The sequence below is a fragment of the Periophthalmus magnuspinnatus genome, chromosome 7 (assembly GCF_009829125.3).
Source record: "Periophthalmus magnuspinnatus isolate fPerMag1 chromosome 7, fPerMag1.2.pri, whole genome shotgun sequence".
Taxonomy (NCBI): Eukaryota; Metazoa; Chordata; class Actinopteri; order Gobiiformes; family Gobiidae; genus Periophthalmus; species Periophthalmus magnuspinnatus.
The window spans coordinates 1,066,489-1,210,667 of record NC_047132.1 but is presented as its reverse complement, the minus strand read 5'-3'; the positions used below and the strand labels follow the sequence as shown (position 1 = coordinate 1,210,667).

The following is a 144,179-nucleotide window of genomic DNA, read 5'->3' as shown; positions in this document are numbered from 1 at the left end:
CCCGGGGCCTCCTCCCGGTGGGACATGCCCAGAACACCTCCTTAGGGAGGCGTCTATGGGGCATCTGAGCAGATGCCCGAGCCACCTCAACTGGCTCCTCTTGACCTGTAGGAACAGCGGCTCTACTTCGAGCTCCTCCCTTGTGACCGAGCTCCTCACCCTATTTCTAAGGGAGCGCCCAGTCACCCTGCGGAGGAAACCCATTTTGGCCGCTTGTATCTGTGATCTTGTCCTTTCGGTCATTACCCAGAGCTCATGACCATAGGCGAGGGAATCAAGAGCTTTGCCTTTTCACTCAGCTCCTTCTTTACCACAATGGACCGATACAGCGACCGCATCACTGCAGACGCTGCACCGATCCCCCTGTCAATCTCACGCTCCATCGTTCCCTCACTCGTGAACAAGACCCTGAGATACTCGAACTCCTCCACTTGAGGCAGGGACTCCCCACCCACCCGGAGAGAGCAAACCACCTTTTTCATGTCAAGAACCATGGCCTCAGATTTGGAGGGCCTGATTCTCATCCCAGCCGCTTCACATTCCTCCGCCCAAGTCCCTGCTGCAGGTCCTGGCTCAGTGAAGGCATCAGGACATCATCTGCAAACAGCAGAGATGAAATCCTGTGTTTCCCAAACTGGACCCCCTCCGACCCCTGACTGCATCTAGAAATTCTGTCCATAAATATAATGAACAGAACCGGTGACAAAGGGCAGCCCTGGTGGAGTCCAACATGCACCGGGAACAGGTCTGACTTACTGCCGGCAATGAACCCAGCTCCTGCTCCGGTCATACAGAGACCAGACAGCCCTTAGCAAAGAGCCCTGGACCCCATACTCCCAGAGCACCCCCCAAAGGACACCACAAGGGACACGGTCGAATGCCTTCTCCAGATCAAAAAAATAAATGAATATAATATAAAAAGTACAAATACTGACTTTACGTGAGTCTGTTCTATGGAGTACTTTTCTCATTTACAGTAGTTCCTGTTAAACCTCTTTAGCAAGACTCTCAACTCCCAACTCACCCTGTAATACAGACTCACAGCAGTGCTGACAACCAGTCTGAAAATGACTGATAATACAACTCTTTTGACATTTTGTTTGCTTTATTTGTCAATTCATTATGACTGTGTCTTCCTAATAACACAACCTGTTAGAATTCAGTCCTAATCCAGACGTTTAAAGGTGTCATTTGTACAGTTAGGCCTACACATTTTGGTCAGATCAGCAAAGGCTACAGGACCAGGACTAAAAGAGATTATTATTATTAAACTTTTGAGATGTATGATCAAAAACTTTCACTATTAGACTTTGCATAAAAATGTAAATATACTTGCTAATTTTCTGCTCACGAAGAACTAGAATATTTACAGTAGCCTACTATTAATCTCTCCTGTGATTGGTCAGTTTTCCTGCCTAAATCCCAGTTTCTTCCCTAGTCATATTGTAGTAAGCGACTGTAATAGCCTGCTACAATATCTCTACTGTCATTTTTACAGTAGTGCACTATCTTACTATATTTTTTACGGTAACCTTACTGTTTTTTTGTTGTTGTTGTTGTTTTTTACAGTGGCCTTAGTGTCATTTTTTAGAGTACCATATCTCCCCCATCTACAACTCCATCCTCAGACCTAGAACAACGAGAACAGTAGCAGGGTCGTTAAGGGCTGAATAGGGTAGTTTCAAGAAGACAATAGCTGTTTACAGTTTCAGTGTAGTTAGCTCCTCCCTTCAGATAGATTTAAAGGCAGTGGCCACCAGCATTCTGACCAGAACTGAAGAAGCGGTTTGGATGAGCAGTGAAACGTCTTCACTCTTACAACGTTGTGTCCCATTGACAGATTTACACTTCGTCTTTTGGTATGGATCAGACCTGGACGACTGAGGGTTAACACAGAAGATAGAATATCATTTTCAACACTGAATAATAGTACAGTATTTTCCAAACTATACGTTGCTCCGGAGTTGCATCATCAAAAAAACAACAACAAAAAAACATAATAATGAAGAAAAAAACATATATAAGTCACACTGGGCTATAAGTCACATTTTTGGGGAAATTTATTTTACAAAATCCAAGACCAAGAATTTACATTTTATCTTTAAAGGCAAATTATAATAGTAAACAAAAGGCTGAACAGCAGTACAGAACACTAACAGAACATGTAGACAACAAACTGTCTGGTATGTTTATGTAAGATATTAACAGTTAGTCAGATACGCTACGCTAACATATGCCGCCTTGTCCACAAACACGAGAGACACGAAAGTTCTCTTCACTGATGTTTACTGTGGTCTTACTTCTTCATCACAGTTCACACAGAACTAGCAAACACAAAAAAATTTAACATAAGCTCTGGCTCATATTACATTTACACACAAAACTGCACATGAACGCATGGAAAATATACATACCACTTTGGCCTGCTAGTAAACAAACCACTGAACCCAAAACTTTATATTTTATTTTTCAGTTGTTTCTTAAATAGTGCTCTGTCGGGTAAGACTTCACATTAGCGTAAAAGGCTGAACCAGAAAACAGGAAGTAGTTTTTGTGACCTTTAACTAGACTTATAATAAACTAAACATTTACAATATTGTTCCAAATGAAAATGATCAACTTTATGATCTTATAAATGAAGGGGAAATTAAATATGAAATGTATAAAAGAAAACAAGCCAAGTAAATTTTCTTACAGGTATTACAAACACAACACCGCCATCTATTGGTGAAACAAGTGAACTGTAACATGTATAATCAACCTTTACATCACACATATCTAAACACGTACATGAAGCGTAGAAAGTGAACTGAAAATGTGTCTGGTATGTTAACGTAACATATTAACAGTTAATTAAATAACTAAAGCTAACAAGTTATTCTCGATCTCACTACAAATCACTAAAACCATTAAATTCTTCATCCTTGGTGTCGCTTCTGAACAACTCAATCTGCTTCGGAAGTAGATGAAGAGCCGCTCGGGAGGTAGATAAAAGACCACTTCCAGCTGTCATACTGGTACACAAGACTAGACTGGCCACGCGATGTTGTCTGTGTGACAATAACAAAGATGTGAAATTATGCATCCATCCATTTTCTTCCGCTTATCCGGGGCCGGGTCGCGGGGGCAACAGTCTAAGCAGGGACTCCCAGACTTCCCTCACCCCGGACACGTCCTCCAGCTCCTCCGGTGGGACCCCAAGGCGTTCCCAGGCCAGCCGAGAGACATAGTCCCTCCAGCGTGTCCTGGGTCTTCCCCGGGGGCCTCCTCCCGGTGGGACATGCCCAGAACTCCTCCCTAGGGAGACGTCCAGGAGGCATCCTGAGCAGATGCCCGAGCCACCTCAACTGGTTCCTCTCGACATGTAGGAGCAGCGGCTCTACTCCGAGCTCCTCTCGTGTGACCGAGCTCCTCACCCTATCCCTAAGGGTGTGCCCGGCCACCCTACGGAGGAAGCCCATTTCAGCCGCTTGTATCCGCGACCTTGTCCTTTCGGTCATTACCCAGAGCTCATGACCATAGGTGAGGGTAGGATCGTAGATTGACCGGTAAATCGAGAGCTTCGCCTTTGGGCTCAGCTCCTTCTTCCCCACAACGGACCGATACATCACTGCAGATACTGCACCGATCCGCCTGTCAATCTCATGCTCCATCCTTCCTTCACTCGTGAACAAGACCCCGAGATACTTGAACTCCTCCACTTGGGGCAGAGACTCACCATCCACCGGGAGAGAGCAAACCACCTTTTTCCGGTCGAGAACCATGGCCTCGGATTTGGAGGAGCTGATTCTCATCCCAGCTGCTTCACACTCCGCCCCAGTGCCTGCTGCAGGTCCTGGCTCGAAGAAGCCATCAGGACAACATCATCTGCAAACAGCAGAGATGAAATCCTGTGGTTCCCAAACCAGACCCCCTCCGGCCCCTGGCTGCGCAAAGAAATTCTGTCCATAAATATAATGAACAGAACCGATGACAAAGGGCAGCCCTGGCGGATGCCAACATGCACCGGGAACAGGTCTGACTTACTGCCGGCAATGCGAACACAGCTCCTGCTCCAGTCATACAGTGACCGGACAGCCCTTAGCAAAGAGCCCCGGACCCCATACTCCCAGAGCACCCCCCAAAGGACACCACGAGGGACACGGTCGACGGTCGAATGCCTTCTCCAGATCCACAAAACACATGTGGACTGGTTGGGCAAACTCCCATGACCCGATGGAGAGTATAGAGCTGGTCCAGTGTTTCGAGACCAGGACGAAAACCACACTGCTCCTCTTGAATCCGAGGATCCACTATTGGTCGGATTCTCCTCTCCAGTTCCCTGGAATAGACCTTACCGGGAAGGCTGAGGAGTGTGATTCCCCTGTAATTGGAACACACCCTCCGGTCCCCCTTCTTATACAGAGGGACCACCACCCCGGTCTGCCATTCCACAGGTACTGTCCCCGACCGCCATGCGATGTTGTGTGTCAGCCAAGACAGCCCAACAACATCCAGAGACTTGAGGTACTCAGGACAGATCTCGTCCACCCCCGGAGCCTTGCCACCGAGGAGCTTGCCAACCACCTCAGTGACTTCAGCCAGGGTGATGGACGAGTCCGCCTCCGGGTCCCCAGTTTCTGCTTCATCCTCGGAAGACGTGACAATGGGATCCTCAAATTATTCCTTCCACCGCCCGACAGCATCCCCAGTCAAGGTCAGCAGCTCACCACCCGCACTGTAAACAGTGTTGGTGAAGCACTGCTTCCCCCTCCTGAGGCGTCAGACGGTTTGCCAGAATCTCTTTGAGGCCGTTCCGATAGTCCTCCTCCATGGCCTCCCCGAACTCCTCCTAACCCCGATTTTTTGCCTCTGCGACCGCTCGAGCCGCAGCACACTTGGCCCGCCGGTACTCATCAGCTGCCTCAGGAGTCCCACAAGCCAACAAGGCTCGATGGGACTCCTTCCTCAGCCTGATGGCATCGCTTACTTCCGGTGTCCACCACCGGGTTCGGGGATTGCCGCCACGACAAGCACCGCAGACCTTACGATCACAGCTACAAGCAGCCGCATCGACAATAGAGGTGGAGAACATAGCCCACTCAGAGTCCATGTCTCCACCCTCCCCCGGGATCAGGGAGAAGCTCTCCCGGAAGTGTGAGTTGAAGACCCCTCTGACAGAGGGCTCCACCAGACGTTCCCAGCAGATCCTCACGATGCCCTTGGGTCTGCCAGGTCTGTCCGGCTTCCTCCTCCGCCAGCGGATCTAACTCACCGCCAGGTGGTGATCGGTTGACAGCTCTGCCCCCTCTTCACCTGAGCCCAAGACACGCGGTCAGAGGTCAGATGACATGACAACAAAGTCGATCATCGACCTCTGACCTAGAGTGTCCTGTTGCCACATGCACCGATGGACACCCTTGTGCTCGAACATGGTGTTTGTTATGGACAAACAGTGACTAGCATAGAAGTTCAATAACAAAACGCCGCTCGGGTTCAGATCGGGGAGGCCGTTCTTCCCAATCACGCCCCTCCAAGTGTCACTGTCATTACCCACATGGGCATTGAAGTCCCCCAGGAGAACAACAGAGTCCCCGGTTGGTGCACTGTCTAGTACACCTCCCAGGGACTCCAAGAAGGCCGGGTACTCCGCACTGCTGCTTGGCCCGTAGGCCGACACAACAGTGAGAGACCTGTCCCCGACCCGAAGGTGCAGGGACGCGACCCTCTCGTTCACCGGAGTGAACACCAACACGTGGAAGTTGAGCTGTGGGGCAATGAGCAAGCCCACACCCGCTCGCCACGGCTCCGTCAGAGAAATGGAGAGTCCAACTCCTCTCAAGGAGTTGGGTTCCAGAGCTCAAGCTGTGCGTGGAGGTGAGGCCGACTATATCTAGCCGGTAGCGCTCAATCTCCCGCACAAGCTCAGGCTCCTTCCCCCCCAGCGAGATGACATACCATGTCCCCAGAGCTAGTCTCCATGTCCGGAGATCCGGTTGTCGAGGTCCCCGCCTTCGACTGCCGCCCGGATCTCTCTGCGCCCGCCCCTCATGGCTCGTCCTGCAGGTGGTGGGTCCACGGGAGGACGGCCCCATGTCGTTCCTTCAGGCTGGGCCCGGCCGGGCCCCATGGGGAAAGGCCCGACCACCAGGCGCTCGCCACCGGGCATCCACCCCAGGCCTGGCTCCAGGGTGGGGCCCTGGTAACGCCAGTCCGGGCGATGTAACTGGCCTTGTTGGATTTCTCTACATGATGTGCTTCTGAACCGCTCTTAGTCAGACCCGTCTCCCAGGACCTGTTTGCCACGGGTGACCCTACCAGGGGCATGAAGCCCCCGACAACATAGCTCCCAGGATCATTCGGGTGCTCAAACCCCTCCACCACGTTAAGGTGGCGGTTCGGGGAAGGGGATGTGAAATTATTAAAATATATAATGTGAAATTATGTATTTTAATAATTTCACATATAAGTTGCATCTGAGTATAAGTAGCACAACCCCCGCTAAACTATGAAAAAAAGCTCAACTTATAGTCCGGAAAACACGGTACTTCTTTTATATTCCCATGTGGCCTTCAGATTGTGGCTTCACTATATTAACTTGATGATAGAAACCAATTGAAATACTGTTGGTCCTGTTGGTCAAAGGAGAGGTGTGTCCAGAGGCATAGAGCAGAACGCGTTTGATGAGGTCTTCAAAAACCACTCATAGAAAATAAACCACGTCTCCCTCTCTCCCACTGAAACTCTCTTCCTCTAGGCCTCAGTCGATTCTGTCTGCCTTTTGTGGTATGTGACGGGGATCAATAAAAAGTGTAGCGTTAGCATAGGGTCGATACCATTCATCTGGTGCAGCCCGCGGTCAATAAGCCAGATGTACCCAGGACTGGAGCAGTAACAGCCAGCCCCGATCCCTGTAGACTGGCCCACGCTTCCCGTCTGGATCAGCGGCGGCATTAGAACGTGATTGTGGAGCTCGTCAAACGCTCGATAACACTTCACCCAGCCATAATCATAAAAGTTGGTCCATCGCGGTTGTTTCGCTGAATGGAGCCGATCAGAGTTTGTGGACTGGAAATCACCACAGGCTGAAGAGGAAGGTTGAAAAAATAGTTGGAATCGGATAGTGCTGTTCAAATTGTGTATTAAAAGCCCCACTGTGTGACTTTTTTGCCAAAAAATAAACTAAAATGCATGTTTTCTCATTTGGAAAATTTAGTGTGGGTTGGCTTGCACCTCCACAAACCCGACTCTTATTTGGCCTGCTTCTTTCCAGGGGAATGTTGTTTCACTGGCTATAATCTTCCACAGTCTGGCATAATGGAGAATGTCCCAAAGTAGTTACAAGGTGTTGCTTTTACTGTCTAGCTCCTCTTTTGGGGAGGATTCACTTCTGCTTGTCTCCATGGAAATGCTACTGCTTTACCTGGAGGTTTCACTTCTGTGCGCATTTATGTAATGGTCCTATATTAAACAAAATTGAGAAATTGTGAGATTTAAGCCATGTTATAATGTTGTTACCTCCTCAGAAACATACCTGGAGTTGTGTTTTGTTTCATTCACACATGCTTGAGTTAGTGTGTCTACATCTCCAGAGCTCAACATGCTCGGTCCCACATTGTAGTTCTTAAGTGAACAGTTATATTTTACCTTTTACGCTGTAGATATTGGAAATTCCACGGATGAAGTTGCCCAAATGATTCTAGTGAAAGTGTGAAAGAACTCAGCTTAAATATGCAGGTTTGTGTGTTAAACATGTGTGAATGAAACAAAACACAACTCCAGGTCTGTTTGTGATGAGGAAACTACAGATTTTATCTTTGACTGGGCCTTGTGGTTAAATTCCAGAAAAAAACATCTTCATACTTCATTATCAGCTGTTGTGCTCTGTCTGCTGAGGCCCCGAATTGCCACAAACTATACCATTATTTATCAAAACTAGCTCAGTAATTACTTTAAGATGTCTGGATGTAATACTGCACTTCATCTGGTATTTTTAAATGGTAGACCATAAAGATGAGATATTGATATTGTCGACATAAAGCTTTTGTCACTTGTAGACTCACTCACAGTGCAAAACTTGTACTTAAGTAAGAGTACTGTTAAACTGCACCATTATTTTACTCAAGTAGGAGTAAGTGTATGATGTCTGAAAACTACTAGGTTCCAGGTTAGATTATCATGTTTGTCACCGGGTCTCATTCTTCAGCTGTAGTCCTGACCAAACCACACTCTTGATGTGGAGGAGGTTCCCGGCCGCTGCACTGTTGGTGCTCAGTGTTCCTGACAGGTTTCCCCAGCAGCATTGAAGGATAAGTCAGGTGCACAGGACTAATTTCCCTAGGGGTGCAATATAATAAAGTCTACCTTAACGTTAAAGGAACGGTATGTAAGAGTTTGAATTTCATAAAGATGACCCATCTCTATCCCCAGGAAACAACTGTAAGACCGATTTATTCTGAATTGGACATGATGAAAGTTATTTATTATAATTTAGTGTTTTGATTTGCCACTTTCAATGCTGAAATCCAGTTGGTTTAAACTTAAAAGCACTCTCTGATCTGAATCTTGTAGTCAGTCATGAATCAGTGCTAGTGCAGCCTCTGCAGCTCAGTGAGTGAATTCTGGAGGTTCAGAGCTTTTACATGAGGCCTGTCCATAAACTGAGAATGAGATAAACATGTATGTGTCTTCTATATGCAAGGCACTGTGAATGCAGTAGCTTCTAAAACTGCAAGGGTGTGAGCTCAGTTCCTTTAAAGGTCCACTATAACATTTCTGATTATAATAATAATCATATTAACCATAATAATGATAACAATAATAAGTGTGTTTCTGTTTCTGCCTCTTGTACTGGGCTGTAGTTATGAGCTGTGCACCAGTCCTAGAACAGTCTTTTACTCCTCTTTATTTCTGAGATCTGAGAATATATTGATCCAAGAGGGAAATTATTTAGACACAGTAGCTGAAAAATACAATAAATTCCATCTTAATAACAAAGAGCAAATAGTGTATATATATATAATAATAAAATGAAAAGATCAGGGCAGTGGTTTTGTGTTTTGTGCGGTGGATGCTCTGATGGCTGGTACAGAGCTGTGTGTTTGACTGCTGCAGATCTCATGTTTATTAACTGTGTCTGAGTCAGGACTAATAAATATTTATGATTGAAGTAAGCCGCTCTCTGGTACTTACAGTTGAACTACTTACTATTTAATGACAGATTTTAATGATGCTAAGTCGGCTAGATGAACAATTAATCCCACTTTTATGAGCAATCTATCAGCATGTTTATCTCTTTCCCGTTGGTACAGTCATTTAACTGCATGCCCTTTGCCTGGAAAATACATAAGTCAATCATCAGCTTTGGACTTTTACTGCATTCACTGTTACACACACATCAAAACAAAATTAGGACTAAACTGGGGCTCGTCAGAACTACATCTGATCTTGTGGTGAAAACTCTCTGTATTCTTTATACAGAGGGATTCTTTTTCAGGGCAACGGTGGCTCAGTGGTCAAAGCAGTGGTCCCCCAATCTGAAGGTCGGAGGATTGATTCTCGTTTAGATCAAGTTCTGTTGTTGTGTCCTTAGGCAAGACACTTCACCCACCTTGTCTATATATGAAAGTGGTGTAAGAATGTGGTGGTGGGAGGGGCCGATGTTGTTAAATTGTTGCAGTTTTCTGAATGAAATCTCATGACCTATTTAATCACATTGGCTTTAAACACTTGGTCGTTTGATGATGTGTATTTTCATATAACATGTTTCAGTGTTTCAAATGTTAAAGGTGCACTATGGAGCTTTTCTAATGGGAGACTGCTTTGTGCATGTTATTTGCCTGGAATGTTCTCTCGCATTTAGTCAATTTCGATCCTTTTTTAACATGCATTCTTACCGCCACCTGCTTTTCTCAATGGAGGTAGATTAGCTTAATGACATATTGTCAGTATATTGTGGTACTACCAAGCAAAGCCATAACATCTCCATGGAGACAAGCAGAAGGTAAATGGTAGATCTGTTACCTGAAAAGCTACGTCTTTAAAATCGTACGCATTTGTCGAGTCTAGTTTTAATGTTGCAAAAGGTAAATGGTAAATACAGACACCTGGTAATCAATAGTCTAATGCCAGTTGTTTATACCTAGTTAGTTACAGTGTAAATCAATGTAAAGACCTGTCAATTCAGTGTTAATTAAATCATACAAATTCATCATAAGAAACTGTGGGGTGTGCACTCTGGCCAGATTTACTAAGCATTTGCTCATGTACAAAACGGACAGCGCGTGTTAATGTGGCACAAAAATCACATGCAGTTTTAGTTTGCATTTCTGAAAGGAAATTTAGCTCCTGAGGCCTAGTAAATTTGTGAAACAGAGCAACTTTTCCACAATAGGCAACATCTGAGGCGATGTTCTTTAAGAGGGCACTGTGTGATTTATTATGGGCAGGAGGGAAAAAACTATGTGAACATTTTGTAAGTTTGAAAAGCAATTGTAAACTTTGGCGCTCCTAACACTGCAGCTTTTTGTGCACCAGTGGAGCTTTAAAAATAATAGACAACGCTTTACAATGGCTCATATACACAAAGTTAAAATAATGACGCATGGTTCTGAAGGCAACAGCAGCTTGACTATGTTTTTTTAAAGTCTTGAGAGCTTTGGGTTGATGAGGGAAACTGGAGTGCACCAACAAGGAGAAAAACATACAAACACTACACAGAAAGGCCACTAGAAAGCTGAATCCAGAATCTTCTTGCTAAGTTTGTTTGTTTGTTTGTTTGTTTGTTTATTATTTAATGAAGGGACAATGCATATTAAGAACAGAGGCATGGGGAACGAATCCCACACCTGTAAATATGCAGGACTATAGCCAGTGCTAATTTTCATCCTTTGTCCCTGCTAGAAAAAAAAAACAAAAAAACAAAAAACAAACCACCCAGCCACACCACAGCTTATAAAAACAATACGTACAAAATACAAATCCTCTTTCATATCTTAAACTGCCTAGACCATCCATAGACCACTGCCCTCAGATCACCAGATCTCTCACAAACTTACAGAACATACATTCACAATACAGTCCACTCATACACCACATCTACCTATAATCACAGCCAGTGAGGTAATTGAACTGGTAACCATCTCGACCTGTGCACTCTGCTCAGCAATAGAATCATATGTCTTTAGTGCTGCTGTAACCAGTGGACTGTGAGCTGGAAAGCCGAGAATTCAATGTAAAGTCAAGTATTGGTCATGCCTGTTCAATATGAGCGTGGGACTGTGCACAGAGCAGGTGACCTTTGACCTTCTCTGTGGAGCTGTAAGGGCTATAGGTCTGTTATGTATAGATCTTCTTCATATCAATTTTACAGCATGTGCTAACTATTAGCATGTATAATTCAAATTCTCCCCAACCTTCTTTGCATCAACACAACTGGCTCAAGCTGAATTATTATTATTTTTTTTTTATTCTGCCTTGAACAGCACATGACTACACTACCAGTCAAAAGTCACTCTTATTCATTTTTTTTTTCTTTATATTTACTACTTTCTACATTCTAGATCAGTGGTTCTTAACCTTGTTGGAGGTAGTGAATGGTTTCATCTGCACATTCACCGAACCCTTGTTTATTGATTTTTTTTTATTTTTTTTTTTTTTTTTCAAATTCAAGACACATGTATGTTTTACTGGTGCACAAAATGAATCATGCATTAACATCACTGTGTTCAAAGAATAAAACCAGTACAATGCATGAACTTACAACAAATTACATACATACCTTTTTACAAAGACTTGACCTTTTTTAATACTACCACACTGACATGATTTTAATTTTTAACCTTATGTATTTCAACAATGAACTTATTGTATTTATGCTATTTATTATTTTTAACATTTTAACACACACCCGTCACCTAATTTCCATCACGCTTTAACACACAAAGAGCCATTTGGACCCAGTTTCCACGGAAAATAAAACCGCAAATACTTTTTGACATCTAAAATGAAGATAACATAGTATATCATTATAATAATAATGCAACGGAATAATGTAGGTTTTATTTTCACGGACAAGCCTTATACACGTGGCAGATAAATATGGCAAAAATAAGTTAAGTGCATAAAAAATATAACTCACCAAACCGCTGCATCAGAGGGAGCCATGCGCTTGTGTCTTTGGGATGAGGTGTAGCCATCGAGGAGTGATCAGAGACAATGACACCCACAGTGTGATTATGTCTAGTCTGCTCCACAGTTTCTTTAAAAAAACTCTAAAGGCTTTTCCTTTAATCCCAGTTACTTAGTCTCCATGTGCCAAAGCAGTTTTGAAGGTTTCATTGCCTCATTTGCTTTCTCCGCATGTTACACAGAGCGGACTCTGCGCGTGAGAATCACCTGTAGCGACAAACCCATATTTAAGTAGGACTCCTGGTATTGTCTCTTAAATTTAACTTCCTTTTTCTTGGAGGTCGTAGGCTCCTCTTCTGGCTCCTCAGTTGGCCTTTTCCCCTTTGCTCTCCAAAGACTTTTGTTTTGGCTCATCTTCACTCGCTTGTGGCTCTACTTTTGGGCGACGTGTCTGATGTGTTATACGTGATACGTCATCACGGAGACAAGAGCAGATCTATCACAGACATAATAAACTTGTTACTACATCAAATAGATTTCTGTGGCGATTTCCTATCAGGATTTTCATTATACATCTACAGACAAGCTTTTTAGGGCATCATGAGGGACGGGCGAAACTTACGTCCTCCTGATCCTCCAGCTCCTGTGCACAGCGTCTGAAAATCAGGGCTGTGTCTTTACGCAGGACTGTGAGCTGTGTCTGTGTGTGTGTGTGTGTCTGTGTCTGTGAGGTGTGAGCAGTGTTCAAACGGCTCATTTAAGTTGGGCAGGTACTTCGATGGACACATCAAAGGGTTCATTTGTTGAATTGGGCCAACGTCTGGAGACGCTCGCAGTCCGCTAATCATATGAGTCGGGTGCGTGTCTTGACCTCCGCCGAACCCCTGAGACTGACTCACCGAACCCCTAGGGTTCGATTGAACCCAGGTTAAGAACCACTGTTCTAGATACACACAGAATACACCAAATCCATCCATTTTCTTCTGGGGACGGGTTGCAGGGGCAGCAGTCTAAGCAGGGACTCCCAGACTTCCTTCACTCCTCCAGCTCCTCCGGTGGGACCCCAAGGCGTTCCCAGGCCAGCCAAGATAAATAGTCCCTCCAGCGTATCTCACCTCCATAGTGGGGCTTCTAGGAGGCATCCTGAGCAGATGCCCGAGCCACCTCAACTGGCTCCTCTTGATGTGTAGGAGCAGCGACTCTACTCCAAGCTCCTCTCTTGTGACTGAGCTCCTCACCCCATCTCTTAGGGTGCACCCAGCCACCCTGTGGAGGAAACCCATTTCACCTGCTTGTATCTGTGATCTTGTCCTTTCGGTCATTACCCAAAGCTCATGCACCAAATATATTATGCAAGATTTATGGAATTATGTAGCAAAGACAAGAAAGTTAAATAACACAACTGATTTTCTTTTATTTTTTTATATTGCATATTCAAATCTTCAACTCCTTGTTTGTTTAATGAGCTTCAAGGTGAAGTCTCTGGTGAAGTCTTCACAGCCATGCCTAGTCAGGGTCAAGAAATGCCAAGTGTCCAGACATTAATTAAAGCAAAGGACGGCCATTTTTAAAATTCTAAATCTTAAACAGGATTAGTTTATTTCTTGTTTACTATATTCCATGTGTGTCCAGACCTTTGACAGGTAGTGTACAGAAAACTGGAAATTCTTCTCAACCTTATTTTCCTCAACACGACTGGCCCACACTGAGAACATGTGAGTGTGTCTTGATGGTCACATGACTGCATGATGGTGGGTAGATGTTGTAGAGGTGAGAACGTTTCAGGACCTCTCTGGCCCTGGATGGCTGACTCTGCAGAATCCACATATGAATGATTGAACACGCAGCGTCCTCGTGTGTTGGGTTAATGAGGAGGTTACATGTGTACAAGAACAGGGTTGTGAGTTTAACGGGAGCTGTTCTATGTGATAATGGGAGGTGTGGGTATAGAACACAGCCTCTGACTCTGGAAGCAACTGGAAGAGAATTTGTCTGATCAGATTTTGAACTGTAAATGGAGATGACATTCTGACTTTGAATATTTTAACTCTGAAAAAAAAAAAAGTGTAATTATTTTCATTCTGAATTCCAGTACCTCATTTTTTATGTGTTTCAAAATTCTAAATAAAAAAAAATCTTTGAAACCTTTGAACTATTCAGAACATTTGCTTTCAAGCCCTCAAATTCAAAAGTGTCAGATTGGTTCCCTGCAGCATTTTCTGGTTGTTAGGATTGATTGTTTAGGCCTTGGCATCTCGGCTCTTTGCTGCAAACTCAGCTGCTGCAATTCAGAATGAAAACAGTTCAGACATGCTTTTGCAAAGTGACAAATTCAATGGCATTTAAAGTTCAGAATCTGATGAAACAAATTATTTTCAAATCGTCAAATGCATCTAAATCACACAATATTATAGTTACAAAAATGTGGAAAAGGGGTTCCTAGCATAGGCTGTGCATAGAAATGAACTGAGGCGGTGTGACATCATCCATAGAGTTCGGTTGCAACCAATCACCCGCAGCCAGGCTAATCTATAACCAGGCTAATTTACAACCAGGCTAATCTACCACCAGGCTAATTTTCAACCAGGCTAATCTACAACCAGGCTAATCTACAACCAGGCTAATCTACCACCAGGCTAATCTACAACCAGGCTAATATACAACCAGGCTAATATACAACCTGTTGAACATTAGCAAGAGCTGATCTTGGTGAAAGAAGGGATCTGATTGGTCTGTTATTAATGTTTATGGCATGATTTATGGACAAAATAGCAAAATAAAAAAAGCCTGATTCATATAGAGTGGGTTAAATGAACATTTTAAAGGTAGAGTATGCAACTTTTCTGGAGGTGGCACATTACCTGCAGTTAAACCTTTGGCACATTCTCCATGGTGAAAGTTACGTTTTATGCCACACAGAAGGATATTATAGCCATAGGAAGAACATTTCAATGGAGACAAGCAGGACAAAGCTCTCCTCCAGGTTTATGGAGACGCAAGCCCGCTCAGAGCATTCATTTACAAACAAAAATACATTTCTCTCATCTCACATCAACAGAGTTTAATTTTGTGATATAGTTTTTCCTCACGAGCAGACATATTTGTTTTGAGAAGGTGGAACATGGGTGCCCATGTTTGATTAATCCACCTGTCAATCACGCCCATCTGAAATTCACCGGTGACCAAACTCACATCTTCGTAAAGTATTGATTGACAAAGTGTGTCTATTGGATCTTAGGCAAACATGCTAAGATCCAATTTAAGGTCAGAATGAAAAGCCTGACAGCAGCAGTTACAGAAGGTTTACCATTTTACAGAAGAAGTCAATTGGAACCAGGCCTCAGAGGAACCATCTCACACCCATGCTCACTAGTAGGTTAGCCATGTCCATTTATATACACAGTCTGTGGTCCCTAAGCACTGATCTGTGGTGTACACTTCTCCTGACAGGTTGCCCCCATGGTTGTGGTTAGGATAGGTCAAATGTAAACAGTACATTTTCATAACTTAACCTTTACCAAGTGTGATTGAAGGTCATGGTGTGTACACAATGAGGCTGTTCCTCTGATCATATTAGGAATAGATTTTTCATAGATGTGTGGACTGTGAAGCTTCTTAGATCACTGCCTCTAAAGCCCCTGGACATGGTATGGACTTTAGAACCAATCCATTAGCAGAGACAAAGGTCATTATCTAACATTTAGATCAAATTCGATAGGCAAACCTTGAATATTTTGGCTAACCATGCTCACTCCAACATCCTTTATAAACAGAGACATCGGAGAAGTCATGGAGAGACAGAATGGTAACCTTTCTCTTGTTCTGATGTTGAATGAACCTTGAACGGCAAGGCTCTGGATCAAATTGCGATATACAATGAACAGAATGCAATGTAATTAATACATATTTAGAGAATTTCAATCACATCGTTAGTCAAAAAATTGTCTCTTGACTGCAGCTCTATGCTCAAACTCAAATACTCTCCAGCCTCCAGCAATGAAGAGCGGAATTTCAGAAGAAGCTAATGACTTTGGTTACCTCTTGAAGACATTATGAAAATATTAACTTTACGTGACAAAAATCTCAATTGTAATCTGGCTCCAAAACAATTTGCATTCAGCTCACCCCTAAGAATAAATATAAAACACTTTTCTGCACACTGGACTTAGTCACCCTAAACACTCCCAGGACAGAAGACTCTTGACCGGAGCACTCTGATGTAAGTATGGGTGACTGGGCAAAAAGTAATATCACCAGATCATGATTTAAGTTCAATCTTGATTCATGTTTGTATTTTCTAATAATCTAAATAAATGCATCTCTCAAAATTGCTTTACAGAGTTACTTTACAGTTTTGATCATTATTCATTCATTCAATACCCAGTGGTACTATTTACTCACAGCAGCCGTAGGACAAACTTATGCAAGGGAGGCTGCCAATGTGCGCCATCAGCTCCTCTGACCACCACTTATGTTCATGCACATATCACATTCATACTGGGCAATGTGGGTAAAGTGTCTTGCCTAAGGACACAACAGTTTTTGCCACTGGGGACCCAATGTGGCACCTAGTAATCCAAGCGGCTATACTATGGTTGGTTAAATCCAGCTGTCACTCACTCAGAACCTTACAGAAGGAAATAAATTAGCCAAAAAGTGAGCGGTAAAAAGTATCAGTAAAAAAAAAAAATGTGAATCACAATATGATCAAAATAAAAGATTGTCATAGGGAAGGGAACACTATTTCAACAACAACGCATCCTTATACAGTAGATGATCCTATGTCATGTCACTATTTCATCTTTGTTCCTTGCCCCATCTCTTGTATATAGCCTAGATATAATTTGTACGAATTATATTTGACTTGTACATACATAAACTGTATGCTTGTGCCTTATGTACACCAGTCTCTTGGATTTTTTGCAACTAATTTTGAATTTCTTATTACCATTTAGATTTTGTGTGTGTTTTGTGTATCAACTTGGACCCAGAATACACGCTTTTGCAGTACTTTACAAAGATGCAGGATGAATACGGGATGAAAGGTGACCAATGAGCTCCTTCGTTTCACATGCATCATTGAAAAAAAAAAAAAAATAATAATCTGATTGCACGATCACATTAGGTCAGACTCGAGATGCGATGGAGGGAGTGGGGATCAGATTGATATCCCACTGTCTAAAAATACAGAGAGATACCAGTCTGGATTTGCCAGGCAACAATATGTGAGCTACTGTGTCCAAATAATTCCCCTTGTGGATCAGTAAAGTTTGTCTAAGTCTAAGCACCCTGGACTTGAGCCACCTGAGGCCTGGACGACATACTCCACTAACCCGCTTCACTGAGCACAAACTGGGTCAGAACTTGTATAACTCTGACTTTTTTTTTTATTTTTTATCTGAGGTGCTTCTAGTCGGAGAACGTGTAATTGTGTGAAAATGGGCTGGATGGAAATATTATTCCACTGAGATCTGCCTTAATTTCTGCGTGATCAGCCTCTGCAGTTCACACAATTAGATCACTTCAATTTGATCGTCATGTTCACATACTTGTTACAAATGTAAATGTGGAAATGATTAAGTTAAGATCTTCCAAGCATAACATTGTTCTCATTTTCAGATCATTAAGCTGTAATCAGACTGTGCTCAGACAGGCCCCAGACCTCCAGGCATTTTCTCCATGTATAATGTTGGGCTTTTTTATGTTTATTTTTCCAGAGAATAAGAAATAAATATTTAAGAATAAAATGAAAGATTTAAAATTCAAAGGTGCACGATGTAATACAAATTTAAAGAACGGCTGGCAAAGAGTAAATATGCCATTCGTATAGAGAACATTGACTATCCTCTGTCCAAACAGTATAAACAGACTGATCATAAGCCAAGAGGATTATTTTAACACTGTATGTTATTGTATAGCACTTGCACTTATATTATTAATGGTTATGGTTCACTGTATATCATATTTTTCACCTAGACAGCTAGTGTTAATTATTCACTCTTTTTATTGTTGTAAATATTTTATTTCTTGCTGGAAGTAATTTGACTCGTGGCCCCAGTCCCATGTTAGAGTGCAGCAACTTAAGCTAACACTCCCAGCCAGTCAGTATATGTTGCAGTAATCAGACTTGCATCTGTGCTGCCTTTGGGATGTTTATGCTGTTATTGCTGTTTTGCTCTTTAAGCTGTGTTAACTTAAATCCAAAATAAGTTGATTGTTTCACCAGGGCTCTTCATACCATTGCACCAGGATTAAATGATGAGAAAAGGATACTTTTTTTTCCCCATGAACTCAAAGCTCTCCAGGGGTGAACGAAGAAATGGACCTCATACCTTACATTTAAAACTGTGTTGCCTTATTTCATAATGATGATCACACATTTATTGTTCATTTCATATTTATAGTTGTATAATGTTATTATCAACATGCACCACTCTGTCCACAGGCTATGGTTTCCTAGTGCTCTGTATTCAGATTAGTACATGTTCATATTATGTGTATTACACCTTATTATTACTATGGGTGGTTTGTCACGTGACAGCCATGTGACTTTTACATTTAAATACAATCAGTATGTACCTGTGAATTGTACGTGCCTCGACCAAGACACAAACTGAAACACGCCTTTAAAGTCAGAAGTTTACATACATTTCATTAGTATCTGGTACAATCACCTTTAAACTGTATGACTTTGGTCAAACATTTTGGATATCCTTCAACAAGCTTCTCACAATACTTGAGTCAAACACAGAGGACAAATCCACATAAGTGTGTCTTAACCTTCTGTTTTGGATGCTCCTTTTTTATAGTAATAAGCACATAAACAAAGACACCTGACACCTGAGTGGAGCCACTTTGTGCATCGGGGGACACTGCCCATGGTGATTGTAGCAAACAGCATGTATGCATGTTGGTAGAAGACTCATTAGTGAAAGAGAGAGTGCAGCGTAGCAGAGTGAGAGGAAAACACAACAGAAGGCATGAAGAGGCGTTTGAGCATTTAAGAGCCTCGGAGGTGATGACGAAGCTGTCTCCTGTCACCAAACTGCAAGAATTACTGTCTGAAATTAAAATAAACACAAAGTGGAACACTGCACTCACAGAGAGAATGTCCTGAGTTCAAATATAGATTTTCCTGACCAGTCTGCCACAGCCAGTGTTGCCAGAGCCACAAAGAATAGCTCGATGTTCTCTCAAAAACTACTAACAAAATATGAAAACTTTCCCAGTTTGTTTTAAACATGTTAGTACATGTTGGCCATTAATATTTGTGATGCTTTTACATAATATCTCTCTTGTTTTGTTAAACTGTTACTGCCCTGCCTCTTCTACTCTCTTCTCTTCTTGATTCATTGCACACAGACAATGTCCTATTTTTGAAATCTACTTTATTTACAATTGTCAGTCCCCCTTTTGCCAACTACACATCTGGTTAAAAGTGGTTGGTGGTTAAAAGGTTTTAAAAGTTAATTTTGCACAATATGTCTCTAAAGGTATGGTAAGTGCAGGAGGTGGACAACTTCTGCAAATGCACAGTCAAGTAAACTGGCCTTGAATATCTTTGATCTGACTTTGGACTTTCCCCGTAGACTGCAGTTAGCATGGTCAGACGCAGGCCATCTGTCCATATCCTTCCACTGACCACACAGAGCAAAGACATGTCCAGGGAATCAGCGTGGATATGAATGAATAAAACCACTTTCTTATTTAACCTACACATGTGGACTTTTATTTGCTGTTAGCTAAAAAACAACCTCCTAAAATACAGTAGTTATTTGCAGTTCTGATTGAGAATAAATGGGTATTATAGGCTTAAATGAGGACTTTTACTTCTTCGAGCTCCACAGCCCTGCACAGCCAATTTGAACAGAGACAATAGGTGAGAGGTTTGTCGTGTATTTTGGAGGCGGGCTGCAGTGCTGTGTGTGGTGGAATCAGACTGTGAAGCCGTGTGCGCATTTATCTAACTAGGAGCAAGTTTGATATATATTTAATACCTACTTCATCCTTTCATGATTTCTTCTTTGTAAGGGAGCATTATATTGGCAAAAAGAGAGTCTGACTGCAGATCTCCATGCAGAGGACCTTAATCCGCAGACCTCTAGTATGGATATACCTCCACCGGCATGTTCCTCACCATTTTCCATTAGTTTAGTTTAATGGAATGAGCTCAGGGAAATGAAGGCAAACAGTGCATGTCCAATAAAATCTAAAATCACATGTCAAAAGTATAATTAAATACTTATTATATCCAAATAATCCCATTTTCCCTTCACTTCTGAGGGGAAAAGTTTGAAGTCAGCGCTGTACGAGGACTACAGCAAGCTCAACAACTCTGAATAAACTCATGTACAAGGACTACAGCAGGCTCAGACAATGCTGAATTAACCCTATGCTAAATCCATGGAGGAATTGACAATCTGAGTTTCTAGTAAATGTGCATGTGCAGCAGGAGATGACAACAGCAGCGCCAACTTTCAACAGAACTGACAAAAACAACTTTAACTTCACCTTTCTAATGATTAGATATTAGCTAGCAATACAGGCAGCAACAGCCTTAGCAGCGTAGCAGGACTAATTGGCTTTGATTTGCATCTGTGAGAAGAGAGTGTGCTATTCTAATGCAGGGCTGTGTTTAAGGGGATATTTGTGGCACCTGAAGACTTATTTTACATGCACCTGTCTTACCAGTGCACTGTCATTGTTAGCATCAGGTTCAACATTTGTGAATTTACCTTTTGGATATTTCATGGCAAAGTACAATATTATCAGTGTGTCTGGTTAAGATTAGGTACACATCTGTAATGGCTAATGGTTAGTAAAAGGGTTTGGTTTGTCTTTAGACTTAAACAATGTTAACTTGTAACAATACAGTCTGCTTTCATGTGGATGCTCTGTAGGATGGGTCCTCTGGGTGGAAGTCTGCAGCCAGATTCATCTCAACAATTCAACAGTCCCCTGGTAATTTCTTCAGAATTCTTACTCAATTGTAATTCAATTCAAATTCAGTAACTTTACAGTGGTAAATAATGATTCTTTCTTTTGTTTATTCCATGCCGTTATGGGGAGAGCCTTGGGACACATGTTTGCTCTACAGGGAAAAGTGGAGTCGTGACAACCATTATCTCTTCATCTGCTTCAGCCTCGATCTGCCTGGACGAATTCTCTTCCAATTCAGTTTGTGTTAGGTAATTACTACTGTTAGCGACTCACCGTGTATCCACAGCTATAAAGCCACATCAGTCTACATCAGTCTGTGCGTACAGTGGGTGTGTCTCTGTAACTTGTGTGAAACAGGACGCATGTTTGAGGCATCTTTTATTTTAGTTCCTCTGTGTCTCCTTGGCTCCCACAACAGCTGCTCCTCTGGGAAGTCATTAAGAACAAGTCCAGAAAAACACACAGCTGCAGACACTAGGCTGTGGAGTTTCTCATGGAACTCAAAAATGTCTGCCCCCTATGGACATGCACAAGTCACTTCTCATGTTTTATATTGATTTCATGAAGAACATGTGTATATTGGCTTTAAAGGTGCACTATGTAACTTTTTTGTAGCTTGTCTCTGCGAAAATGTTGATTTGCCTCAAATGCCCCATAGTGTAGCATTAGTGTCCACGGAGACAAGAAGGCAACATCACCAAATTACGTCATGTGTCAGAGACAACCCTGCTCACAGAAAGAAGAGAAAACCATATTAACGGCAGAAAAATAGATTAGTTACAAAATGGTGAAGTTACTTTTGTTATCAGAATTGAACACAGTCAACCTTCTACAAACAGATCCATAACCAGATTATCTAAGACCAGTCCACACTATTGAAACAAACACACTCCAACTGAATTTCTCCACTTGTGAAGTGCATAGATTTCACCAATAGTTTTCTGCTTCAAATCTGCCCATTTAGCTGCAGTGATTGCTGTGACAAAAATATGCAAATCACTAGAGTGTATTTAATTGATTCAGGTAAAATGCTAATGTTTCTGTAATTGTACACAATTCACTGCGCCAGAGGCACAGGTTTCAGCCATGTATTAACCTTATTCCAGAAGTTGCAGTGGGCACCACGATCATTATTCAGGTTCATTTTGCAAGGGGCTGCCTATCCTGAACACAAATAAATTCTATACAAACTACAAAGCCAATTTAACAGAAATCACGCTACTTCATTATTTAGCACCACCAAAGCCAGTTTTCTGCACCAAACTGCACCAACAAATGCTATGTAAGCTTACAAACAAGCTAAAGCAGAGATGAATTAGCTCCTGATACACCATATTACATGAATGGGAAGTGCTGTGTATTCTACAAAACTACTCATCTTATTTGGACCCGTCCACTTCTGCCTCTAAATGCTACACTTTCTTTGTAGTGGCACTTCTGGTTAAACAGGAATCCCATTCATTTCAATGGAAAAATTGAGAAATGTTTTGCTGCTGAAATAAAGCAGGTTGATTTGTATAAAATGTTCAATGTTCATGTGACCAAAAAGACTCTGTGCTCCGTATAGAAATGATGTGCTGTCAAGATCAGCAGCACCTAGCAAAATAATACAACCTCAATGATGGCCACAGCATTCCCAGAATAAGGCGGATAAGAGTGCTACACTTAACTACACCTTAAAATGTGGCTCTGAGTTTGCAACTGTTTGATAATCTGCCTCCCAGCCTGCAGCTCTGTTCATTTTGTTTGACATCAGAGGTGAAAGTTTGGGCCATGTACCAGACTCTCTCTCACCTCTTCAGCTACTAAAAGCATTGAATGCTGATCTACTACTACACTAACCTTCTCCTCATTTATGGGAGAGCAAAGTTGGAAGCCTGTACTACCCGTAGGTCTAGTCTTCAGAAAGTTTTCTGAGTTGAATGTGCTTCCTTATCTAGTTCATTTTAAACAGTTTTTAGTGATCCAAAGTTATTCCTCATTTACGTTACGCATTTCACACATCCTAATTAGTCACAGTGATGTGTTTTTATAAACGCTTAACAACTACAACTTTCAGAGACCAGTGCGGAGTCACAGTTGCGTCACATTAAAGCAAACAACAACTAGCATACTAACACGTACCTTCTGATGCTCCTTGACCTCAAGAGTTGCATATACAATATATCTGTACTAGGACAGGACAGGTTTTGCTCAAATACATGGGGAAAATTGGATACAGGGAGTTTAAATAAAAATATATACCTTGACTCAGCACCGTCTATAACTTGGCCCCGTTATCCATCTCCTCTCTGTGTGAAGGAGACACCAGCTGCTTTAAGTACCTCCCATGCAAAAAACACCTATTCTTTATTTATAGAAGCCGAATTAAAACCAAACTTCAAAGCTGGGAACGCTTCCAGTGCTCCTGGCTCCTGGTTCAGTAGCAGCACCATAAAGGCCTATTGTCTCGGGACGGTTGTTTTAAATGTGGGTCGCTCATCCCTGTGCTCTGTTGAGATCTGGGGCTGGTGATGGAGTGTGCTGCAACCGACCTGGAGCTCAGCCTTCAGGTAAGCTGAGCGCCCGGCTGCCTGTGGAGCACCGGCACACAGCCAGAACCCAACAGTTAGCGGATCACTGAGGAGACAAACTAGCTCCCAGGAAGTACTTTATCTCCGTCCTAGATAACTGAAACGTGGCTCCCACCCAAAAGCATTGTTCCAATTTCTGCAGTTAGACTCAGTTGGAGCTCTACTTTAAAAGGAGTTTTATGTTGGAAGAAAATTACATCTTCATCAGTTTGTGAGAAACTATTCCTTTGCTAACACTTCTGCTGTGTGCATGCATGGCCTAGTGTTTTTGAGAGTGAGGACAAATTGGCAGCTCTGAGGGTCAAAATGAGAATGCTATGTGTCTGTGATTAATTCTAAGGTTTTTAACGTCAGCATGTCAGAAAGAGCATTGTTAGCATGCTAGTTGTTATCAGCATGACTTAACTTGGCTCACACCAGTTTGTTGTGTATCTCTGTGAATTGGGTTTTGGAATGGCTCTTGCTGAAAGCGATGGGGAAAAGGCGCCATGACAGATATTTGAATCTGATTGTTCAAAGGGTCAAAGCAGTGGAGCGAGCTGAAAAATATTTTCTTTTTTTTCCAGCTGAGAAAAAAAACACATTTGCACATTTTTCACAAACAAAATCTGGATTTTCGCTAAAACAGGCTGGAGTAGGTCCGTCGCCATGTTTGTTTTGGTTTGCTTGGTGCTTTGTCTTTGGCTTCCACACAAAGCTCAGTGCTGCTCTGTGACTGGTCCAGTCTTCATCAACCGCCATTGTAACAGGCCACATTAAACCCTGCCCAGAAATGATGGTTTGACCTAGGCCAAAATGTAATTTAATAGTTCAGTTCCTTTCATTTTGCTGTTCTTTCTCAACATGTACAGTATATTATCAGTCTTAGATGTGTCAATATTTCCGTGTTAAATTTTAAATGCATAGTTTTAGGTTGTTGTATGTTGAGTGTGGAAATATTGTTGTTGCTTTTAGATTTGTCAAGATATTTATATTTGCTTCTTAACAGTTTATATGTTAGTAGAAAAAAATAATAGAGTAGATGACGAGATGTGAGTTTTGAAAAAAATAATAATCTATATGGATGTTATTACCATTGAAAATTGAGACTCTCGAGAGTCCCTAAGGTGACAAACGTGATATCATTTTGAAGGTGACCAAAGGGTTAAGGCAGTAAAACTGAGGTAAAGAGTCTTTAATCATTGTTTCTACTAATGATAAGGTTTAACTTTTAGTTTTGGTTATTTATTTTTAAACATGTATCTCGCACAGGGTAATATAGGCTCCTGCCCTCCATTTGAAATTATAACATGAGGAAATGTACAACATGGGTTCATAAAGTAATGACATTTAGCACAAAAGCATTTATCCTTGCTCTGAAATGATAGACAAGAGACTTCTGCACATCTTAAGCAAAAACATTCAAGATGGAGGTCACTTCAGATCATTTAAATCTGCACTGGATGGTTATGGTTTAATTTAAATGGAGACATTGCAGTAAAACAGTTCCCTAAAACTTGGAAAAGGTTGATCGAGAAGCCAAGGACTAAGAGCACTGTTACTTTAAAAATCATTTCACAAAACAATTCTTTTGGTTATTACAATCAGAACTGAACCTGGGTTACTAATGCGTTAACCTCCAGAATTCACTCACTGAGCTACAGAGGCTGCACTAGCACTGATTCATGATTGGCTACAGGAGCTGAGGTTTAGGTAGTGATGTTTCAGAGCAGAGAAAGGCCTTTTAGGTTTAAACCTATTGAATTTCAGCATTAAAAATGTCAACCCAGAAATCTGCTGCCTACCTCCTCTTGTGAACACATCAGTCCTGTCCTCAGAGATCTCCACTGGCTCCTCATCCCTCAGCGCATCCGATTCAAGCTCCTCATCATTGTGTAAAAGTCCTTCCATAACCCGGCCCCACCTACCTCTCTGAGCTCCTCCACCACACCCACCCTTCTGTCTCCCCCCATCAGGACTAAACATAAGACCAGGGGAGACAGGGCCTTCTCCGCTACTGCTCCACCCTCTGGAACTCCTCGCCCAAATACATCAGAGGCTCATCCACAGTCACCATCTTCAAAAAAGCCCTGAAAAGTCACCTGTTCAACACTACCTTCAGCTAACTGCTCCTCCCTTTTCTGTCTTGAATTGTGTGAATGTTCTTTTAGTGTCATGAAAAGCACTATACTGTACAAGTGTTATGTATTATTATTACTGACCTAAATGAGAGACTCGTGTGAGGCTCATTCTGATTTCTGATCGCATAATCATCTTGAGTATGATTATTACATAAACAATTCGCAAATCATGTCACATGTTTTTGTAATAAATTTTTTTTTTTTAAATCAGCATTACAGTTGTTAACACTACAAGCTATATTTGATTTGAACATGTTTACCTCGTAACTTGGGACACTATAGGTCATGTTTATGGAATTGAAAACATAATTTGTACATACAGATCTCTTAATGATAAAACTCAATGGTTCAAGCATTTGCCAAGACAAAGTTCTGGAGTTTGATTCCTGCTTGGACTTAGTTCAATCTATATACTTCACAAACGGTGCCTTTGTATGAATATGGTGAGTGTGATGGTCAGATGACAAGGATGAACAGCCTTGCTTCCTTCAGTTTACTCCAGGGCAGCTGTGACTACACTGCCTGACTAAAAAAAAGTCGCCAACTGGATTTAAGTAAGCAAATAGCCACAGTGAATGTGTGCTGTAATCAAAGCTAAAGGCGGAACAACCAAATATTAGTGCATGACCGTTTTTTTTTGGAGGCAACTTTTTTTTTTTTGGCCAGGCAGTGTAACTTCCAAGTATGGACCTGTCAAGCTTGTAAAGTACAATACAAATGTTAGGCTTTATTAAACTATAAACTATATATTTTTATTTGTATCTTATTTTATTGTGATCCTACTTAAAAGTGACTTAAAAGATTAGTGGAGGTCTTTCACATACTTCTCCAGGGAGATGTTATTTCTTTGTTGGGAATGTTCCACAGTATGGCATAACACTATGGAGATGGAGAATGTGGAGAATATAGAGACAAGCACAGGCTACGTTACACGTCAGGCCTGTGGAGAGGCAACCTTCTTTCCAGCATGAAAACATGTTTTTCAGTGTATTTGTTTAGCAATGTAAGCATTTGAAACTGAATACATGCAAGAAAGCTAAGCTAAGTTTAATGTAATACCATGGGATATTCTGGGCAAAGCAATCACTATGGAGACAAGAAAAGATGGATGGATGGCTGGATAGATAGGTAGATAGGTAGCTAGATAGACAGACAGACAGGGCTATTTTACTTCTACGGGGTATTCCCTGTTAACAAATACAATATTCAGATCATCATGTCACCTTTTATTGTTTTGAAAATGCTTTATTTGCCAAAAAAAAAAACATTGTATTGACATGTTTTATAGTTTATTTTGTTTCTTTTTTTCTTTTTTCTCCCTTTGCTCTCTGGGTTTAGTCACTCCCCCTTCACAGCACTACCACAACACAATCAGTCTATTACTACTGCACGTCACATCAGGTTTGTGAAGTTGTAGTGTATTGTTTTTGTATTATGCCTTGGTATATTTATGAAGAATTTCCTGTGGAAGTATAGTAGGTGACGTAGGCTTGTGGATAGGATCATACTGCTTTGTCTGATTTTCCTGTTTGTTTTTGTGTGTATATCTCGGTGGCTGAGTGGCTCATGTCTCACAGCAGAAGGTTTGGTTGGATCCCCGGGTCGCCCAGGCCTTTCTGTGTGGAGTTTTGCATGTTTCTCCTCGTGTCTGGATGGGTTTCCTTCGGGTACTCCAGTTTCGCCCATCAACCAAAACATGAACGCCCTTCGAGACAACTGTTGTTGTGATTTTGGGCGTTACAAAAATAAAATGAATTGAATTGAATTAACCGCAAGGAGGGTTCAAATAGGGCCCGGGAAAGATCACTAAATTACTCAGACATACATGGATGACATCTAAAACCTCTTCATGTATGTTATATGTGGGGGAACAATGTTATAAGTTGATTTTGCTAATTCCCCCTCTTTAAGTACAGTTTGGGCTTTACTTTCCTGCTCCGTTTTCTGCCAGTGCACTTGGCCGTATGCTTCTGCTTGATATTCCCCGGCCCCACTGACACATGGAGCGATGTTGCTAATGTCTGTGGAGGCGCTCTGAAGATGGATAGGGGGAGCGGCCAGAGCACTCCCAGGATGAATGGGTGTTTTGGGCCAAACGGAGAGGGGAGATGGATGGAGCTCCTTCCCCGTGGGCGCAGGGCGAACAGGACACTCATTTGGGACGCTTCCAAATCTAAGGCCCCTACCAGCGCTCTTTAAAGGCAGCTTTGTTAACTGCCGGAGTGTGCGTCTTTCACACTCCACTGGCGGACGCTGCGTCACTGCAGATACCAGGAAAATCGATTCCCAGCCAAGAAAGAGAAGTTGAAAAAGGTAAAACTGGACTGCGACCAGTATTTAAGAAACTGACAAATGAGACATGTCGGATTAATAGTTTCCAGATGGATAAACTGTGGCGTGAAGAGAGAAAGATTTGGTTGCTAAAGTGGAAGAGGTGGGGACCAAAACGAAGAGGTCTTCTGCATTAAGACTTTAGTACCTTCCCCATTGCTTAGATACATGGAGAGGAGAGAAAGTGCATCTATGGAAATGGTATGAGAGGAGGTAGCAGGTTGTGGTTAGCTCAGAGTTATAAGACAAATGAAATACACTCTTCAATGGTAGAAAAGAATTTCAAAGGATTCATATGGACAATGTTTTTATAAATCAAGACGTTCCAACCAAAAGTAATTTTCAAACTGAAGGAAATGGTTACAGCTGCTAGAATTTATATACTCCTGAACTAAATTAGTCCTGCACAAGAGGAAGAGTTATAACTGAAACTTGTTTGCAAGTCTGACAGCTTCTCTCTCACTGTTTGGGTCGTTAAGGCTTGTTGAGGTCTGGCTGTTGTCTAGACTACGCTTGAAAACTTTTGAACCATGGACCACTCCTGGACAAATGAGGCATTACATCGACTTACACTCTTCTATGTTAGACATCAGATCGATTTGCTAATTATTGTTATCTGTATTGTTTGAGACAACATTTAAAAGAAGACATGAGCTTATGTAAATCATAATTTTACATTGTGTTCAGTGTAAACAGGAATAATGATGTATGTAACAAAGGTAACAGCACCTTTCACTATATGCACTTTAAATTGCACATACACTTTAATAGCACACAGCACTTTGAACATTATTTGCACTTAAAAAAATACAATTGCACACAAAGGATTTTAAAATGTTTATTTAACTGCTTTTACCCAGTTTTAGATCTGGAGGCACAGTGGCACTTACTGAAGCTTGTTGTGTCTGATTTTTCCTGTTGTTTGATTTTTCTGTTTGTTTTTGTGTGTATATCTCGGTGGCTGAGTGGCTCATGCCTCACAGCAAGAAGGTTTGGTTGGATCCCCGGGTCGCCCAGACCTTTCTGTGTGGAGTTTTTCATGTTTCTCCTCGTGTCTGGATGGGTTTCCTCCGGGTACTCCGGTTTCCCCCATCAACCAAAACATTCGAGACAAATGAATTGAATTGAATTGAAGCTGCATGTTCTGGAGGGGAAAAGAAGACAAATTTAAAGTTGAATGCTAATTATTAATTAAATTGAATATGTGTAATATTAGTGCACATAGTTAGGCATTTTAAAGGGTTTATGGGTTTTATGTATATTTGTCTTTAGGGTTTATGTGTGTATATATATGTATAAAGGTAATTTCATTTATGGGTTTATTTGGTTTTATGGAGGTTTAACAGCTTTAAAGAGCAAATGACTTTTAAACACCCCTTTTAAGTAACAATAGTTTTATCCGGTTATTGGGGCAGTCTAAAAGGCGCCTGAAACAACACCCCATGTTCTGCTGCTGGAGGAGACGCTGCTCCTCAAACCTCCATTGCACTATGTACTTTGCTAAATGACTATAAAGAAATAAAAATTGAAGACCACACCCATGCTGCTGTCTTCTGCCCCACATCATAACGCTAAAGGCTACCCTACCTTACAATGTAAAACATCCTTATAATAGAAACAAGTCCATTGACGTCCTGTTTAAACCTGCCAAACTTAAAAGTGAAATTTCACTGTAGCAAGCAGATTTTCATTTACTGGTTATTTTGTTGAAAATTTGGATCCCTACATGACCCAGAGTATGATCTTTGTTAACAGCATAATCACAAGTATAGTGAAGTGAGCAGAGTTGAATCAATAAAACATGATGAGGCAACACCGTTATTAACAAGGTTACAAGCTCATAAAAGTTAATTTTACATAATATGACCCCTTTAAAGCTTTAGTGCTTTCAATTTTTAATAACATTCAAATGGCAGCCAACTGGTCCACTCCACTATTGGAATGAGTGGAATCTTTTTATATAATAAGAGTAGTGTAAGGATATCCCCTGTGTATATGACCCATTTCTCAACTGTGCAAGGAGCGTGTGAGACTGCAATGTACAGCCCAGGAACACTTCTCCTGAACTTCAGACAGGATTATGTCCAGAAGTAGATGGAAGCATAATTTGCAGGTTTTAGGTTGATAGTCGAAACCACCAACCTGGTCACCCAAGAACGCTTTTCCCCCAGAGTTCAAATGACCATGATTTACAGATAAGCCAATCAGAAAGACACATAGTCCTTCTGTATATATATATAAAAAAAAAAAAAAACGTGGCTGCTTCTGGAGAAAAAATGAAATAACACAGGCCTGAAAACCATGTCAGATTTCTGCAGAATGAGTTTGCACTGAGACACAGCAATGGAGGTGGTGACCAGAGTTAGACATCTGTATTAAAACTGGTTTATATTCGAACGTCAAGCTCTGTATAGTGCTGGTGTCATGATGTTGTCTTGAACCTTTCAAGCTTCCAACATTTCTGTGCAAAATGTCAGCAGTTCCAAGCTATTTTTCATCTGTTGTCCATCACATCCTTATAGATGAAGAAAAAAAAAAAACGTCAGCAGCACATTGTAACATTTTGGAAGCACCACAGGCATTCTGATTGGCTGTCAGGAGTATCATGGTGATGCACAGAGATTTGATGCAACAAAACAAAAGTCTTTAGTTTAGAATTTACTAAGATCTCAGGGTACGAAACTGTGTCATGCAGAAAAATAAAATTAAAAAAAATACGAAACTTAAAGGGGCTGTATCAGATTGTTACTGTCTTTAAAAATAGAACTACTGATCCAAAGTTATTCATCACCTTATGCATTTGAAGCAAAGCAATTATTCACTACGATAAGTTTATAAGCTCTTTTCACTGTAATGCTAACAACAACTAGCATGCAAACACACACTTCTAAAAATAACGCATTATAATTAGATACAAACAGTACACAGCGGACATATTTTGACCTCAAGAGCTTCTTATACATTATATCTGAACTGGTGCAAGACACATTTTGCCCAAATACATGGGAAAAATTGTGACTTTAAAGCGAATAACAACTGTACTAAACCTTAAATTCAATCTTTAGCTTGTTCACGAATTCCACTTTTGCATGAGTAAACATCACAGCTGTGGCTAAGTGGAGTGAGCAGGACGACTCCGGGTCACCTCGAGGATTAGCTCTCTGTGTCTCTGGGGCCAGATCTGAGCCGGTGGAGTTCTCCTCTTAAGCTGTTAGCGTGGAGAGCAGAGGAGCACTGAGAAGTGTTGACACAGCACTGCTACGTTCTGCCTCAGACCAGAGACTGAAGGCTGATCCCGCGTAATATCGCTCCTCACGGTGTAAACAGCCCAGGTATAGAGTCAGCAACTAAATCAAGAGCTACTGAATGGACCCAAAGGTGGATAGTACTCAAGTTACATTTATGTGAGTAACTTTTTAAAGGTCCTATATTACGCAAAATTGACTCTTATGAGCTTTAAGCCATGTTAGAATGTTGTTACCTCCTCAAAACCATACCTGGAGCTGTGTTTTATTTCATTCACACTTTTGAGTAATCCTTTATTCTTATTCTATCTACGTCTTTACAACTCAAAATGGTCTGTTCCACCTTATGATGTCATGAAGTGTTAGTTTTCAGCTCCATTTTACCTTTTGTTTAGGATAGATTTGCAATTCCAGGGCTGAAATGATCCAAATGATTCTAGCGAAGGTGTATGGACTTTAAAAACACAATGGAGCACTTCCTGTATCACCACATGACATCACAGAGTGTTTTCTGTCTGAGATGAGAATATAAATATGCAGAATTTGTGTATTAAACATCTGTGAATGAAGCAAAACTCAACTCCAAGCATGTTTTTTATGAGGAAACAACATTATAACATAGATCAGAAAATGGCGCAATATGAGCTTTTTCTCATTTTTGAGTCTGTCCTTTGGAAATACCAGATTTTGTACATTATTTAAGGTTTTGACATTGACTTCAAATATAAATCTGATGTTACGTTTCAACAGTTACTCTTTAAGTTAATGTTACCTGAGTAGTAGTTTTCCCAAATATTTTTTACTCTTACTTGAATAGTTTCTTGGACCACCAATTTGTACTTGAATTGAAGTTATTAAATTACTTGAGTACTATTCTCAGCTCCTCTACCCACCTCTGCTGAATGAACAGTATATTTAAAAGACAAGAGGGTCTGAAAGCTAAAACTAGCTGTGTGCATTATTACTGCTAAAATGAACAGATAAACTAGAGGTGACTGTGGATATTAAATATGTTTATGCACATCTGTCAGTCCAGTAATAAAAGATAGTGAGATTCGGAAAAAACATCTGGTGAGGACGGCACGTGGTAAAGGACACAAATTATACATTTTTCAAATTGTGGTTGGCCTTTAAACACTTCACATGGCCCTTAAAAATAAAACCATCTGCACTGAAGAACTACTGAAATGTTTCATACACCCAGAGACCACAGACAGCTATTATGTGCTATTATGAAAATATATTACTTTTAAAGAGAAAAATCATTCATTGCAACATTTAGAAAAATGTCCCGTGAAATTAGGCATTTAAGACTGCGACAATCATAAAAATGCCAGAGAAATCCTGGAGGGAACATTCTCTTGAGTACGTTTGCATCTCATGTTTTAGAACTTAAAATAATGATCCTGTACTGAAGCTGGGACAGTCCCCATAGTGGTGATGTGGGGCTCCATCTACTGGCAGCAGAGAGAAGTACCATAGGGTAAAAAAAGAATGTTATCTATTTAAGGAACATGCTCCAGTATGTTAATATGAGCATGTAGATGTAATGAACACCATTTTATACGACAGAAATGTTTAGACTGGCAATATTAACGTGCATACATTAAAAAGCTCAGGCTTTTTAATGATACTGTCTATTTAAAAATGGTTTCTGGGATTATCTTGCATTATTGTTATTGTATGTTATCTTCAAATGTAAAAATAGACTTCATTGTCGTCTTTGAATACAGGTTAAAGACATTCCTTTGTAGTACGAGGTCCCCATTCCTCTGTACACTGTGTCTACGTGGCCTTTATTACACATTCAGTGGTCTGGTACCTCTCCTCTGGAGGCCATTTGGATGATACAGGCAGGCAGCGGATCAGTGAATCAGGCTAATTGATGAAAAGAGCCAAATCATTACGTTATTTAATAGTTCGTTGAGTCTCTTCAGTTGGGTGGTAATTAAACAACAGTCGATGGGCATGAGTAGCAGTGATGCGGTGACAGGGTGGAGATGAGATGGACTTAACCTCTGCAAAGTGCAAAAAATCAACCCAGAGGCAATTAGTAGTACAATGGGCCACAGAAGCCACACTATAACGACGAGTTGGCAGCCCAGAGGAGGAGACACTCTGGCCCTGTCCTCGTGCAGGCCACTGGGGCATGGGCAAGAGAAAATTCCAGATTAAAGGCCCTGTAGATATATAGTATTTAGCTATTTTGTCCATAAAATAAGATATGAACATCAGTAACAGTCCAATGAGCTGCTCTCTTTTGTCAAGGTCATTCTCACTAGTGTTAGCAACAGGTTAGATTGACAGCATTGCTAAGTGTCTGTTTCCTCCTAAACCAGTGATGCGGGTGGGAAGGACCATTACCTTCATCCCCCTCACTCCTGATTGGCTCTTTGATTGCTCTGATTACCGCGGCCAATTCCAAATATGGAACTTGGCTTCAAATTCACCCGTGTAGCTGCTAACCTCAATGAGCTTCATTTGGCAGGAGTTGAACGCTATGTGTGATGTCACACTCCCTTAGTCCACTTCTTTATACAAACTATGATGCAAATATTTAAGAGGAGGTTGAAAAGTGAAATAGGAAAACCATGTATTTTGGTTTATGTGTTTTGTATTTTGTATGTATTTGTTTTGGTTGATTTAAAACAAAATAAATCAATAAATAGTCAATACAAATAATTATACAAAGGCTAAAACACCGTTCTCTGGAACAAACCTGTTTTCTTACATCACTGTGGCTTTGATGTGGTTCAGTATTTATGAAATACTGTGCACTCAGGAAACGAAATGTTGAAGCAACGTTTTTTCCTGCTGTATACAATTATGTGTATTGATCTTGTGACTTGTGAGAAATATGAATTCCTAACAGCAGTCTTGTATAAGCCTTTGTACACTGAATGTAAGTGAGGTCTGAACCTTGTATCCGCTCTGTGTAGATGGCCCTGGGTGAACCGCAGCAGGCCAGCGCAGTATTGATCAAAACCAACTCAGTCCCAAAACACCGGAAAGGTCAGAGCGGCGGGAAGCTGTCTGCAAAATATGAAAATCTCTAACTAATCTGTGAGTCTAATCAGCCGCACATCTGGAGTGAGACGTGTCAGAGGAAATGTCATAAACGTTACACTGCGAGCTGTTAGCCGCCACATAAAGACATTTGGCACGAAACTGAGACTAGCACAGACCTTGGCTCCAGCGGTGTGCGGTATTATCTATGAGGAGCAGAGGGTTAATACCACAGAGTTGAACCATCAACCTGTGGACAGAGGCACAGCGGAGGCTTGTCACAGAGTGTAATTTTAATGTTCAAAGCTGCACTGGGTCTACTTCAAGCCCCAAACAGTACATTTATGGAGTTTCTACGGTTCTCTCCCACCCCCTGGTTCTGGAAGTACATTTTACATTCATTTTCCCCATAGACTTTCCGATAAAATGGATATTAAAAGCGCTGGCAGGGCTAATCAGCTACATGGTAACTAATGATCACAAGACCTATCATTTTATTTAAAGTCTGTTTTTGAAACTTTATGAACCGCCAAGTTATTAGAGCATTTCGCCAAATCTTTTGTTTTAAATGTACTTTTTGGACTTAAAACAACAGTGTTATGTATATTAGTTATGTATATTAGTCACTATGTAGCTGGTTAACCTCCGCGATGATTTTGAACTCTTAATATTTAAAATTTTCAAAAGTTCATTATGGGAAAAATGAATGGAAAATTTACTTCTGAAACAGGAGTGGGCATTCATTCAACAAGAGCAAAAACAAATAGATACAAAATATATGATATCATAATACAATACACTGTAAAATAAACCCACAAATAGAACACACATGCATCAAGGCTCAGTCAAATTTGTCTTTTCAATATATTGGAGTGAAAATCTCAACAGTGGTCAGTTAGACACTGTTTTTGCAATCAAGACATTTTGGCTCCTGAACAGTAGCCATTTTAGTTGGATAGCACTGGCTTGAGATACTATGAATTATACTGCTCTGAGTTTTTGGAGCTTTCTAGCATGTTATGACTATGCTCCCTCATGCAAAAAATGCCTGAAGATGTTTTGTCATCCATGCATGTTTGAGTAATTCAGCAATCTCTCACAGACCTTATCCAAGCCCTCCTTACATTTTACTGTAAGATTTGTCCAATGCTCCACCCACAAGACATTCATCCATTCATTCATCCATGTTCCCACATGACAATTAAAATATACAAACCATAATGCAAAACAATACACTACAGCTTTACAAACCTGATGCAGTGTTTTTATTTACAGCAATTGTAATATGATAGCGCTGTGAAGGGAAGTGACTTTTGACTCAGGACCTCAGCGAATTTAGTATTTTCAAAACATGAAAAGGCAACGTTGTAATCTATACATGTTATGTGTTAGCAGTTCATACCCCATAGAAGTGTAATACTTCCTGTTTAACCAGCCCCAAAGGGAGGAATTTTAAAGTGCAACTGCCCTGCCCTTGTTTACAAACTACCATCATTATGGGTCGTTATGCCCCTGCTGCGTATTGGCCGTTTCACCTACAGCTTTGCTAAGTGCCTGATTAGCATTTGGTTGGCTTGCTGTAGCTTTATTCCAGAGTTAAGAATGCTTCTGTAAACAGTTTGTAGATCTCAATCCACCATTTTTGTTCAAAGAGAGATTCTCTTTCTTCACAAAAATAGCTTCCTGCACCCCCCTTTGCAAACCAATTTTTCTCTCTGAAAAGTGGAACTAAACATTAAATTCCTTTTTTCACTTCTAAACTGTGTATATGGTGTTTTAATAGTGTTATCCACTGTTTCTAGTCATTTTGGCAACTTTAGTGCAAACTACATACATTTGCAGCTTTGTAGTCAAAAACTAAATCAAAGTATGTGGCCTCTGCAATTTCCAATAGTTGGTGACATTACACAGGACTGCCCTGATTATGTTCAGGTGTTTTCTGATTAGAAACACCTGACTGCAGAGGTGGAGTTTTAAGTGTGGATGCCAGATGGACCAGTCGCACTGTTCCATATACCCCCAGACCCCACCTCTCCACCTCACTCTCTTCTTTAGTCCACAGGCGCTGTTTGAAATATGGCTGTGGGAGGAGTTTAGGTGTTTAGTGCCACTTTAAAATCTGCACCTCACTGTCTTCAAAAGAGTTTGTGGACCAGAGCTTTTAACCCCTCACCATTTACTCACATGAAGTTGTATTGGGAGTGATTCATGTATGTCTGAACAATTTTTAGTCGCTTATTTGCTGATGACACTCGCAGCAACGTCAGCTCCCATCAGGCACTGCAGGTGTCTAAGGTGGAAGTCAGGAGCTTTATTGCTTTTATTAAGTTGTTATAATCCATAGATTATAACATTGATTATAATTAATTACAATTATATTAGACACAAGCACAATAGGTCTTCTTTCACCTTGACTCTGCCTCTGAACCATGACTCCGCCCCTGAACCATGACTCCACCCCTGAACCATGACTCCGTCCCTGAACCATGACTCCACCCCTGAACCATGACTCCACCCCTGAACCATGACTCCGCCCCTAAACCATGACTCCGCCGCTGAACCATTAGTCCGCCCCTGAAACATGGCTCTGTCCCTGAACCCGGATGCCGCCCCTGAACCATAATTTCATCCCTGAAACTTGACTCCGCCTCTGGACCATTACTCCACCCCTGCATCATGACTCCACCCCTGAACTATGGCTCCGCCCCTAAACCATCCTGGATTTTAATGGTGTAGATCCATCCCTGATCTAAACCAGAGCACATGTCTTCTTGAGTGTGCTCTCAAACGCAGCTTTGATGTTCTCTCACGGACATGAGCCGACAGCAGTGTTCAGTGAGGGAAAACCTCTGGAGTTTGTGAGCCCAGCCTTTTGAAAACTGTGAACATACAGAATGAGGCTAATGTGATTTAGCATCCCTCAGATCTGTCAGATGCTGCTGATTTACAGAACAAGCTCTGGTTCACACTTTTGTAGTCGCATTTTTCTTATGGTAACCTAACTTAAACAGGTCTTGTAATGCCTTATTTTTAGAACATTCTGATCTAACATCTTCCATTTATATGAGAGCTAGTAGCACAGAGACAATTAGACAGTACATTTTAGTTTTATGTATTTATTACAGAGAACGGTTGTCAAAAGTAATATCAGATACTAATTAATACTAAAACTAGTATCAAAAGTACAAAAAGTCACATTCACAGGACAAAAATGAACCGTTCCTGAATATTTTTTTATTTTGAGCCGTATCAGAACAAGTATAAGACACATAGACTAGTATGTACAGAAGGGAATACACAGATATAAGGTCCCGTGGGAATAGAAAACAAAGTACCATTGTCTACCATTTAATGTTGAAAATTACATTCTATTGTTTAAAGAGAGATTTTGTTAACATTGTGGTATTGCAGTTGGTATTGAGGATCAAATCTATTCCTTAGTATCGAAATCAAGCATGAAATGTTAGTATCGAGGCAGCCCTATTATAAAGCAGGGGTCCTCTATATTAATAAACTTCAGACATATTTTTAATTACTCATAACTTTTTATATCCACTGTTAATTAATTTTAAGAAAGCACAAAATATTAGAATAGAATAGAATGCATTTATTGCATTCTATTCTATTTTAATATTTTGTGCTTTCTTAAAATTTTATTAATTAATATTGCTCAAGTCGGTGTCTTTGTGTGTTCCTTTATGTGGTAGGGCGGTTGGTTGGGTACCAATTTATTATTATCATTTTAGCTGTAACAAAATATAATCGCCAAACAAAACGCCAGACCCTTAAAATTAAGTTTGTTGGTGAATATACAGAGGCAATGTTTCTGTTATTCGTGTGACAGGATTTATTCTTTAGATAATCAAGATAACTAAAGAATAAATCCCTTTTTCTTGAAATTTGCTGCACATCGAGGACAGTTCATGGCCACAAGGAAAAGGGCAAGACCGCACCAAAGGGCAAGACCGCACCAAAGGGCAAGACCGCACCAAAGGGTAAGACCGCACCAAAAAGGTAACACCTAAGTCATGTTTATATATTTAGGCCAGAGCCTGGGACTTATTACAACCGCGTCCGGAGCCGGACAAAAATAAAGTAGTAAACATGCCATGACATAGCGGTGAGTGGTATCAAAAATTAGAACTTGCTGAGCTCTAATTGTTGCCCAAGACCACGAGAAAAAAGAACGAAAGACGAGTCAGTAGTGCCACATCACACTTTGATTTTCATGAGGCCAATGGAAACCCGACTCGGAAAAAGTCAACGTAAAAATCTGAAACTCCCATAAAAAAATAGAACATGTCAGGACATGACAAAAATGATATTATGGCCCCGCCCTAAAATGTACAGGAAGTCGGCCATATTGGATCAAACCTGTGAATGACAAAAGTGCACACTCTCGCATTCAGGACATCTCCTCACACAGTTTTCATCACAACCACTTCAAATTTGGCCAAATCCCACTAAACCCATGTGTGATTAAAGATTATCAGTTACATTTTGATTATGACTTTGGGTGTGGTCAGGGTAAATTTTCAACAAAATTGCTATTTTTTGGAATATTTCAATAAAATATTTCCCTTTCACACATTTTTTTTTTGTTGGGAAAAAGCTAATACAGCGTTTATGCACATTTGTAGAAGACAATCTATTTGGCGTGGAGTTTTGAAAAAATTCACAGGGGCCTTATTGGTGATGGGGCACAATGTGAGAAAGTCACATGTTTCTATCTCTTATATCTTAGATGAAAAATAATGGGTGGAAAAAAAAATTTCATTATTAGGCTTCGATTCATTAAAATCGCGTCCGGAGCATGGAAAATGGCAAAAAATCAAGTAGTAAACACGCCCCGACATGGCAGTGAGTGGTGTCAAAAATTAGAACTCGATGAGCTCTAATTGTCACTTAAGACCCCGAGAAAAAATAACAAAAGGCAACTCGGGAGCGCCCCCTCAAACTTTCATTTTCATTCAGCCAATGGGAGCCCGACCCAGAAAAAAGTCATCGTAAAAATCTGAAACTTGTATCCAAAAAAACAAAAACAAAAAAAACATGCTGGGACATGATACAAATGATATTATGGCCTCACAGAAAGTCGGCCATATTGGATCAAACCTGGAATTGATAAAAGCACACACCCTCACATTAAGGACATCTCCTTGCACAGTTTTTATCACAAACAATTCAAATTTGGCTAAAACCCACTAAACTAATGTGCAATGAAAGATGATCAATTGTCTTTTAAATATGACTTTGGGTGTGGTCAGGGTGAATTTTCAACAGAATCGCAATTTCTGGAAAATTTCAAAAAAATATTTTACTTTCACATTTTTTTTGTTGGGAAAAAGCGTTTATGCACAATTGCAAACTGAACGTAATGATATGTAAAACATATTATCTCACAAAATGCCTCTCTAGCGCCCTCTTCAACTTTCACTTTCAAAAATTCATAGAAGACAATCGAGTTGTCCTGGACCTGTGAAAAAATTCACAGGGGCCTTATTTGTGATGGAGCACAACCTGAGAAAGTGAAAGTGAAAATGACTGTAGCTTTTATTGTTTAGGAGAAAAACAATAGGTGGAAAAAAAATGCAATTATTATTATTATACTTACTGCTTTAAGGCCATTTTCGACCCCCTAAATGTTAACCAAAAGTCAATTTTATTGGACCCAAAATTCAAGTTTGGCGAAAAATTTATTATTTTGATGTTCACAAAAATTATTCTTTCAAAATGACTCAATAGCGCCGCCTCCAAAATCAAAATACATTACGGCAATGAGAGACCTTTTTCATCGTAGACAAATGGAATTAGATACAAACATAGAACATGTCAAGTCAAGTAACAAATTATATTATGACCCCACCCTAAACCCTACAGAAAGTCAGCCATTATGGGTGCCATTTTTTTTACAAAATTTTAACTCTCACGTTTGAATTTTTTACACCATGGATGTTCATTCAAGAAACTTGCAAATTGGTCAAAATGAACTAGACCCATGTGGGATTATAGGCTACTCTTTTGGAGTTTGCTTGGTCATAAAATGTCGGTGTGGCCAACATGTAAACAAAAATGGTGTTTGGTATTTACTTGCACTTAATTGAAACATGCTGTGCCCTGTAAACCAGCATTAATATACATTTTGGTAACACTGTTGATCTGAACCTAAGGATATACAATTTACATAGCTGAGACAATCCATTGCTCCACAGCGCCCCCTTGAAATTGTGAATGGGATCCAAAAAATTTTACGTTGTCAAAAACATTTGAAATTTGTCATGGACATTCCCATACTGAACAAAAAATCCAATGAGAACACAGCTCCATTTAAAAGTGTGTTGCCATGGCAACGTCTGACATTTCTCATTGAAAGACATGGGTGTTTTGTTAACTTTGTCATAAAAATTACTTTGTCATAAAAATTACTTTGTCATAGACCTTTGAAATTTTCTACACATGAAAATGTGATAAATGGTCTCATTGGAATGAACGGAGTAGTTTTACTCAGTCGCTGATTTTGGGGGGGGGGGGGGCAATGTAAGCGGGAACAAGAGGCAAGAACTCCATGGAGGCGTGTACCCTGCGGTCGCAAGGGGTGGTGAGGGCCTTTATCACTGCTTGCAGTTTTAATTATTATTATTGTTTATTTATTTATTTTTCCACCATCTACATTCTCGGTATCTTCTTTTCTCACTTACGAATGACTTACTAGTCCTAGCACTAATCTTGTATGTCCTGTATGTCTTGTATGTCTTGTATGTCCTGTATGTCCTGTATGTCCTGTATTTCCTGTAGGTCCTGTAGGTCCTGTATGTCTTGTATGTCCTGTATGTCTTGTATGTCCTGTATGTCCTGTATGTCCTGTATGTCCTGTATGTCCTGTATGTCTTGTATGTCCTGTATGTCTTGTATGTCCTGTATGTCCTGTATGTCCTGTATGTCTTGTATGTCCTGTATGTCCTGTATGTCCTGTATACAGGATATGACTGGTCACTATGTTTGTCTGTCTTGCATTAAAAAAAAGAAAAGAAAAAAAGATAAGACTGCAAGTGGGGCGTCCGTGTCACCTGATGTACAGATGGGTTATGTTGCTACGTTTTAGCCGTAAACCTGTAGCGGGGCATTACGCGGCTCTGACAGACACACACAGGCACATCGTAGCAACACCCTGAATGTTCTGAAATATCAATTACTTCCACAACGAAAGTGCAACTTACAGATAGGACTAGATTTTCTCAACAACCTGGAGACGAGGGTGACGAGGGAGACCGGAAGTGAGTGAGGTCAGAGGTTGAACAATGTGAGTGAAGTGCGTATATTTCAGATAGAGCTGCTAAACTGGGCAGTGCCTGGAGGACTAAACTGGAGAGGAAGAGCATTGTCTGGATATATCAGGAACAGTGTGATTGGTCAAACACACTGTTAGATTGGTTTAAGGTATCTTAAAACACCACCAAACACCACCCCTGCAGTCAGGTGTTTGTAATCAGAAACACCTGGCAGTAATCAGGGCAGTCTTGTGTGATGTCACCACCTACTAGAAATTGCAGAGATCATTGTAGGCTGCACAAACTTTTTTGATCAGAAAATGTGCCTATTTTGCACTAAAGTTGACAAACAAATGACTGGGAACAGTACACAGTGTTACTAAAACACCATACACACAGTTTAGTAGTGAAAAGGTAGATTTAGTGTTTAGTTCCACTTTAAGGTTCACCACTGGCACTTTAATTAACAACAAAGTATTTTCAAAACTTATCCGCCGTCCTCTTGCGTTTTTGTCACTTCTTATTACTTATTGAACACTTTGGCGGTTCATATTTTCTCGGATGACTGAAGACCTTCACAGTCTTCACCTGCTTGTGTTACCACAGTCTTTCCTTTAAGTTTGCACAGAGGAGCGTGACCGGGCGGCGTTGTGTGTGAAATCAATTGTCCAGCACAACACAGTGGAGCACAGAGGGGCAGGAGAGCTAAGCCTCCGTGGATAAGATCAGAAGACAATGTGCACTGTAGCTTGAGTGATTGACCGAGTCACGCTGAGTCAGTAGAGCAGACTGGAGACAGTTCAGTGCTGCGCCATTCCAGGTGAAAATAAACTTCCATATTGTCATTACTGTGGTATGTGCGTTTATTTTTTAGCATTATCCTGAAGGCAGTGTTGGGAAGTAGCTAAATGCATGTACCAGAAATATGTATTCAGAATGTAAATTTGATTAACAAAGACATATTAAGCTATTGTTTGCTATCACCCGTGGATTATTATGTTATATTTTGGATATTTTAATGAGCGGGTATTATGCAAAATCAACTGTGTGTGTTATAATATTGTTCCCTCATCAAAAAATTGCCTGAAGAGGTTTTACATGTCATCCATGCATGTTTGAGTAATCTACCGATCTCTCTCACACTATTTGAACCCTCCTTAAGTTAACAGTACACTTCTGCCCATTGCTCAGCCCTCTAGTGTACATCACCCATGCTCCAGTACTACAATTTTCCATAAATATACAAAAGCAGGTTGCAAAACAATACACTACAACTTCACAAACCTGATGCTATGTGCAGTAGTTTCATTAGTGTGATGCACATGATTGTGTTGTGGTTTCACTCTGACGGGGGAGTGACTTTCCTAAAATCAAAGGAATACCTTGTGATACTTGATGACGCAATTTAGGCTCAAACTGCACGTAATTAGTAAGAAAAATAGAAAACAGGCTCCTGTGATTAGTGCATGTATGATTTTTCCTTTGTTAATCAGTGATAAATAATAAATGCATGACAAACGATGCAAGAAACATGAGGCTGTATTAAAGGCATTTTACCTGATTTTTACTGTTTTAAATCATGTAAAACAGAACTAGTGCATTTTTTATGATTTTCAGTGGTCCAAAGCTATTCTTCATTTATAAGCACTTTTAATAACTCTGAGAGACCAGAGCAGAAGCATCTTCAAAGCTATATTTGATTTGAACATGTTTATGTTGTATCTAGAGACATAGATAGATCAAGTTTATGACATTTAAAATCAAAATCAGTTTAATGAGTCCAGTTGCTTTAATACATTAATGTAAAGAAATACAAGTTTGCACTATTATATGCACTGAGTTTTTGAGTGACGTGCAGTTCTTTGTTGGTAACTGTTTTGATAGTGCTTGACACATGACACAGTAACTAACTGTATGTAAGTTATGTTTTTATTTATTCAAAGTTGAATTTTTATGTCTGGGCATTTGAATCATACAGAGAAGATGAAAGCAATTCAAGTATTATATTGTAGTTATTCCTTCAGGAACATTCAGAAATAAACACAAGCTGTGTGACAGGGTCAGTGTTCACCTTAAAGTAGACCTATTATGCATTTTTTGAGCTTTTAACCAATTATAATAGTTTCTCCTTCTTATTTTCACTCTCAAAGTTGTATTTGAAGTGATTTTTTTCAGTAATCTTTAACCGTTCATTGTCAAGATGTCATATTGACGATCAACCACCACTGGCATATACCCACTACTCTAAACTTACATTGTTCTCCAATTTTATTTTCTTCTATCATCTATGATAGGTGTAGGATTTGCCAAAAAAACAAACTAATTCACTACCTGTGCAGCTGTCAGCAGAAGTGCTGACAGCTGCACAGCTGTTTGTTGTGATGACATTTACAGCGTCAGCTCCCATTGGGCACAACAATTTTCTAACATGGAAGTCAGTTTTCTTCTATTAAGTCATTTTAAGATTAATATTGTGATTTAAAATGTTTAAATTAGAACATAATGATCCACGAATGTCATAGATTATAATTATATAGCTCAAGCACAATAGGTCTTCTTTAAAAATCAAATCAAACCAAAACTGAATTTATAAAGCTCTTTTCAAAATAAAACAAAGTGCTTTACAGTCATTAATAAAACAATCCCTCCAGCCCCACGCAATCAGACAACTCACAGTCACAGTGTCACGCACATGCACACACACACACACACACACACACACACACACACGCTAAAATACATAAGGCTACGTACAGAAAAATGAGGCTGAGTACAGACAAACCAATTAAGGAAGAATCATCACAGGAGCCATCTGCACCAGGAGCAGAGAGCCGCCTGCAGCCACCAGGACTCAACACACGGCCCAGGGGAGAGGTGAGGATGAAACAGCAACCCTCCACCAGGAGCCCACGGGACAGGCCCTGACAACCCCAGCTGACCACTGCTCCCGACACAACACTGGAGATCCTAAAAGTGATAAAACAATATTATTTTTAATCTAAGAACTACAATATAAAATTGCACCAAGAACATAATATAAAATAAATAACTATACTGTATACTGCAATATGCTGTTATTACATGTAGTAATAAACAGATCAAACAATCAATATGAATCAAAAGCTAAGCTGAAATGTTGGGTGTTGAGCTTGCTTTTAAAAACATGAATGTTCTCTGCGACCCTGCGTCCTCTGGCAGGACGTTTTATAGACAAGGGCCTTAGTCCTGAAAAGACGCCTTGCTGTAAGTGTGTGTCCTGACTTTGAGCATGACTAGGAGCCTACTACTTTAGGAGCGCAGGGCCCGCGAGGGTTTCAAAGGGTAAAAGCAGATCTGAAACATAAGAAGACAAGTTAAAGAACTTTAAAATCAGTCCTGAAACAAACGGGAGCCATGCAGTGATTTTAAAACTGATGTATTGCGGTCCTGCCTTGTGGTCCTAGTCAGGACACGTGTTGCTGAATTTTGTAATAATTGTAATTCTGAAATATTATTTTTGTCAAATAGACTATTCCAATAGTCTATATGTCTAGTGGTAAAAGCATCAGTGTGTCCGTGTTGGCTCAGGCAAACTCTGACTGTGGTTGTAGTTTAGGTAAAAGTTTCTCTCTCTGAGCCTCAGAATCGATGACTAAAACCTCCGTTTTGCCCTGGTTAAGTTCGAGAATGTTTTCTGTCATCCAAAATTTGATACCTAAAATGCAACTAAAAGAACATCTGTTGGCCTGGTGTCATCTGGAGACATGGAGATGTAAAGTTGTGTATCATCTGCAAAACTGGAAGTTAAATCCATGTCTCCTGATGACACCGCCAAGAGGGAGCATATACGGAATAAAAAGCATAGGACTGAAAATGGAGCCCTGGGGCACACCACATGTTACTTTATAGGCCTGGGACGGTCCCGGGAGGAGCTTGGGAGCGTCCTGGGAGGGGCTTGTGAGGGTCCCAGGAGGGGCCTGGGAGGGGCCTATGAACAGCGTCATATTGTATTTCTCACAGTTTTGTTATCAACCTTTGTTGTTCTATGTACATTTCCTATGTTCATTGTAATTTTATTTTTCCTCCATTTTCTTTCTGCTGCCCTGCAGTTTCTCTTCAGTCGCTTTAGCTCTGCATTTCTCTAGGGGAATATGGGTTTGACATGAGTCTATTCATTTCACTGGGGCAACCTGGTCAACAGCAGACTGAAGCTTACTGTTAAAGTGGTCAACAATAAAATCATAGGGGGCAGGTAAAACAAGTGGAGAAGGGTTTTCTAAAACTTCAATAAAATTTGCAGGGGTTAGATGACACTTCCCCGCAGGTCTAACAGAGGTCTCCCGCTGTATAAAAGCAGTGATATTAAAAAACACACAATAGTAGACACGCCATAGGTGATGACCACGTCCAGAGTGTGCCCCCTGTTGTGAGGCAGCTCTGGGACGTGTGGGGAAAATCCATATAATTAAGAACATTTCAAAAATAGTTTGTGATAGTGTCTAAAAGGTTATCTATATGCAAAAACAGTGGTTAAATAATCATGATATAAGACCTTGGGGGAGGTCTCTAAATGGTCACACATAAAACTGTAGGGTTATGAAAAATAATTGAGTGGTATTTAACACAAGTAATTTTGGTGCCAAGCGTGTTGGTGCATACAGAAGCAGTGCGACCTCCCCTTTTACCAATCCTTGTGGAAAATGCAAAGTTAAAATTAGAGGGAGAGGTCTTAGGGACAACAACTGGTGTGTCTGCACCCAGCCATATTTCAGTTAAAAACAGAAAAGTCTGGTCTAAAATCAGGTCGTTTACAATAAAAGACTTGTTTATCAAGGAGCAGATATTTAAAAGGGCCATGTGTATGGAAGGTAGGAGCTGAGTAATGACAGGATTTAGTGGTAGATGAGCTTTGGTGAGAGATCTGGGATTAATGGTGTTCATAGTAGAATTGTTGGATGTTGCTGATGATTACCAGAATGTGGAAAATTGGACATGATCGTTTGGATTCTATTGGAACAGTGGATGTTGAGTGTGTGCTGTGGACTGTTTACACCCCAACGCATCTGGATGTGAAGATGACTGTATCTTCACATCCAGATGCGTTGGGGTGTAAACAGTCCTTTTTTAAAAGTACAGGTCTGTGGAAAAATGTGAGTAAATTGTCTACATAGGGGATATTGTGAGATGTGCAGTGGGGTTTGAGCCAGATGTGAAGAAGTCTCAAGCGACGTGGCGTATCCAAAACGAGATGGAGGAAGTGTTCCAGAAACTATGCAGTGTTTGTTTGAATTGTGGATTGTGTTGAAGAGTGATAAAAGTTGTCCATGAGTGTCTGAGGTCATATGCGCCGACGTGAAGTACTACAGTTGAAACTGATGGGTGATGGCGCAGGATGGTGGGGGCGGAATTTGTGATATCCTTTACAAGAGCACCTGGGTGACAGGAGGTGTGGCCTTTGTGTACTCTCTAAAAATTGCTTCCTGCTGCAGTCAATTCAGTTTGCTTTTATTCTGAAGGTCAACAGGATTACAGATTATAGCTGCAGCGATAAAGTGCAGTCCTTGAACAACATGGCGTCTGTAGTGAACAGCCGGGAACCAGTGTAAAAGAAATGGTGCTGTTTGGTGCAGCAGACAACTTAGCAGCACATTGTTTTACGATCATCCAACTGAATCAACGTTGTATTTTTGTACAGTTCAGGGAAGTAAGTGGAAGAAGTAATACAAGACCCCACAAGTCAAAGTGTATGGTGTTGAAAGAAGCTGTCCACTAACTCAAAATCTCAAATTATTTATGGTTACCTAACAGACACCTCACAGGATGGTAGAAGGGTATGATATTTGTAGAGAATTGTGGCTTAAAAGAAATAGTTTTTCACTGGAAACTTTAAAGAACAAATTTGAGTAACTTTATCTTGGCATTTCATGATTTAGAATGTAAAATAATATCTAATGTAAAAAAAAACAGACATAATTTCATAGCCACAGTGCTTCCTAGAACTGATTTTGTACAGCTCAGCATCTACTGGCAGCAAAGGGAATTAACTTGAGGGAAACAATTAAAGTAGGTCATAAGGAACATGTTCAATAATGATTTATGTACTTAAACACTGTACAGGGTAGATACCTGTTGCTACCTGTTTGGTAAACTCAGAGGGAAAGGAGTTTTTACAGGATTATTGAAACAAGAGTCGATGAAGCAAAATACAACTCCAAGTATGTTTTTAATGAGTGAAATTTATTCATATCTATGTGCTCAAAAAAGTCAGTTTTGCCTGTGTTCAGATCAAATGTTTACTTTATATCTTTTCAGGCTAAAACCAAACTCAAACAGCCTACTTCAAATGTTTTGCCTGACTTGATTAGTCAACAACAGAACGAAACTGACAGGTTTGGGAGATTGTTCATTCTGAAAAATATAGTTGGATGAGCAGTTTACAGGTGCTTTCAGGGGAGTCAGATGAGAATCCTGATTGCAAGATTGCCAACACAGAAAATTACATTCTACTGTTTTAAAATTTTACTTTTTATAATGCAAGCACAAATTCTAATTCCTGCATGATTACAAGTGATATATTTTTACAAATCATTATTATTGCACACAGGCTGGTAGGGGTTAGGTTAGACACTTTCAGATGACATAAATTGGGAACAGTGTGTCTACATACTGGCTACACAGAGGCTGACAGACTTACATACACATACACTTTCAGGAGTTGTTCTGCACCCAATGTTTCCCATGTAATTAAGCAAACATTCCTTGCCGTAGTACAGATATATTGTATAAGCAGCTTCATCTAGTTATAAAGGGTTTTATTGTCCAATAATCAGATAGTTGTTGTTAGCGTTACCATGATGGTAAAGTCAGATCTGGCCTCTGAACATTGCAAAAAGATCTTATAATCTCAGCACGATGAATACTTAGGATGCTCGAGACGCATATGGCAGAGTGAGGAATAACTTTGGACCACTGGAAACCGCTTTAAATGAACTAGTTCTGTTTTTTCAGGCATGACTACAGTAAAAATCTGATAAAAAGTGAAAAGTGCTGAATACCATAAAACAAGACCTTTAAAAACACCACTCAGACAAACCAACACACCTGGAAAAGTGCATCTATATCACTGTCAGGGGAGGCTCTCTCTCATCTTACCTTGTTTTGCCACTTGGATTGTTGGGGATCCATTTCTCTTCTGGGTCAGTGGTGAGGCAGTATCTTTGTTGTGAGTGGGCAGATTCAGACATGGATGACAACTCACAGAACTATAAGAAAATCACATCTTTGAAATCACAAACAGAGCATGAAGGAGCGTCCAAATCTGTCACAGCACTGGAGTTGTGTCTGTGTGTTTGTTCTTGTGTGCTACCGACCTAAGTGCCTATAGGGACAACAGATGGAGAAGTGCTTTAGTTAAAATCTGGCATATGCTGTTAAAAATGCACTATTGCTAACAACTTACTAATTATCAGTTATGGGTAAAAACATGTCAATGCAAAATATGTAATTATAGCTGAGAGCAAAAGTCAGATAATATAATAGGGTTCTCCCACTAGTGCGGGGCGGACGAGTCGCAGAATAGCTTAAAGTGTACTTTCACACCTGCACCAACTCGAGTTTGGTTCTCTTGTTACCAGTGAGTTTTGGTCAGGGCTAAAGAACCATGCAGTACGATTATAAACAGACTCCAGTGCAGTTCACTCGAGTTCACTAATTAGCCTCAATTAAGCCTAACAGCCAACATAAACTTTTTGGTCTAATCAAGCGGCTGTAGCAACAAGAGGAGGAAGATATAAGAGTCACGTTATTCTATATAATCAGAGAAAAATATATCAGGTTCTGGGACCACAAATAACAACAAACCTTACACTGTTCAAGGTCTATGCAGTCATGTCTTACCTCGATCTGCGTCTTTATAACCCAAGAGGCGGAAATAAACTCATAACTCTAGTTTGTTCTGATATTTCATCAGCACCACCCAGTGATCCTGTGTGGAGTGCAGATGTCCAACATATTTGAAATCCAAACTTTGCTCATGCAGCTCAACTTTCGTTTTCAAGTGACAGAACCAGAAAAATGCATCCCCTTTGACTTGTTATATATGAATCTACATTTTGTAATGACACAGAATGCCTCCCAAAAAGGCGCAGACCTTCACGATCTTTTTAATGTTTGGTGAGTTCTGAACAGTGGAGATTGGTCTGGCCGGACACTGGAAGAGAATAGATTTGATCCATAATTTTGTCAGTGGATAGTGGATCGGCAGAGCACACAGGCACAGCCCTGAGCAGCGTAAACATGGGATGTGGAATGGCTCTCATGGCCCTAAAACTTTTAAGTTTATATGAGCAAAACTCCATTTCCTGATTCCATTGTGCTCTATGAGTCGTGAGAACTTTAAACCTCAATGCTGCAGAAATACTAACACAACATTATATTTCTTTTGGGATGGGTTGTCGCCGCACATCTGGCTTTATGAGTGTACTTGAATGTGCAGGAACACGCTCCAGAGGCCATCTCGAAAATCTTAATCCATTTGAGCGGTCGCCCTGCCCCTGCCTCTGCCCCTGTCTTTGCTCCTGTCTCTGCTCCGGAGCATCGGGCCTGTCACTGATAAGCCCTCTCCAGACGCGGTGCACATATCGACTGTAAGAGCTGTGATGCATTCAGGGTACTCTCCGACAGTCAGATAAGGCCGAGGCGATGGCTTCACTGTCGACTCTTGGTCCCACAAATAGAGCTTCACTGTTTACACACAAACACACACAAGACAACTGTTGCAGGTCATTATACTGTGCTAACACAATCACTATGAATGGCAAGGTAGTCCACAGTCTAGTAATTGAACGTGAAATCTTTGGGCTGTGAAAGGGTGTGTTAACTACTCTACCACTGTGCCTCCAGATGTTCTTTGCAATTATAGGCAATGGGGCTTTTTATTTAGCTAGTTTTAGTCTTTATTTTTAAGAGCACACATTGGGAACACACTTTATTTGGAATGTAGGCCTAGGCTAAATATCACTGGCAAGTCCAGAATGCATTCTCTGAGTGATATCAGTCTGGTCCTCAATCCCTCCATTGTGTCTCGAGCAAAAAACAAACATGATCATGCAAATTTGTTTATTCAGTGGCGCAAATGAAATGAAGGACCATATTAGACACCTATCATTTACAAACAAAATCATATTTCCTTCAACTCAAACAAACAGAGATCAACGCTTCGCTCATTGATTCTACAGAAATCAGCCATGTTTTTCAGTCTCTTATGACTTTTTTTTCCTAGTCTATTCTTTCCTCATAAGTGGCCATATTTGTTTTGAGCAATCTACCCGTCAATCATGTCAGATGCACTACATAACTTTTCTGCTGGGGGGGGGGTTACCATCTGATGGAATTTCCAACACCTACTCCATGAAGATGTTATTACTTAGTGTGGAATGTTTCAAACTTGTCTGGCATTGATTTCCACAACATGTGTTATTACAAAAATAATTTGCAGATCTTATCTGACCTGGTGTCATCTGCTTTTCTCCATGGAGTCAGATACGTTTAATGCCATACTGTGGGAACACAATAGCATCTCCATGGAGACAAGCAGGTGTTGGAAACTCCACCAGAAAAGTTTTGTTGCACTTTACCCAATTTCTTTTCCATGTATTTGCATTTGTGTCAGTCCATATATACAGTACCAGTCAAAGCTTTGGACACACCCTCTCATTCAATTAACAGGTTTTCCTTGTTACAGTCAAAAAATGGCAGGAGTGCAAAGCAGTGATCAAAGCAAAGAGTGGCTATTAAGAAAATCTAAATTCTGAAAAAAGTTTTGAGTGATTTAATTTTGGTTTACTGCATTCTATATGTTTATTCGTGGTTTTGATACTTTCAGAGAGAATCTACAAGTAAATAATCATGGAAGTAAAGAAAAAACACACATGAAAAAGAGTTTCCAAACTTTTGATGATTGTGTTTATAGTATAAGCAGCTCTTGAGGTCAAAATAAGTCCGCTGTGTACTGTCTGCATTTAATCATAAAGTGTTTTCGTGTCCAAGAAAGTGAGTGGTTAGCACCAGTTGTTGTTAGCATTACCGTGACTGCAAGACTCCGCGCTAACTTATGAAAAGCACTTGTAAACTCACTTTGAAAAATTAGGATGCTCGGAATGCATAAGGTAAGTGAGGGATTACTTTAGACCACTGTAAACCTAATAAAAATAGTTTGCCACATTATAAAGATGTAAAATGTACACAACAGATTTGAACTCAGATGCCTTTTCTTCTGTCCAAGTGTGATCCGCAAACAGTGAAAATATGACATGAAATGCTGTTTTGTACCTGCTTCCTCCTAGTTGGTGGGCAAACACTTTACCAACTGTGCCACTGCTTCCCTGCTCAGGAGGTGTTTGTGATAAAGCTTTGTTCTGCATTCACTCCACATCAGAGAGGCAGCCCACATCACACCTCTCCTCTTCTGAAGCCCCATAGGTGTCCCTGGCAGCCTCCTCTCAGCGGTGGTGCCGAATGCAGAGGTGCTATCCGACTCAGGTACTGTGTCTGAGCCCTCCTCCGAGACGCCGTTTGCAGGCAGCTCATGAATGTTTTATCAACATTTTCAGCGCTCAGTCAAAACAAGGCTTTCTCCGCTCCGAGTGGATCTGTGTGCCGAGGCTGCTCTATGTTTAGCCATGCAAATAAGGGGATTAAACTCAGAGGAGAGGGGAGCAAATGGAGTGGTGGTACTTGGATCATAAACGATGGGAAATAAGAGCCAGATTTTCGGCTGCTCTCTCTCTCTGATGGACTGCTGTGTGTAAGCTGAGCAGCGTGCTGGGGAAGTGGTGGGAAGCCAGGGTAGTTTCTCGCTCTGTGGTGGCCCACTTTAAGATGTGGGCTCTCAATTGACAACATTTACTTGCCCAGGATCCAGAATACACAATACCAGAGGTGGGTAGAGTAGCCAAGAATTGTACTCAAGTAAGTAAAAGTTAATTCATAATAATATTACTCAACCAGTACAAAGTAGTGGTCCAAGGAATTACTCAAGTAAGAGTAAAAAAGTAAAAAAAAGTATTTAGGAAAACTATTAATCAAGCAAAAGTAACATCCGATTTATAATTTCAAGTTAATGTAAATTGAAGGACAAAACATTAAATAATGTGCAAAATCTGGTATTTTCAAAGGATCAACAGAAAATATGAGACTAAATCATACTGAGTAAATCAGTACTGCCCATCTCTGTCCAATACTTTATGAAGTTATGAGTCTGGCCGCCTGTGCATCTCAGTTCAGAAGGGTGTGATTGACAAAAAAACAAATATGGCTGCTTACAAGGAAAAAAGATACAAAAAATATCACAGGGGACTGCAAAACATCACAGATTTTTGCAGAAACAATGAGGGAAGCACTAATCTCTGTTAATCTGAGGTGAAAGAAATATCATTTTGTTCAAAATGATGGGTGACCAATGAACTCCTTCGGCTCACATGTGTGACTAAAATAAATAAATGTGATTGGACGGCCGTGTTGGGAGTTTGGCTTGAGGCGCAAAGGGGGAGTAGTGATGACCAGACTGATAACCATCTGCAGAAACACACAGTCTGGTTGATTTGCATTACTATGTGCTATGTTTCCACACCTCTGTTTCTCCATTGGGGATGGGACGATTCTCAAAAAAGATTGAAACTTTCAATTCTAGTGTTTTAATTCGTCTTTGTATTACGTTGGATTCTCACGTGTCCCTCCATGAGTTGTGGTGTCCATGTGTTTTCATTTTGGCACAGGCAGGAAAAGGGCAAGTCTAGGGTCCTTTCATAGATACTGAAATTAAACAGCCCAAAAGATGAAAATCCTCTAGTACTACTTTTTCACTTCAGGCATGTTAATCAACTACCACTTTTCTAAACATGATCTCCTCAATTTTGCTTAAAGAAAAAATATTATGTTTTTTTTTATTTTTTTTTTTATAACATACCAAAACATGTATGTATGTGTATAAAAAATATGTAATATTAGATCCTATGGTTTTGATTTCTCATAATTCTCTGACCCTTGCTCAGAGCACTGACTGCCCACGACTCATTTTGCACTGGTTCCTTTAAATGTAAATCAGATACTTCAGACCACACCTCTCCAGGTAACTGGGAGTGTTTCTTTGCCTGCGCCACACCCCCGGCAGCCATTGTTGTAGTCCTCTAGATAACAGAATTGCGCGGTCGAAGCTGCTGAAATTAGATCACTTTTTAACCAGGAATTAAAAGACTTAGACTTTATCGTCCAACTCTACACGTCTGAACCAGAATCTGACCCGGAGCACGAAGATGTGGAACAAGACAAACCTTCTCAATGGTTAGTTGATTAAGTTTTAATTATATACAAACATAGGTGCATTTGTAGCCAGCTCAAAATAAGTGGTTCAATTTTAAAATACTGCTCAGCCTAGTGCATCAACAATGATAATGATGCATGTTATAACAAATATAATCATCTGTGAAGTTTGCTCATGTGTTTTCAAGTATTAGTATTGTATTTAGATGCTAGTTTTCTATGATAAAGAAATTGAGCAAAATATAGTATTATATAGTTAGCTGTATAATACTGTTAAATCAGAAATGACTAAAAGTGACATGTTTACAAAACTCCGCGGTGTGTACCTCAGTGCATATCATTCAGAATGAGTTAACATAACATTTGATGTTACTTACAGCATGTTGTTTTGGGTCATGTGTACAATTGCTGTGGTTCATTTTGTTTATATCATGTCTTTACCTGTGACAACTGCACAACAACGCGGAAACTGAAGTTAAAATAAATGCGGTCAAGAAACCCCCAAGGTGCATTCACTTTACAAAACATGTTTTATACTGTAATCAGTGGTCCCTGATTTATCACAGGGGTTACGTTCTAAAAATAACCTGCAATAGGCAAAATCTGAGAAGTAGTCAGCTTTATTTTTACAGTTATTATATATGTTTTAAGACTATAAAACCCCTCATCCCCCACACTCTAAACACTTTTCTCAAACAGGCATTAACATTTTCTCACATTTCTCTCTTGTTTAAACACTCTCAAAATTTAAACCTTCGTAGATAAAAAATAAAATAAAATTGCAAAACTTGCAGACACACAGCACTTCAGATTCATACTGCAATCCGTCAATTATGTAAATTTGTTGAACACATTCTGTACATGAGACACGGCACGGAGGAGACTGATGGACAATGGTCTAGAGCAGGGGTGTTCATTACGTCGATCGTGATCTACCAGTCGATCGCAAAGGCATTTTGTGTAGATCACGTCCCGTCATCCATCCAGTTACATGACTAATATACAGGACAACCAGTCAGATTACACCTGACCCTGGGTCACATCATGGGTGCTGCGCTGTTAGTTTAACCCTATACCGTCGGATCCTATCGTCGCTGATAGAGCGGGTTGTGGATTTTCCAGCAGCGTAACTCCGCGCCCAGTCGTGCTCTCATGTAAATTCAAACGGCGTCTCAAAGCGGAGACATGGGGCTATCTAAATATTTTACCATCATTACTGTAATCTGCCTCTATTGTCCTGAAGGTGACGAAAGAGAGCGCGGGGGCTGCGGGGATTTTCACACTCATTTATTCGATGTGTAAAAGAAAAAATACGGATGGATGTGTAAATGTCTGATACTTCGTTTAACATGATTTTTATGGCTATAAAAAAAGACGTAATCCACATGATTTGCTCTGTTATCGCTTTCAAACGAAAAATGCAATTTTACTCCTGTCTGTCAGAAGCTACTGCCCGAACTCTGCATCCCTCACTGATTCCATTCAGTGCAAGTCATCAGAGCAGTAATCATCATTTAAGTAATTATGAACATGTAGGAAGTTCAATTGTGTTGTGTAGTATTATCTCATGACGTTGTGCAGGTACATGAAAATGCACTGTACAAGTAAGAATTCATAATACATTTACAAATAAATATATGTTTAACATGTTTGTATTAGGTGGTAGATCTTTCAGACACGATCATTTTAAAAGTAGCTCACATACTGAAAAAGTCTGAGCACCCCTGGTCTAGAGGCCCTTAGCCAATCAGGACTCAGAACACAATGCTGTGCATGCAAAAAAAAAAAACATGCAAAATTGCATTAGAAAAATCCGCGAAACAGTGAGGCCATGAAAGGTGAATCACGGTATAGAGAGGAACAACTGCATTGTGCACACTCAAGTTATTGATAATGTATTTGATAGGTGCCAGCAAAACTGTAAGAAGTCCCCAGCCCACATGTACGGTGGAACATCCAGGATTTGAGCCTGTGTGTCTCACTATAAACTCCTTTCAAAATGACATTAACGTGCACAGCACAGTTTGGACCATCACATCTAAGAGGAATGGTACAGTCAGTTGACCTTTTGACTATGGTGCCAATGTACTGTCAAACAAACACTAAAAGTTACATTGGAAGTTCACTCAAACAAAAAAATAATAATGCACACTGTGTCAATAAATATTTTTGAAGTACTTTACTGACACTGCAAACAGACAAATACAAACATATTTAGAAGTATTCCACTCTGTATTTCTTTTTAACCTCACTGCAAACACACTCCAAAACAACTTAAAAAAAACCCAATAAATAGAATAAGTATTGCACACTGTATTTATAGATTTTTTTTTTTTACTTTGGTAACTTTAGAAAGAAATAACTAAAAACACAAACAAATAAATAGAATAAATAAGTTACTGCTGCTGTATGTGGACAGTGGAGGTGGAATGGGGACAAATGGAGCTGGGTCTGGAAACACCTCTTCAAAGACCAGCTCCAGGACGTCGACAACATAATCTGCAATAATGGACAATCTTATCAATCTTACTTTTTGTATTTATATTTTCATTATTCTATTTTTGAAGTTTAGATTTTAGAGGTTCATTGGATTTATGGTACAGAGATTTGTTATTACTACTTTATGAAAAACACACACAGGGTAGTGGTAATCTCTTTAGCTCTTTATAGTATCTGCACATAGTATAAATGTTTACCTACCTACCTATACTCCTAAAATGAGGCTGCAGGGTTTTGAGAGAGAGCTGTGTCCCTGTTGTGCATGTTGTTATTACTTCTGTCCGGCAGCCCGTTGTAGCAGACGATGGCTGGTGTGCAATCGAAGTTCCATAAACAACAATAACATGTTAATGGTACAATCTATAATCAATAAGCAACATTCCATTAGTAGCCATTAAGTTTTCTTTAAAGTTAGAAGTGTTCATTGTCAAAACAGGAATAAAACAAATGTTGCCTAAACGCAACTCCAAGCTAGCTACATAAAGTATTTGCTACATAAAGTATTTGCTACATAAAGTATTTGAGTTAAACATGTGATATAGCAGCTTATGTCTTCTTACAGCTCACATGTGGGTGCTTGGTGTTCATTTGCAAAGACACAACAGGAATATTTACATGTTTGTGTAGCTACTCGTAGACAAAGACAGAGAAGTCATATACGCCACAATGTCACATCAACTTATACAATACTATTTATCATTATTTTAGTGTTATGTTTGACTTACCACATAAATTGCATAGATAGAAGGAAATGATCCCTCTATTCCCTCCCTCGAAAAGTAGCCTTTCAGCAAATCCTTCACTAAACTTGTGAATCATTCGTCCTTGGAGTGGTGCCACGTACAGAAAGCTTCTTGGGCATGTTCGTAGGCACATTTCCCCGAAAATAAAAGTAATCCAAGTAGCTGTCAGAGGTTTTGTGACTGGAGGCTGGGATACTAGTACATGTTTGTTAATGCAACCAACCAACTTGGACTACAAACCAAAAACAAGATGGCGGACTTGGAGCCCGATTAGATGGAAGTTACTGAACTTGTATGGCCTTGTTTGGAGATTTCCTGAAAATCAGTGATGCAACAGATCAAGAAAACATAACAGATCGCAGAAAATGAAAAACGGCATATCTAAACCGGAGGTGAAATGTTTCTAAAAAGATATAAAGATATTTTTGTAGCTACTGAATGGTTCAAATTGAGCTTGAGTTAATAGAGACCCTGTGTACCCAGGAAAAGGTATCCAAGAGCTAAAAATGTTGATTTTGTATTATTAGTGTAATTTAAATAAGCCGTTTAGACCATGGAAGTATAGATCTTTGCTTTAGACATTATTAGTGTCATTACTTAGTGGTAAAAAGAGGAGATGAGAGCACATTTTTATCAGATGGAGGTGAGGCATGGGGCTACGTCTGGGAACAAGGCAGAGTCAGGAGACGTTTAGTGAGAAATGATCAAAATAAATAAATGCAGAAAACGGAAAGATTTTATGGTGATGTTTATGTCTAATAGCCTTTAAGCATATCATAAATCACATGCTCCTTATGGGACACAATATTTTTTTCACTGATTAAAAATTCAGAGCTGTAGCCTAAATCATTAAGATAATACAATAAACTCCTGACTCATCACATATAGACTACATTAAAGCTGTAGACTAATACTGTTATTTTATTGACTTCTTTTGTAGTTTTGTTTTATCTAGCAAATAATAAAAAATAATCAAAGCGTGACTAAACAGCATCATCCCACGCCTATTTCCCATATTTGTTTGGTTGTTGGGTTATGGTCAAGGTTAGGGCCTTGTTTAGAGATTACATTGGCCCTACTATATACTATAGGTTAAGACTACTATATACTACTATAGAGATCCAAAACTATTTTTTTGTGTGAGAAAACATAGAGCTGCAGGAACATTGGTACGTTCCCCTGCTCTCCAAAAAACACTCAAAATCCATGTACCCTTCATAATATGTGGACACAAGTTTGGCCATTCCACCTTTTCTCCTGTCACAATGTGTCATGTACAGACCGTTTTCCAGGCTACTTTTTACTAAATATTTGTGTGGGAAAGACATTAGTTAGAAGTAAGTTACTATCATGAATTACCTGAAATGGCTCAATCTACGGAAAGATATTTTTGTTGTGCTTTAGTAACGTACTACAGAGCCTTTGTTACAGAGCTAATGAGGGTAATGTAAGAATATGTGAGGGAATATTACAAATCTATGGTGTATTCATGGTTAACACATGTTATCATATTTAGATCACCATGTTACCTTTTATTGTTTTGAAAATGCTATTTGCTGAAAACAATGTATAAACAAGTTTAATTAGTTTCAGTTTCATTTTTGATGCTGGATCCCCCGCCCCTTTCCCCCTGTCACTCCCCCTTCAGAGCAATATCACAACACAATCAGAGTGCATCCTCCTAATGTAACCTGACCTCACATCACATCAGGTTTGTGAAGTTGTATTGTATTGTTTTGTGTCATGCGTTTATATATTCTTGGAAAATGGTCTGATTATGTTTTCCAGCCTTTATTTTAGCTTTCAGCAAAAGCCTAAACTGAACTAAACCAAACATTGATTTTAGCATACTATTACACCCCCAGTAATGCAGTAAATATAGCACAGAAGCATGGGATGAGGATCAATGAATGCATTTTGCTGAACTGTTTCAATATTACTACAAAACAAAATACGAACCATGTTTCCCAGATTAGATTAATCTTTTATCATGAAATCAAATTGATCAGCAGATGTTTGTGTTGTACTGTTTCCATGAGTAATTACCTTGTACTAATTAAACTGCCATGAAAAATTATACATGACTTGCTCTGAAATACAGTATGCTTCGCTCACATCTTTTTCCTGGTGTTGACGCTACGACATTCCCAAAATTCAATAGTGAAAATCCCGGTAACACCTTACAAACCTTTGTCTAGTCCTCGTTTTTGAAAACCCCAGTCTGGTCTCCCTGTGCACTTTGGACTTGTCTGTTTTCCACAGTGCCAGTATTTTCTCCGACACCTCTGAGATGGCAGACACAGTGTGGTGGAGCCTGTACATTTTTCTGACTGCAGCACAGCTTTTATCCAGTTAAAGTCTTCATCGATCCATCGTGCAGTGAGGTGGAACAGACCCATTTGGCGCACGTCTGAACTCCAAATATCAACGGTAAAACAGAGGCCAGGGATGTCACTTGTGAGTAGCTCATGAATGTGAGTGGCGACGATGTTGTATAACTCAACTCAGGAAGACACACCTCAGCTAAATGATGTTGACTAGAGAGTCTGAGAGGCTCAGATCAGTCCTCAAAATCCCACATCTAAGGCGACTAAAGAGGTTGGGCATCTAGCACTATATGCTTTGCTTTAGGTTAGTCAGGTGCACACTTTTTTCTTTTTTCAAACGCATTTTCTCTTAGGGCTGAGATACTTTCACCTTTTTTTCTGCTTCTTTCTCTGGTTGACATTCAGATAATCGTTGTAGGCATCTCCATTTTTTTCCTAGATAATTTGTTACATGTGGTGCTAAAATTCTCCACCATTGTTCCTCTTCTCACTTGAACAAATCATGTAGTCAGCAGGTCTTTGTCAGAGACGGTCAAATATTCCCACAGCGCTGCCATTTTCTCTGCTTTTCTTTTGAAAATAAACCGCTGCAGCCCACACACGTGCGCTAGAGCAGATGTTTTGGCGTTTGGCGTCTGATGCAGGCACTAAATTGCATGACCATATTCCCCAAGCACTCGCCTCTGAATGTACAAACATACAAATCCCCGCTCACACCAGTGTATACATGGGAAAGACTTCTGTGTACATTGGTAAGTACGAAGGCCTATATGTGTGTACATGGTTCCTTGCTGTAAAGTGCTTTCAGTGCCCAGTAACAGCTAGAAAAGCCTTATAAGGCCCAATCTCAATCCTACCTCTTAGGCCTTTGCCTTAGCTCTTCCCCTTCATTTTTTGCATCTCAATAACTAATTGCCAATTCTCCTAGTAGCCAGGGGTCTGGCTAAGGTGAAGGGCTGTACACCCCTTCAAACGGAGCAAATTCAGACGCACACTTCAAACCAAGAGGCAGGTAGAGTATAAAGAAACAAGAAAATTACTCTGGCACACAAATGTAACTAATAAGCACTTTAATGACATTTCTAAGCAAGGTTTGGTTTCTCCAAGTTCATGCAAGCATGGCAACTAATCAATAAAACATCCTAATCAGGGGGTGTATTCTCATTGAGCTTGCAGAACGTCATATTTCTGGATTATAATATCTTCACCAACAAATACAGAATTATTTTCTAAATATAGTGGGTCCAATATAATATAATATATTAATAGATATTATAGTGTATTAGATTATATATCTATGCTATTATATTATCATAAAATCCTAATTAATTGGACATTCATAAATGACAGAGCTCTTGGTTTGTCATCAATGGAAAAATAAGCAGAGACAAAAAAGAATGTTGTCCCATTTCTAAATGCTGTGGTTCCAGGTCTTCCCTTTAGCCCTCGTTTTGAAGGGAATTGGGATTGGGCCTAGTGACCCTTGGCTAGATTTGACTAACCTATAGCTGGTCAGGAGCACCTCCCAACCAACACCACACAACCACACACCTCCTCATCGCACCCATCACCCAACAGGCTTTAGAACCCAGACAGTCACACCCTTGAGCTGTCGGCACCCATCAGTCCCTGGATCAGTTTGGTCCCTCCTCACCATAGACTGTATATAGAAATTGATATAGCTAACATGCTAGCCGCCACATTCCAAATAGGAAGTGACCATGGGTGGGTTTCTTGTTTCAATGACTCGGTCCAAGGTTCCAATGGTTCCAATTCACATTCTACTGAAAAACCTTGTTCCTCTCTTTGTAACTGTTGCTCTCAGACTCATCATTTTGTTTTTTAAAATGTTCGTATTAATCCGCTCTACATAATCTTGGTGTTTTAATTTGGCTATTTTATTTTATTCTTTCCCCGAGGTCATTCCCTCTAGTCTTAGCAACAGGTTTGATTGACAGCTTTGTTAAGTGCCCACTCTCTGCTAAACCAGCGGTGCGGGCGGGAAGGGACGTTACCTTCAACAGCCTCGGTCAGGATTGGCTCATTGAGTGCTATGATACTCGTAGTCAGAATTCCAAATACAGAACTTGGCTCCAAATTTCCCCTATAACTGCTAGACTCGATGAGCTTTATTCATGAAGCTATTGGTGACGTCACACTCACTTAGTCCACTTCTTTATGCAGTCTACATGTCCCCAACCCACCCACTTCCTCATCACACCCACAGGCTTCAGAACCCAGCCAATCGCACCCTTGAGCCCCTGGCAGCCATCAGTCTCTGGATCAGTCTGGTCCCTCCTCACCGATGTTCATCCCTCACTCTGCCCTTAGCTCCACAGACAGACTCTAATTGCAGTGTACGTCGGGGCTGTGATTAATCGTATGCTGCTTCGGAGGTGCTAATGAGCAGCTATTTTAGTGGATGACATCACCTCGTCACCTCTCCGGCTTTGCTCCACTGCAGGCATCTCACTGTCACCTGTGAGAGGGGGGCAGGAGCATTTTTCATACCACGGTCTTTTGGTTTATTTTCTTCACAGGTTGGGCTCCTGTCCAAACAATATCTTCTGATTCCAGCTTACACCTCTGAATGCAGCTGAAGTTAGGCTTTATCTGCCAACACTTTATACCCTTTTCTTTGCTGAGTATTTGAAGATGTAATTTAAGAAAGACTTGGGAGGCACCAGCTTTTTCAGTTTCAGTGCCAATATGGATACTTTGACTTACAGATAACCAATACTAACTTACACCAGTCTAAGGATAGAAAATGGCACTTGTATCAGTGTATCCCCCATAGTTAGGGTCTTTTCTGCTTATGGTCATAGTACTCAGTTGGTGTTCCTCGTTTTTCGCCAGATCCCGTTTCTTGGATCCACCCTGCTCCTCTGCCTCCGAACCAGCTTCCTACAACTTGCTCGAACACCTCAACTTTCGACCTAGCATCCTACTACCTGCTCCTCCAGCCAGGATTCATATCTTCTTGTTTGTAATAAACTGTTAAACCTTACTTCAAGTCTGTATGTGTGACCCCCCCCCCAGATGTTACAACATGAATACAGGAGAATATAGATGACTTAAACATGCATGAATCACTCTAAATACAACTTCAGAGGGCAAATGAAAAGAGAAACAAGTATAATATCATTAAGTGTTTTAAAAAGTTAAATTTGCAGAACAGATCGGCTTTAAATAAAGGTCTTCTGCAGAAAATGTCACCCAATAAATAGAAAGCATCCACGATTAAGTCAATATAAGTCAGGCCTAGTTTTAAACAAGTAAATTATACAACAGTTGGTAGATCTGCAATGCTTAAAGGTGAATGTTCCACCCTTTAGTATTACAAACCTTATAAACCTTTGGCCTGGTGACATCATGCCAGTTAAAGTATTAAACTTCTGCGGGGTATTAACTGCAAACACATAACATATTTAGATCGCCATGTTACCTTTATTTTTTGGAAATGCTACAGTATATTTCCCAAAAACAACATACTAGTTTAAATGTGGGAGCTTTAGTAATGTAGGCTTGTACGCTGAGCTTTGGATAGAATCATACTGCTAACCGTAAGGAGGGTTCCAATAGGGCCTGTGAGAGATCGCTAAATTACTCAAACATGCACGGATGACATAAAACCTCATCAGGCATGTTTTTGATGAGGGAATGTCGTAACATGGTAGAAACCTCTAAAAGTACCACCTCGTTAAACATGGCACTGACTCAACACTGCTTATTGAGTAAGACTGTAGTCCACGGTCAGCGGACAGCAGTGCCGGGACGCCCACTGCTCTGTTAATGCCCCAAATTGAATAAGTTAATTAAATCCTGATTAAAATGCAAACGAGGCGTATCATTTGGACGAGAACCGTGTCATTCAATTTGAGAAAAGTCAAGCAGAAGTCAGTTTGGATTCATATTTCAATCTTTTATTTTGTGCTGTTTTGGCCCGATGGTCGACAGACAGACTCATCCCACGGCCCCAGTCACGGTACAGTTTATTCATAGTAACAACAGAGTACTAAATGTACAGAGGACGCTCCCATGGGAACCGCTTTTTTACAGTGCTTGCAAATACAGAGCGTAGTACAAGAAAACCAAACCCAAACGTTTTACCGGGGAACTACAAAAGAAGGGAGGGGACACAGAGGAGAGAGTACAGAGACAGGTTTCAGGTGAGGTTCGCCAATTGGTCAGTACTCTCTCGAAGGGTACTTTTCTGGACTCACTGGAGGGCAAAAGCTTAACTGTTGTGGTTTGTTGAAGAACTGTTCAGATAGGTGACACCACAACATTCTAATATCCATATAGTTTAAAATGAGCTGCGGGACGGGGCGGACTTTTATGGTGAAATTTGCTGTTTAACTGTCAGATTGCGTATGTTGTTGTTGTTGTTGTTGTTGACCTGGTTTATTGTTCATATCTGTGTAATTACTGGGCCTGTCTACGTGGAACAAAAACTGACAAGGTTCAATGTCTTTTCTGTCAACACAAATAAACCCAACACAAAAGTGAGATTTTGGTTTCACAATAACTTCAGAAAATGGTGCTATTATTCAACCCCTAAGACGTGATTGTTGTCTTTGTTGACTTTAAAACATAAGATTAACATAACAAGTTTGTCCCACAAGTCCCAAATGAATGATGATAAGCTCCATTTGTGGATCACACGTTTGGACGACTGAACTCGGGGCCTTCTTGCTGTGAGTTGAGTGTGATAACCAATCAACCACTATGCAGCACAAATTGGTTTCTAGTTAGTTTTCAAGTTAACAGCTCCTTTTACTTTCAGTAGTTCAGTAGAGGAAACAACATTATAACAGATCAGAAAATAGCCTAATATGGGCCCTTTAAATATTGTTGGCTTGTAGAATGTTGTGATGTCATCTGAAATCCAGCGTTTGGCTACAGAATATACAGGAGAAACTCAAAAGTTATTATTTTTAATAGGAATTAAATGGAATTGTCAGGTTATATCAGCTTTGTAATCATCTTTTTGTACAGGTGGTTGGATCCATTTCACCCAGTGGCCCATTGTTATCAGAGGCCTTTTGGATAAGTAATAGAATATTAAATGGCTGAATCTACTCATCCTTCCGTGGATTGTCATGTTTATTTTTGCCCTCCAGTTGAGCAAATCATCACCTAAAAAAACTATGGGTAGGACTGGGTGGAACTGGGTTTGGAGCACAAGGTGGGGAGGGGTGGGGTACAGGGTGGGGTTTCTGGATAACTAGAGAGGAGGGGTCACTTACTGGGGTGGGAGCGGTTTCGAGGCAGGACTGTGGAATACTAGAGTCTTGTACAAAAGTGAACAGAGGTACTCCTGGGTATATTCAACATAAATATAAAAAGTCTGATTCACAAACAGTACAAAGTGATTATTCTCTGTCAACAGCACGTCTCTGCATCATTCAGCGAAAGTGACGTGGTTATGTTATTATGACATGAAATCATGTGATTGTGTCCCCAGGTGAAGGTGTCGTACGCTACTCTCACTCAGGTGGGAAATGTGGGCCTTTATTTTCATCACACAGATGCATGCCAAACATGTAAGTGTGATCCAACACAGGATGGTGATAGAGAAATCAAATATAAATGAATGAATAAGTACACAGTGTAAAAATACTGTAAAAAGGTGAATAACAGTACAATCCTGTCAGAATGAATACACCTTTAACTTGAGATAGTCAAATATGTTCTGTCTGTGTGTGTCCTAGTGTGTATATGTGTCCTCTCATATATGTAATAAGTTCATTTTGTCCTAATATTTCTTTGGGGATGGTATATGACTTATTGGCGATATGGTGGATATTGGATTTCCCCAGAGTTTTCCCCTCAGTCTGTGTTTGCCCATGTTATTCCCAGTTTATCCTCAGTGCGTTTGTCTTTTGTCTTTTTGGACAGACTCATGAGTAAAATATGAATTTATATTCCAGATAAATACATCTTACTGTTTTTCACAAAAGACTAAAAAGTTCATTTGTAAACTTCACTGTAACTTAACATAAATGTGTTCTGCACTGTAGATTTTCAAAGCTTAATATCAGTCTCAGCAAATATCGGTTATCAGCCACAACAGCAAGACAAATATCAGATATGGGTACTGGCTCAAAAAAATCCATATCGGACCATCGGCAAATTGTTATTCCATTATAAATACTAAACAAGTTATTTATGAATGTGACTGTATGACCTTTAGCTTGATTAAAAACACATGTACTTTATAGCTTAAATATATAACACACCTAATGCAAGATAGTATAAAATGAGTATATAAGCTTGGAACATGTTCACATTTTCCTGTTGGCATGTGCATGAATATAGAATCTAGATACTCATTTGAGCAAGTGTTGATACTAAAAAAGTCACATTCACAGGACAAAATTTGAGCTTTTTTGAACAGTTTTAGTCATTTTGAACAGAACAAGTATAAAACCAGGTGGTGACATAAAGCAAATGAGCTTTATTTTCTTTAGAGGTCCTATATTACACAAAACGGACTCTTGTGGGGTTTAAGTCATGTTATAATGTTGTTTCCTCAAAAACAGTCCTGGAGTTGTGTTTTGTTTCATTCAACACACGTTTGAGTAACACTTTATTATTAGTCTGTCTACATCTCCAAAGCTCAAAATGCCCTGTTCCACCTTGTGATGTCATGAAGTGGTAGTTTACAAGTTAAAAACTACCTTTTACCTTTTGTTTCGTAGATATTGGCTGGGACAGAGTGTTTTCAGTTTGAAAGAACACAGCCTAACTATGCAGGGTTTGTGTTAAACGTGTGTAAATGAAACAAAACACAACTGTGGGTATGTTTTTCACAAGGAAACAACATTATAACAATGATCAGAAAATAACGTAGGATGGGCCCTTTCACCAGGATTGTTCCACTGAGATTAAGCGTCTCTTTCAGGGGAGGAGTCTGTTGTATTTGTTTTAGTGGCAGAGGAAACTGGACCACGGTATAGAAATATATAATCATACAGACTGCAAGAGGGAGCGTTCTTTAAATTTTCTAAATGCAAAACTGCACAAAGAATTTCAATGTTTATTATGCATTGTGTTTGGTTATTAAAATTCATGTTTTAAATGTAGCCTGCCCACATCGATGTAAGATACGCCAACTCGGTGCAATCAGCAGACCTCCCACACAGTGACTCAGCAATAACATTTAGTGAGAGATGGAATATACACGGCCATTTGACAGTCTGTAAATACCACAGCAAACTAAATGTATTATAGTGCACTTTGAGTGTCTTCAAGGTGGAAAAGCGCTATATTAAAATGTAACCATTATACACAGATGGGAAGTAACAAAGTAAACATTTTGTGGTATCATTTAAGAACATGTGTTATATATTTTTACTTTAGCAGAACTTGCAGTTCACTAGTGAAGCCAGCCATCTGCCCCTGTCCATGTCATCTCCACAGTCTGTCTGCAGCTTTGATACAGGAAAGACCGTGTACCTGATGCTGTTGTAGTAGAACACACAGAGCCAATCAATTTTAAACTATTAAAAAGTCCAAACTCACTCATCAGTTTCCTAACATATTCCTGATTGTACATGGAATGAATGTATGAACAAGTCTCACAATTTAAATGGGAAAAGCAGAATATCAGTCACAGGTCAACAACTCCTGCCATGCTAATAACAAATGAGTGCTACTTGTGTAAACTGCAGCATCCAGATTAATGTGTGTTGTACTCTACACATTATCATTCTGGGATTGCTCCTGCAGAAGGTGTTTAGGAAAAGGTCGAACATTCTGAGAATACTTCGTGTTGATGGGATGAGGCATCACAACACGGAGCAAGCAGATGATAATAGTTTGTACTGTATATCTGCTGTTACTGATACATGGACAACTTACACTGGTGTCAACATTTCTGTTGTGGTTGGTTTGGGCACTTCACCTTTTGCTTCGTCCAAACTACTCTCTGACCTGACTGATATGTGTGTCACTCTGAATTGAATTCTACACATTATAAATCTGGGATGGCTCTCACTGAAAGTGGTCAGAAAACATGAAAAGTCATGACAATTATTTGAATCTGATTGGTTGAAGTGTCACAGCAGTAGAACAAGACAAAAAATCTAACTTTTGTTACATCCACTTGAGAGAAAAGCACATCTTCCCTGTCCACAAAGTGCTCACCTTCTGCACATTTTTCACAAACTAAATAGTCCATATTGACTAAAATAGGCTGAGATACGTCTGTCAGCGTCACCCTGTTTGTTTTGGTTCACTTTTGCACTTCGCCTTTGGCTTCTACTCAAACCTCAATGCTGCTCTATGTCTGGTGCACAAACCACCTGTCCTATCGCACCAGCGGGGCGATACGGCCCGACAGTTAACCACACACTGTTCTGTGGCTGATCTGATGAGTCTGAAACACCAAAGAATCCATGAGGACTTATCTTCTTGTTACAGATGGTACCTCTGTGTTTGTGGTCTGACTTTAATCCTAAGAGCTGCTTTTACATTACAGCCTATTGTACTATGCCCATGTCATTCTACTCTGCTCGTACAACTACTACTAAATCATATCAATTTAAAGAATCAAGTAAAGGACCTGTAAGTCTCCAGAGCTGCTTTGGACTTGTCCTTCAGTCTTGTGATTAAAGTCAGATGGGTGGCTGGACTACCATTTCCAAAAAGTACATATATTCACTACATTTGAGAGCAAACACCTACCCCGTCCCAGTCTGAGTGTCTGTATTGTACTTGTCCCACCTTTACCATAAAGTGAGTGTTTGGAAGATGGTTTATGTGTGAACTGGGGACTCGGTGGTCTAAAATGTGCCGCCTTGGCACTGGTGCGATGGCCTGGAGACAGTACATGTAAAAAGACAAAATGGAACGTCAACAAAATATTTCAGTGAAATGAGATGAAAAATGAATTTGCTGGCAACATGGTGGCACATGCCCTTCTGGCCTATTGCAGCGTCCACTGAGTATATACTGGTCAGATATAGATATGATACAGACTGCTCAAAGTGCAGGCAGTTGGCACAAGGTTAGTTTGTGAACGAAAAGATCATAGAACCACGTGTAAACAAAGACACTCCCACACCCCCCGCATGGCCCTGTACACAAATAGAATATATAGAAAATACATGTACACGCGTAGTATTTTACAGTAAGATCACAACCCTCTGGCTTTGAGATACACTTGGTAAAAAGGAGTTATGTCTGAGCTGGAGCTGTGGGGCGGCCGGGCGGGGCTGCAGCGGCTCAGGCAGTGATGGGCGAAACCAATGATTTTTGTTTTGGTCTGATACCGATACCAATGAGTTTTGTATCAAAGAAGAAAAAAAAAAAGTTAGCTAATAACAAACATGCCCTGACATTTCAGTGTTAGCAGGCAGTAATGGAACATGATTTCTTTGAATGAATCTGGAGATGATTTATGTACTGCACAGGGTTTCGTTTCCTTTCTTTTTACAGATGATTTCTGAAACCAGTGGGAATCAAGCTAAATGCAACATTTAAAAAATATTTTTAAGTTGGTTAAAACCTTAAAAAAGTCAGTTTTACATAATGTGTGCACTAAAACTCCTCTACTATGAAGACTTTATCCTATAATTACGTTTGTTTCATCTCATTTGAGCATGTGATCTAAAAAAAATAAATAAATATTTATGCAGATACACAAAAGTGTAAACAATGCATTTCAAAAATGTATAATAATCTGATTCATGAGAATCAATACTTTTTGATTCCTCAGTGAGTATTGATATATCAATAATTTCATATTGGCCCACGCCTCACTGTTGTAAAATGTTCAAAATGCTTAGGTTTTTCCCATTTACCATTCTACAAAAAGCAGATAGCTCATTTGGAATAAGACCTCACTTGGATTGATAGTTCTACTTGGAGCATTCACAGGACGTTTTGTTTTGGGTCTATGGTACCTCATGTGACTCCTGTTTACTTGTTGACTGGAGGAGGCCGATAGGAAGGAACATACTGGGGCTCATCCAGAGTCGTAAAACAGTGCTTCTTATGTCATTTGTTTAAGGATCGTCTGGCTTTACTTCATGGCAGTTTATATTTATTATTAGCTTGTTTTTCCTAAAGTGGCTTCACAGTAAATAATGATCACACTGTTACTTCAGAGACGGGATCAGGGACAAACAGGTTCATAAGTGTTACAGTTTGTACAAGGTTTTTTAGATTTATGACTTGGTTTGATGGGATAGTACCTGTAGTACTCAGTTTTACATCAGTTGAGTATCGGTTTGTGGGAATAAAGTAAAGTAAAGTAAAGAAAAATACAGGACGTAGTGCATCAACACTGAAACTTCAAGCTCAAGGAATGCCTTTTCTGACCATTTAAACCTTCATTTAACATAATACAAATGTTGAAAAAAACTAAAAAGTAGCCAGATTTCTTTAAAAAAATGTGTGAATTGCGCGGTCTAACCTGTCATATGCACTTTACACTTTTTGTTTAATATTTCAGATTTGAGTAAAGTGACTTTTCCCCTTGAGTTCCAAATGAGGTATTAGGTTGCATGAAACTGTGATGTTTTTGGGTTTTTTTTTGTTTTTTTTTCTTCCTTTTTTTCTTCAAGAATGTTTGGTAACGCGCCCTCAGATCACACACATGTACCATTTCCAACATTATACTTCTGTAATCATGTGTGTGTCTAATTCTATGTGAGGGCAGCACTGAGCGGCCACAGACCCCCCGTCACAGCTCGTGGTGGGGATGGCTTCATGTTGAAATGTGTCCGATCCAGAAGGTCTCCACAGTGTTGATCCCAGGCCTTCTCTCCATATCTCACACCATTATAGCGCCCCCTGGTTCCCCTTTGTGTATTGCTGTCTTTAGCCATTGATCCCTGGATTCAGTAGTGTTTGTGCTTTGGAGCAGGCCTCACAATTCCACTTAGACCATTTGGGAGTCGTCGGGACTGTGGAGTTTGGGAGATTTGGGATTGCACTGCGAAAGTAAGTATCGACATGAGCTTGAAATGATTTGAATTCACAATATTGATTTGGTTAGTTCAGGACTTTCCAATTACAATTTCAGGATATTTTTTATTACTGTTGACTTGACTTTATGTTTTCAAAAATAATGTGTCCGGAATACGGATTTTCAAGTTCAGTTGACTTGAAAAGTGAAATATTAACTTAACAAAATTTTACAATTTATTTATTTTATGTTGATCCATAGCAAACAATTCGGATGTTTGGTTAAAGATACAGTATGTAACTTTCTGGAGAGAAATGGAAAGCTAAAAACATACTTCGGAACTTTCTTTCTGGAGATAGATAAGTTGAATGCCATACTGTGGAATATTATAGCCAAAGGAACAACATTTCCATGGAAACAAGAAGGAGAAGGCCCTCCTCCAGGCCAAATAAGAGTCAGGTTTGTGGAGATGCAAGCTCACAGTAAGGACATATATTTTTCCGCATTTTTTGCGTGCAATGAACAAAACCAAAATAATAAACATACTTTTATTTTAGTCTTTTTGACTAAAAAGTTACATACTGTGGTTTTAATTTACTGAAAATGTATCAGTACTGTGCAACAAATCCAATATTGATTTGGAGTAAGTGACAGTCTAGGCCTAGAGTAACACAGTACATCTAAAGTGATCAAAATCCTGAGTAATATTATAAATTCAGGTCATTTAAATTCATGTCCGATACATTTCTGCAGAGTGGCTCTTCATAGTTCTTCCTTCAAAATGGCTGCTTTAAAAATAATTCTTCATTCACCCCAAACGCAGTACTCTCTTGCATCCTGGCTGAGTTCTCTCCAGTCGTGGTAAACTAAAAAAGCTCGACTCATTTTTGGTTGAGGGATTTCGGTCGTGACACCCTGCTGCCTGGTGGTGCAACACTGTCATGGCTGTACGAAAGATTTTACACCAGCGACTTAGAATTCTGATTTGGATTGAATTTGGTTAAAGTTATAGGTTGTGTTCACATTATGTCGTACATGAAGTTGATGTGGAGGACAGACCAGTTTTCTGTTTTTAGAACTGTCAACCAATTTTTCCAATTTTTCCAATATTGGTATATTGTTTATTTATACATTTGTGGTTACTGGGTCTATTAACATTACACCAGAGTAAAAAAAACAACAACAACAAAATATATAAAAACGTTGATTCTGATCCAGTTGTGTACAGTCGCACTTTTTTACATAGTTTGGCCGGGGTGCGATTTATATGTGAAATATATGTTTTTTTTCTTCATTATTATACATTTTTTAGCTGGTGCGACTTATACTCCAGAAAATACGGTAATTTGCATACTGTATATTAGGATAAACATTTGTGGATTGTCTGCTGAAAGATTTCATTCATAAATTGTTACTCATATGACACTATAGGCCTGTGCGCATCAAATGACGTCCAAAATGTGAACCCAACCTATTGACAATAATTGACAACATTGTTTTCGAGAAATAAATATTGAAATTAATCACATTTGATTGGTTTGTACAACCCGTTATCGCCCAGCCAAACTTCCTGAGCCATCTGTAAGTGAAAATGGCCTCTCGTCGTCGGCATGGCGGAGGCAGGGTGGCAACAGGTGTGGCAGGTGCGGCAGGTTAGTGGCAAACAGACAGACCTGAGGGGGCGTGGTCTGTCTGCGTCTCGAGGGCTGAGATCGTCGTGGCAAAAGAGACATTCTGCAACATTTACAAGAGGCAAAAAACATCCACAACTTCAACTCACTTTCAAAATGTTTCCCAAAATGTTTCCCTTAAAGGTGCACTATGTAACATTTCTGGTAAATGATCCCTCACGTACTTGTCTCCATGGAGATGTCATTGCTTTGCCTGGAATGTTCCACAGCATGGCATTAACGCGGGACTAAACACCTAAACTCCACCTTCAAATAGAGCTGCTAAACTGACACTTCCAGGACAAGTTATAGGTCAGATCTGTGGAGACGTGACCCTATTAACAATAAGTATGCACATTTTTCAGGTTATTTTTCTGCAATAAAAACTGCCATGTGCATGTTAGGTAGGTTTAATGCCACACTGTGGAACATTTCAAGCAAAACAATATCAGAGCAATGTCCATGGAGACGGGTCCCTCACTAGAAGTTACAAAGTGCATCTTTAATTCTTGGCATAACAGTTCACATGTAATTGTATTAATAAAAGCTGTATTGAATTTGTAAATTAGTTAATATGGCTTTTCTGGCATTGGAAATTTGATGTTGTATTGTTGTATTTTATCAGTAACTCCAAAATAATTAAATATTTGGCAGTGACTTCGGCTCACCATAAGCTCACATTGGAGAGACGATCGCCCAAAATGTCGCTGCCGCCATCTTGAATCTCAGCCCTCCATCTGAACTATGAAGAATGCTCCGCCTCTTTTGCGCTCGCCATAGTAACAGTGCGTACCTCTCACGGTCGGGGTGCGGCAGACTTCGTGTAAAAAAATAGACTTACTACTCTGTCCTAAAATGGGACCATTAGAAATTATCTGAAAATCAACTAGTCAATAAAGCATATACCGTATTTTTTTTATCTTCTCTTCTCTTCCCGGCTCCGTTAATAGAATAGTGCTTTGTATAAATAGGTTTTTGTTTAACACATTTCTTAAAACTATTCGGAAACAAATACATATTTTTTTCTTCACATCTCTAAGAAAGAACCAAAGTGGTAAATACAGATTAAATAGCGCTTTCTGTGAAGTCCGTCAGCTGACTGGGAGTGGCACATATTGGCATTATTGGCACATAGTTCAGAGGGTACGTGGGCACACAGCTCCGCAAATACAAGTTCGGCTGTGGTTTTCAGAGAGAAAAGTCCCCAGGAGGGTCCCACGAGAGAGGGGGAAACAAAGATGTCCTCCCCCCAAAAACGGGCTCCTCATCCCGGCTAGAAAAATGGACTTCTGCCCTTAGCCCGGTGCTCCCCATGGTACAGGTGGACTGGTGTTTCAGAGAGCCCTGTGGAGGAGAGAGACAATGACATATGTAGTAACAGTAGTAGTAGCAGTAGCAGCAGCATCAGTATTAGCAATAGAAGGAGTAGATCTAGTAGTTGTTGTTGTTAGAGGGTAGTTAGTATTACTACTACTATTACTACAAGTGGACTTGTGTTTCCAATGGCCCTGTAGAAGAGGAGATCACAAGGAGATACAATCAAGACCTCTGTTACAGTAAAAATACTTGATAACAGTAATATCATTAGTACTAGTAGTAGCATTAGTAATAGGAGGAGTAGATGTAGTAACAGTGCAGGTGGACTTGTGTTTCCAAGGACCCAGTGAAGGAGGAGATCATAATTGTGGTTAAAAATACTTGAAAACCACAATTTAAAATACGTGATAGCAGTGGTAGTAGTACTAGTACAAAAGGACTTGTTTCCGGGGCTCTGTGGAGGAGGAGATCACAATGATGTACAATATAGATCTCTGTTTAACTTTAACTCTGTTCATTCTATTATTTTAATAGAGCATATATCTTTTTCTTTCAAACTCTGCCAAAATGAAACTGACTAAGCTAGTGCACCAGTGCTGGTGCCTGTCAATCAACTGCAAAGGGACAATCTGATTGGTCAGTTTTAGGGCCAGCAGCAGGGCCAGCAGCTTGCAGACAGAAGGCGCAAGGAAAGAGGCTATTTCTGAACATTACCCCCAAAACAACAACAAATCTACTTTAGTTTTCTCTTCACAGAACATTAATCCTCCAAATTTATATTATATTTGGGAGCTAAAAAAAAAAGCAAAATTGTGATTTCACAAATAAAATAATTTATTTGACTTTATTTGATGGCACCTGATAGCACTTTGCTGAGTAGTAATTGTAGTGATTGTAATAGTAGTAGTGCTGTTTGTAGTAGTTGTTTTAGTAGTGCTGGTGGTAATAATGACCTTGTGTAACCCTATGCAGTTGAATGCCTCTCTCTGTATACATGCATCACTTTACTCTGATACTGTGGTGTAATAGGGTCATAAACATCTTCTGTGCGTGTAAACATAGTGTGAACTGTGAGAGCCCACTTTCCCAGTACCTGCAGCTCTTCCCTTTAAATCTGGGTCAGGCGATACATCTCCCTCGGGCCCCTGAGTCTGGGGCCTGACCATGTGGCTAACTGGAATCTCAAATAGAGGCTGCACTGCCCTATATGAGCCAGGAGTGAAAAATGGCCCTGAGAACAAAACACTGCACCACACGGGGCCAGGGAGAGAGGACGTTTACATAGACTGTGACTGATCACTGGGATAAAGATGTATTTTTATTTTTTTAAATAACCTAAATACACACGCACACAGTAATCACTGAAGACTAATCACAATAAGGTACAATCAAACTTTGGATAAAAATATTTGAAAGTAGAAGTAGTTGTGAGAGTGGTTTTAGTCGTAGTAGTGGTAGAAATATAGTCATTGTTGTAGTAGTTGTGGTGGTAGTAGTAGTAACAACAGTAGTTATTATAGTCATTGCAGTTGTGGTAATTATAGTAGTAGTAACAGTTGTTGTTGTAATAATAGTGGTAGTAGTAGCAGCAGTAGCCGCTGTACTTGTAGTAATTGTAATAGTATTAGAAGTAGTTGTTGTTGTGGTAGTAGTGGCGGTGGTAGTACTATGTTTTAGGATGATCAATTACCATCGGTCCAGGGACAACAGATGAAAAATCTGGCTAATTCTGGTGCATTTACAGAAATGTTAATCAATGTACATTGTCCCTGTCAAATAAACTACATAGATAAAATAGTAGCAGTAGTAGTCACTGTGCATGCAGTTGTAGTAATTATAGTAGTAGTACTTGTGGTAGTAGTGGTAGTAGTAGCAGTAGCAGCAGTAGTCACTGTACATGTAGTTGTAGTAATTGTAGTAGTAGTAGCTGTTCACAAAACATGGCGGCTTGTTGCCTCATGTAGTTGAATGCCTCTCTCTGTACACTGGCCTATTTTAACCAGGCATGAAAAATGGCTCAGAGAGTAAGACACTGCACCACGGGAAACTGCTGGTCATGCAGTGAGTAATCCAAAAGGCAAAGGTATAAACTAAAGAGTACAAACGTTTACAGGGAGATGGGACTTTTTCATACAATTGAAACCAGAAGTTTACATACATTATATAAAAAGGCACATGTTCTTTTTTTTTCTCACTGTCTGACATGAAATCAGACTAAACTTGTCCTGTTTTAGGTCACTCAGGATTACCAACATTATTTGTATTTGCTAAATGCCAAAATAATGAGAGAAAGATTTTTCAGACAATTTTTCAAGTCACAATTTTACAAACATTTTATTCATATTTTGTACCATTACCTTTAAACTGTGTGACTTGGGTCAAATGTTTTGTATTTCCTTTCACGAGCTTCTCACAGTAGTTGGCAAGAATTTTGGCCCATTCCTCCTGACAGAACTGGTGTAACTGAGCCAAGTTTGTGTAATGTAAACTTCTGATTTCAGCTGTAGAATGTGCCTGATCACTGTAGTAGGAAAATGAAACTAAATACTTACAAAATAATTACTGAAGACTTAATCACAATAAGGTACAATCAGAATCGGGTTAAAAATACTTGAAAGTAGGAGTAGTTGCTGTAGTCATAATTGTGAGAGTAGTATTAATTGTAGCAAGAAGTAGTAGTTGTAGTTGCAGTGGTAGTAGCAGTATGTAGTGTAGTCATTGTAGTTGTGGTAATTGTAGTAGTAGTAGTAGATGTTATCATAGTAGAGTTGGCAGTCGCAGCAGTATTCATTGTATTTGTTTTATTTGCAGTAGTTGTACTTGTTGTAGTTGCCTGACACTATCACAGACACATGATTCTCTGTCATGGTAGGTTTTCAGTAGTAACAGAGATCAGCGTTTATGAGGAAACAACTGCATGACACTATTCCATGCAGTAGTTTGTGTATCGCAGTGCAAGCATGTGGAGCATGTTTTGGGTTGATGGGTGTAAACGGAGACCCCAGAGGAAACCCACCCAGACACAGGGAGAAACATGCAAAGTCCATACAGAAAGGCCAGGGCGACTCAGAAACCAAACCCAGAACCTTTTTGCTGTGAAGTGCTAGCCACTCAGCCACCACGCTAACGCTGAGACCATAGGACATACTGACCAGTAGAGACTCAGCACACAGGAGGCCATCAGCACGAGATCTCAAACCACTTCTCTGAGACGAAGGCCACGGGGATAAGCTGCCGTTCGGTCGGAGAGGGCCTGTGTGGGGACAGTCGAAGCCTGTGTTAGCATTAGCACTTTACACAACAGCAGACAGTGCAGCTAGAGTCTGTTTAGTAGGACTGCACCATTTTGGGGAAAAAAAATGCAATATGTTTTCAAAGTAGGATTCTGTTCAGAGTGCACAATATAAACAACTCCAGAAGCATTCACATCTGAGAGAAAACTGAAATATGAAGTGATAAACTAATCCAAGAATCCAATGTATTTCAGAACATGTTTGCAGAGGTCGAGACCACAGGTACAACAAGATATTTCTATAAAACTACCACATATTGTGTTATTTGCAAATTATCTAAATAATTGTAGCCTTTGTGATTCAATAATTGCAGCAGCTGGATTTGTGATTTCAGTTCAACTGCAACATGAGACGCCCTAATGTTTAGTGTCATTGGCAGAGGTGAGTAGCCAAAGTTGTACTCAAGTAAAAGTATTGTTACTTCAGTCAATAGAAGTATAATGAAGTGGTCCAAGAAATGACTCAAGTAAAAGTAAAACAGTAATTCTACTGTCTGGATGTAACACCTGAAATGAATTTAATTTGAAGGACAAAACATTAAATAGTGCACTAAGTTTGGTATTTGAATCAAATTATATGATACGTGAACGAGCGCTGCACGAAACACAAATGTTCAAATCATTTCATATTGTCAACATAAAGCTTTTGTCACATGTGGACTCACAGAGGGAAGAGTTACCAACACACCTACTCATGTAGTAAACGAGTACTGTTACACTGTACAGTATATTACTCAAGTAAGAATACAACCATAGAGTTCTAATAAAGAGTTATACTAAAGTAAATGTAGTGGTCTATATAAGGTACGAGTGTGACAAAATACTGAGGAGAAAGGACATTGTTTTGAGGGCTATTACCCTCCTCAATCAAACTGGCCGTCTGACACTTCACTCCTGATTCTGACCTTGCCTGGCAAGTCCAAACTTGTAAATCTCTGTATTTTTATATTTTACCGAGTGGTCCCCACTACCTCTGAGGTGTCTTGAGCCAGAACCAAACATGTTCATCCAATCAGATTTATTTATTTCAGGGAAGCATGTGGACCTCATTGGTCACCCTTCATTTACAAACAAAACATCATTTCTCTCACCTCAGATAATCAGAGTTTAGTGTTTTACTCATTGATTCTGCAGATATACACCATGTTTTTCAGTCCTCTGTGATATGTTTTTCTTTTTTTTTTTCTTATGTCCTTGTAAGTGGCCATATTTGTTTTGATATGGAAATACCATGCATGTTCTTGATAGACTATTCCACCTGTCAATCATGCCCATTTGACTGTGACCAGACTCATATCCTGATAATAGCCCAATTCTTACCCATCATCCTGTTAACTTCTGCATCAAGTCTACTCAGTGTGCTTGAATCACCCCACATACTTCACCCTGCCCCAGTCTAGGTACCACGACTCACCGGCTCCCATTGTAGGCGCTCTTGTAGACGGGCGTCTGCTGTATCATCTCGTCGGTGTAGATGGGCACTCCCCCGCGCAGGCACTCATGGGAGCACTGCAGGCTGTCGTAGGCAGTGAAGATGTCCACTTTACTGGGCACTCGGGCGGGCGTGAAGTCCGTCAGGTTTTGGCAGCTCTCCTCCTGCTGGTGGATCTTACGCTGATGGCTATTGTGACGGCTGTTTCCGGACTGCGCACAGCTACACAGACACACAGGACAAAATAAAATCATACCCTGAACAGATGGTGTAGTTTTAGCAGATATAGTAGCAAAAATACTTCAGAAAAATATCAAAAGAAAAAGTGTATCTAAATAACAGTGCTGAAGTAACTGTTTAAAATAAGAGCAAAGAGACACATTGTGATATCAATAAAAGTGTCAAATACAGTGATTTTGATAAAGAACTGTGCTGACTTTTGTTAAACAATTTAATTGATTTCTTATTTTTAAAATTAGAGCTGTTATAGCTATGAACTTGCTAAATAAATAAATAAAGCCATTTCAGCAGCTCTAAGATTATAGTAAACAACACTTTTATTTTAAAGTCCAGTTAAAACTGTAGTAGAAAGTACCTCCTCTAAAATGTAGTGAAGATACAGATACATTTTGTACTTCATCCTCAACCACTGAGTTTTAATTCCGTTAGGTAACAAAGTAAACAGGGTGAACACAAAAAGTTGCAAAGGTGTAATATGGTTTAAAACTATTATGGGTCAATGTTTTGATTAATGACCCTAGACCTAAAGGTCCATACTGCCCTTGTGTCTTTGGGCATGACAATCCCAAGACTATGAATGTGCACTGAGAGTGTTCTGTGGTTATAGAAGCAGCAGTAACACGTCCATCAGTCTGACACAGGGAAGACAAGACCACAGAGCTCACATTCATGTAAACTTTCAAAGTGCAGGTTTAGTTGTCGTCTCAAGAAGTTCTGATCAACACCTTATTCACATTAGACGAGGTGGATGAAGTGTCTTGCCTGTGGACACAATGCTAGTGCCCCTCTGTGGCACCGTATAATCCCAGGCTTTCTCATGGTGTGGATATTTCCCTACTGAGGGTCTGCAGATGGAAATGAACCAAAGGCGAAGGCGAGCACAGTGAAGTACACAGAACGACCTGGGGGTTTGCAAAGAGAGTTTGAAATGTTGTTTTTCTTTGATAGTAACGCTGCATGATTTTGTTCTCCCAGGTTAGCACATGTTTTATCATTAAAATAAACTGTGAGGTTGGTAAAGTTCAGACATTTCTCAGACATTTTTTTCCAGACCATTGGAGTAATGGGCACGCAGCTGGTCATCCAAAGTCTCAGGGGGCGAGACTATAAACAGTTTGTGAGCCACTGGAGCATATTTAAATTCAATTAAATAATAAAGACTGCACAATATTATGTTTAGAATTGTGCATATAGCACATACACAAATGGTTATATTAGAATTGGGGATCCAATTACAATCCAATGTGCAAATAAATTCATACTAAAACATGTAGAATCTCCACCCGCCCGGTTTGATGCATCCCAAGCTCACAGCTGGAGATTCCTTCTGAGAGGCTGTGGCAGGGTTAGGATCTGGGACCAGCTCATGGGGGCGGGACAGGACACACCTCCACACAGTTATTGGAGGACCAGTAAAGTGGCATTTCTCAGATAAATGAATCATCATTAGGGGGAAAAAACAAACAAACGCTGGTTTGATCTTGTGATAAACTGTCGTATTTCTAGTGATGTGACTTATATGTTGAGCTGATGTGCTTCGCAAAACAAACCTAGGCATCTGTTTCCTGTTTATTGATGCACGCCACTTGTGTCAAGATCAAAATTATTACATTTGCAGTGCAAAATGCAACTAACACTAGCAAACCCCAATACATTACATTAAGAGACACCAAAACATGGCATAGAGCCTCAAATAAATAAAACAAATGCAAAAAATCATAAACCAGTTCTGTGTTTTTGCTAGCTTTAGCCACATCTCACAGAGCTAAGATGTTACTAAATGTCCTTTTAGGGTTCACTGAGATGAGCTTTACAAAAAGTATTTTTCAGGTTGGATTTAGATTTGATTTATTAAGTTAATATCATTTATGTTGGGGTGACGTCAGTGTTAGACATCAGCAGAGCCCCACCCCTGGACCCAGAGCCCAGGGCACGGAAACACGACTCAGCTGAAGGGAGAGGCCCAAGGCAGGCCCAAGTGAACCGGGCCAGTAGGAAAGAGGCTTAGGAATACTCATCTAGAGGATAATCGTGTGCGTGCTTCCCACATGTTTGCTGTACTATGAGTCGTACTGCCGTGCCTTGTTGTTTAAAGCTGCACCGAGTTACTTTTCACACTATGGTATCAACGTATTTATCTTTCCAGAGGTGGGTAACCAAAAAAGTAAGAGTATGGTTACTTTCAAATAATAAAGTAGAAGTAAAAAAGTAGTGACACAAATAATAAGAGTAAAAAAAAGTATTTTAATCTGCTACTTGAGTATTGAGTATCAGTTTGGATGTAAATATAATTAAACTTCAATAAAAAATAAATAAACAAAAACATATCCATCAAAAATAGAAGTTAAAATAAAAGACACTCTACCTAAAATCAGGTTTAGTGCCCCTTTAAGTACATCTGTCTTACAGAAAAGTGGGACATGGGGCAGGAGGACTGAGGAGAAAAGTAGATCTCAAAGTGGGGCATGTGGTCAGGTCTGACCTGTTTGAAGAAACCTTAAAGGGCCTGTACCAAATTGTAATGTCTGTTGAGATAAATGGCCTTTCTGTTAAACAGTGTATTGTGAATGTAGAGAATTGAGCTAAAAAATGAGACAATGAGACAGAAAGACATAACCTATACATTTTACAAAGCATTTCCTCAGGTAACAACTAACACAGAAGCTGTTTATCCAAACAGGAACACTGTGTGCTAAGAATCATGGGAAACAACTGCGTGACACCATCAGATGATTCTCTGTCATGGTGCATTTTCAAGAGCGAGAAAACAGCACTAAGACGGTAGAGACAACCAAATAAGACTTTCCCAGTCAGATGCTGATTTTGAAACCATGAGTCAGGAACATCGAGCACACACTTTGTTTTTCCTGCTGCTGTGATATTGCACCATGTCACAAACACAACTGTCTGGGATGGTGTCATGCAGTTGTTTCCACTCAGCTTCTGTTCATCTCTACCCTCTTTGTGTTGTAATGTCACTATTGAAAATGCACCATGACAGACAATCAAGTATCTGAGATAGTGTAAGGCAGCTGTTTCCCATGATTCTTAGCAAACAATGTTCCTAATTGGATGAAAATGAGCACCTCTGGCTGTAGCTTCTGTGTTAGTTATTACCCAACAAAAAGCTTAGTAAAATGCATGTTATATCTTCCAATCGGCTTTTATTCTCAATTATTTACATTTCCAATAACATCAAGGATATTTACCTCAACCAGAGCAAATTCAAACCATGTACAGGCCTTTTAGTGCAGAAAGTGTCTCACCAGTTCTTAAGGACCAGAGTAGTGATCAAGGCTGCGATGACCATGATGAGAGACACAGTGATGGTGATGATCTGGTGAACTGCCAAACCTGCAAAAACACACAGGAGTCACATTAGGAACAGAGCAGCAACCAAGTAAACAGAAGAGATGACATTAAGGGCCCAGGACCAGGTTTTTCATGTATTTGGGCAAAATGTGTCTTGATTACTTTCGTTATTTTACTTTTTAAATTATCATTATTATTATTATTTCTCTGTATATGCATATACACAGATTCTCTTTTTGATCACAAAAAGAGAGTTGTGAGAAGTGCTTATAAACTCATTGCGGTGAATAATTAAGATAGACCACTGCAAACAGTTTAAAAGGAAGAAGTTCTGTTCACGACAATAAAAATTGATACAGTGACTTTAAAGGTGCTGATTTGTAGCTTTTCTGGGGGGAATGTCTGTTTATTACTATTGAGCTGTAATTACTTTGCTTGGAATGATCCTCCATATGGCATTAAACTTAATGTTCAAAAATACCTTGGACATTTTTTACAGTGAGCAGGTCGTTTTACTGATAAGATCTGTCTGTTGGCATCACCCATCTCCATGGAGAAAGGTAAGTTTAATGCCTTACAGTTGAGCTTTCCGGGCAAAGCGTAGAATCAAACAGGTGATGGACCCTCTACCCAAAACGTTTAATAATGCACCTTTAAAGAAGTCCAGTATTAAGTTTCCTGTGGTATTAAACTATTATAACTGTACAACTGTTAATTATTATTTCACACAGCAGCTTAAAGGGCCCAGAGTACGTTATTTTCTGATCGTTGTTGTGATGTAATGTTATTTCCACGTCACCAACAGACGTGGAGTTGTGTTTTGTTTCATTCATGTATGTTGAACAGAAAGCTCTCTATTGCTGTGATGTCATGTAGTAATACAGGAAGTGGCACAGTGGACACAACTTCACTAGAATCATTTGGATTATTTCAGACCCAGAGCTGTCAATCTCTACTGAATTAAAGGTAAAAGGAGCAGTTCTCTTGAAAACTAACACTTTATGACATCACAAGGTGGAACATTTTAAACTTTGGAGATGTAGACAGACCAATAACAAAGTGTTACTCAAATATGTGTGAATGAAACAAAACACAACTCCAGGTCTGTTTTTGAAAAGATAAAAATATTATAAAATGGCTTAAAGCTCACAATATGCACAATATAGAACCTTTAATAAGAAGCAGGTCCATTGACTTTATAGTGGCCTTTATTTGTACATGGTTAAGTTTAAGAGTTTATTATGGAGCTGCAGCCACTTTATAATGAAACACCTGCCTCTGTACAAGGATCAGCACAAACACACTGGGGCTTTTTATTTTAACACTTACACCTATTACAAATGAAGACTTTTCATCTGTCCTGTCCCCGTCTCACTGTCCTGTCCCCGTCTCACTGTCCTGTCACCGTCTCACTGTCCTGTCCCCGTCTCACTGTCCTGTCCCCGTCTCACTGTCCTGTCACCGTCTCACTGTCCTGTCACCGTCTCACTGTCCTGTCCCCGTCTCACTGTCCTGTCACCGTCTCACTGTCCTGTCACCGTCTCACTGTCCTGTCACCGTCTCACTGTCCTGTCACCGTCTCACTGTCCTGTCACCATCTCACTGTCCTGTCCCCATCTCACTGTCCTGTTCTACTCACTGTCCTGTCCCCATCTCACTGTCCTGTCCCCATCTCACTGTCCTGTCCCCGTCTCACTGTCCTGTCCCCGTCTCACTGTCCTGTCCCCGTCTCACTGTCCTGTCCCCGTCTCACTGTCCTGTCCCCGTCTCACTGTCCTGTCACCATCTCACTGTCCTGTCCACATTTCACTGTCCTGTCCACATTTCACTGTCCTGTCACCGTCTCACTGTCCTGTCACCGTCTCACTGTCCTGTCACCATCTCACTGTCCTGTCCCCATCTCACTGTCCTGTTCCACTCACTGTCCTGTCCCCATCTCACTGTCCTGTCCCCATTTCACTGTCCTGTCCCCATCTCACTGTCCTGTCCCCGTCTCACTGTCCTGTCCCCGTCTCACTGTCCTGTTCTACTCACTGTCCTGTCCCCATTTCACTGTCCTGTCCCCATCTCACTGTCCTGTCCCCGTTTCACTGTCCTGTCCCCGTCTCACTGTCCTGTCCCCGTCTCACTGTCCTGTCCCCGTCTCACTGTCCTGTCCCCGTTTCACTGTCCTGTCCCCGTCTCACTGTCCTGTCCCCGTCTCACTGTCCTGTCCCCGTCTCACTGTCCTGTCCCCATCTCACTGTCCTGTCCCCGTCTCACTGTCCTGTCACCGTCTCAATGTCCTGTCACCGTCTCACTGTCCTGTCACCGTCTCACTGTCCTGTCACCGTCTCACTGTCCTGTCCCCGTCTCACTGTCCTGTCCCCGTCTCACTGTCCTGTCCCCGTCTCACTGTCCTGTCCCCGTCTCACTGTCCTGTCCCCGTCTCACTGTCCTGTCCCCATCTCACTGTCCTGTCACCTGTTTATAAGCATAAAGAAACACCCGCCTCGTCCAAAGAGCACCTGGCTGCTTCAAGTGTTTTCAGGGGTGGAATGTAACAAAGTAAAAGTAGCAAAGAGCTGTGCTTGAGTATCTGTACTTTCTACTCCACTACATTTTTGAACTGGACTGGAAAGTAAAAGTATGTTTTATTATTGTCTGAGACCTGCTGAAAACTGAGGGTTTATTTTTAATGTGTTCATAATTTGAGCAAACAAAAATACTGTTGTCCCTTGCTCTATCGCGGTTCACCTTTTGCTGTCTCGCTGTTTCGCAGATTTTTTGTGTGCAATTTTACATGTTTTTTTTTTTACAGTGTATGACCGTGCATTGTGTTGTGCGTCCTGATTGGCTGTTGGACTGTAGACCATTGTCCATCAGTCTCCTCCGTGCCGTGTCTCCTGTACAGTACAGAATGTGTTCAGACAAATTTACAGAAATGTTCAATCGACACTACAGTAGAGCGACACCAGGACGAAGACGAACTGTGAAATACATGTGAGTCACTATTAATTAATGAAACAAGAGAGAAATGTGAGAAAATGTTAATGCCTGTGTGAGAAAAGTGAATAGTGTGTGATGAGGGGTTTTACAGCTGCAAAACGCATAGAATAATTATAAAATAAACCTGACTACTTTGCAGATTTCGCCTATTGCGGGTTATTTTTAGAATGTAACCCCCACGATAAACCAGGGACCACTACCACAGCTAACAGCTAGAGCTCGAAAAAAAACATTGATTCAGTTGTCTTGAACAAAATTCATCATTTTCCTTTTACAAAATCACTACATTTGAAGCTTTATAAAACCTCAATATCTGTGCAAAATACTTTTATTTTTTACTCTTTAAGTACATTTTTAAATGGGTACTTCAATACTTTTACTTCAGTAGATTTTTTCATGTGATACTTTTTTTTTTTTTTTTTTTTTTGCTCCAGTATTTGTGCTTTAACTTAAATAAGAAAATGGAGTGTTTTATGCACAGACTTTTGAAGCACTCCACACTGCTTCTTTGTCACACAGTAAAACCATGTTTCAAACATAAACATGTTGTTTCTCTAAGCTGATTTTTAATCTATCTAAGAATGTCTAATATGTCTGTGTTTAATTCCAGGCCATGGCATCTGAGGACAGAGTGGAATCACTAAATAAATAAAAGATGCCAACTGTCCCGGAGTGTTCACACATTCTGGGAGAGACTCCAGCTCCCTCCACCAGATGACACTCACTCTGATACTGGCTTTATTTACAATGGCTTTTTATGGGACTTTCAATACACTTGTTTTAATAGTCTTAGCTCCTCTAGTCTTAGCTCTTCTTGTGATTTTAAACAACACTATGTAACTTTTCTAGTAGACCTGCTTGTTTCCATGGATATATTATAGCACTAAACCCTTTTTATTCAATTCAATTCAATTCAATTCTTTTTATTTTTGTAACGCCCAAAATCACAACAACAGTTGTCTCGAAGGGCGTTCATGTTTTGGTTGATGGGGGAAACCGGAGTACCCGGAGGAAACCCATCCAGACACGAGGAGAAACATGAAAAACTCCACACAGAAAGGCCTGGGCGACCCAGGGATCGAACCAAACCTTCTGCTGTGAGACATGAGCCACTCAGCGACAGTGCTGCTACACACACTATTCTATGTACAGTGGTCCCTTGCTATAACACAGTTCATCTTTCATGGCCTCGCTGTTTCAGATTTTTGTTTTACTGCAGTTTTGCATGTTGTTTTTTTTACAGTGCATGATCGTGTATTGTGTTCTGATTGGCTGAGAGACGTGCCATGTTCAACAAATTTACATAAATGTTGGATCGCAGTGTGACTCTGAAGTGCTGTATGTTTGTAAGTTTTCTCCCCGACAAAACCCACAATGTCGATGAAACGTTCTGCACCGACAGATTTCAGAAACACTTTGGACTTCAGTGTTTCTCTGCACGGAGAGGTGCCTCTGTGGATACCGCTGGAGCAGAGCGAGAACAACACATTTAAAGTGACCATCGAGGAAGAGGGAGATAATATACGAAAGTTTGAACTTTGAGAGTGTTTAAACAAGAGAAATGTGAGAAAATTAATAATAATTAAAAAATAAAGCTGATTACTTTGCCGATTTCGCCTGCAGGTAATTTTTAGAACGTAACCCCCACGATAAACGAGGGACCACTGTAATTGAGCTAAATTTGTCTTGCCCCAGTAGTCTGCATCTAATCAAAGGTTTTTTTTGTGATTCCTGACTTTCTGCATTCTGAGCATCCTAATTATTCACCATGATGAGTTTATACACACACGTAACAACTTTCAGAGACCAGAGTGGAGTGGGCCATCAAGGTAATGCTAACAAAAACAAGCATGCTAACGTGCACCTCCTTTATAATCTGATGCAGACAGTACACAACAGACTTATTTGGATATCCAATATGGCTGTACTGAGGCAAGACACATTTTTCTCTAATACGTGGAAAAAATGGGATATAGTGCCTTTAATTACTACTACCACACAAGTGTAGTAGTAACCGTGTATAAGTACCAGCGAGTTCAGTGCTTGTTCCCATGAGGGAGTTCTGGAGCAGGATTAGATGAGTGGAGGTGACTTTGGACTATCGCAATTTTCATGCTTCATTTTATCGCCATAGAGACCAGCACAAAGAGATTTAGAACAGTATATAAGCCGGGAGTGGGAAGAGCGGGGGAGAGGAGGAGAGAGGAGAGGAGAGAGGGAAAGGAGAGGAGGAGAGAGGAGAGGAGGAGAAAAGAAAACAGCTATGAGGTGAAAGAGAAGAGAGGGAGGCCGATCTTGGTGAGAGACAAAGAGATTCAGAAGCGTACAAGCTGTGAGCCGAGGAGAACGAGGGAAGAGAGGAAGAGAAGAGAGGAAAGGAGGAAACAGCACTGTGCATTGAAAGGGGGGGGGGGGATGAGAGACAAGATGAGGCTGAAGAAGTGAGGATAGGGAGGAGCTTTGGGATGAAATATGAGGGGAGGGAGAGAGGAGGAAGAAAAGAATACGAAAGGAGGGGGGAAGGAGAGCGAAAGTGTGAGAGAGAGAGCGGAAGAGACTGACTTCACTCATTCTATCACCTTTCTTCGATTAGCTCCACACACACGCCCGCTCTGTGTTAGCTAAGATTACATCATCTGTGTTTAAATTAAAGGTGCAGTATGTAACATTTCACATTTGAGTTATCAGTGTCAGGGCTGAAATCCAGTTGGTTTAACACTAAAATGACTCTCTCTGATCTGAATCGTCACGACCTAAACCCCAGCACCTGGAGACAGTCATGAATCAGTGCTAGTGCAGCCTCTGAGAACATGGCAGCAGTACTACTCGTCACTGTGAGCTGCGGGGCGGACAGTTAGTGCAACAACAAATGACATCGTACGACAACTAAGCTGCACTTTAAAAGACTAACATTTTAGCATTAAGGTTCAGTTGTGACTGCAGTACCTTTGTTAAAAAACAAATACAGTTGTCCCTCACTAGATCGTGATTCACCTTTCATGGCCTTGCTGTTTCAAGGATTTATTTTTTTTGTGCAATTGTCCATGCTTTTTTCCACTGTATGAACGTGCATTGTGTTCTGCGTCCTGATTGGCTGTTGGACTGTAGACCATTGTCCATCAGTCTCCTCCGTGCCGTGTCTCCTGTACAGTACAGAATGTGTTCAGACAAATTTACAGAAATGTTGGATCGCAGTGTGACTCTGAAGTGCTGTACATTTGCAAGTTTTCTCTCCAACAAAACCCACAATGTCGAAGAAACGTTCTGCACTGACAGATTTCAGAAAGACTTCAAAAACACAGAGACACGTGAAAAACACATTTAAAGCAATCGAGGAAGAGGGATATAATATATGAAAGTTTGAACTTTGAGAGTGTTTAAACAAGAGAGAAATATGTGAAAATGTTAATGACAAAATGAACAAAATACAGCTGACTACTTTGCAGATTTCACATATTGCAGGTTATTTTTAAAATGTAATCCCGGTGATAAACTGTATTGCGCTTGAGTCTGCTGTATGGGACATTTTAAATAGCAATAATCATCTAAAATGAATATAATAAAAGAAACAAATCCGCTGAGTTCTGCTTTAGAAAACTGTGGTGCCCGATGCGAACAGAAGCCATCGCCCCCTATGGATAGCTGCACATCACACAAGTGAGCAGAGCAAACCTTTTTTTTTTTTTTTTTTCATTTGTACCAAAATTACTATATAATGCTGCTGAATTCCACGAGAATCACAGGTTAAGAAAATAAAAAAGTAAGTACAGTACAGAGGAGCGGTGGAGGTGATAGATCGGCAAATGACATCTTGAATACAGGAGAATAATCACTGTAAATACAACTTGGAGAGGGTAAGAAGAAAGCAAACAACTACAACATGGTTAAAATCTCTGAAAAGTCGATTTTGCAGAACAGATCTGCTTTAAAACAGTAAGAGTGCGGGCTACACACCGTACCTTTACACCAGGCCTATAGGGAAAGAACCAACTTAACCCTTATTTGCTGCTAACAAGCTAATCAACCCGCAAACTCCATCCAAATGTCCCCCACAGGTAGAACTGACGCTAGCTAATACAATCATGTCTTATTCATTAGCCTGCGTAGCTAATCACGAGCTCTGACAGCCCATAATAGAGAATGTAAGCTAACCCAGCTCCTAATGTGGCGGACAGGAGAGCCGGAAAGTTGGACGTCGGAGAAGGGGAGAGATGGAGAGGTGGAGGGGGAAGAGGGAGGGGGAGAGGAGAGGGGGGAGAGAAGGAAGCGGGCGTGGGGGGATGTGGAGGGGCGTGGGGCGGGGGTGTAATGGTGACAAATGGCAGACGGGGGCCCGCGGAGATGGAGCAGCAGTTTGGCCGGCAACCACAGTCATCAGGCTCTGGCAGTCAAGCTCTCAAATCACCTTCTATTTGAGTCAGAGAGAAAGAGAGAAAGAAGAGAGGGAAGGGGGAGAGAGAGAGAGCACAAGAAGAAAGAGAGAGGGGGGAGAGGGAGAAAGAAAGAGAGCGAGGGAAAGGCAGGGGAGAGATGAGAGAAAGGGTAAAGGGGGAGGGTGGAGCGAGAGGGAGAAAGAGAGAGGTGGACACGAGCCAGAAGGATTGACAGGGTTGAGCTTGGAATAGAAGACAAAAAGAAAGAGAGGGAAGGGGAGAGAGAGAAAGAGGGGAGAGAAAGAGAAGGGGAAAGGGAAGGAGATGGAGGAGAGAAGATGAAAGAAAAAGAAGAGAAGAGAGGGAAGGGAGACAGAAGGACGGACAGGGTCGAAAGAAAATAAAAAGAAACAGAGAGGGGGAGAGAGAGGGAGGGGAGGCAGAGGGATCGACATGGTTGAAAATGGAAGAGAGGGCAAGAAGAAAGAGAGAGAATGGAGGAAGTGCGAGGGAAGGAAAGAGAAGGCAAGAAGAGAGGGAGAAAAAAGTGAAGGGAGAGAGGAGCAAAAGAGAGGATCAGGGTGGTGAAAAATAAAGAGGAGGTAAAGGAGAGGGTGAGAAAAAGAGGGGGAATAAGAGAGAGATGAAGTGAGGGGGGAAATGGAGAGAGAGATGGAAACAAGGAGGAAGAAGGAGGAGACGGGGAGAGAGAGTGAGCAAAGGTGAGGCTGAAACGATTAAACATGGAAATCGAGTAATTTGAAAACAAAAATGCTTTGATTATTATTTTATTGCCTTGATGATTCGTTTAATTTACATAATTAACTAGAACCACAGTGAAGGGCACGAAGTTACAGAGAGAACACACAGAGAACAACACAGAGAGAACACACAGAGAACAGCACACAGAGAGAACACACAGAGAACAACACAGAGAGAACACACAGAACACACAGAGAACACACAGAACACACAGAGAACACACAGAGAGAACACACAGAGAACAACACAGAGAGAACACACAGAACACACAGAGAACACACAGAACACACAGAGAACACACAGAGAGAACACACAGAGAACAACACAGAGAGAACACACAGAGAACAACACAGAGAGAACACACAGAGAACACACAGAGAGAACACACAGAGAACACACAGAGAACACACAGAGAGAAGACACAGAGAACACTACACAGAACACACAGAGAACAACACACAAAGAACACACAGAGAACACACAAAGAACACACAGAGAACAACACAGAGAGAACACACAGAGAACAGCACACAGAGAACAACACAGAGAACAACACACAGAGAACAACACACAGAGAACAACACACAGAGAACACACAGAGAACAACACAGAGACTAAAGTGAACATCACACAGAGAACAACACACACAACATCACACAGAGAACAACACACACAACATCACACAGAGAGAACATCACACAGAGAACATCACACAGAGAACAACACACAGAGAACAACACACAGAGAGAGAACAACACAGAGAGAACAACACACAGAGAAAACATCACACAGAGAAAACATCACACAGAGAACAACACACAAAGAGAACACACAGAGAACAACACACAGAGAACAACACACAGAGAACATCACACAGAGAACAACACAGAGAACAACACACAAAGAGAACACACAGAGAACACCACACAGAGAGAACACACAGAGAACAACACACAGAGAACATCACACAGAGAACAACACAGAGAACAACACACAAAGAGAACACACAGAGAACACCACACAGAGAACAACACAAAGAACATCACACAGAGAACAACACACAAAGAACACACAGAGAACAACACACAGAGACAACACACAGAGAGAACAACACACAGAGAGAACAACACACAGAGAGAACACACAGAGAGAACACACAGAGAACAACACACAGAGAACAACACACAGAGAACAACACACAGAGAACAACACACAGAGAACAACACACAGAGAACAACACACAGAGAGAACACATAAAGAACAACACACAGAGAGAACACACAAATAACAACACACAGAGAGAACACACAGAGAGAACACACAAAGAGAACACACAAAGAACAACACACAGAGAGAACACACAGAGAGAACACACAAAGAACAACACACAGAGAACGCACAGAGAACAACACACAGAGAGAACACACAAAGAACATCACACAGAGAACAACACACAGAGAACAACACAGAGACTAAAGTGAACATCACACAGAGAACAACACACAGAGAACAACACAGAGAACAACACACAGAGAACAAACAGAGAACAACACAGAGACTAAAGTGAACATCACACAGAGAACAACACACACAACATCACACAGAGAACAACACACACAACATCACACAGAGAGAACATCACACAGAGAACAACACACAGAGAACAACAACACAGAGAGAGAACAACACACAGAGAAAACATCACACAGAGAAAACATCACACAGAGAACAACACACAAAGAGAACACACAGAGAACAACACACAGAGAACAACACACAGAGAACAACACAGAGAACAACACACAAAGAGAACACACAGAGAACACCACACAGAGAACAACACACAGAGAACAACACACAGAGAACAACACACAGAGAGAACACACAAAGAACATCACACAGAGAACAACACACAAAGAACACACAGAGAACAACACACAGAGAGAACACACAGAGAACATCACACAGAGAACAACACAGAGAACAACACAGAGAACAACACACAAAGAGAACACACAGAGAACACCACACAGAGAACAACACACAGAGAGAACACACAAAGAACATCACACAGAGAACAACACACAAAGAACACACAGAGAACAACACACAGAGAGAACACACAGAGAACAACACACAGAGAGAACAACACACAGAGAGAACAACACACAGAGAGAACACACAGAGAGAACACACAGAGAGAACACACAGAGAACAACACACAGAGAGAACACATAAAGAACAACACACAGAGAGAACACACAAATAACAACACACAGAGAGAACACACAAAGAACAACACACAGAGAGAACACACAGAGAGAACACACAAAGAACATCACACAGAGAACAACACACAGAACATCACACAGAGAGAACACACAGAGACTAAAGTGAACATCACACAGAGACTAAAGTGAACAACACACAGAGAATATCACACAGAGAACAACACACAGAACATCATACAGAGAGAACAACACACAGAAGACAACACACAGAGAACAACACACAGAAAACAACATAGAGAGAACATCACACAGAGAACATCACACAGAGAGAACACACAGAGAGAACACAGAGAACATACAGAGAACAACACACAAAGAACATCACACAGAGAACAACACACACAGAGAACAACATAGAGAGAACATCACGCAGAGAACATCACAAAGAGAACAACACACAGAGACTAAAGTGAACAACACACAGAAAACAACACACAGAGACTAAAGTAAACAACAAACAGTGGCAAAAGTGAACAGCGCACAGAGAACAACACACAGAGAACAACACACAGACTAAAGTGAACAACACACAGACTAAAGTGAACAACACACAGACTAAAGTGAACACACAGACTAAAGTGAATGACACAGAGACATAGCGCTGCAAAATCACTGTACCTCAGTGAAGAATGACCAGTGCACAGAGCTAAGTGCTCAAACATGTGAAGATGTGAACCCTGACCTCAGCTGAAGTCATGTGACATAAAACTCTGTGAGCTCAGTGTTCAGTCTGTTGACACGTAATGAGTCATTTGTGAAGTTTATAGTGAGATTTTGGACTGGTCTGCTGTCTATGAGTGAAATGCTGCAATTAGGAATACAAGTGTTATTTTAAGCAGAGATTTCTTATTTGAAACAACTGAACTTAATAAGCTTTTAAAAATGTTTTACAGAAAGAAAAAAAGTAATAGATTACCCAATTTATTTATTTATTTATTAGTTTATTTGAATAGGGACAATGCACATTAATAAACATTTCTGTAAATGCGCCAGTATTAGCTATACATCAAAGTAAATAATCAATACATTGCTAGATTACTACAATAATCGATAGCTGCAGGCCAAGCGAGAGGGAAGGGGAGAACAAATGAGAGAGACAGAAAGAAAGAAAGGGGGGCAGAATAGGAGGGAGAGATGGAGATGGGGTGATAGAAGGAGTGGGGTTGAGAGAGAAGGAGAGAAAAAGAACATGGACACATGGAGAATAAGTGAGTGAACAAGAGGGAAGGGGAGAGAGAATGAGGGAGAAAGAGAGAGGGGCAGAAAAGAGATGGAGATGGGGGTGGTAGGAGGGCTGGGTTTGAGAGAGAAGAAGAGAAAAAGAGAGAGAGGAGGTGTGTGCGCTTGTCTGCTCTCCACAGTCTGATGAACATGTCCAGTGTAGACAGGCAGCACACAGGATGGAGGGATGGGTGGAGGGATAGAGAGATGGAGGCAGCACATGAAACCTGTTTTTACACCAATCGAGTGTAAAAAACAGAGGAAGACCTGTCGTGTTTACTCTTTGGTCTGTTCCTTTTCGAGATTTAAAGATGACATATTATGCTTGCTGTATAGTTATAGTTATAATGTACGACACCTGTGGATCATTATGTTAGGGTTAGGGTTTTGAACAGTTTAAATCACAATACCCATCTATAACTACTTAATTAAATAAACAAGTCCACTGACTTTCTTGTTAGCAAACCGTGGCATACCAAAATTTCATACCAAAATGAATACACAACACAGTAGATTTTAATTGTATCATTGATTAAGAAAAATGAAACTGGAGAACAAAGTAAGTACAGAGCAGTGGGCGTGTGCAAGTGACGGTGAAAACACGGGTTGATCAGAAATATGGCGTCTACAAAATAAGAAATTAAAGATTGATCAAACATGCACGAATCACTCCAAATACAACTTTGGGTGAATAAAGGGTGAGGAAGCCAAAAGCTCTAAAAGTTTAATTTTGCAAAATAGGACTATTTTAAACGTGTTGTTGTTGTTAGTTTAATCAGTTAATCCATCGATGGTGTCTTAGTCAACCAAAATTTGTACTAGTCGACTAATCATTTTATGTAGATTACTACATACATACTTGGACTACTGAGTACACCTGAACATAAACTGTAGCAGCTAAACACACAGCACACATCATATTGACAGAGAAACAAGAAATTGTTGAATTTTTTGCTGATTTATTAATAAAGAAAAACTGAGATATCACACGGTCAGAAGTATTCAGACCCTTTGCTCAATATTTAGTAGAAGCAGTGAGTGAATACGGCTATGAGTCTTTTTGGGAATAATGCAAGTTTTTCATACCTGGATTTGCAGATCCTCTGCCATTCCTCTTTACAGATCCTCTCCAGTTCTGTCAGGTTGGATGTTAAAGGTGGACAGCCATTTTCAAGTCTCTCCAGAGATGCTCAATTCACAGAGTTGTCTTGAAGCCACTCCTTCATTATTTTAGTTGTGTGCTTAGGGTCATTGTCTTGTTGGAAGGTGAACCTTCGGCCCAGTCTGAGGTCCTGATCACTCTGGAGAAGGTTTTCATCCAGGATATCCCTGTACTTGGCCACATTCATCTTTCCTTCAGTTACAACCAGTCGTTCTGTCCCTGCAGCTGAAAAACACCCCACAGCCTGATGCTGCCACCACCATGCTTCACTGTTGGGACTGTATTGGACAGGTGATGAGCAGTGCCTGCTTTTCTCCACACATACCACTTAGAATTAAGGCCAAAAAGTTCTATCTTGGTCTCATCAGACCAGAGAACCTTATTGCTCACCATCTTGGAGTCCTTCAGGTGTTTTTTAGCAAACTCCATGCGGGTGTTCATGTGTCTTGCACTGAGGAGAGGCTTCAATCAGGCCACTCTGCCATAAAGACCCCACTGGTGGAGGGCTGCAGTGATGGTTGACGTTCTAGAACTTTCTCCCATCTCCCGACTGCATCTCTGGAGCTCAGCCACAGTGAACATTGGGTTCTTCTTTACCTCTCTCAACAAGGCTCAGCTCTCCCAATTGCTCAGTTTGGCCGGATGGCCAGTTCTAGAAAGGGTTCCACTGTGCTCTTAGGAACCTTAAGTGCGGCACAATTTTTTTTTTTGTAACCTTAGCCAGATCTGTGCCTTCCCACAGTTCTGTCTCTGAGCTCTTCAGGCAGTTCCTTTGACCTCATGATTCTCATTTGCTCTGACCTGCACAGTGAGCTGTAAGGTCTTATATAGACAGGGGTGTGGCCTTCCTAATCAAGTCCAATCAGTTTAATCAAACACAGCTGGACTCCAATGAAGAAGTAGAACCATCTCAAGGATGATCAGAAGAAATGGACAGCACCCGAGTTAAATACATGAGGGTCACAGCAAAGGGTCTGAATACTTATGGCCGTGTGATATTTCAGTGTTTCTTTTTAATAAATCTGCAAAAATGTCAAAAATTTCTTGTTTCTGTCAGTAGAGGTGCTGTGTGTACATTAATGAGGAAAAAAATTAACTTAAATGATTTGAGGAAATGGCTGCAAAATAACAAAGAGTGAAAAATTTAAGGGGGTCTGAATACTTTCTGTACCCACCGTATATGGGACAACAGCAGAAGGGAGAAGTGAGTTGGTGGGTTAGCTGAAGATTTGGTATTTTTGGTAGTTATATGTAAAAAACTAGATTAAAATCATGATTCACAAATTTAATCTGTTCATATATAAATGTTTTCTTGTACTTTTTTCCTGCATTAATAGTGATTTTCCCATGAACTCCCGTGCAGATGTAGCCTTGTGCCTTTAGTGTGGGTCAGATGCATAGAGATACGTACTGTATTACTTTTGAGAGCTTTTGCTACACCCCGTTTAGTCGACCGATCGTCAGCACATGTCTTTAGTCGACCAAGAATTTCTTCATCGTGTCAGTGTTTCAGTGAGCTAAAGTCAAAGTTAAATGCCTCATATTATGCTAGTTTCTAATCTGTTAAAATGCTATTTCCTCATCATTTTTTTTCATTCACACATTAACACACAAACCCTGCATATTTAGGCATACTTAAGAGTTCTTCTTTCAAACTGAAAACACACTCTTCCTTGTGATGTCACATGGTAATACAGGAAGTGCTCTACTGTGTTTTTAAAGTCTATGTACTTTCCTTAGAATCATTGGGACAATTTCAAACCTGGGACTGTCAATCTCTACTAAAAAATTGTAAAATGTAGCTGTTAACCTGAAAACTACCCCTTCATGACATCACAAAGTGGACCAGAGCATTTTGAGCTAATAATAAAGAATTACTCAAACATGTGAATGAAAACAACACTCCAGGTATGTTTTTGATGAGGTAGCAACATTACAGCATGGCTTAAAGCTCACCAGAGTCAACTTTGCTTAATGTGGGACCTTTAAAAGCAACTGAGCCCAACTATCAAAGCAACAACTTGTAAAATCAATCTGCTGCAAATAATCTGATGCTGATAAAGTCAGTGTGGAGTGTATTCATGGTCACATTATTCTTCCTGTTTGTCGCGTTCTGAACTGTGGATAGGCCTCACTATAATGACTTATAGTTCAATATATGATGGATGGATCAATATATTTTGGCCTCAGTATTTTTTTATTTGTACTTTTTCTTTGCAACTGTGAGGAGATTTGGGGTATTTTTTTGCTGTAATACGATAAGATTTGAGCTGTAGTGGAGTCAATAAATCCCTTTTATGGCTAGTTATTGGTTCATTCTGCCTTTTATTTGTTGCAGCTCATGTCTTATAATGCAACAGTCTATTTAAAAATGTTTACTGGGATTATGTTGCATTATTTAAATCGTAATTAATGGCATAATGTAGTTTCAATATTAACATTTATCTCAATCCTGCTCAGCAACAATATATCATGCATCAAAATGTGTTAATGTGACAGGCCTAACTGTGGAGTTTTTTGTCAGAAGGTGGTGGAGTGGGTGGAGCACGGGTCATATTCTGTCGGGGTTGTGGATGTGGAATCATCCTGGAAGAGCTGTTTTTACAATATATCTGCACTGGGACAAACCAATTTAGTTTAAATGGACAAAATGTCTTTAATTCTAGTTTTCTCAGAGGAGGAACAGTTGATAAGCAGTTTTATGATCAACAAATATGTCATAATATAATAAACGTCATGAGAATGTTGATTTTATGCTTTAAGTCAGAGGTTCGCTAATGTTCACACCAGTAGCGCCTAAAAATATTTGTCTTTCTGAGTACTACTCTGTATTTTGTCCACAATTTGGTCCACTTTTAGAATTGCATGGTTTCTCAACAGGATGATATAAAGCTCAAAAAAGTAAATTTTTTAAATTTCCAACAGAGGCACATATTTTGTTTTGGCAGACCAGCTGCCTAAAGTTGCACATAAAGCTTTATTCGAACACTCAAATCAGAAGCTACAGGGTACAAAGTCTGTGACTACACTACTCTCCACCAGGTAGGAGGTAAAACAGGCCTGTGGGTGAGTTTGTAGTAAATTTAAACTACTTACTTATGGTCATGGTTGTGGTCTTCTGCTCTTGTGGCTGATTGGCTGGCACAATGAGTACAATGAGTAGTAGTACTTTTTAAAGTTTTTTGCTTAAAATTTTAACTTAACATTTGGGGATTTTGACTACCCAAGAAGTGCAGCATGCACAGTTTAAATGATGGAAGTTAAGGACTATTGGATTGAGTGATCTGAACAGTTTTCCTTTCCTTGTATCCATGGCGACACTGCTTGGAGATAGCTATGCTAACCAGCGAGCTCTGACTTTTTTTTTATACAACAGGCTTTTTACACCAAATATGACAGAAGACATATTTATTTATTTATTTGTTTGTTTGTTTATTTGTTTATTTATTTTAAATGATTTATTTTAGTCATGGCAGAGGAAACACTTTGTGGGAGAGGCTCAGAAGAGGCTTTCTTGTTGTGTGTCCAGAATTCACCTGGCACCACCTGGACACTACTGTGATGCTGCAGAACACTGGACCTGATGACTTAGGTTTGAGTTTTTGTATCATTAGTGTATTTTACTGCTCTGTGTGCTTAAATGGCCCCTTGGGGACAGTTAAAGTGATATCGATTGATTGATTGATGGGGAAAGTTAAGAAAATTACACGTAGATTTGGCCCAAAAATATTGTCAGAGCTTATCGGCCATCTCTTAGATAGAGGGTAAGAGGGACCGCAATCACATAGCGCAGAGCGGAGCAGCGGAGGGAGGGGGGAGCGAGAGGGACAGAGGGGGGAAGGGGGCGAGGGATGACGCAGCAGAAGAATGGCCCTTTAATTGTGGTGCGCTGGCTGAGTGATGGTGGGAGCATTAGAGCGGCCGCTGTGTCAGGCACAGCATTAACTATGGGATAAATCACAAGTCCACCACACCTAGGCCTGCAAGAGGAGACCAGGACAACAAATGAACTCAAGTCTACCAGACTCTACCCCATCGGCCAGAGATGGGTTTTACTCAGTTACATTTAGTCATTTACAGTAACTTTTTAAAGAGAGAGTAATTAACTTCTATGGAGTATTAACTGCTAACACATATTTAGATCACCATGTTACCTTTTATTGTTTTGAAAATGCTATATTCACCAAAAAGAACATATTAAAATGTTTTATCTCATTTTGTTCTCATTTGTGATGCTCTGAGTCTCCCCTCCCTTTGCTCTCTGCATTCACACCCCCTTCAGAGCAATATCACAACACAACTGTGTGCACTGCAGCTAATGAAACTATCGCATTAGGTTTGTCAAATTGTTGTGTACAGTTTTGTATCATGCTTTTGTATATTTATGGAGAATTGTTGTGTGTGATTCAAACTTGCATGGATGGCATCTAAAACCTCTTCAGATATGTTTTTGATGCACTGATGCACTTTAATAATCTGGTAATAAACATTTACAATCACACCCGCACCTGTCTTTAATGTGTTAAATGGACCTATGTAGTTATTTCTTTTGTTTGTTTTTGCTTCTATTGTCCTGTATTTGAACCGGACACTCATGAAAGAGAGTCTGGTACTCTCTGTATATCTAAAGACAAATGAAATACTTTAAATGATGAGGGCACGTTATAACTTGGTAGAAAGCTAACATACCCAGTCTTTTCTGAGTAGTTTTCAGACCCTATACTTTTACTAATACTTGAGTAATGTGTGAAATAGTTAAAAGTTTTGCTTCCCACTGTAAGTCTGTATGTGCCAAAATATGTTGACAATAAGAAATGATTTGAACATTTGTGTATTTTGCACCGTTCCTTCAGATATAATTTACTTTATACATTTTTGTTTGTCTATCCTTTGAAAATAGCAGGTTTTGTGCAATATTTAACGTTTTAGTGATTTACATTCACTTCAAATTATAAATCAGAATTATAAAATTGACAGCAATATTTAAGTTACTGTCAGGATTTGGGTTTTTTGGCGTGTTCTGTGTTGTCTTCCCCCTCCCTTCTGTGTCCTTGTCTGGAGCTGGGCGGAGACTCTGGTAACACCCACTACACACCTGCAATCAAGACTCCACCTCTGGAGTACAAAGAGGCTGAGGATCCTACACTCCGCCAGATCGTCTGCGTATCCTCTGTGGTACAGTTCTGCTTGGTTCAGTCTAGTTTTTTTGTGTGTATGGTCTCAGTATTCAGCTCTTTTTTTCCTCATTTTTCACCAGATCCCACTCCATGGAACTACCCTGCACCTCCACCTCTGACCCGGCTTCCAATGACCAGTTTGAAGACATCAGCCTACGACCCCGTTCTCTACTATCTGCTCCGTCAACCAACATTCACATTTTCCTTGTTTGTAATAAACTCTGTCAAAATTTTACCCTGAGTCTGAAGCTTTGATCCCCCAGAGATTATGACAGTTACTCTTACTTGAGTAGTATTTTTCCTAAGTACTTTCTTGTTTTGCAGTTGCACTAAAGCAATATTATTTTGAAGTAACCTTACTTTTACTTGAGTACTATATTTGGCTACTCCACCATGGCCCTATAAAAACAATGTTGGACCAGTTCACTCTAAGTGAGTGAGTTTTTAGTGTTACAATCACTCACAATGCAATAATTTGAATGAGGAACATGGCATCTCACATCAGGAAGTACTGCTGCAGTAAAATATTTGGCTTTCCAAGCAACACCGGAGGATGTGAAAAATGGATGAAACCCTGAAACTAAATCATGGTTAAACTTTATGAGGCAAATCGTATTCAAGACAAGTCATCTTTTTAAGCAGTAGTAAAAGAAACATATATTTAAGTGTCATAACAGTAAAAGCTGACCTAGAGGGTAGTACAGTTGGCACAGTAGTTGGTGTTTCAACCTGATAGCAAGAAGGTTCTGGGCAGAATAACATGTGCAATAAGACTCTGCTGACAATGAGACATTAAAACAGGTCAGAATATCCTGGTGCCATTTAGGTGTTGAAGTTTTATTTTAAAGTAGTCCATAGAGTACTTATGAAAAGGAGGAGACTGGAGTCTGAGTGTCTTACGCAGAAGAAGTTTCTGACACTATGGCCAGGGGGACTTGAACATTTAGCACATAGCTTTGTCACACATGGTATTGTCTATCCAAGCCTTGGTTCCACATGAAAGGGTTCAAGTGACCTCTTTATACTAAAGGATCGTGCATAAGTCAGAAGAGTATACATGACATATCTACAGTAGAACTGGTATGGTGTTCTAGCCTGACCAGATAACCTGGGTTATTCTGTTATTCTCTAACAGGAGCACTCACACTAACATAACTGAATGTTGAAAATATATTATGCAGAGTATGCAAGACTAAAGTAAGTAATAGAGCTAATAGAACTAACTAATAAAAAAGCTACTGACAGGGTCACTCTTTGGCGTCCAATCAGGATGTTTTCTAAGAATCATGGGAAACACCTGCATGACCCAGACACTTGACTTTCTGTCACAGTGCACTTTCAAGAGTGAGAACATTAAAGGCCAGACTTATCCATCCAGGTTAAAAACTGTGGGTGCAAACTAAAAAAAAAAGTGTGCAGTTTGTGGGCATGTTGCACGTGATTTACTATTAGAAACTGTGCATATTATTTCTACCTCAAAATTGCTATGTAAATGCAAGCGCTTTACGGGTGCAAAAGTGTCTGCTCCTATGATAGCCTAATATAACTGAGTGCTTTGAGTGGCTGTGTGTCATTAAACCATCAAACATGTAAAAGTTAACAAGTTTATACACAGAGCAGATTGTGAATGTTGATGATGCACAGGGGGCTGCCGGTGTGTCCACTCCATGGACGTCTGCACAGCTCCTGATCAATCGGATGCTTGTGGCAGATGGACATGTGAGAGGTAATCGCTTCATGACATCACAAAGTGGAACAGAGCATTTTGAGCTTTGGAGATGTAGACAGGCATGTATGAATGAAACAAACACAATTCCAGGTAAGTTTTTGAGATAACAACTTTGTAACATGACTTAAAGACCACAATAACCTTTTTTGTAATATCTGTGAAATCCCTCAGTCGTTAAGGTCTGATCCATAGCAAAAGAAAAATAAAGTCTGTCAACTGGACAAAACGCTGTAGGAGTGAAGACATTTTGCTGTTTTGTCCAAGTGGCTTCTTCAGTTCTGGTCAGATTATTACTGGACACTGCCTTATTTCACTGAAACTCAAAACAGATATTGTTTACAGTTTCTGTATGTATGCTAGGTCTATTGTTCTATTCTTGAACAGGAATGGGGGCCTCAGACATCATCTACAACTCAATCCTCAGATCCAAAGCAAAACAAAGAGAACAAAGAAAACAACAGGGCTAGCTAGGATGCTAATAGGTGTGAAATCACTTATTAGGGGCTTGAATGACTATGATAAGTATGACTCAGGCACAGTGCAAACTTGAGGTAGCACAATAGACCTAGTCTACAAACAGAAACTGTAAACAGTAGGTGTTTACAATTTCTGTGTATTTAGCTCCTCACTTCAGACAGATATTACGCAGTGTCCAGCAGAAATCTGATCTGAACTGAAGAAGCGGCCCAGATGAGGAGCAAAACGTCTCCATTCCAACAGCGTTTTGTCCCGTTGACAGATTTTATTTTTCTTTTGCTCTGTAATATAGGACGTATTGTGTCGCTTTGGCAGCAAGCACATTTGACTGAAACTCATAGATCACAGATAGATTACATGTCCTACTCAACCCGATGTATTATCATATGATCTTTCTTTCTTTATCTTTATTTATACATGGAACCCAGTGAGAGCACCTGGGCTCTCTCTTTCATGTGTGCCCTGTTTAAAATCATCATGTCCTCATCCTCCTCTCCTGTCTTCTCCTGTCCTCTTATTCCTCTGTCTGCTGGTCGCTGTGTACCTGACTGCGTGGGAGCTCAGATTTGTCAGTGAATAGACTGGGCCAGTCTCCATGGAAACAGCAGAGCGGAGCGCGGTGGATGCGAGCTGTCCGCCTCCAGGTCCAACACAGGTCAGCCTTCACAAACATACACCCGCTTCTCTAGTCCACATGATTAAGTGCCATTACTGTTGCAACCGCTAATGCAGCAATAGAAGACACTGTTTAAAGTGACACATTTTCTTGTTTTTATAACTTGGCTCGGTGGGAGAGTACTTGTGGTAACCTCTACATACAAAATAATAATAATAATAATAATAATAATAATAATAATAATAATAATAATAATAATAATAATAATAATAATAAAAAACTAGGCAAGATTTTACTCAAATCATATTTAATTATTCTAACTGTTTTAGTCTGTGCACTTTCAATGTTGTAAATGACATTTTGAGTTTGCTTGTTTGTTTTTTTTTATTCCCCATTGATTTATTTTACACACTACAATCCTGCATGTTTACTTTGTTTCCTTTTATGTTTTTTCAGACCATAGACCTTCACCAGACTTCATCAGATGACTTCAGTGTTCAAACTGTCTCCACTGTGTAGCATAGCAACTTTGACACTAGCTGCTGTTTCTTTTTCGCTTGATACAAACGGCTTCTCTCCTCAGTAAATCAGCAGATGTCGGCCTTGTGCCCTCTGTAAGTGTTTTACTTAAGTAGGTCTTAAGTTTCACTCATAAATGGTGAGAAAATATCCATTTACTTTCCATATCTTGGATTATAATGATAAGAAGCACCAGAGGAGAGAAAAAGGTAAGGAGCTGAGGCTGGATCAGAGACAGGGAGGAGGAGCGGGGCAGCCGCACAGAGACAGAAGAAGACACTGGACTTTTAGTCAGATTGTGCAGTTTTAAGTCAAATTTGTGAAACATGACGACACGTGAGGAGACATAAAGAGACTGTGGCCCTGACTCAGAGCTTTCACTTAAACAAGAGAGCGGCAACTCCTCTTCATCAGCACAGACTCTTACTGCCATAAAGTTGACGACCTGTCCATTAAAATGCTTATCACCGAGACTGGCCAAAGTTTAGATTGTGATTTATCCATCTTTCAATTTTTGGCACAGTCTCAGCTCTATGTATGTCATATCTGCTGCCTATTTCCAGAAAAATCTTAAATATAATTATGTTAACTTTTAGTGACATGAGAAGTCTATATGCACTTTAATGTGGGAAATAATAATGTTAAAAAAAAACAAAGTATCCTCAATATGTGGTCAGAATGAACCAAGAAAGGCCCCATGACAGTGTAGTTCATAAATGAATGTGTTAGCATGCTTGGCTCTGCTCGTGACATTTACGCTATTGATTAATATTGTATCTGTGTGCAGGGTCATGTGTCTTATTTACTGCACAATAATAACACGCAGAGGAGTCAAAGCAGCCGCCCGCCTCCTCAGACCTGCTACTGCCACCGCTACACACCTTATTAACAAATGAGCAATCCAGGGGGTGAAAACGCATTTACACGTTTTGTCATTTTTGAGTTGTTTCTTAGCAACAGTTCATCAGGTGACATTAGGTGAGGTGAAAACCATCAAGAGAAGAAGGTAACACTATGAAATCAGTTTGAGGGGAGTGCTGAAATCTGTTAGAATCATGGCTGTAAGCAATGTTAAGCTAACTGATAGATGATTGGGAGAAGATCAAAACGACTCCATTTTACTTATGAGGACCTTATTTTTATTTATTTCTGCACGGTGCACTGCTAACTTAACTTTGTTTGCTGCCCTATTCCTGGTCTTTTTGGTTTTCTATAGAGAAGTTGAGAGTTTTTCAGACATTTATTATGTAGTATGTAGTATTATGCAGTGACACAGTGGGGCTTTGAACATGGCATTGCACCAAAAATGCCCACCTTCATGAATTCGGTACAGTGAGGTTTTCACAAATTTTGAACATTTTTTTGTGAGTGATTATCTCTGTGAATACAATATGAGTGGGGACAAGCCACAGTTTAATGATCAAAGCTCCTCTGTTTTGCCCGGCACTGATCAGGTTACATATACATACATACCCCTTCATTTACAAAAGGCAGAAGGGAATGTCATCAATGCTAGACCATCAATGGGAGACCACTCTGAATACCAGGCATCATCGTGGGGGCAGCAGTGGCTCTACTGCAAACTGTCATTGTGTCTTTCAGCAAGCCACTTCACCCACACTGCAGAGTATGAATCTGATGTGTGGGTGGTGGTGGTCGATGGCACAGATTAGCAGCCTCGCTTCCATCCAGTCTGCCATACAGTTTACAGTACTAGGTTACCACTACTGAGTGAATGAATAATGAAATGTGAATGTAAGAAAAGAACACGAACATTTTATACACATGCTGCCCAAAACCTTTCTCTTTGCTGGGCCAAAATAATAAGTCACTGGGCAGAGGTCCAAACCTATTAATGATATAAAAAATGGATTTATGATGAAACTGTCTTCAGTGATTGCATGTTTTAGAGAGGAAGACTGGTCTTATACTTGTTCTGATACAGCTCTGTTCTGTGAATGTGTCTTTTTTTGTATCTGCTCAAACAAGTACTTAGTTTTGATAAGTATCTGGCTTTCGATACTTTTGACAATTCTACCTTAACCTAAATATATATATTTAAAAAATAAATAAATAAATAAAAATAGATGCATTGATGGGCTAACTTTGGTTCACTGGCCCCACTTTGGACATCCTTGTTATTCAAATTGAATAGAAGTAAACAAAAACAACAGTGGGTTTCTGTTCAGCACTGTAGCCAGGCCAACAAACTGCCACAGCACTGTTGAACTCTTCAGTACCTGCTACGCTCAGCTGCGATGACTTTCTTAAACCATTAGAGATAAATCAAAGTAATTACTCCTACAATTAGTACTGGGCAAGCCCAGGTTGTAAAACTAGTGTCCAAATAAATCCACCAGTGATACTAGACAGGTTTACTGCTGTCGACCAAGCAGAGCTAACTTCAGCCGTTATGTTCTCTTAAAACATCAACTACCCTATTCCAGGCACACTCCTCGTAGAAATCCTCCTTATTATGGATCCTATCCTTAATATAATAAATATCTCATTAGAAAATGTCCCGCAGTCCTTAAAATATGCAGTCATTAAACCACAGTAATGAATCTGATTTATAAGTCAACTATAAACCCATCTCTAATCTAACACTATAGACCCATCTCTAATCTAACACTATAGACCCATCTCTAATCTAACACTATAGACTCATCTCTAATCTAACACTATAAACTCATCTCTAATCTAACACTATAGACCCATCTCTAATCTAACACTATAGACTCATCTCTAATCTAACACTATAGACCCATCTCTAATCTAACACTATAAACCCATCTCTAATCTAACACTACAGACTCATCTCTAATCTTCCCTCTGTCTCAAAAACCCTCAAAAGATTTGTTAAAGAGTTTTGTTGCCACCTACAGACTAATCATTTATTTTTATTTTTTTTCCAATCAGGATTCAGAGCTCACCACAGAAACTGCACTACACAAATGACTTGTTATGAACTGGTGATAATGGACTGGTCTCAATTCTGGCTCTGTTGAACATCAGAGCAGCGTTTGACACCATCAACTACGACAATCTGGTGCAGAGGTTAGAATGTGAAAGGTGTCACGGGGCAGCCCTCAGCTGGTTTAAATCCTATTTATCAGATAGGTACCAGTTTGTTTATGTAAACCAGAATTCCTCACCGTGTTCTAAGGGGTGCCTCAGGGTTCTGTACTCGATCCAATCCTACTTCGTAATTCCCTACTAGCCTGGAGCTGGAGTCCCTTCACTGACTTCCTGTTGAGTTCAAAATTAAATTTAAATCAGGATTCCGTTCTCCTCCCAGCATATAAAGGACTCTATCATATCTGCAAGATGCTATAGTACCATATCATCCAAACAGAGCTCTCTGCTCTCAAAATGTTGGACTGGTGTTTCTAGAGAGTCTAAAAGCACAGTAGGAGTGAGAGTTTTCACTTACCAAGTTCCTGTGTTATGGAATCAGCTCCTGCCCATTTTAAAGATCCCACAGTCTCTACATTTAAGAGGAGGCTTAAAATGTTCCTCTTTGAATGAGCTTACAGTCAGGCCAGTTAGGAGCAGAAATAAAACCCAGCTTTATATTGTAACCTGAGGACTATCCTCTGTTTCCTCGTACTTTCCCTGTTTCAGATGCCTGGTTGCTGACCGCTCTATGATGATTGGACTTTAAATGCCCCTTCTGTGCCCTGGTCCTGTTCTGTGGACCTGGACACATCTGCAGCCTGCCTAGAGTGGAGGGGCAGGCTCTCCTTCACTGTGGTTCTCCTTGAGGTTTCTCTTTTTCCCACTGTTTATTTTATTTATTTCCCTGCCAAGAAGAAGGGTGTAAGGGCAGATGATGTTCGGGGACAGTTCTCTATTTGCTTGTTTTCTATGAATATTGGTTAATCTGTGTTTGTTATTGGCCAATGTCTGTTTCAATTGTTGGATTTCTAACTTCAATGATCTTGTTAAGCCCTAAGAGGCACCTGTTGTTGTGATTTTGGGCTTTACAAAAATAAACTGAATTGAATAGTGTACTTTTTAATACCATACCTAACCTGTGCATAGAATAGTGCTTAATATCTCCTGGAGTTCCAGCTGAGCCTCATTAACCACATGCATTTTCCCTCAGTGATCACAGCAGGATCAGGGCTTGTACACAGACACTAATGTACACTCACAGTTGAAGTCATCCATCCTGTGCTAGCATAGTTAGCATTCAGTTAGCATTCAGTTAGGATGATTCTGAATCCCAGGTGGCTCCCTCTCACCTCCAATCAGAGCAGTCATTCCCACAGCTGACAGGGGTATTAGCTCCTGTCTGCGGTCCTCAGCCTTCACTGCTCTGTGCTGTCAGGAGCGTGCTACAGGCCTGCTCACAGCTCATCAGAAAAGCATCATCGTGCCCAAAACAGCTGTCAGCATATTTGTGTTCTGATCTGCTGCATCAAACCTCCGTACAATTTACAGAAGAATTACATCAGAAGAAGACTATACTTGATTTTGATTAGATTGACGAAATGCCGGTGTTTCGGTGATTCCCAGGCTGCATTTCCCTCGAGCCTGGTTAGCCTTGTCTCTCGTCGTATTCTGAACAGAAAATCAATATTCAACAATAAAAACACATAAATAAAAATCTGATTCTTGTCACAGTGAAATGCCATTATGAGAGGATGGGGCCTTACAGTTCTGCAGTGTTGAACAGGCAGAATTGACTTATTTCTGATATTAAAGAGGGGGTATTATGCAAAATTGACCTTGCTATAACACTATTTCCTCATCAAAATGTCATATATTATATTAGATGTCATCCAGGCATGTTTGAGTAATCTAACAATCTCTCCCAGGCACTATTCAAACCCTTCTTACCTTAAGCAATACAAGCTACATCTCTTGTACAATGTTCAGTCCACAAGTCTATGTCACAGATGCTCCCACATGGCCTTTCCATAAATATACAAGAACAGGATGCAAAACAATAGAGTACAGCTTCACAAACCTGATGTGATGTACAGTACTTTTATTAGTGGAATGCACCCTGATTTTGTTAGTGCTGATAGTGCTCTGAAAGAGAAGCCTTACACATTTGTAGAGCTGTCACATGTCACTCATATGTCACTGATTTCTAGATGCATAATAGTAATTACATAAATAACAATAGCAGTGAAGGCTCAGCTGCAGAAATAAGGTGTAGGAGTATGACAAATCTGTGAAGAACCAATAGCCCACTGCCTAGTCCTGTTCGTACAAACCGGGTGTCAAATACTTTCTAATATATACAAATATGGTTAAACTATGTAGGTCTAGGCTTCTCTAACTTGACTCAGAATTGGCTCAGTATATTTGCATTTAATGTCAGTGAAGTAAATATGCTGATTTGCAATGTAGGCTGTATAAAAAGTGGAGTTATTAAATTGTTATCGACTAAATATTCTCTGCTTGACTACCCATAAACGTCACTGCATGCTGCTGGTATAATGGGTTCTAGTGGTGAACATGTTTTGTCAGCGAGGAGCGCACTAATTGAGACCAAGACCTGTCCAAGATCACAGGGTCCCGAGACAAAATCAAGACCCAGCGAGACCAAATCAAGACCATCTTTGTAATTTTCTACATTATTTTATCGTGACTGTGGCCCATGTATATCACTGTTTTTTATAAATCGATTTCCATTTCATCTGATTAAATCTGATCTAGGCTCCAAATAATCCAACCAAACTGCACTGTATTTAAACACTCTGCGCCCCTGTTTTTGGCCCCTCGCCCACAGCCAACTGCTTAAAGCCAGCTTCTTCTGTACAGAGCACTGAATTAAACTTATTATGATTTTAAACACGTGCCACGACTCATTTTTCATGTTCACAACAGGAGTTACATTATCTTACTGGATCTGCAGTGATATTTACTCGCCTCTGCACAGCGTTTGTTTGGTTTGGTGAATGATGGCCTTAATATAAAGAACACATACAAGTTTTTCTCATTCTCAGTTTATGGACAGGCCTCATGTGAAAGCTCAGAACCCACAACATTTACTCACTGAGCTGCAGAGGCTGAACTAGCACTGATTCATGATGATCTGCAGATGCTGGGGTTTAGGTACCGATCATTCAGGAGGACTAAACCAGGACCAGAATAAGTTCAAACCAATTACATCAGGAATAATCTGGTCTAGTCAATGACATAATTAAAAAATGCACAATTATTTTCTTTTATAAATATATACCTTGCAAACACTGAGTATGAACTATGTGTGTCAACTTTGTCAGAAAAAAATACCTACACAGTGATTACCTTATTACAAGAAATTGGTGTTGTCACTATACTAAAATTTCAAACTTGATTTCAATACTAAAGAATAGACTCGATACTCAATACCAATTTTGATACTACAATGATAATGAAAATATCAATACCTGCTCAAATGATTATCTAGTTTTAGTAATGATTATTATCTAATTTTCAATACATTTAAAAACTCTACAAGAAATGTCAAGACCAAGGAGTACAAAGTAGTTTACAAAGTGCCAGAAAGCTTAGCGGAGATTACACTACAGAAAAACGAACTCTGTGGAGCGATACCAGATTAAGACCTGATTGAATATAATGAGAATGATGTAAATGTCTAAGCAGGCTACTTTCCCCAGCCCGCCCCTCTCATAGTGACGAATAAACCAGGCAGATAAGAGGCAAAACGATAGCTCCACAATCTGCTGGGCCATCTTCATAAAAACATTTCTGAACATTAGCAACATTAGCGTCCTAGCATCAACTGCTCCATCAGTGTTCATCATCTTTATAGGAACATCCTCAGTCACAGCTAATTGAGGGGAGTGAAATCATAACGGAGCGCCTGGCTGGCTACACTAAATACACTGAGCGGGAGGTTTTAAATTAGCATAGTGCTTATTAAAGAGGCTGTTAAATGGGGCTAATGCTTTCTGCTACCTGTATCCTTAAAGGGAGAACATTTTACTAAATCGACTTTTTCTGCAGCTTCCTCCCATGTTATTAACGTAGCTCACGCCTGATTAATATGTGTAGCATTCCAAATTGCTCTCACTGAAAGCGACTTGAGAAATATCAAACGTTTGATCAGTCGAAGTGTCCCAACAGCAGAACAAGACAAAAAATCTAACTTTTGTTACATGCAGCTGAGAGACCAACACAGACATCTTAAGTGCTCACCTTCTACATGTTTTTCATAAATATGTTTGTATTGGTTTGGCTTTCGCACGAACCTCAGTGCTGCTCTGTGATTGGGCCGCTCGACTAACCTTGCAGCGAGAGTCCTTCAAGATGGATGCTCATTAGTTTGTAAACTCAAAAATATCGCGAGAATCCATCTTACTGTGCAAGATGTTATAACTTGCTCCCTCAACAAAAACATGACTGGAGTGGTTCTATATGTCATCCATGAATATTTTATGAATTTAGCGATCTCTCATTGCGATCCTGTCCAAGCTATACTCCACCCATGCTCCACGGAAATGTTTAAATATACGATTTCACACACCTAATGCAATGTGCAGCAGTTTTGATTAGTGGGCTGCATGTTGATTGTGTTGTGATAGCACTTAAACAATTTAGAAAATGTTTTACAGTGAATATCCTGTTTTGGGCAATTGAGTAAGTGGCATAAAGCAGTTTTAAGATTAGCGCTTCTATAGCAATTTATCGCACTTCAAAATGTGTTATTGTGACAGGCCTCCTCTGAGTCTATTTTTGATACAGTGTTGTCATGAATGTGATCATGAGAAAGTATCCAGTGTATGCAGCAGTAAAAGTAAAGTTCAGAATTCCACACAGAGTGTACACAAGTCCATGTAAACAGAATCCTCCTGACTGCTCTCCAGGGCTGTGTCGACTGTGTGCTGCCGCGGGCACTGGGCTCAGGCTGTCAGTGTGAGGGCACACACAGGTGTGGAGATGCTGACTACACACAATCATTAGATTTGAGTTACAACAGGGTGAACATGTTCCGCAGGCAGATATCTGTGTATGCAGACGTGTTTATAAGTTACAACTTATCCAGTCTAAAAGTGAACTATGTTTTTTTAAAGGAGTCAAATCCACTCAGAAAACTGAAGCTCTAACTAAGGACATTACAACTCAACAACGTAGTACTAAATATCCATCTTCTGCTTATCTAAGGCCAGACGCTAAGCAAAACACCCAGATGTCTGAGCCTCCTGAGCTGATTCCTCTCAGTGTGAAGGAGCAGCGGCTCTACTCTGAGCTTCTTACCCTGTCTCTACAACTCCTTCTTCAACAAAACACACAGGCACTGCATTACCTCAGACACATGATAATATAATATGTATTATTAAGCAGGGGCTCAAGGCAAGGTGAGAATTTAAAATAGTTAAAATTATTCAAACAAACTTGAAAATGAAAATATATAAATAAGAGGTTCTATGGATAGTTAAGCCTAAAACTAACACATGACACAGGTTAAACTTGTTTGTACTACCAGTATCAGTGTGTGTGTAGCGCCCCCTGCAGTAGCACAGTCTCTCACCTGGAGTGTTCCCGTATGGCTTTGATGGTTTGACCGTCTCTCCAGTGGCTGGGGCCCAGGTGGTGGTGTGGCGTTTGGGCTCCTGGGTGCCCACAGTCACAGTCCTGTGTGGGTGGGTGCTGCTTGTGGTAGGGGGCAGCGTGGGCGGGGACACACTGGTGGACTGGGTAAAGTTCCTCTCGTCGGGCCCCTCATCAGTGCCCGTGGGCCCCCAGTCGATGAAGTCAGACACGGTGGTGGTGCGGCCCTCCTGAGAGTAACTGTCCCACTTAAGCTGCCTGCGGGCCCTCAGAAGGAGGCGGAGCACCTCGCTGGGGGCGGAGCACTCTTTACACAGGCCTTTATGTGTGGCCCGCCTCCGCCTCTCAAAGCCCCTCCCCACATGAGCCCTGAGGTCCTGGGCCAGAGGGGCGGGGCTTAAGGTGCGGCGGGCCAATGGGCTGACAGTTCTCCAGTGAAGCAGAGTGGGCGTGTCTCGGGGGCGTGGTCGAGGCGTAGGGGGAGGGGTCAGTCTGAGCTGCTCCGGACTGAGGACAGCGCACAGGGACAGGTCAAAGGTCAGATGCGTCATGGCCAGAAAGATCCACACACGCTGTCCCATAGTGCAGGAGGGCTTCAGCGCAGGGCCACTGCAACAGAGAAGAGCAGAGATCACACATTATGTACAACATGATATAGGATCGCACATACTTACAACTTTGATCATTTTAATAAGTCAGACTTGCCTTGCTCTAGTACAGATCTACTGTATAAGCAGCTCTTAGGGTCAAAATGAGACCACTGTGTGCCGTCTGCATCTAATTATACAGCACTTTTTATCTCTTGAAAACAGGGAGGTAATGCTGATACACTGTTGAAATGCAAATGTTTATTCCCTTTACCATGACAGCGCTGATAAACTAATGAGAATAATGAGGATGGGAGGAATTCCTAAGGTAAAAGTGAGGCATAACTTTGGACGAATTCTGTTCTTCACATTTTTAAGACAGTAAAAATCTGGAACGGCACCTTTAAATAAACCCATTCAACAAGAAAGAGGAGAGACCAAAAAATAATTACATAATTTGGCAGAAAATGTATAAGCAGAGCCAGAAGCTGAGGTCTTTGTTTTTGTCATTGTAATGTCATTAGGAATGAAGTTACTTAAAGGAGATGGTTTTGCTTTGCCTCAAATGTTCCACTGTATGGTATTAAACTTATCTAGAATCTCCATGCAGACAAATAGGTAGTGCTACCAGATCAAGTTACAGGGCAGATCTGTGGAGAGGCTACAATGCGCACAATAAGAATGCATGATTTTTAAGGTATTTTTAGCTCCAGGAAACGTCTGTAATTGAAAAAATGTAAGACTGTTAAAGAGGGGGTATTACATTTTTACATTTTTACTTTCTTACTTCTTATTGATTTGAAAATGCTATACTTTCCAAAAACAATGTATTGAAATGTATAATTGGTTTAAATTTGTTTTTGACAGTCGTCTCCCTGCAGAGTGCACAACACAATCAGCTGCATCCCACTAATGAAACTACTGCACATCGTATAAAGTTTGTCAAGTTGTAGTGTATTGTTTCATATCCTACTTTTGTACATACTGGAAAAATGGCCTTGTGGACTGAGCCTTGGAGAGGATCATACTGCTAACCATAAAGAGGGCTTGAACAGGGCCCAGAAGAGATTACTAGATTATTCAAACATGCATGGACGACACCTAAAACATCTTCAGTCATCTTCAATTTTGCATAACACCTTCTCTTTAAGATAAATGTCAACTCTGGAGAATTCAAGACAAAGAAATCACATCTTTATGTCCCCCACTAGAAAAGTTACATAGTGTCCATTTAAAAAGAACAGAGATAAGGTAGTGCCTTATTGACAGATCAGACTTTTATATAAGTGCCCACTTAGCAGAACTGTCCAGATGAACTTTGTGAACTCGGTCTTAATTAAGCTTCAATCCTGACTCCTTTGTCCGCGCTCTGTTAATTACAATCTAAAGGTCGGAGGAGCTGTCAGACTGGTGCTTTTCTGTGCTCTCCTCAGCACTCACCGCAGCTCCGATTCATATCAAGGCGCGTGATTGGCCCGACACAAGGTCAGCTGATCCCCAACACTTTTATCTAATGCGAACCCAAAGTCATCGCATCCCACGGGGCAGCCTCTTTATGCACTCAGAGAGAGAGCTGCGTCATCAGGCAAAATCTTCTGCATCCTTCCCCGTCCCTGACTCCTCCCACTGGGCTGCCTCTGAACTAGGTAAGACACTGTAATATAAAAGAAAGTACTTTGATTTAATGTTGAAAATAACATTCTACTGTCTAAATAAAGATTGCTTTTTAAATTAGTATTGTAGTGTTGAGTATCGAATATATTCCTTAGTATTGAAATTTAATTTGAAATTTTTGTATTGCGACAACACTGCAACAAACTAAAGTAAGCCCAAAAATAGCCCAAAACAAGAGACCTGAGCCCCACAAAAAGCCCCAAACAGAAGCAACTAATCAACAGCATGTGTCACAGCTGGACAGTGGTAATGAAATGTGCATGTTTAATTAATATAACAGCTATAAAGCACAACTAGGTAACATTTTTAACTCTCTGGTGGTTACAAAGGTTATTTTGGGGTGTTTGAAGGGTCCGCTGGCTCCCCCAGCTGTCTCTGAGCAGAAAAAACCAGACATGCAACTTAGTTGCCACTGATCATCTCTTAGGTCATCTCTTAGGAGTCTGTTCTCGTTCTCACAACACACCCCTTACCAGCACTGTCTACAGTTCACTACAAGAATAAATGTCCAGTGTTCATTATTGAGGTGTCAGACATGGCACAACCATCTAAAAGGCAGAGGAAGCCTTTGTCCGAGGAAGCAAGGAGAAGAAAACATTGAATGGGACAGGGCCAGAGCTCACGCGCCAGTCAATCTGGGGAAGGCATTTCACGAATGGCCAGAGCTCAAGGAAAGAGAAGGAAGCAAGAGTGACACGATCAGGCCATGTTGTTCTTGATCACATAACTTTTATATGCATTACTTGTGGTATTATTGTTTTAGTTATGTAATTGGAATAACTGTTTGCTTTAGTATGCAGTTACATCTGCATGCAGGATGTGTGCAGTTAGTGTCACTTGTCTGTGCGAAAACAAGAGCAATGTGCAAATGTAGCTCTGTTGTGCTGTCTGACTATGGCTAACTTCATGCTCAGCATCAAACGGGGTAAAGCATTTGCATATGATCAAACTGCTTGTCACGTCGGGGTTACTTCTGTAATTGACAGACTGATGTTTCATCTGTATGCAGTAATGTTATATGTTTTAGCAGCTGGATGCGTTCTTTGTTGGCAATCAGCATTGTCAATCAGTCTGTGAATGTAGCAACAGGCAACTTTACCCCAATGTAAAGTCAGCCTGAGCTTGTATTTACTTTTAACAACTTTGTGTTCTGATTATAGTTACAAATGTTGGCAAAAACCAACTGCTCTACCGTCATGACCAGCGTCAGACCTCACAGAGCACTACACAATATATTTACATATTTAAGAGGCTTATGTATAAGATAAAGTAAAACAGCATTACTCATCTGAGACATTTTGTGTAAAGTGTTGTGAGCGATGGGGGCGGGGCGTGGTGTTTACGACGATGTATTCTCACAAGCGACCTGTAGGGGGAGGTCTCTATCGCTAAAGTTACTTAGTTCTGCTTTAATCATTAACAGCTTGTATTTCATTACCAAAGTGCCACTCAGGAGCAAGTCCAAAAAAATGCAACCCAATTTGTAAGCGACTTTCCAAGAAAAGAAGGCCAAAGTCACTGTAAAGAAGAGGACTTTGGTACAATGCCTCTCACTATGCTTACATGCACAGGGACATCTGAATGCACCAAACAACCAAATTCAAATCTTCTTTGCTCCAAAAACCTGTAGGATCACTCTTGTCCCAGTCTACAACAGGTCAAGGAACCAGACAGGTATGAACGGCGGGCTAGGGGTCGTTCAGGTGCTTGTAGTAAGCTAGCATAAGAACTAAAACTTTACAACTATAATTACTAATAGAAACGACTCATCATACAAAAACACACTTTTAGCAGAAATAAGTGTCATCTCATTTATGTTGATCATTTGATTTTCAGATATGCTATGAACTGTAGTACAATTTGCCCTCTCCAGAGAACAAATAAACATATTGAAGCTCTGGTAGTTTTTACTTTTACGTTTTTCCATGCATTTTGAAAAATCTGTTTAAATTGGACTTGGCTCATATCTGCTTTGAAGCATAGACTGTATATATAAATGGACTTAGCTAACCCGCTAGCCGCCTTGTTCTAAATAGAAAGTGAGTACGGGCGCTTCTGGCTCCATCGACCAAAACGTCACCCTTCTCTTTGTATTTGTTGCTGTCAAACTCGTCATTTTGGTCTTAAAATGTTTGTATTAACCCGCTCTACACGACTGCATGCGATCGTGACAATGTTGCTTAGCGCCCATTCCCTGCTAAACCAGCGGGGCAGGTGGGTAGGAGTGCTGCCTTCTACAGCCTTGCCCCAGATTGGGTCCCACGGTCAGAAGTCCAAATAAAGGCTCCACATTAGGCTCTAAAACTGCCAGCCTTGATGAGCTTCATTTGGCTGGAGCTGAACACCGTGGGTGACGTCACACTCACATAGTCCAATTCTTTATAAAGTCTATAGTGTGAAGCCAGTTCTCCGACAACCTTGAGCCATCTCCAGGCCCCTGCCCCACATTGATCTGGAGGGACACAGCTCATTACAGGGGGTGTCTGGTGGGACGGGTGAGGATGGGAGGGGTGTATGGATGAGGGAGAGGGGTGGGTGGGGTTGGTTGTCCTTGGTCAGTGCAGCCCAGAGGCACTTGGATAGAGTTTATCAAAAGTGTCACTGCATTCAGCACTTTCACAAACAAAGTAGCAAACTGTGCAATTATATTTCTGACTATTAGCAAAACAACAGCACTGCGCAAAAATAAATTGAATTCTGTCAACTGGACCAAAGATTGAATTAATAGTGAATATGTTTAGCCACTCATCCAAGAGGTGTCTTCAGTTCTGACAGGGTTCTGCAAGTGTTAAGGGAGGAGCTAACTACACTGAAGCTAATACACCGTAGTTGTTTAGAGTAAGAAGTATCTGTTATTAATTAAAGTGGGACTAAATACTTAGACGCAATCACATTTCAAACTACTGGAAATTGCAGAGACCACTGGCAGCAGCACACACTTAAATTTAGGTGTTTTTTTCTTTTTAATTTGCACTAATATTACCTAAAAAAAATGGACTAGGAACAGTAGCTAATGTTTAATTAAAACACTATATACACCCTGAGTCATATTTTGCATGATCGTTGAGGCTCCTAATTAACATGCCATGACCATCACTATTGTTTTCTTTGTTTAGATTTGAGTCTGACGATGGAGTTGTGAATGAGTGACAGGTTGTACCATAGACCCCCAATTCTGTCCAGAGATGGATTGCCTCTCCTGACTTTCCTCGGCTCTAAAGGTCACGCACTAGACACCATTTACTGTCTAGGAATAAACCCAACTAAAATCAGCATAAACACAACATTTTTTAACAGGATGCCCAAAGCGCTTTCGTTTATTACTGGAGCTGTACAAGACATAGCTATGCGTATGCTCCATAGTCGCTTTGACCACCCCCAATTACACATCACATGACACATACAAGGCCGGTAAAGTATATGTTCCAGCCCAATCCAATTCAACTGTACAGTAGACCATTGTGTTCAAGGGCACAACAGTGATATGAAGAGGTCAGAGTGGAATTTAAACAACCAATATTTTAGTCATTTAAAGACGAACATTCTGATTCTGGGTTACGGAAAGCTTAAAAATATCCAGACCAGAAGGTGTAGAATAACTATTTTGATGAATTTCTAATTATTTTAAAGAGCCACTATATTACATACAGTTGTCCCTCGCAATTTTACATGCTTTTTTATAGTGTATGAATGTGCATTGTGTTCTGTGTCCTGATTGGCTAAGGGACTGTAGACCATTGTCCATCAGTCTCCTCCGTGCCGTGTCTCCTGTACAGGACAGAATGTGTTCAGACAAATTTACGTAAATGTTCAATTGACACTACAGCGGAGCGGCGCCAGGACGAAGAGGCATGACCAGAGGAACTGTGAAATACACACTATTAGTCACTATTAATCAAGTAAACAAGAGAGAAATGTGAGAAAATGTTAATGCATGTGTGAGAAAAGTGTATAAAGTGTGTGGTGAGGGGTTTTACAGCATTAAAACATATAGAATAATTGTAAAAAATAAAGCTGATACATTGCGGATTTCGCCTATTGTAGCCCCCCCGATAAACCAGGCACTACTGTACTTTAAATATTTGTTACTAATAATTTGGTTCCTCCATCTAAATCACCTTTAATTTGCTCTGTTTGTATTGTTCCACAGTATGCCGTTCAAGTCTTTATCTCCATAGGGACAAGCTGTTCATTTTCATAGTATTTCTTAACCCCACTGCAAAGGTTACATAGTGCATCTTTAAACTTTACTGCATGCCTCTGTGCTTAACTTACCTAAGAACCTTTTTTCACATCAATGAATTGAATAAATTAATACAAAATCCAATTTCCACAAAAAGAGGTTCAAAGCCACTGGAATGTCACACGCCATTTTGATTCTCATTGCTCAAAATATGAACATGTTGTGACTGATTTCTATTAAACTGATCCATAGAGCTTACCATGCCATATTTAGCGAGCGACGCTGGTGCAGAGGCGTGTAGGCTGCGCGGTACATCCTCTGACATATCCCTAATGGAAGTTTGTGAGTCGCGTGCAGATGGCAGGCCAAGTGCACAGCTGATTGCTTTCTGTGGATTCTAGTCCCATTTCTCCAACACATGCTTCATCATTCTGTCAGCATCATCATCATCATCAGATGCACTGCAAAGTTAAACCGCGACAATATGGCAAGAAATAGCCTCCTCGCCCCATCTCCTCTTCCACCCTGCTCGATTCAACCCAACAAAGCCTGGATACTGTAGCTACCAGCGCGGAGAGGAAAATATAGACTTTTGTACTATTTCTGACAAACTATGTGATTAATCTGGTGCTATAAGATAAGGTTCAGTTTGCAGAGCGTTTTTGAAACACACCCGAAAATATTAAAGACGAGGCATTGTGTAAAAACAACTTTTTGGAGCTTTTTACCATATTATAAAGTTGTTCCCTCTTCAAAAACCTGCCTGAAGAGGTTTAAGATGTAATCCATGCATGTTTGAGTAATCTAGTGATCTTCAAGTCCTCCTTATAGTTAGCAGTAGGGCCTGAGCAGTATATTGGTTGGCTGATATCATCGGCCGATATGGACACTTGGAGATATATTGGCTATTGGACATAATCTTGACGATATGGGCCGACAGTCCGTACATGCCGTACAGCACCTGAATATAGCCCCAGTGTCACGTGCTCTTGTTTACACCAGTGCACTCTGACCCTTCACTCTGACCATTCACTCTGACCATTCACTCTGACCATTCACTCTGACCATTCACTCTGACCATACACTCTGACCATTCACTCTGACCATACACTCTGACCATTCACTCTGACCCTTCACTCTGACCCTTCACTCTGACCCTTCACTCTGACCATTCACTCGGAGTTAGCTCTTTGAGCACTGGTTTTAAATGCTCTAGTCTGAGCTAAACTTCTGAATGTAAAATAAAAGTTTAATTCAGCACAGATCACTCCAGCAACAAAGGTAATGCTTTTTTTTATCAAAGTGTCAGTGCGGAGAAGAGAGAGGATCGTCCCCATAGACAGAGGACACATGCACTGCTGCTGTCGACACTATGGATTATATTCTTTTTACCAACAATCATTTTATGTCAGGATTAAAAAGAATCTTATTTGTGAAGACTTGGGATCTGGGAGGTGCCTGTCTGAGCGGTGAGTGCAGCAAATGTGTATGTTTTGACATGACTTCTCGTTCTTACACTTTGGTTAGCAATTAGCTACTATAAGCTATCACACATAACAGACTGTTTTCTCTTATTCTGGCCATCTGTGAAGTGACTGGAGTGGCTGTTTACATGTTAGTGGGCCGGCACTGATGTAAATAAGATTTGAATAATGGGTCATTCACTTCAGTGAAAGATTGGTTGTCAATTGAAAAGTTTTGTAAAAATACCATTAGACCTACCTGCTGTCTTTAAACATGAGTGTAAAGAGGCAGAATAACAGCAAATGCAGCCTAAATACACTTAAAGTCTAACAGAGCCAAACCTAGGTTTTATCAGTTGAATATTTATAATCAATTATTACAACTAAAATTTAAAAATGTGATTGTCATAAAATAAAAATGATTAAGTCATAAAATCAATATGACAAGTTTGTAAAGCTCAAACAAATAATAATAACAAATATGCTTCAATATTTCAGAATTTCAGATTTCAGAGTTATATAAGTCTACACTCTCCATCTGAAATGATGACATCATCAAATTCTACAACATGAATGAATCCAGTATCACCCCAAACCCCACATTAACTAATTGTTATTAGGGCTGTCATAAGTATCAAAAATCAGATACTAATTGAAACTAAAATCGAAATTAGATACTCATTTGAGCAAGTATCAAAACAGTCACATTCACAGGACAAAAAGTAACCTTTCCTGAATAGCTTTAAAATGACCTTGAGCTGTATCAGATCAAGTATAAGACACATAGACTAGTATACGCCCATGGACCACTGTGGGATTACACAGATATAAGACACATGGTAATATAAAAGAACATACTATTATATATTATATGGTAAAAAATCAACATCTTATTGTGTAAATAAAGAATGATTTTTATCATCATCATGTTATCATAATCAGTATTGAGTATTGAGTCTGTTCCTTAGTATCAAAACGTTTGTAATTTTAGTAAAATGACAACACTAATTGTGATTTTGTTTTAATTTATCTCAGAAAAACATCTACCCTCCGTGCACTGCCTTGAGGGTTGCTCCGTCTCCATGGTACCCTGCAGTTAGTGGAGGTTTCATTAGCCTCCTGCGCCTGGAGCTAGCGCGTGAAGGTCAGGAGCAGATCTGACAGACAGCAGCTGAAGCAGGGCCAGAGCAGCAAAGCACCGGAGCCCCAGAGCAGCAGAGCACCAGAGAGAGGCTGCAACCGCTACAACATTAGCCCCAAACGCACAGGAGCGGGGGTGGACTCACAACACCCGGCCCTCAGTATGTGGGTAGAGATAAACTGCTGCATAATTTCTTAACATTTAAATTCCACTTTACAAGCCTCGAAGTGCTACAGTCATTTTGGATTCAGTCCCCGTACTTGGAGTATTATGGGTGTGTAGGGTATTCACTGCTAACACACAACATATTTAGATAACCATGTTCCCTTTTATTGCTTTGAAAATGCTATTTTCACCAAAAACAGCAACCTTTATTAATAGTTTTATATGTTTCATTTTCATTTTTGAAGTCTCACCTGCCTTTGCTCTACTACTACTCATTCAGAACACAATCAGCGTGCACCCCGGTAATGAAACTACTGCACATCGGATCAGGTTTGTCAAGTCATAGAGTGTTGTTTTATATCCTGCTTTTGTATATATTGTATTGTATAGTGCCTGGGAGAGCTCACTAGATTTCTGAAACCACTTCATGTTGTTAAAGACGGAATGATGTTAAAACATGATAGAAAGCTCCAAAAAGCCTTTAAGCTACTTTTGATAACTAATTGGTATCCACAGATGGATGGGGTAGATTGGAAGGGAGGATACAATCTGTGCCACGGCAATTTTCCTCTCGACCATCACAAATCACCCACGCACATTCGCACCATATTGATATTGTCCAGGTAGGTGAAGTGTCTTGCCCAAGGACACAATGCTGAAATCAAACTGTAGGATTAGTTGGCATAAATTTACTTTGAATGTCGTGAAAGACCTGCTGTGTGTCCCACTGCTCCGGACAGACTGCTCCAGTGGCATTGATGGAACATCCTCTCCCCTCTCCTCCTCATCTCTGATCCTCTCACTCTTCCTCTCTTTTCTTCTCTCTTCCCTCCTCTCTCCTCTCCTCCTCCTCCTCTCTTCTCTCTCCCCTTCTCCTCCTCCTCCTCTCTTCTCTCTCTCCTCCTGTCCTCTCTCCTCTTCTCCTCCTCTCCCCTTCTCCTCCTCCTCCTCTCTTCTCTCTCTCCTCCTGTCCTCTCTCCTCTTCTCCTCCTCTCTCTTCTCCTCCTCCTCTCTTCTCTGTCAGACATAAGACCACACTTCCTATTTAAGTTAAAGGGATAGTATGCATGTTTTTTTATTACAAATTTCATAAACTTATCTGTGTCCCCAGATATATAAATAGTTGTTTTGTTTTTTTTTTTGTTTTTTTTTTATAAATAGCTGTAATTTATTCTTGTGTAATTTATTCTTAAAACACTTCCATCATGTCCAAAAACACTGGACATGATGGACAGGTTGTTTATGTTAAATTTGCTGTTTTGGCTCTCCAGACGATTATCCGCTCACTCAGAGCATCCTGGTTATGATCAGGTTTTTGGAGTCTTCTGGTTTTGTCCATATAAACACAGTGCCCTGGTTTCAGTATCCTGGATAAGCCAGTGTCCCGGTTATGAGAAACCAGGATACTCTCAGTGGGATTTTCTGATAGTATTCAGAATACTGTGGCATGTAGATGCAGTATCCTGATTTCTCAACACTGGTGCTGCACTGAAGAAGAGCAAACTCCAGAAGCAAGTACGGTAAAAGCAGCAACTCTCACAAAACAACTCAGACCTTTTACCAAATAATAGTGTCTTATACCTGTAAGGAAAATAAAGCAGTCGGCTGTTTGAATACAAGCACCTTTAAACTCCAGGTTAACTTCTGTGTCTGTGTTGATCTTGAACTAAACTGACGCTGTGAGTCTCTGTTGTATTTTTCACTTGTTACTAACGCCTTTTACCGATGCAGTGCCTCACAGTCTTTTGTTCTTATTTCAGTGGATATCTTCTTATCCTGTCCCATTTTTGTTAGAAACCTGCTAAAAAGCCTTAAGTTAGCAAAGCTGCTTTATGTTTAGCTTCTTGTCATATCTGTGCCTTAGTTACTATGGTTACCGCTCTAAATAGGATACTCTGACTCGTCCTGTGTACAGAGATATGACTGTCCTGGTTTCTCTGAATGTAAACGCCACATCCGGAATAGCGTCATAACCGGGATGAGGCTCATAACCGGGATGATCGAGCACATGTAACTTTTCTGAAGAGGTGTGTGCCACCAAGATACAGGTCGTATCTCCGGAGAGGCAGGCCTGCTTACAGTAAAAATGCATATATTTGAAGATTTTAAAATCAACATAAGATAGATAAGTGATAAGTTTAAGGCCAAATCAAATCAGAAGATGCAGTTGTGGTACAGTTTTGGCTGCCATGTCCAGCTCATATGAACCCATGTTGAACCGGGCTCTCCGCTGCTCCCTTGCTGACATCTCACACTCTGATTTATTCAGCTCAATTGCATTTCAACTTTAGCCATAAATAAATTACACAGAGCAACTATGTTTAAAGCATGCCCCGAGGCGCGCGGTCCAAAAGGGCACCGCTCGACAAGAACAAAAGATACAAGCTCCACAAGCTCCACAAGCCAAATCAGCCAACGCAGCACCAGAACAACAGATAGCACCATCCTACCTCACTGTCATCTGTGTGTGTGTGTGTGTGTGTGTGTGTGTGTGTGTGATCTCAAAGTAAACCTGAAAGTACAAACGATTAAAGGGCCTATGCATTATTCAAGCTCTTCAAAACACATGGTCTCTATGTTCTATGTTCTCATGTTTGTTGGGTGGTAGGGTTACGGAGGGTCAGGCATGTACTTTCAGAAATGTCTTGTTAATGTGAGAAAACAGGCCTGTGGGAACATACAGCCATGGGAAACCTGACATCCATTTTTTTCAGCCAACCCCCAGTGTTTTCTGTTCATCTACCTTGTGATGTCATGTGGAAATACAGGAAGAAACATTGGCGTTTTGGAAGCATCTCAGTAATGAAAATACTGCACATTGGAATAGGTTTGTGAAGTTATAGTGTGTTGTTTTGTATCCTGCTTTTGTGGAAAATTGTTGAGTGGGAGCATGGGTGATTACTGTAATGCTAACCATAAGGCGGGTTTGAATAGTGCCTGGGAGAGCTCACAAGATTTCCAAAACATACATGGTTGAAATATGAAACCACTTCATGTTGTTAAAGACGGAATGATGTTAAAACATGATAGAAAGCTCCAAAAAGCCTTTAAGCTACTTTTGATAACTAATTGGTATCCACAGATGGATGGGGTAGATTGGAAGGGAGGATACAATCTGTGCCACGGCAATTTTCCTCTCGACCATCACAAATCACCCACGCACATGATATTGTCCAGGTAGGTGAAGTGTCTTGCCCAAGGACACAATGCTGAAATCAAACTGTAGGATTAGTTGGCGTAAATTTACTTTGAATGTCGTGAAAGACCAGCTATGTTTTTTCACATCTGAGCTCAAGATCTGTACACGTGTCCCACTGCTCCTGACACTGCTCCAGTGGCATCGATGGAACATACTCTCCTCTCTCCTTCTACTCTCCTCTCTCCTCTTCTCTCTCCTCCTCCTCTCTCCTCTTCCGCTCCTCTCTCCTTCTCCTCTTCTCTCCCCCTCTCCTCTCTTCTCCTCTCTCTCTTTCTATCCTCTCCTCTCTCCTCCTGTCCTCTCACCTTCTCTCCTCCTCTCTTCTCCTCCTCCCCTCTCCTCTCCCCTCCTCCTCTCCTTTCCTCCCTCCTCCTCCTCCTCCTCCTCCTTCTCCTCTCCTGTCTCCCCCTCCTCTTCTCTCCTCCTCCTCTCCTTTCCTCTTTCCTCCTCCCTTCTTCCTCTTTTCTACTCTCTCCTCCTCTTCTTCTCTCCTCTCTGCTCTTCTTCTCTCCTCTTTCCTCTTCTTCCTTTCTCATCCTCCTCTCCTCTTGCCTCCTCTCTTCTCCTCTCTCCTCCTTCTCCTCTTCTCTCCCCCTCCTCTCCTCTCTCCTCTTCTCTCCTCCTCCTCTTCTCTCTCCCGCCTCCTCTTCTCTCCTCTTCTTTCTCCTCCTCTCCTCTGCTCTTACTCCACTGTGTTTTTAAACTCCACACACCTTCACTTGAATCATTTGGATGATTTCAGTAGTTTTCCATCTCTACTGAACTAAAGGTAAAAGGAGCTGGTAACTTCACTTCATGACATCACAAGGTGGAACAGAGCATTTTGAGCTTTGGTGATGCAGACACCCTAATAATCCAGGATTACTCAAACATGTGTGAATGAAACAAAACACAACTCTGGTTATGTTTTTGAGGATGTAACAACAATCTAACATGGCTAAATCCTAGGAGCGTTGAACTGTCTTAAAACGCCCAACAGTGAAATGAAAACGCCTTGGCCCTTCCCAAAAAAACAGCATGTAGAGCAGCTGTGGTTTAGTGGCGTGATGCTCATGAACGAGTCGGCTCTTTTGAATCAGTCAGTTCATTAATGAGAACGGTTGGGACCAGATCTAATTTTTTAAAAGAGCAGAATCTTTTTCTTTCTAATTTTTATGCATTTTTATATTGATTAATGTTTAATCCACAAGAATCATCACAGAAGCAGAGTAAGCAACACAAGTGAGCAGTGAGAGTAAGCAACATATCTGGCATCATTATAACAGTTACGTTTTTAATTATTATTATTATTGTAGTGCAATGTTTTATTTATACTTTCATCTTTTCAAAGGGTAAACACACTCCCACTCTCAGTTTGAAACAAAGCCTTAGCCTCGGTATCACACTGGCTCCTGTCATATAGGCCTAAGTAAATAGTAAAAGAGCAAGCCTTTTGAATGGCTCTTGGAGGGGAATGGATCCAAAAGAATCGGATCCCACAAAGGAGCCGAAACTCCCATCACTACTATGGTTGGTTTAGATGTAACTGGATTTGGTCTTTTCTGAATGGATGTTCTGAATGGAGCAGAGGAGCAGGCTACACACCTGGACTGGGCTCCCCGCTGGTTTTGTACTACCCCATTCACTACCATGTAAAAGCTTCAGTGACGCACTTTCTGGTCCACCTGAGAATAACTGTGCCAGTGGACTCAGCCTCATTGTAGTACTCTGAATATAAGCCCCAGTGTAATTACAAAGGCCAGAATAATTACTGTGTCAAGGAAACGATTGTGCTATTACTCTGAAAAGTCTTGTGTACTATAGGGTTGCTGCGCCAGAGGACACAATGATGAGAGAATGCTTTATACTACTGTACTGTTCTCTGAACCATACTTTACATTTTGTTCATTGTAAACCACAATATTGATCTAAACGGGTTTGGCTTCTGGAACAAAATTGATTCTGGCTTGTCTCCTAAATCCTACTCCGCTGTGAGTGAGCTTTATACTTGTGTAATCTGAAACTATATTGTTCCAAGAGAGTGAAAAATCCTCTGTCTTCGTCCCAGTGCTGAGTTTTGTGTCTGGAGCAGTGCAGCCCCAGATGTTTAGCTCGGATCCTCGACAGGTGTTGAGTATGAGAGACGGAATGTTCAAATCAAATAGATTTGAATGATGACAATTATAATGTAGATTTATTTGTAATTACAAAAAAACACTAGACATGGTGGCTAAGTTGTTATAATTTAGTATTTTGGTTTTCAAGACGATGATCCAGTCGGAAAGTATAGTGAGCCTCACATGAGCCTCTCAGGTACAGTATGTACACTGCCAGTCAAAAGTTTGAACACACTTTTCCATTTAGTTTTCTTGTTTATTTCTCTCATAACTCAAAACTTGTTTTAGATAAAAAATAATAATAATAATAAAAAGATTTAAAAAATAAAAATAACCACCTTTTCCTTTGAACCCTGCTTTGCATGTGTTGCATTTCTTGGCAAGTCACACCTGAAGTGAGAACTATTTCAGCAGACTTCATCAGGAAGCTCACAGAGAGAGGTCCAAGGGTTTGCAGTACTGTTGACAGAGCAAACGGAGGATACTTTGAGGATTTGAATATATAAAAAATATATATATGTATATTTTTCATAACATATTTGTATATATTTGTTTAGTCTTCTGTGTGTATCTTAAGTGTAGAAAGTGGTAAACATAAAGAAAACATACATTGAATGAGAAACTTTTGACTGGTGGTGTACTACAACCACAACTGAATCTGTGTGGCCGGAGCTTTAACCTGCAGATAGAGACACATATACAAGTTTTTCTCATTCTCAGTTTATGGACAGGCCTCATGTGAAAGCTCAGAACCTCCAGAATTCACTCACTGAGCTGCAGACGCTGCACTAGCACTGATTCATGACTGTCTCCAGGTGCTGAGGTTTGGGTAGCGACACTTCAGATCAGAGAGAGGCATTTTAGATTTAAACCAACTGGATTTCAACATTGAAACTGGCAACACAAATGAGAGAGTCATGCAAGGCTCATTCTGATTGGATCATCATCTTGAAAACCTAAACACCAAATTATAGCATAAACAACTTGCCCATCATGTTCAATGTTTTTGTAATTAAAGAGGTATTATGCAAACGTGATTATTTGGAGCGTTCTACGATGTTATAACATTCCCTCATCAAAAACATGCCTATAGAGGTTTGAGGTCTCTCCCAGGCCCTATTTGAACCCTCATTATGATTAGCTGTACCCCAGAAGTGTAAGACCCCCTCTTTATGAATAAATCTGCATTACTATTGTTCAGTAAAAGCTGTATGCAAATATATCTTATCTGGGGACAAAGTTAAATCATTTTTATAAAGAAGAAAAATGTTTTTTAAAAAGACATATTGTGCTTGTGTCTGTTATATAGTTATAATCTATGACATCTGTGGATCATCATGTTATCATTTCCATTTCTAATCGCAATATTCATCTAAAACAACGTAATAAAAGAATCAAGTTTGCTGACTTCTGTGTTAGAAAATTGCAGTGTCCTGTGGGAGCTGACAAGGCCACAAATGCCATGACAACAAAGAGCCGCAAGGCTGTCGACATCTCTGATGTATTGCTGCAGATTACACTAGTGAGTAGATTTTTTTTAGTTTTCTTTGGACCAAAATGACTATGCTATGCTGCCGAGTCCTATATGTATTACCAATAAAGAAAATGAAATTGGAGAACAAAGTACAGAGCAGTGGATGCGTACCGGGCGCAGTGAAAACAGGGGTTTATTAGCAATATGAAAATAAGTGATTAAAGATTGCCCAAACATGCACATATCACTCCAAATACAACTTCGGGTGAGTAAATGCTGAGAGGAAACAACTATAACATCTAAATCTCACATACACTTCCTTTAACGTTAACCAGCCTATTTCCAGTGTAGTCCCTATCCCCCTCGCCCTCTGACAGCTCAGATCTGCGTTCGCTAAAGCTACTGATGTTTCTACTCCCTAATAATAGCCTGTGCTTAATCTCTGAGAAGATGTGAAGTGCCACGTCAGGTCCTGTGCATGTGAGGACTCCTCTGCGTCTCCCCGAGCGTACATCAAAGACGACGTTCACACTGCAAGTCTCGAGGCCCAAGTCACAATTTTTCCCAAATCTGATTTTTTGGGGGGGATTGTTCTCATTGCAAATAAAATGCGACTCAAATCAGTTTTTTGTGTGTGAACATCAGTCCTGAAGAGTCCTGATGTGTGAAATTATACATTGACACAGGTTACACTATTTAAAAGGCCCATATCACACTATTTTATGATCTATGTTATAATGTTTCCTCATCACAAACAGACCTGGAGTTGTGTTGTTTCGCTCACACATTTTCATCACACAAACCCTGAGTTCTCCTCTCAAACTGAAAACATTCTGTTCCACCTTGTGATGTCATGTGGTGAAGTGTGAATGCAACAAAGCAAAACTCCAGGTCTGTTTTTGAGGAGGAAACATTCTAACATGGTTTAAGTCTCACAAGTATCCATTTTGTGCAATATAGGACAACAAATTAGTGAGTTGCCAATTAACACTTTGTTGCGGATGTCATCAATATTCTCTGGGGTCGTAATGCTAACTGTAGGCACTGCTCCGTCTGAAACTGTTACTCAAGTTATACTTTAATCTGAGTTTTGTTTAAACACAATCTGACCATAATGAACTGACATTGTTGGAACTGTTAAACAAGTCTCTTTCATATTAAATTACAGTCACGAGCTAGCTAGCATTAGCCAACAGTTTTCACCTATAAGCGCTCGTATTGACTCCTTAAAATGTATAGTTTAAATCCATTTTGTGATTTTTCTTTAGTTTCTGCATTGTGTCAGCATGATAACTTCTGACATAACATTTCACCATAGACATACATGTAGAACCCCCACAGTGTGTTGTCACTGCAAAGTATCTTTTCTTTTTTTTTATCATGTTAAATAGACTATTTGGTGTTTTATGTTTGACTCAAATTCATTCCCAGTTTATCATTAAACTTTATTTCAAACTTCTCACTAGCTTCACTGCTGTTGTCTGTCAGATTGTGTAATTGTGTTTTATTTGTGCTTTTCTCAGTGAAAATGTATTATGCCTGTATCATTTCAGAGCTGTAAAAGTCAGATAACTGTGACTTGGGCGCAGTCAGATCAAATTTTAACCTAATTTATTTCCACATAAGAAAGTGGCCTGGATCACTTTCACATTTCACACATTTGTCATGTTTGGCAAAAAAAAATGAGATTCAACCTGCAGCGTGAACGAAGCCAAAGGGTCAGGGGGATTCGACCACAGCGACATGGTTTCATATCATATTTTTCAATCATATTACCACTCTCATATAAGTTTAAGGTAAATGGAACAAAACAAAATCTAACTAGAACCATTATTGCATCACTGAAAAACACTGCACTCCAATTCACCTTTATTTTATTATATTTGTGTGGGTTTTTGTGTTGTTCTTTTTTTTGTTTACTATTGTTATTTTGTTTGTATGCTGTTTGATTCTTGATTTGTTATATTTTATCAACCTACTTTAAATAAAAAAAAAAAAGAAAAAAAAAAAAGAGATGCAGAGGTTTGAATGGGTCCGACTTTAAAGGGCCCTCTGAAGCCATCCATCTTTGAGTCATCACAAGACTGGGAGCTTAACCCGTGGGCAAACAGCTGAAGAATACATTACGGTGGTTTCCATAGAAGCAGTAACATTTAGAGAGCCTGTCTTATAATGTAAACGGACGTGTTATCAGCTCTCGCAGCGCAGAGGGCACCAGGCGCTCCGGGCGTTTGACCATGCACTTTGGATTGAAGGATGAATGTAGCCTTTTACGTAGTAGCTGTTGTAATTTAACTGTGAGCGTACAACTGATGCTCCCAGCCACAATCCAAACCTTCCTTATGCCCAATCCTTGTTGCAAAGTATGTATGCCTATGGTGGAATGTTCAGCAGTTACCATGGAGACACAATGAACACATTAGCAAACACTGCCTGATACGGTTATAGCTTGTTTGAGAAAAGTGCAAAATGGATTTAAACAACACATTTTCAGGAGCCCGTGATCAATACGAGCGTTCAGGTTACCGTTTAGGTGCTTGATTTTCAACGCAAAGCTGAGAGTGACTAACTGAAAAACTGTTGCTAGCTTGTGACGGTAATTTTATGCGCGAGAGACTTGCTTAAGAGGACAAACCTGTAGTTTTAATTCTAGCTATGTCAGCTCTTTCTGGTCAGATTGTGTTAAAATAAAGATCAGATTAAAGTCTAACTTGAGTAACGAAGCTTCAGACGGAGCAGTGCCTATAGTTAGCCCCAGGGAACGTTGATGACATCAGCTGCAAAGTATCAATAGGCCTATAATTTGTCTTTGTTTTCTGTTATTTCTAAGATAACTAGGCCTGTAATCCAGGTAGCTAGCATTGTTCCCTCATCAAAAACATGTATGAAGAGGTTTTATATGTCATCCATACATGTTTGAGTAATCTAGTGATCTCTCCCAGGCCCTCTTCAAACCCTCCTTATGGTTAGCACAACAAGCCCAGTCCTTAGCTCTTAATACCCTCTTAATTAAATTCAGAAATATAGAATTTTATATTACAGCTTCATGTATTTTCACATACATTAAAGACGGAAAACAACTTGACATAACCCAAGACGGAAGCACCTATAGGTTTACGGTGCTGAAAGTGTGTATGTGGATCAGGAATCACAGTTTGGCATTTAGCTGTTCTAAAGTCCTGTGCAGTGAAGTAAAAATCCCGTTTACATTGGGCCCATTATTTAGTCTTCAGCGGAGCTTAAAGCGGAGCGAGGAAGAGTGAAGGATACATTAAAGTGGCCAGTCTTTATACGGGGCAGGTGAAATAAGCCCAGTGAGTGGACAGAGACGGCTTGTTCTAACACCTCCTTCTCTGAACTCGACATGCTCCTACGCTCTCTGTGGAGTGCCCAACGTTTAAAGAAGACATATTGTGTTTGAGCTTGCGATATAGTTATAATCTATGACATCAATGGATCATTAGGTTATAAATTAGTTATTTTAAATCACAATATCCATCTAAAATGACTTAGTTAAAGAAATAATTCTGCAGACTTCCGTGTTTGAAAACTGCAGTCCCCAGTGAGAGCTGACATCTCTGTAAATATCATCCCAACAAAGAGCCGTGAGGACGTCAGCACCTCCAATGGATAGCTGCTCATCACGCTAGTAAGTAGAGTTTTGTTTTGTTTTTCATTTGTACCAAAATGACTTTGTGACGCTGCCAAATCCTACATGCATCACCAATTAAGAAGATAAAATTGGAGAACGAAGTACGTATGGTAAATGGTCACATATCACATATATGTGCTTTTCAACATTCATAGTGATCAAAGCATTTTACATGAAGGAACCACTCACCCATTCACAAACATTTTCTACACCAGTGTACACAGACACTGGGGGCAAGGTGGGTTTTGACCAATTGCACCGCCAATCTGTAGGTCCATGAACAGTGCTCTATCAGAGTGCCACATGAACCATCTCGCACCCTGAGGACTTCAGTGACCGGCCTCCTCCTGGTCCCAGAGTCAGGACTAAACATGGGGAATCAACGTTTAAGTTTTATGCAGCTAAAACCTGGAACAGTCTTCCTGAAGATGTGAGACAGGTCTCTACTTTTCTCCTTTAATGGTAATCTTATGATGATTATTTGTGATTATTTCGATTTGTTGTATTGTGATGTCTTTTTTATTCTGTAAAGCACTTTGGATTACTTTATGTATGAATTGTGGTATACAGATAAACTTGCCTTGCCTGAGCTACTGTTACCCCAGTGCAGTACAGACAGGAGACCACTTTGAACACCAGGTCCCACGGTGGAGCCCCAGTGGCAAAAACTGTTATCTTGTCCTTAGGCAAGACACTTCACTCACATTGTATAGTATGAACGTGGTATGTAATGCACTGTAAAGCGTCTTTGAGTATCGTGCTTATAGGTTAGTGTGACATTTCAAACCAATAAAACAATCAAATCTTTTAGCACTGCCAGTAACTCTTCAGTATTACACAAATCCCATGCATTTCATAATATGTTTGCAGAGCACTCGACTCAGGATAGCAGGTTATGTCACTTTAATATTTTGGTCTTATATAGTTTAACCTGAGCTGGAGATGCGTAGGTCAGAATTCTGCCGTGGAATTTGCTGCTTAAATGTCAGATTAGAGATTTGTTGACCTGGTTTATGGTTAAATATTTGTAATTACTGGGTCTATCCACATGAAACAAAACAAAAAGTGACAAGGTTCAACGTCTCTGTCAGCATAAATACACAAACATGAAATCATCGCTTCAGAAAGTGGCACCATTATTCATTATTCAACCCCAAAGACGTGATTGTTGTCAGTTGAAAAGACTTAATGATTCATATGACAAGTTTGTAGAGCCAATCCCAAACAAATAATGATGAGATTCAGCATGGATTTCTATTTTGGCGATTTATGTGAAAATACTAAATGTCCCATAGAGTTTTACAGACATGTGCCCACCATCTGACATCATCAACTCCTAGACTTTTTGTGTTGAACCTTGCACTCTGCTTATGACACCCAAACACCCACAGGATACCAGCTGTGCGTGTGCGGGCGTCACAGAGCAGAGGCCTCGTCTCTCCGTGGCTCTGCTTTATGGCATTAAGCTGCTGTTTGAAATCCCATATGCAAATACAGCCTCATTAACACACTCTAAATATAACGAGCTACACTTAAAGCTAATCCTCTTTTTGCAGGTTAGTCTTTTAATCATGTTTGTTAGGTCCCTTCTCTTCTCTAATGAAAGATGACGCAGACACATTGTTTTATTATTGCACTTTTAATAGGCTTTTTATTGAGCTGTTAGGGCCTTCAGTTGTCTTTATGTATCCTGCCTGTTGTCTAATACTTTATGTAATTATTATAATGAAGGCACAATATGTCCTTCTCATTATATTAAACTCACAGTCTCATTATTTTCACTCAGTCGTGTTACAGTTTTCGTGCATTATTAATTCGTTCCATACTTGGTGGTGGTAAGGTGGTGGGAGCTCGGGGCCAAACCTCCTTGTCAAACCCTGATCTGTCACATCTCAGAGGCGAAGCAGAGCTGTACTTGGATGAGAGACTACTGGGAATAAGCAGTGTCGTAGTGAGGCAGCAAAAACATGTGCTGTTGTGTCCTTAGGCAACACACTTCACCCACATTGCCTCTGTATGTAAGTGCTGTGTGTGTGTGGGTGTGTGTGTGTGAGTGTGTCGGTGGTTATGTCTGTAGAGGAGTGGAGTAGTGTCCATCAGTCTCCTCCGTGCCGTGTCTCTTGTACAGTACAGAATGTGTTCAGACAAATTTACAGAAATGCTGGATCACAGTGTGACTCTGAAAAAGACACCTGCACCAAGGCTTTCAGTGGAAGCGCCGCCAGGACGAAGCGGCGCAGTCAGAGGAACTGTGAAATACACATGAGTCACTATTAATCATTTCTTATGTGTCCAACCTAAAATTTGTTACAGTACAGTTTCTAAAAGCTATCATTTTTATTTACAGTATAGGAAAACATTTATATTTTTATTTCTCAAACACATTTTTGGGCCTGAATACAGGTATCTTTGGTTTCATTCTATAATACTGTACTTATTTTGTTTAAATATACAAAGGTTTGAACTTTGAGAGTGTTTAAACAAGAAAGAAATGTGAGAAAATGTTAATGTCTGTCTGAGAAAAGTGTATAAAGTGTGTGGTGAGGGGTTTTACATATATATAATACACACATATATAATAATTGTAAAAAATAAAGCTGACTACTTCACGGATTTCGCCTATTGAGGGTTATTTTTAGAATGTAACCCCCGATTTAACCAGGGACCACTGTACTGTTGTTGTACTATGGTAAGATTTGAGCTGAATTAGTCCCTTTTATGGCTAGTTATTGGTTCATTCTGTTATTTATTTGTTGCAGCTCATGTCTTCGTAATCAAACACTCTTTCAATATTATCGTTTATCGCAATATTTCTCTATATACCCTACTTCAAAATTTGTTATCATGACAGGTCTGTAAACAATTTCATCGTTATGAAGAGGTCTTCTGTCTGTTCTGATCAAGCTCAAAATGACACCAAATCTGTTCAGGAAAGTTCAGATTTTGTCCTGTGAATGTGCTTTTTTAGTACTGATACTTGCTCAAATGATAATCTAGTCTCACTATTAGTTTTAGTGTGGATTAGTATCTGATCTTTGATACTTTTGACAGCCCGACGGATGGATGAATGCCCGACATTGTAAAGTGACTTTTATCCTCTCCAAAACTCTATATGAGACTAACATATTATTATTATTGTAAGCTTCTACTCTAGCCACGGCTGCCCTGGGGTAGACTGACGGAAATGAGATTGCCACACAGTCACACACCACATTCAAACATAAGCAAAGTGGGTGAAGTGTCTTGCTCAAGGACACAAAGACAGAATGCATTAATGCCACTGCTGCCCTGCTATTCCCAGTAGTCTCCCAGTCTCCATCTCCAAAGTACTACCCAGGCCCGACCCTGCTTAGCTTCAGAGATTAGACGAGGTGAGGCATTGCCAAGGCCGTCATTGTTAAAGCAGACATGCTGTGCTTGCATCTGCTCTATACTGTAGTTATAATCTGTGACACCCATGGATCATTATGTTATAATTTGAACATTTAAATGCCTTAATAAAAGAAACAGGTCCACTGACTTCTGCATTAGCATCTCTGACAACAGCATTCATCAATAGCAAAGCTTCTTAAAAATATTCCTTTTATTGTTTTGAAAATGCAATATTCACCTTAAACAACGTATGAACACATTCAATACTTTTGTCTTTGCTCACTCTGAGTCTCCCCTTTCTTCACTCTGTGTGTTAAGTCCCTCCCCCTTCAGAGCGCTATCACAACACCATTGTGTACATCCCACTAATGAAACTACTGCACATCACATCAGGTTTGTCAAGTTGCTGTTTACAGTTTTGTATCATGTTTTTCTATATTTATGGAGAATTATCGTGTGGGAGCATGGGTCATGGAGATTTGTGAGCAGAATTTTACAGCTAACAGTAAAGAGTGTTTGAACAGAGCCTGGGAGAGATGGCTAAAACACTCAAACATGCATGGATGACATCTAAAACCTCTCCACGCTTGATTTTGACAAGGAAACAATGTTATAACATGTGAGAAAGCTCAAAAAAATGCCTGATGTCGATAAGTCTTCCTGCTCAGAAGCCGTTGTTTTAGCACATGAGAGATGGTGTGATAGTTGTGGTAGCTAATAACATCTCCATGAGAGCTTCTTGAACCTCCACGATAAAAGTTACATAGACCTTTAAATCAGCGCTAGTGTACAAAGCCTTCTTATTATGCGGCTAATACTTAACCCCCAGAGCACTTCTATACAAAGGCCATTGTATTTGAACATAAGTGTCTTTTGAACAGTACAATGTGACTTCTGTTAACAGTGTTTCTACAGCTGTATTTTGTTTTGTGCAGATTATTTGCGTTGCTCCAGCAGAGAGGAGGCCCCCCGGAGCAGGTACCCCAAAGCAGGCGCATGAGCCTGGCCTGATAAGAGGGAGTGCGTGGAGAGCGGGACTGGAGCTGTAGTCTATGAGAAAACAGCAAAAGAGAAGCAGGTTTGAAGAAGCTGTACTTAGGCCTGTCACAAAAACACATTAACTAATTTATGCCACTGAATCAACAACCCAAAAGCAGATTTATACCACAAAAACTATTCGAAATCTACAGTATTGCCAAAAATCATGAGCTGAACTAAACAAAAAACAGAATGAAACACTTTTGTACTTAGTTTGCATTGGTAATAAGCCATAGAAGTGATTGGTGATTCACTCAACCTTTCAGGGCACAAAGCCAAAAAATAACAAAATATTTCCCGCTAGTGCAAAGAAAATGTACACATGATAAATACTGAACCCAAAACATATTGTTACTGCTTTAATATATGGAACGATAAGTCGATATACTGTAGTAATTAGTCCCAGGCATACTGTATAAGCAGCTCTTCAAAATGAGGCTGGTGGATGATGCAAGGAGGAGGTTTATCCTTTGAGAATCAGTAAGTGCACGGTCAATATGCTAGTTGTTGTTGTTGTTAAATGACTCGCTTGGTTTGCTTTAGAGTGGATCTGTACAGCCCGCAAAGAAGAAGACAAATTGTGCTTGCGTCTGCTATATAGTTATGATCATGATGTTATAATTTGGACAGTTTAAATCACAATACAGTGGTCCCTGGTTTATTCCGAGAGTTATGTTCTAAAAATAACCCGCAATACGCAAAATCCACGAAGGAGTCAGCTTTATTTTTTTACAATTATTATATATGTTATATATGTCGATCACCACACACTTTATACACTTTTCTCAGACAGGCATTAACATTTTCTCACATTTCTCTCTCGTTTAATTCATTAACAGTGGCACGGCATTGAGTGATAATGGTCTGCATTCCCTTAGCCAATCAGGATGCAGAACACAATGGTCCACAGTCCCTTAGCCAATCAGGACGCAGAACACAATGGTCCACAGTCCCTTAGCCAATCAGGATGCAGAACACAATGCGCATTCACACACATGTAAAAAAACATGTAAAATTGCGCTAAAAAAAATCTGCAAAACAGCCAGGAAAGGTGAACCTCGATATAGCGAGGGACAACTGTATTCCTCTAAATCAACTTAATAAAAGAAACAATTCTGCTGACTTCTGCGTTAAAAAAACTGCAGTGCCCAAAGTGAGCTGACATCGCCGTAAACATCACAACAAAGAGCTGTGAAGTTGTCGGCCCCTCCAATACATAGCCGTGCATTACGCAAGTGAGCTGCAGATTTTATTTATTTGTACCAAAATGACTACGCAATGCTGCCGAATCCTGTATCACAGATAAAGAAAATAAAATTGGAGAATGAAGTAAGAGAAGAGCAGTGGGCGTGTACCGTGGCAGTGAAAATGGGTTGATCGGCAATGATGTCTTGAAAATATGTGAGTCAAGATTACTCAAACATGCACGAATCACTCCAAATACAACTTGGAGAGGGTAAATGTTGAGTAGAGCATGATGTTTTGGTGACATCAGTTGCTCACTTAGACCAGCGCTAGGAGCCGTGTGTGGAGCATGGAAACACAACACCACACAGCCCCGCTCTGAGGTGGCCCTAAGTGAACCAATGAAAACGAGGCAAAACTCCGCTCTTGCCTCTGAAAGTTGTAAAAAGCACTTATGAACTCATTGTGGTGAATCATTAGGATGCTCAGAATGCATTAGGTAAGTGAGGAATAACTTTGGACCACTGCGTACTGTTTAAAATGAACTAGTGAGTAGCTGTAGATGGTTTGTGAGTGGCACTTCCATACGCTGCAGAGAGGCGTGACAGTGGTGCCTGCTGTGCGTGTATTTATATCCTCCTCTGAACAGTGTGCTCTCACTGCTCTGTCAGACTCCTCGGAGCCCGGGGCCCGACAGCACCGGCACCATTAGACAGGGACGGGGGGGTCATGTGACACTTCTACTTGTACTACACACAAGACAACATGAAGCCTCTGTCCCCTCGATTTCGATCCGAAGGGATAGACTCAATACTGAATACTGGTGATAAAACACTCTGTTTTTAGAAAGTACAATTTGATTTTCAGCCTTAAATCATAGTACTTTCTTTTAAATTCCGATGTGTCTTTATATCTGTGTAATCCCTCAGTGTCCAGCGGGTTCCATACTGGTCCATGGGTGTATACAGGTCTATGTGTCTTATATTTGTGAAAGATACAGATCAAGATCATTTTAAAGTTATTCAGGAAAGGTTCATTTGTGTCCTCTGAATGTGATTTTTTTTTTTTAGAATCGATAACTTTTAAAATGAGTATCTCATTTCGATACTAGTTTTAGTATTAATTATGTGATTTGCTATACTTTTGCCAACCCTTACTCGTTATTTTATATTTTGTTCATTTTAAACCTCAGTATAGATCTAAAGACAATAGTTGTCCCTCGCTGTATCTCGGTTCACCTTTCATGGTTTCGCTGTTTCACGGATTTTTTTAGTGCACTTTTACAGTGTAAGACCGTGCATTGTGTTCTGCGTTCTGATTGGCTAAGGGACAGTAGACCATTGTCCATCAGTCTCCTCCGTGCCGTGTCTCCTGTACAGTACAGAATGTGTTCAACAAATTTACATAAATGTCCACTCAACACTACAGCGGAGCTGCGCCAGGACAAAGATGAACGGTCAGAGGAACTGTGAGTCACTATTAATCAAGTAAACAAGAGAGAAATGTGAGAAAATGTTAATGCCTGTGTGAGAAAAGTGTATAAAGTGTGTGGTGAAGGTTTTACAGCCTTAAAACATATAATAATAATTGTAAAAAATAAAGCTGACTACTTTTTAGAATGTTATTTAGAAGGTTATTTTTAGAACGTGACTCCCGCGATAAACAAGGGACCACTATATTACTTTGAGTAAACTAATGATGAAGAAACACACTGAGACAGAGGTGGAGAGATGGATTTATTCTCAAAATAATTATCCAATCAGAAAGCAGAATGAACCTAACACAAGTCTCTCATTTAGGTTGCCAGTTTCAATACTGAAATCCAGTTGGTTTAAACCTAAAAGGACTTTCTCTGAGAGTGTCACTACCTAAACCCCAGCACCTGCAGACAATCATGAATCAGTGCTAGTGCAGCTCCTGCAGCTCAGTGAGAGAATTCTGGAGGTTCATGAGGCCTGTCCATATACTGAGAATGAGAAAATGTGTGTGTGTGTGTGTGTGTGTGTGTGGGTGGGTGGGTGTGTGTGCGTGTGTACGTGTATGTGTCCGCTCTCTGCAGGTTAAGGCAGGTTATGCAGTTTCAAATGTGATTGTAATAACTGTTGTTATCTGTTCTGTGATACTCTCCATGTTGTGTGAGTGTTTGTGTGTGTATGGTGTGTGTATCTTAGTATGTATCTCGGTGTGTCCTGGTCCTGTGTAGACTGAGTGAATGGGGCCGCCTCACACTGGTACAAGAGTGTTCTGGAGGCTATTACTGTAGCGCGGCTTTGAGAGTGACTGACCCAGAATAATGACTTTTCAAAGGGTTAGAGGAGCCAGCTCCCCCCTCCTCAGATATTACTACTACTACTACTGCTACTAAGATTAGAGGCTACTCCTCCAGTCCTCTCCCCTCTCCTCGTATACTGCTATCAGCACTACTACTATTATTTTTCAGTTTGATGTATTTTTGTGTAGTCCAAAATCACAACAGCTTTTCTCACACAGGGCTTCACAAAATAGTTGATTTAACCAACAGAAAGTCAGGAAAATCAAACAGTCATTGGTCAGTAACAGACAGACAGATCAATGGACATTCACAGAAAAACAAGTCTCAGCTCAGGGTGCTGGATTTGGGATGGAACCCTCCATGCATGGATCTTCATGCTGGGTCTTGTTCTTGCCATTGAGCTGACTCCGTCGGACTTGCCTTACTTGTCTGAGGTATTTGGCCGTAGCTGCTTTCCTTGTTTCCTCTTCAAGGTTGCCATTTGCTTGTGGGATACCAACTGTCCTCAGTGTCTGCTATTGTTCCTTCTGGGAGGGAGACCCCTTTTGTGTGGACTACCTCCCCCTCTTTGTCACATCCAGCTACACTTTTGAAGCCCCAAATGACATTCCAGTGTCTGTGTTGTAGATCCTGGTGGTGTGGATCAGTGAGTCGATGTCTCGCTCATACTTAGCGTACAGCTTGATGTCATCCATGTAGAGGAGGTGACTGATGGTGGCCCCATTCCTGAATCGTATCCATAGCCAGTGTTGCTGATGATTTGGCTGAGGGGGTTCAGATTTATGCAGAACAGCAGTGGGGACAGTGCATCTCCTTGGAATATGCCACATTTGATGGCATATACCAAAGCCAAGAACGTGTACCTTAACCTTAGCAAACAGGGTGAGAGCCATAGGAGCCGACAGGAGCCGACAGGAGCCAGGAGCCGACAGGAGCCGACAGGAGCCGACAGGAGCCGACAGGAGCCGACAGGAGCCGACAGGAACCGACCAAGACAAACAGAAGCAGAGTGCCTCCTCACAGTGCAAGCTAAAAGAGCAGTGTCTGAAGATGGACATTTCTGAGTTGTTTGGAGAGAAATGTTCCCAGGAGACTAGCAGACCGAAGCAGACTGGAGTGAAGAGGAGCAGAGAGGAGCAGAGAAGACAGGTGCAGACAGGAGAAGAGTCAGTGAAGCAGAGGCAGAGGAGCAGAGCCAGAGGAGCAGAGCCAGAGGAGCAGAGCCAGAGGAGCAGAGTCAGAGGAGCAGAGCCAGAGGAGCAGAGCCAGAGGAGCAGAGCCAGAGGAGCAGAGTCAGAGGAGCAGAGCAAGAGGAGCAGAGTCAGAGGAGCAGAGCCAGAGGAGCAGAGCCAGAGGAGCAGAGCCAGAGGAGCAGAGCCAGTGGAGCAGAGCTAGAGGAGCAGACTCAGGGGAGCAGAGCCAGTGGAGCAGAGCCATACGAGCAGAGCCAGAGGAGCAGAGCTAGAGGAGCAGAGCTAGAGGAGCAGAGCCAGAGGAGCAGAGCCAGAGGAGCAGAGTCAGAGGAGCAGAGCCAGAGGAGCAGAGCCAGAGGAGCAGAGCCAGAGGAGCAGAGCCAGAGGAGCAGAGCCAGTGGAGCAGAGTCAGAGGAGCAGAGTCAGAGGAGCAGAGCAAGAGGAGCAGAGTCAGAGGAGCAGAGCCAGAGGAGCAGAGCCAGAGGAGCAGAGCCAGAGGAGCAGAGTCAGAGGAGCAGAGCAAGAGGAGCAGAGTCAGAGGAGCAGAGCCAGAGGAGCAGAGCCAGAGGAGCAGAGCCAGAGGAGCAGGCAGAAGCACAGATGGACGTTTATGAAGTGTGCAGTGACAAATGTCCCCAGGAGACACTGTGAGGGGACACTGTGAGGGGAGTGGGTGACAGATGAAAAGAGGCTGTTAGGAGCAGGATCGATCTGAAGAAGATACAACCAAGAACATCTCATCAGACATTGGCCAATCAGAGCCTGCCTTTCCGTCCATGTGCTTGTGACGCCTGTGTGGATTTGTATTAATGTGCATTTAGTGTAAGTGTCTAGAGAATGTTTTCTTCCACCATTATTTCACATGAAGGACATATTTTAAGAGGGTTACTTTAAGTTTTTGTATTTTCTTTTCTTGTATTTTTCATATTTCTGAAGACATGCATCAGCGCTATGGGGCTTATTTGTATGTGAAGATGTGTTGAAAGCTCCAAGAATGATTTTGAACCTTGTATGAACTCGAGGGGAGTAACAGTGAGTCATTTTACAAGTGACAAAAGCTTTTACGTTGACAATATAGAATGATTTGAACATTTGTGTTTCTTGCACCGCTCTTTTCTTTTTTGTGTCTACGCTTGGAAAATATCAGATTTGGGGCATTATTTAACTTCAAATTACATTCTCTACAAATTATAAATCAGATGTTACAGTTCCTCTTACAATTTATCATAGTTGAATAGTTTTGTAGTTTGTTGAATCACTACATTGTACTTCTACTTGAGTAATATTAATTTGAAGTAACAGTATAGTTTTTGGTTGCTCTACACTATATGGATTTACTTTGGGTTTCTTAACAAGATAGAATAGAACCTGGCAGCCCAAAAAGAGGAGCTCATTCTGCTTTCTGATTGGATAAGATGCTTGAGAATGAAAAAACACATGATTAACTATTGAAAGCAGGAGCACTCACTCTGTGTGTACATTCTTAATATTTGATGCCAGACACATCTCACTAAAGAAATGTAGTGTATGTTTTTTTAATTAACTGACTTTACTTTATGAGCTAATTACTTATTTTAAGTAAGTATGATGTCAGAGTGGCCCTAAAGCATAAATCATTACTCATAAATCCTAGTCATAAATTATGGCTAATGCTTTAGTTGTCAATCAAACAAATGACTGCACCAATCCTATAGCTTTACCTTATAAGCCCGGAGAATTAATACATGTGACCCAATATGAAATATGTCCCAATATGTGTTATCTCCCAGAATTCCAATGTGTGTGATTGACAGGTGGATAAGCCAGTCTGAAAAGTGCAGGGTTTTCTCAAATGAAATGCAGCTTTAATACAGGATTTTTCTGTGTCAAATGGGGGTGCATATATTAAGCTACTATAGAATCTACTGAGTAAGTTACTAATTCAAACTATTCATGTTTTGGTGTTTTTTCATTTGTAAAACTTCGATTTATTTGGTTGCAAAATGTGACTTTTATGTCATGTCCTAGGAATTCTCCACTCTCATAATCTCCAAATAGTGGGTAACAAGTCCACAAATGTCTGATCTGAGCATTATGAGTTAGTTCGTCTGCAGTTCATTCCTTGTGGGGGCTGCATTACATGAGCTGTCCGTGGTATTCTTGTCACAATAAATGCTGAATCGACTTACCGTTCAATATATGATACCTGGAACGATAATTTTTATGGTTCAATATTTCTCATGTGTACACACTCTTTGGAAAAGTGGGGAGATTTGGGTTATCTTTGTTGTAATAGAATAACATTTGAGCTGTAAAAGGTTGAATATGTGACTTCTATGACAAATTTCTGACCAGATATAGTACAATATTTGCCTTTTAATGTTACCCTTTTTTTTTTATGTTTTACTGGGAGTATCTTACATTATTGTTATTGTGTCAGTGGCATAAAATAGTTTCAATATTATAGTTTAATGGTGACAGGCCTAGTCTGTGGTATTGAACCCCCCACAGTCCACAGCAGGCCTCACTGGAGCTGTCGAGGGCTGTGAGGCTTCAGTCGTTTAGTCAATTAATCAGTCAATTGTGCCTTCGTTATTCCTTTTTTTTTTCTTTCCTTTATTGCAGACAATTAAAAATCAATCAACAAAGACTAATATAAATGACCAAACCTATAGTCCTGAAGCCCCCATGGCACCTACAAATGTATTTATGTGTTCCCATAGTTGTCAACATCATTTTATTTGTTTATTTGTTTTATTGTATTTATTATTTACAGACAATAACAAAAATGTAAAGAAATAATAATAATAATAATAATAATAATAATAAATTATCAAGCAAGACTAATATTAAAGCCCAAACCTGCAGTGAAAGTCAAGAAGTAAAATCCAGTTCATTATTTGTGGCAGCCGCACTGGAGCTGTCTGTGGTACTGAAACCTCCAGTGATTGGGAACTATCTGCAGTACTGAAACCCCCTTGGCCTAACTGTCTAAAGCAGACATCACTGGAGCTGTCCATGGTACTGAAACCCCTCAGTCTGAAGCAGGTTGATCACAATAACACATTTTGAAGCATAATTTATTGGTGAACAAAATATAGATGATAAACATTAATACTGAATCTAATTTATGCCACTGACACAAGAATCAAAAAGCATAATTATCCCCAAAAAACTATGCAAAATGTACTATATCATGGAGCTACAATAAATGAATAATTAAATGAAAGATTTGGATGTATCTAGAATTCATAAAAGTTATTTATTCAACCGTCTACAGATAAGCGAGCTTCACTGGAGCTGTCCATGGTATCAACACCCCTCCTGAGTCTAAGTTTAATTGTTTTATTTGCAGAGAATAATAATTTTAGTCAAATTTTATTACAATAAACAGAGGAAGACTGTCCATGGTACTAACATCCCTCCTGAGCCAGGTCCAGAATGTGTGAATGAATGAATGTAGACTAATACTAAAGACCAAATCTAGTCCAGAAGCAAATTGCAGTTTATTATTTGTGGCAGTTGCATTAGAGGAGCCTGCACTGGAGCTGCCCGTGGTACTGAAACCTCATTCAGTGTAAAGAAGGCCTTAGTGGAGCTGTCTATGGTGCTGGAGCTGTCTGTGGTGCTGGAGCTGTCTGTGGTGCTGGAGCTGTCTGTGTTGTTTGAGCTGTCTACGGTGCTGGAGCTGTCTACGGTGCTGGAGCTGTCCATGTTGCTGGAGCTGTCCATGGTTCTGGAGCTGTCTGTGGTGCTGGAGCTGTGTGTGGAACTGAAACCCTCAGCATAAAGAAGGCTGGGAGCTGTCTGCAGTTCTGTACTGTAATGAAAATTCCTGAGACTGTCCGTTGTACTGAAAGCAGGCTAAAGCAGAGAGGTCACAATAACAAATTTTAAAGTGCAATATATTGCTGAAAAAATACAGGCAATAAAGATTAATATTGAACCTAATGCATACCACTGCCACAAGAATCAAAAAGCAGTGTTACCCCAATTGGCCAATACATGGGACTGATATTTACGCTTTTTAGCATACTGG

General features: G+C 40.4%; 1 protein-coding gene across 1 annotated transcript; it reads right to left on the bottom strand.

Annotated features, from left to right (window-relative positions):
• Nucleotides 1-76,542: 76,542 nt before the first annotated feature.
• Nucleotides 76,543-118,226, bottom strand: ajap1 (adherens junctions associated protein 1). Its single transcript, XM_033969783.2, has 5 exons — nt 118,171-118,226; nt 111,448-112,076; nt 81,593-81,680; nt 78,069-78,308; nt 76,543-76,615 (listed from the first exon to the last, which is right to left on the bottom strand). Exons 1-5 carry the CDS (start codon nt 118,224-118,226, stop codon nt 76,543-76,545), a joined length of 1,086 nt encoding a protein of 361 aa, XP_033825674.1.
• Nucleotides 118,227-144,179: the final 25,953 nt, after the last annotated feature.

Coding starts and splice junctions, on each gene's coding strand:
- ajap1 (XM_033969783.2), bottom strand. CDS start 118,226: ATGTACCGCGCAGCCTACACGCCTCTGCACCAGCGTCGCTCGCTAAAT. Junction 78,309..81,592: donor ACTCTGGTCCTTAAGAACTG/GTGAGACACTTT, acceptor GTGTCTGTGTAG/CTGTGCGCAGTCCGGAAACA. Junction 76,616..78,068: donor AGCGCCTACAATGGGAGCCG/GTGAGTCGTGGT, acceptor GTCCCCACACAG/GCCCTCTCCGACCGAACGGC.